Consider the following 126,912-nt stretch of genomic DNA (forward strand, 5'->3'; position numbering starts at 1 on the left):
TGCCCATTATTAGTTTTAGGCTTGTTGGTAATTTCGGACTTGGGGACCGAAATTCAAGCCCAACAGCCCAATTCTGATTATGGGTAAGTGAAGAAGAAAGAACCCAAAAATCCCTAATCACAACAACACTTCTTTTATCCAACACCAAACCATTTTACTTAATAACCATACATCTCAAATACCATACAACATTCTTTTACACAATTACCAAAACTATACCTTTGAACCGAGACAAAACAATGACCTCTCTTATCCCAGCAGCAAAACCTTGGAATCATAGCAACAGCAGGAATCCTGGGATCACAGCAGCAGGATTCTTGGAATTAGCAATGAGATCTTGAGCGGGAATTCCTGGAGTCACAGCAGCAGCAGGATTCCTGGGATTGCAGCAGCAGAATTCCTGGGATTCACTACACCAAAAATGTTAACACACAACACTTTTTGCACAACGAAAAAAAAAAATGCGTTGTGTGATGAAGAAAAGTTAATCACACAACATGTTTACTAAACTAACGTTGTATAAGGGGGTTAAAATTCTGAATTTTTTTTTAGAAGGTCATTGCACAACGGTTACAAGAATAATCCGTTGTGTGAATCATAAAAAAAATAGCGGCAGATTTCCCTCCTAGATCGACTCAAATTTGGCTCCAAATTGATACTCTAAAGCACAACAGAATAGTTATATCTGTTGTATGAGTGTAGCTTGCAAAATATCATACAACTGTTTTTTTACTTTCTGTTGTCTAATAAAGGGAGATATATTGGGAAAGTTTGGATGTGTGTAGATTTGCCTCAAAATGGCACTATTCCCTCCAACATTTCCCTGCATTCTCTCCCCCAAAATTCGATTCCCTCTCAGCAGGCAACAAGAGGCGGCAAAACTGAAAATTTTTAACTGGCATTCAGACAACAGATATGTGGAAAACCATGGTCTGATGCCTGCATGATGAAATTAATGTGGCCATGTGTCCTAGCGCTAGACAACTACACAATAGCATCGATCTATTCAGACCAAACTATTAGAACACTTCAGAAAAAAATCCATTCAGACCAAACTAATGCCCACAGCTAAACCCGACACGACATTCACTCCACAAAACCCCACAGCTGACCCCAACTCACCCCGACTCTCTCTCTGACTCCCTCGCTGTGCGACTCTCACTCTGACTCACTCCACAGCTGCCCCGACTCACTCCACAATCCTAAACCCTAAATCCACCACCTCCAAAGCGAAGCCTTCGAAGCCCTAAATGGGAGATTTCCCTTCGAAGCCCTAAAGGAGATTTCTCTGTGAATCCGTGGATTCACATCGGAGCAGCCTTAGACTTGGATTCACACAGGAGCCCTAAAAAATTTCGTCATCTCGAACTTTGATTCACGCCTTTGATTCGATTTGTCTCGAACTTGGTAAGTTCTCGTCGTCTCCTTTACTGTTTTGATTCAATTTTGATTTGAATTTGTCAGCTTTCGCTCTTCGTTACTGTTTCAATTCACTGAGATGCAAAATTTAGGGTTCTGATATTCATAAGCAGATCTTAAAATTGTGCACTCTAGTCACCGGAGTTTAACAGAGACTCGGATCTCCATCTCCGACCATGGATTCCGAGCCTTTCGAGAGAGAAAAAAACGTGACTTTTCTGGGATGATGTACCGGCTCCTCCCACACCAATCCGAAAAAGCTTCATCATCTTCTTCTTCTTCTTCCTTTGAAGGTCCTCGTTCTACTGAGGGCCTCTCTGCCGCTTTGTCCGATCAGTCTCGTATTATAGTCGCCAGACCTGTTAGGTACAGACCCATCTAGCTCTACCCTTTTAAAGTTTATAAATTTCTGATTGTATATATGTGTGAATTGGGTTACTTTGGTGTGAAACTCGTGAAATATTTGATTAATTTATGCAGTAGGTCCATAATGCCTTGTCTTTAACTAACAATTATGCTACCAAAGTTTGGTTCTTTAATCGCTTTTTCGCAAATTGATTCTGGGTTTTGCTATTGAGCTTCCCAAACTTGTTTTGGCTTGTGTTTAAGTAGAGTTGTTCACGTATTGGTGAGGCTTGAATTAGTATATGAACTTGTGTTATGGTCAAGTGAACTTCAATAGTTGGATTGAATTTCTGCAATTGGACTGAATTGGTAAATTTTTTATGTTTGCTTGCAGAGGAGTGGTGTCCCTGTGGACATGCTCAAAGTTCTGTGCAATTGCCTTTGTTGCTGGGATCATTGTTGGCTATACCCTGAAGCGACGCGTTAAACGCTGGGCTAACAAGCTTCTCAAGAGGATCAAAGACGATTGATTGCACCTAGGTTGAGTTAAGTTATCGCATTCAATAGATTGTCGTCAATAGATGAGTGATTCTCTAACATTAGTTGTGTAAAGGGTGCATTTTTGAGGAGTTTTCAGCTTCTGTGGTGACAAATGCATCTCACCTTATCAACAGATATTGTTATCCTTTTTAAACTACTATGGTAAAGTTTTAGAGAACAGCATAGGCTATCCTTTTTATCCTTTTTAAACTACTATGAGAGATCTTTAGTCTCTCAGTCAATGAAGTTGCGGATTCTTCAATGTTGGATTTTTCTAATCTGATTGAAATCTTGTGTTTGTTTTGCAGTTTTTTGTTGGTGGAAACTGGAAGTGTGTAAGTATTTTTTTTTTTTTTATGCAACAATGTCTCTCTTTCTGCATTACCTATAGTATATAGTTGTTTTATCTACTCAGAATTTTTGTGCTTTAGGGTTTGATTGGGTTTATTATTTGATTATGATATATGTGATTGGCTTTACATTCTCTGTTTTAGATACTCAGAATAGTATCTTTCAAAAATATTCCATTTTTCGATTAATTTTTTTGTTTAGTATAAAAGCTGCCTGATTTAGTTTCACAAAAGCAAGTTTACGTTCTGTGATTTTTGCCTTGGTAATTAATTTAGTGGAATTTTAATGGTACGTACTGAACAAGTAGATATTTCAAAACATAGTCGATAACAGTCTCGTTTAAACAAACACACTGTGAGAACCTGACCTTATGAAATGAAATGATTTCCATGCCTAGTGTAGGTAGTTATTTGTTTCCTAATTGCTGAGAGAGTCAGTAATAGTCAATTTGTTGCATTTACAGAAAAAATTATTATGTATATGTTTATATTTAGGACGTATTCCCACCTTGTGACACACCTTTACCATGGTGCTCTCCTGATTTTGTTTCAAGTTATCATGCATTTTTTATGTGCATTTTTCTTATTCATTTTGCAGAATTTGTAACTTGTATTCAACCCTTTTAATATGGTTTCATTTGTTCTGATCCTTTTGTCCCTGCTGATTCATCTAGAATGGCACAAAAGACTCAATCAGCAAGCTAGTGTCAGACTTAAACAGTGCAAAATTGGAACCTGATGTTGGTGAGCTTATTTGTTTGAACTTTAATATAAGCCTGATTCAATTTTCAGTAGATTTACTAGACTGCACTAGTAATTTTGTCACTGGCCATCTGGATCGGAATATAACTAAAATTGAATCCGAAAAATAAGTTTGGTAAAATGTACAAGTTTGATAAAATTGTAACCAAGTAAGACGCTTTTAATTTATAATATGTGTTCCAGAAATATTAATATGGTTTTGAATTTAACATAACTTTCCTGGAGATTTACATTTGTTGATTTCTTTTACATTCATACATGATATTCCAGCCATCTGCATTCATCTACCTTTTCATTTGGGCTTTTATTAAAATCTATTCATGTTTGTGCTAGTATCTTATGTGCATGTTGAAGATCGACTGAAGATGGTGATGAGCGTGAAAGGAGAGATGGAGAAGCTGAGCGTGGAGCAGTTGAAGGCAGTGAAAGAGCAAACTGATCTGGAGGTCAATCTTCTCCAGGACTCTCTCAACAACATCCGCACCGCCACCACCCGCCTCGAGCTCGCCTCCTCCGCCCTCCACGACCTCTCCTTCCGACCCATCGGCAAAAAGATGCTCGTCCCTCTTACCGCCTCCCTTTACACCCCCGGAACTCTCCAGGACCCCGACCAGGTCCTCGTCTACGTCGGCACCGGCTACTTCATCGAGAAGAACATGCCTCAAGCCAAAGACTACTGCGACCGCAAGATCAATCTCCTCAAGTCCAATTTCGAACAACTCGTTGAGGTCAAAGTTCTCCTCTTTGTGAATCTATTTCAATATTTCTTACGTTTGCTAGGTTTGGTGATTAGTCTTCCTTCTTTCTTGCTCATATACGAGACCTGAAATTGAAAACCTCCTTATGCATAATATGTTTCTTGTTTGCTACTCGTAATGCCAATTTCATATCTCAGCTACTTTGCTATTACCTTCAAAAATTCATTGTTTTGCTGCTCTGTGGCAGCCGCAATTGAGTAGTGTTTCTGTGACCATTGATCCAGAGTTTAGGAGATTGCTGATTGCTGTAATGTTTTCTTTGTATGTTTTAATCAAAGGGGGGACAAAAATGCTCCTCTTGACTCTAATGCATACCTTAAACTGCTTTAAAGTAGGGCTACTCTTTCTTTGCTTATTAGTTCTTCCTTTTTTGTTGTTGTTTTCTTCTAATTACGAAATTGTAAATTGATATGCAGGTTGCTTCTAAGAAGAAAAGCATATCTGATGAAGCTGGGTTAGTTTTGCAAGCAAAACTGAAGCAGATGGCTCCTACAGCACAGTAGGAGACAAGGACTTTTAATATGTGTGCTGTGGTATTCAAGTTAAGATCATGGTGAAGTACTGGTGACTTAGGAGTAGATTATGCTTGTTTTGATATAGAATTCAAACATCATGTTAAGAGTTGTGGTTTGCACGCTTGAACTGGTGCGGTTTTGTTCCCTTACAAATGGGATTAATTCTCTTCTGCTCTTTAAAGACTCTAGTTGTGGTGTATCATTGCAGAACTACTTACAATTTACAATTTGCTTTTTCCAGCTTCAAATGTTGTGTGGTGTATCATTTGATGAACTACTGTTCATTTGGTAAATGGACCAAATGAATGCACAATTTAATTTAGGAATGGGATGTTCAAATGATCAGATAACAGAATAGATATAATGGCGACTGCACGAATGGCCAAAATTGGAGCAAATACACTGCAATCATTCATATCACACATCGGTTTTTAACAAATTAGTGTATTCTAATTTATACTCACACAACAGAAGCAATTGAACTCTGTTGTTCCAAAAGTTAATCAGACAACAGATATAGTCCAAGAACTGAAGTTTGAAGATCAATCAGACAACACACAAAATAAAAATATGTTGTCTGACAAGCTTAACATACAACAGCTTGAAAACAAGCACTGTTGTCTGACGGCAGCGCCGCAACTGCCGCGCAGCTGCGCTTGGCATCTGCCGAGCCATCTGCCGAGCTATCAGACAATACTTTTAACACATACCCGTCGTCTGTGTGTTTGTCAGACAACTGTGTTCCACCGTTGTCTGAATTTTCATCAGACAACGCCTCACTCTACAACGGTGGGTATTCAAATCACACAACGGTTTTCTGCCGTTGTCTGATAACAAAATTGGTGTAGTGATTATAGCAGCAAGATTTCTGGAACAGCAGCAGACCTAAGCCACCACCACTCTATAAATCGATGGTTATAGCTGCTGTGAAAAGGGACACAAGCTAACTACTAAACAGCCCAAACAACTCTCCCACTAGAGGGACAGAAGCCACAATAACTCAGAAACATCAAGCAAGAGATCAAGCCCTATCTTTGAATCCCTAGCCATCAATTTCTCCCAATCAACCTTAACCCAAAAACCCCGAAATCGTACCATTGCCAGACTCTCTTCTTCCGAAACTCATGCTTTTCTAGCTCCCATGCCACGCACATCTTGCCAAGTCTTTACTAGAGTTGCACACTAATTCACTGCCGTGAACATGGAGAAGAGCTGTCGGGAGTAACATAACAGCAAGCTTCCTAGGATTTTCTAGTCCTTCGAAGTTTACTGGGCCTAGTCTTCGCTAACTCAGATAAAGGGGACAAGATTTTGGGCTCGGCTATGGTAATTTCACTGCCGTACAACCCTGATCAAAAGCGCCTCTACAAACGTTATAGCAGATAATAAAAATTTATGAGAAGATAAGTATATATTATACTGATCAGTAAGATGTAAGCTTACTTACACGCAATCTCTAATTGTTACAGACCTAATGGAGACAGGACAAAGACATGGTAAACAAAACAGAATGAAAACATCTGAAAAAAGCACTATCCTAATATCAGGTGCTACTTTAAATTTTTTGAAACCAATTTATAGAAGATTGAAAACACAGAATGCATAGTCATGATATGACTAAAGATTAATGCAGTCATCTACAAAAAAAGGCACTGCACCTTCTTATATTATTCATATAAGGTATTAAGATAAGTTGTAATTTCATCATTTAGATTTTCATAAAATAAAACTTGGGCTCTATCCGGACCTTTATTTATGTATTTAAATAGATATTTAATTAACATAGATTGAGAACATAATTCAACGTTAATATGAGCATTATATCTTAATAATAAATTTGAATTATAGGGCACAACAAAATTATTTCCAATTTGTACATTATTTTTTTCAACAAATTTTGTATGGTAATTACGACGTCTGTATATTGGAGGTGCATTTGTTTCAAATGTAGTATCTGTATTATATGGTTTTGGAAAAAATTTAGAACATTTTCCATCTCTCATGCAAGGAGATTTTGGATTTATTTGTCCGCAAGGTCCATGAATCATAAATTGGCTAACTATTTTAAAAAGTTCTGGATCAATATTTTTATCTGGCAATTCTGCTGAAATAATAGAATCAATATCAATTGGTGTATAACATTTATAATCTTTTTGTAACCAAAACAACATATGAGCATGAGGGAGTCCACTTTTTTGAAATTCTATTGTGCAAACATCTGCGTCAATTTGTCCGAAAGGTTCACCGGATTAATATAAGCAATCATATTTTGTAATTTCATATTAAACATTCTCGAAAACCTGAGTCGATCACCGGAGTTCGGCAAGGTATCCAACAACTTCTCTCTCTAAGTGAGAAAGAAGGAAAGGGCAAAAAAGTCCTAAAAATAAATAAAAAGAATAAAAAAAGAATAATCACTTAGAGTGTTTTGGGTAAATGGGGTTAAAAAACTCATGCTGGAGCAAGTGGACAATTTTTAAGCTGAAATTGGGTAAATGATCATTTCCCTTAATTATAATTAGGGTTATTATCACAAATGGTACTTGAATTATACATCAATCTTATCGATGGTACCTGAATTTTAATTTTGATCACAACCAGTACCCGAACTTTTCGATTTCATTTTAAATGGTACCTAGAGCCACATCCAGTCACTATTCTGACTAAAAACGGCATGGGAGGCCATCATAGAGATGATTTTTGATGATTTTGAGGGTTGCGATAATATATAGTGATGATTTTTTGGTAATAGACTTGCCTTGAACTTGTTTTTTTGTTTTTTGTTTTCTTAGATTTGTTTTTTTTTGGCCGGAATAGTGACCGAAGGTGGCCTTAGGTACCATTTAAAATGAAATCGAAAAGTTCAGGTACTGGTTGTGATCAAAATTGAAGTTCAGGTACCATCGATAAAATAGAGGATAAGTTCAGGTACCATTTGTGATAATAACCCTTATAATTATATCCAGTCAAATCAACTTCACTATGTACTGGCACAGCCGCTACAGCAATAATTTGTAGTTTCAATTAACTTTCAAAAATTTTCCAACGCACTCTATTACTTGATCTAACTAGAGTATGAACAAGTAGAAAATTATAATCACCTTTAGCGGCCAATTGTAAGATGCTTTTCAGTCCTACGTGCTTCACCAGATTTCTCAGAAGAGTACCCCGAAATCACGTTGACAGGTTTGTTGACTGGGGGTGTGGGAATGAGCAAAGATCATCAATTACAGAACTTTGATCACAAGGCCATCGAAAAGTCGGCCTCAGAAGGAGTGCCATTTGTATTGATTAGAAGCAAGAAATATACACAGCTGATCAACACCTGCAGCAACATCACACTGATGCCACACCAGATCAAAGCCAGCACAAGCAAGAGAAACGTGACTCACACTCTAGAGAATAACTGTCTCAAATCTGTTATAGAAACCTTCTAGAATCCTGCAGATATTTGTTAGAATCAAGCTAAACTTCCGCTCTTGATTATTGTAGCTCAAGTATATATATAGGTGCCTTGTATCTGCAATTACTAGAATGAACTGAAATTGCTATTCTGTTAAGAAAAATTCTCTCTCTTTTCAGTTTCTCTTTAATATGTCCTCGTCGGTCTCAGAGTCTCAACACTGTGAGCAGTCCCATCTATTATTCGTGTAATCGTGTTTCCCGATTCCGGACGAAACCGTCAACGGATGGAGTCAATAACATAGTATTGGGTTGGGTTTTATCTATTACAATTCGCGTACAATTCATTCCAAGCTAGCCAGCTCACTACCCTTTCATCTCAGAATTTCATTTCCTTATTCCTAGAGCTCCATTTAAACCCTAAACCCTAAGAATTTCATTACGTACCCGCTAGTTTTAGCTATAAAATATGGGATCGATCCGTTCTGATCGATATTGCTTCTTGTCTGAAATTTTTATTCTGAACCGATGATCCTCTTTGATGTCGTTTTGTCTCTTTTGCTTGCAGCCGTGCTTAATATCAGATTATTAATTAGTTCTGAAGATCCATCATATGCGTCAGCGAGGTGTGATCTTTGTTGGAAATTTTATGATTTAAAATTAAAATATATATTATTTATTTTTTTATTTATTTTGGGAGTTATTTTCATTTTGTGTTTATTACTCTATCTATGGTTTAACGGTTTTATGTTTTAAATATATGATTATTATCTGACCGTTATATGGTTTATGAGGCTAATTATGGTCATGGCAAGTATGACCTATATAAGGGTACATGGCTAGAGTTGGAAGGCATATGGTTGGAAGGCATGTGTAGTTGGACATATTGTTGGATATGAAATATCAAGATGGTCGGATAAATATGAGGGATATCGTGAGAAGAAAAGGCACTCCACCATCATGCAACCACTCTAGCACAACACCCTAGCTATCTAAAGTCCTCTTCCATATTATACGTACATATATCTATTTTAAATATATACCGTTTTGAGTGCACGGGTGATTAAGGTTCAATGGGGCTTCTTAGGTGCACGACGGAGCTCGAAGAGTTGTTGTATCTTGGGGGAAGTTCGTCATTCAACCCTGTGCAGTAGGGGACGACTCTTCTCTTAGGACAGTGCGCTTGCACGCCTCGACTCGATAAGTTTTCCTATATATTATATTATTTTCTTACTTTATTTCATTTTCTTATCTATATCTCAATTCTTATTTTCCAAGATATTTTCATATTATTTTATTTTAATTTTACAGGAATTCTGTCCTATATATTTTACAACAATCTTGCCACGGCTATGTTGTGTTTAGCCTTTTTGTTAGCATTTAAACCTCCGGGATTCTATGAAGACTATCAAGTGGCTGCAAACTACAAGTTTCTTTTGATGATGGACGGAATTTTTTCCGGTCAGTTTGCTCTCGCACTTTGGACGGTCAAAGATGGCCTAGCATCAGCTGGTCCTCCCTTCTCTGATATCCAAATCTTGTTTCCACGTGACTATTGCAGTCTCTACTTCTGTTGGCTCTTCTTCACTTTGCGTTTCTTCCACTTCTGTGCTCGACTGTGTTTCTTTGCGGCTGCAACTCTGATCTCCTGGTTACATAGCTTAATCAATTATTACTTTCAGCATCATTTGAACTTAAAAAAAAAAAAAAACCTTTTAGCCCACAGTAAGTGAGAATCAAACTCATGACCTTTACACTCACCAGCATCAATTAAACTTAATTGTGGTCGGTTTTATGCATGGCTAGCTTTTGTTGTGCGTGTATATTTGCGAGGCTATTAATGAATTTTTTGTAGGAATCTATCCGATAGATAATATATTTTAGTTTTATTTTGAACAACATATTATTGTATTGTAATGGATTAAATTCAGTTTACTCCCCTGAACTTTGGGCCTAAAATCAGATTGGTCTCTTTTTCTGAAAATCGATTACGATGGTCCCTATACTTTCAAATGACATCACCCGAGTCCAAAATTTGAATTTGGCTCGAAATATGACGTCAGCTGTTGAGTTGGAGCCGACATGGGGGCCCACTTCTCAGTTTTTTCAACCCACAAGAAGGGCAAAACAGACATTTTCACAATAAAATGATTTAAAAAAAAAAATGTCTTCATTTTCTTCCGAACCTCCAATTCCCTTTCCTCCTCCTTCTCCTTCTTCCGAACCCATCAAAAACCAACAATTGTCAAACACAATCCATATAAGCTGTACCCGTACCCCAATTGTGCATCTTCAAACACAAATTGAAGTTCGAAACATATAATCACAATTCACAACATCTTCCACTGTACCCCAACCACAGTTCAAGCTCTCAATTTGAAGATACACACAAGCAATTCGAGGATCATATGTTGCTTTCACAAAATTCTCACAAATTTGAGGCAGCGATAATCCACTAGAGAATCGACTCTAACTATCTGGAAAACCAAAAATCACAGCTCTTTCAAATTCAACACTGAACACTGTAAATACACAAAATCAAAAGAAAAATGTGAGAATTGATCAAAACCTCGCAGCACAATGTCATGGTCAAGACACTTCCTTTCTTGACCCGCTCCCAAGGATAAGCAAAGAGCATCCGAAGCTTGACGACGAAGCTCTTCCAGACGTTCACCTCCTGAAACTGAAACTCGCCGCTCAGATAGTCCTTGTCCGTTGTAGCTTTGCATTCTCGGCATCGATTTTAGCCTCAAGGGCCGAAACGCTACCATTTTCGGTCGATTCTTCTGGTTTGGACGGAGAGGCTGCAGCGGAGAAAGAGAGGAGGAGGAGAGTGAGAGAAGACAGAGGAATTGCTTGAGGGGTTCTTGGAAGACGGAGGTGTCAGTGAAGGGGGCGGCGGACATAGAGGTGTCGGGGGAGACGACGTCGTTGCTGTCGGAAGAATCGATGGGTCTGGTCTCTCTCGCTCTCTCTCTTTCTCTTTCTCTGTGAGTAAGTCGGGTCAGGTTATCAACAAAACGCAAGGTGGTCGTGCTAGCTGGCTCGACGGTTTGTGGGTGGGGCTGGGGTCGATCTTCCCACGACCGAAGGCGGACAACAAGAGGCGGCGTCGCCTAGTGGAGCAAAGACGGGATCTGATTGGCTCAGATCGGATCAGAGGGATTCGATCTGGTCTGTGATGCCTGGAACCGTCAGGTGGAGAGGGGTGGCTAGGGGTGTCGGCAATTCATGCTGGTGTGTTGGGGAGGACAGAAGGATGGAGGGGTTGCCTGAGTTTGCTCGATGCTGTGACGGCGGCCTGAGGCTCGAAAGTTTCCACGGTGCATGGCGGTTTCCACTTTCCAGTCGGATTTTCCGACTTCCTCACTAGCTCCGAGTCTGACCGGAAAAGAGTGCAGTGCAGAGAGAGAGAATATAGAGAAAAAATTAAAAAAAAAAAAAAGAGAGAGAAAAAATTAAAAAAAAAAAAGAGAGAAAAAATTAGAAAAATTAGAAATGTCCATTTACCCTCCTTATGGGCCCCCATGTCGGCTCTAACTCAGCAGCTGACGTCATATTTCGAGCCAAATTCAAATTTTGGACTCGGGTGATGTCATTTGAAAGTATAGGGACCATCGTAATCGATTTTCAGAAAGAGGGACCAATCTGATTTTAGGCCCAAAGTTCAAGGGAGTAAACTGAATTTAATCCTATTGTAATTTACTGTGGATGTTTTGAATTATCACTAAATAAGGACTACTGCATGTGTACTTTTTTTACTATTGCGGGGATTATTTTTATTCATATCTAAGCAAGTCATTCATAAGAAATTAGCACTGTAGAAATTTAGCAAAAGTTGAAACTGGTTTTGAGACAGATGACTCAAAGGCTTGATGGAGACATTTTGATCAAAAATGGATCCTAATCAATTCAGCTTCACATTTAACCTTGCTGTAATAAATTCAATTAATCCAGCTAACCTAGACTTAGCCACTTAGACTCCTTTTTTTTTTTTTTTGGATTCAATTTTTGGATTCTAATTAAGTTGGAGTTGAAGGTTCCTTTCACTAGCTCTTGAGCCAAAAAAGTCACTGAAGATTATAATCATTATATAGTGCTGCCTACATTGCACATGGTAGACAATAATTTGATTATTTCTGCACTAAACCATACCTAAATAAGGTGTTATATAGCAAAAGGAATCCCTTTTTCCTTGCTTTCACATACCATTTTCATTTAGTGATGGGGACTGTTGAAGCTTTTCACTTCTCATGAGCAAAACACCAAATATATAGATCCTTGCAAGGGATTATGATATCAGAGGAAATAGTGGAATAAACTAATCTGCATAGCTTTCACATACCATTTTGAATATTCTAAGTAATGGATCGAGCCTATTGCAGGAAAAGGATAGAGGCCAAAGTGGAATAATCTTTATTTTGAAAAACTTGTACCACTTCATGTGCTCATCAAAATTTATACATTACTTTCTCCTTTGGCGAAATTTGTTACATATTATCATCACGTCTTTGTCATCTCGTACATGATAATTAAGTCTGTAAAGGATTATTGCCCGAAGTATCTAACAGCCACATCTATGGGAGAATTAACAAAACTGAACAATGCGTGAAGTTGGTCCAAGTTGATGAAAATCAAAGAAGCTAATGAGCAAGATTTACAAAATTCAATTTGATTTTTTCATTGTACTCTTACATGCAGAACAATCTAATCAATCCATTCCATTAGAAATAAGAAATACAAGAGGTTACGATAAACATATGTTAAAATGCTAATCTCTTATTTGTAATACTGATCTGAACCTCTCAGTTTCATAGAAAACACCATTCACTCAATTAAGACACTGAAACAAGAGGCGACACTACAATGGGGCTCTTGAAACTGTACGTACTTTCCATTTTCTTCCACCCAAACAAGTTCACCAAATGATGCATTTCCTTTCTTTTCTCCCTTGTAATTTATAGTAAGAGTGTAGCTTCGCTTCTCATATGTCTCTGAAAAGAACAATGTCTCCGGTGACACTGTTAGTGTAGAGCCCTTTGTAGCTGTCACTGAAGGCTTGTACTTAGCTGCACTATCTCCCACATTTGTTACTATCCTCTGAAATTTTTGGACCCTTGGTTTCCTTGTGTGACGATGACGATCATACAAAGCAATGAAGGAGGGATAATTCAGATCAGAAGATGGGTTGGAACAATCATAGGCACGTGATCTAGTGATGGCTAAGATTTGCTTACGGGTAAAATTTGTGGAGCACAAGACATTGACGTAGTCTTGTGGGGTTGCATCATATATCAAACCGGGTTCAAGTGCTCTATTAGGATCAATCTGGCCTGCTCCCATAGCTAGAGGTGAAGCAAAGTTGAAATTGTCACCATTTTCACGAATCGGATCGATCTAACTTTCAAACACTAATTTTCCAACACACTCTATTACTTGATCCAACTAGAGTATGAACAAGTTGAAAATTACAATCACCTTTAGCGGCCAAGTGTACGATGCTTTTCAGTACCGCGTGCTTCACTTTCTCAGAAGAGTACCTTGAAATCACGTTGACAGGTTTGTTGATTGGGGGTGTCGGCATGAGCAAAGATCAATTACAGAACTTTGATCACAAGGCCATGGAGAAGTCGGCCTCAGAAGGAGTGCCACTTGTACTCGTCGGTCTCAAAGTCTCAACACTGTGAGCAGTCCCATTTATTATTCGTGTAATCGTGTTTCACGATTCCGGACGAAATCGTCAACGGGTGGAGTCAATAACATAGTATTGGGTTTTATTATTACATTTCGCTATCCATCTAAAGGAGGTACGAATTCCTTCCATAGTACGGTACGATGCAGTTTTTCCTGTTATCTAATATATATAGTAAGTTATCCCAAGCTAGCTATAGCTCACTACCGTTTCATCTCAGAATTTCATTTCCTAATTCCTAGGGCTCCATCTAAACCCTAAACCCTAAACCCTAAACCCTAAGAATTTCATTACGTACCCTAGATAGCTTTAGCTATAAATTATAGGATCGATCCGTTCTGATCGATTTTGCTTCTTGTCTGGACTTTCTATTCTGAACCGATGATCCTCTTGTATGTCGTTTTGTCTCTGTTGCTTGCAGCGGTGCTTAATATCAGATCATTAGTTAGTTCTGAAGATCCATCAAATGCGTCAGCGAGGTGTGATCTTGCCACGCTATGTTGTGTTTAGCCTTTTTGTTAGCATTTAAACCTCCGGCATTCTATCAAGACTATCAAGTGCCTGCAAACTACAAGTTTCTTTTGATGATGGACGGAATATTGTCAGGTCAGTTTGCTCTCGCACTTTGGACGGTCAAAGATGTCCTAGCATCAGCTGGTCCTCCCTTCTCCGATATCCAAATCGTGTTGCCACGTGACTATTGCAGGCACTACTTCTGTTGGCTCTTCTTTACTTTGCCTTTCTTCCACTTTTGTGTTCGACTGTGTTTTTTTGCGGCTGCGTCTGTGATCTTGTGGTCAATTAGCTTAATCAATCAATAGTTTCTGCATCATTTTAACTTAATTGTGGTCGCTTTTATGCATGGCTAGCTTTTGTTGTGTGTATGTATTTGCGAGTTTATTAATGGATTTTATGCATGGATCTATCTGATATATGATATATCTTAGTTTTATATTGTTCAAAATATTATTGAAATGTAATTTACTGTGGATGTTTTAAATTATCACTAAAAAAGTACTGTGTACTTTTGTTATTATTGTGGGGATCCGATTAGTTTTTATTCATATCTAAGCAAGTCATTTATAAGAAATTGGCACTGTAGCATGCAGAAATTGCCATGGAATCTCCTTAAAGAAAATAAGAGAAATGGAAGGGACTGTTAACAGAAATATAGTTCCTAGCCTAGCATTGTTCATTGATAGAAAAGGTTGTTACGTTTCTGTTATAATTAGTGCTTAATTAGTTTTGCTAATTAGGGTTAGTTCATGCTTAATTAGTTAGTGACCTACAGCTGTGTCCCACGTCACTAGGCCAAAAAATGAAACAGACGACGGATATTTTTCGTTGTGGGATATGGACAGCCACCGTTGTGTATCGGCGCGTTGTGTGATGAAAAATAGCACAACGGTGATGCACCGTTGTATGATATAAAAACAGTCGACATACTCTTGTTATCAGCGTTGTGCCTTCCCTCGGCAGATGGTAGGCAGAGCTGCCGCGCAGCCATGCTGTGCATGGTTGGTGCATGCATCAGACAACGAAACTTGTTTCAAGATGTTGTTGGAAAACATTATCAGACAACGTTTTTTTTAATTTTTCTGTTGTATGATTTAGATTAGGACAACTAAGTTCTTGTCTGGTCTGTCGTTTGATTGCTTGTCAGACAACATGAGTTAGAATTATTCTGTTGTTTCATTACTCCTCACACAACAGCTTGTAGAGTACTAGTGTGGTATGATTGTTACCTGATCATTGTGTGATCAGAATTGGGCAAAATTAATGCTCCATGATTACCTAAATAATGGTACTGATCAAAATTGAAAAGAAATTTGAATCCAATTCATCAATTGAAGTACTCCGATTCATACATTAAAGAATCACGTGTCTACAAAGGATGTATTTCCCAATCATCCATACATTAAGACAAAAAAATAATTCTAATAGCTCCTAGATATATGTATTGACGACAAACTTATCCCCCTCATTCCACATATGAAAATACCAAGCTTCTACCCCTACTCCCTGGATCCCTTTTGGTCCTGCACAGAATAGAACAAAAGCACAAGATTTAAACTTCTAAAGAGCATGCTTAGTTGTCTCATGAAATCCTTTGTAGTCCTGGACAAAGTAGAACTTAGTACAATGACACACACATGTTCATCAAGTTATCTCAATGATCAAAAACCAGATAGCTAGAATCAACTTTATCCTTTACATAACTAGTAGCGACCATAAAACTCAAGAAGCCAGCCTCACTATAGAACAGCTAACCAATTCATCATATGGAATAGTCCTTAAAAACAGTGGTAACTGAAGTCAATATAGCAAACCAAATACACATTTTCTTTTTCAGGTCTGCTAAGCTTTTTGAGGATTAATTAGGCATTTTGATGACTATGGTTTAAGAAATTCGCATGTATAAATGCTCACCCTTCAGAACCCTCAAGAGGTTCATTTATTAACTGAAGGAACTCGGTATGGTGCTCCTGAATTAATCTTAAAAGCTGTGGGTTTTGCTTTCCAAGTTCCTGCAGCATGGGCTGTAACAAAAGCAGAATGCTTAAAAAGAAACCATCGCATTTACTAATGTGAAAAGATGCAATTCATATGCATACCTGTAAAATTTGTGGGTTGGCTTGTAACATTGAGCGCAACGTTTGGAACTGTAATGGAAACAAAATAAGTAAATCAAAATCCTCATCATGAACAACTTAATAAAGCAAACAAACATGCATCTAAATCAGACATGATCTCCCACATTTCCCATTCATTAGACACATACAAAGACCAGCATGCAGTTGACTTTAGTGAAACATAGATGCTACAGTGGTGATAATATGTGCTCAACCTTTTTTCATTGGCTTCTATACTTCCACAAAAAAATAAAAAAAATAAGAAAGTGAAAATAGCACACGACATCAAAATGTCAAATAAAATCATACTATGCACATTGTGATGGTTCGTAACTTCATACAATATATTTGCAAAAATTTGATATGATCCAATCATGTCAATTTAATGATTTGTACAACAATGATAAGAACATGTTAGGAAGTATTGTAACAGGATGCTTACCTAATGATTGTTTCTAAGGAAGTCGAGGGATCCAAGTGCACCAGCACCAGCACCGGACAGTGCTTCCTGGAGAATTCCAACTTAGATAAACATACAGCCGCATAAAATTAAAAGAAAGTCCTTCCACAATCATAAGACTTACCTGCGGAAACATATTCAGAAAACTGGTAGCAAGAAAGAAAAATTCACCAACAATCATCCTTTTAGTGATTTCAAGCACAACTCTCCAGATTTAAACTAGACATATAGAGCTGCAATTTTTCAAAATTTCAAGTCATTCGGAGTTCAAATGAATGGTCAAACAGAGATCCAAAGTGATAGAAAATGCTGATTTCTGCAGAAATCCTGAAACACTCTGCTAACTTCAAAATAGCATAAGTATCTCATTTCAACTTCATTTTTCATGAAACCAAGTTTAAAACAATCATTGAAGAATCTATTTTAAGGTATCAAAAAGTGAGATTAAAAGAAGAAGTATAGCTTTTTCGAAAACAACAGAACATCCCACTGGTTCAGCTTGGTGGTTGTCTTTGAGGCATACTATCAAACACATGGTGTGCAGTATTTGAACCATCAAGGAGAAATTGAAAGGGAAAGAAGGTAACATTTCACTTTTCACAGCAAACAAATTTCCTAATCTAACCAACCATCACATTCTAAATCAACCATAAGCTGTTTCTACAGAAAAGGAAAACAGAAGAGAACTAACATTTGTACCGTGAACAAAACGATAGCAACAATGGCCTGAATGTTTTGCTGAAGAAGAATGCCTTTAACCCAACAGCTTGGAATCAATATACCCACAATAGCTTCTTCCAATTCCGAACTAGAAAACCCACATATGCCAATGAAAAAGTTCATCAAATCGACACATGAAAGGCAATGAATAATCACAAAACCAAATCGAGACATCCCAAACAAAATTTAACTCACCAATTCGAGTAGCCGAGAAACCCCCAAATCAAGTAGCCCAAAAAGCCCCGAATCCACAAATGGGACCCTAATCTTAGCAGATTGAAACCCTCTTTTCCTCCTTCTTCTTCCCACAAATGGAACCCTAATCAAACTGAGTAGAACCCCTAACCCTTCTCTAAGCGACGAGTAGAACCCTATTGATGAGAGATGGCGACAGTAGAACTCTTAACCCTAATTCATGAGAGATGGCGAGATGGTGGATGATAGTATTTTGATGAGGGGTGATGCAGGTCGTGTTGAGATGAGAAGTTTTGCCATGGTAGCTCTGAGTTTTTTGAGGAGAGAAGAGGTTGTTCTTTGTGTTGAGGAAACGGCTACCCACTTTGTCTAAGTGTAAGTGTACACGAAGTCAAAGACCGTTCTTTTAACTTGTTTCTTTTTTATTCATGAATCAGACAACATATACATTACGTTTTGTTGTCTGATTATGTACAAGTTAAAATTTAGCTGAGGTTCAGAAGAGGGAAAGTTCCCGCTATATTCAATGACTTTGGCGCTAGAATAGGCATTTTCATTCACACAATAGAAATAAGAGAGTTATGTTGTAGGAACTTACAATATGATTTCCAATATTTATGTTTTTGGGGGAATGAGTGGCATTTAGTAGGGATTCCCTAAATATCTTCCTTGATCATACAACACAAAGTAAAAAATTATTGTATGACATTCTGCAAGTTACTCTCATACAACAAAATTAACAATTCTGTTGTGCAATTTAGTAAAAATTTGGAGCCACATTTGAGTAAAAGTACGAGGGAAATATGCCGTTCTTTTTTTTTCATTCACACAACATATCATTTTTGTAATTTTTGTGCAATCACCTTCCAGCTAAAATCTTTTTAATTTTAACAGCTTTAGACAATGAAGCTTTCTTAAAAGAGTTGTATGATTCACTTTCCCACATCACACAACAAATTTTTTTTTTCGTTGTGTAAAAAGTGTCGTGTGTTAACGTTATTGGCCTAGTGCGTGTTGCTCATCTGAGTAGCTCAGCTCTAGGTATAAATACCTGTACATTCCCATTGTAATAGTGTGAGCTCAGTTTTTGCTTCTCTAAAATTCTGTACTTCTCTCTCTTCTCTCTACTCTCTCATCTTCGCTAACATGGCATCAAGAGCCAGGTTCGATCATGTTGTCGTTTCAATCGCCTGAGTTCATCACTCTCTCTCTAGCACATACCAGAGTTTACTTGCAGTGTGATTCAGATAAGTTCTTCATACATATAGATCTGAGATTTGAGATTTTCTTCGAGATTTGATGCAAATCGTTGTTATTTGTGGCTTCGAAGCCTTGGATTTATGATTCTAGTATACTACCTGCATATTCAGTATTAGTTATTCTGAAATTGATGAACAAATTTGAAGAAATCAAGAATAGAAACCCTAGACTGTTGAAATTGAAGTTTGATATATACTACCTGCATTTTCAGTACAAGTTATTCTGAAATTGATGAACAAAGTTGAAGAAATCAAGAATAGAAACCCTAGATTGTTGAAATTGAAGTTTGATATACTGATTTTACTGCTTCTTGTTCAAATTTAATTATACAAGATTGTCCTTGATCTACTCTTGGTTGGGCTCGAATTGTTCATTTACAAGTGTTCATTGAGAGATCTGAAAGTTGAAAGCTAAAGATGACTATTACTGCTCATACTACTACTCACACCACTGTGTATCTCCCTAACATCTTACTCGATGAGAACAACTATCCTACATGGTTGTTTCGCATGGAATCATTCCTTAGAGGTCAAAATCTATTTGGCTTTGTTGATGGTTCAACACATTGTCCACCACAGTTTGTCCTTGCTTCTGATGGAGTTACTAGTACTCCCTCCACTGATTATGTTGTCTGGAAGACTCAGGACCAAAGTATCATCAATATGATTGGCCAAACTCTGAGTCCTGTTGCCATGACTAGTGCTGTAGGCAGTAAATCAGCTAAAGAAATGTGGGATAACTTGAGGCTTAAGTTTGCTGCTGCTAATCGACAGAATATCTTGCAACTGAAATCCAACCTACAGAATATCAAGAAAGACAGTGATGATATTGAAACATATTTGGACAAGATCAAAATTGCAAAGGATGCTCTGGAAACTGTAGGAGTACTTGTGGATGATGAAGACATTGTTGTCACTGTGCTAAATGGCTTACCATCTGAGTTTGCAGCCATCAAAACAGTCATAAGAGCTCAGTTTGTAACATGCTCTCTCAGTGCACTCAAGACTTTACTGAAAGCTGCTGAAGTGGATATTGCAAATGAGAACTCTATTGTCTCACCACTAACTGCAATGATTGCTCAGAATAACACTAGCACTAGCATGACTGTGAACTCTCAAGCATCAAGTTCTGTGTCTCAGCCTGTCTTCTGCAACAATACTATACAGACCTCTTCTCCAAGTTCTTCTAGCCTCTCACAACCAGTACAAACAGTGTCTCATGCTCCTTCAGTTCCTCCAGGTTTCTCTCCACCACAGGTGTAAACCATGATGCAAACCAACCCTGCTGTGCCTGCTTGGTCCATGCCTCAGAATCAAACATCTCCTCAAGCATCAACTATGCAGTATTCAATTCATGCACCTACTGCACCAAACTTGCAATTGGCACCCCAATACACTTACACTTCCATTCCAGCTATTCCATATGGTTTTCAACCATTCAACTCAATTCCCTTGAATGACAACAACTCTTTTGGCTATGCCGGATTCTATGCTGGAAGAGGCCCTGTAAGGTTTCACAACTCAGGTGGCCCCAGATTCAATAATCCTGGACCTCGACCATTTGGCAACAATCTCAATATGCAGACTGGAAACTTTAGTGGAGGCAATATGAACTTCAATGGGGGTGGTGGCTCTCTCATTTGCCAACTATGCCAAAAGGTTGGTCATGGAGCAAAAACTTGCAGGACTTTGTCCAACTTTCAGGGAAACAACTTCAACTCCTTCAATTCTGGAGGTTGTCAATACTGTGGAAAGAAGAACCATACTGCTGATAGGCGCTTCTTCATCATTGGTTTCCCAGGCCAACAGCAGCAATAGCAACAAAATGGAGCTGAACACACTGCTATGCTTGCTACAGCTTCCAATGCACCTCAATTTTGGTTGGCAGATACTGGTGCCACCAACCACATGACAAGTGATGCTCAGCTTCTTAGTAACCTCACTCAATATCCTGCAGCTGATACTGTTAAAATTGGTAATGGATCACAACTACACATCAGCCACATTGGTAATGCAATGCTAGGTTTACTAAAGATGGACAATGTGTTGCTTATTCCTGACTTAGCTACTCATTTACTGTCTATATATCAACTATGTAAACAAAATAATTGTTCTGTATGGTTTGATGAATTCATGTGTGTGATACAGGACAAGGTGTTGGGCAAGGTTCTCTACAGAGGACTGAGTAAGCAAGGACTGTATCCCATTCCATTTGACTTGCCTTTTCAGCTCCAGAATTCTACATCAAGTGAGACTACTCTTACAAACTCTCCACCTTCTCAGAACACTGCATTGGTTGGGAAACTAGTGAAGCACAACTTGTGGCAACAAAGGTTTGGGCATCCTTCAAATGAAATAGTGAAGCACATGTTAAATAAATGCAATATGCATAGTATAGCTGATACTGAAGCTACTCTCTGTGAGTCATGTTTACTAGGCAAGTTTAAGAAGTTACCATTCTCCATCTCACAGACTAGGACTCAGAAACCCTTTGATTTGATACACTCTGATGTATGGGGACCTTGCCCACATCTATCCATAGATGGATTCAAGTATTTTGTTTTGTTCATCGATGATTGTACCAGGTTTACCTGGATGTTTCCAATGAGAAATAAAAGTGAAGTTTTCACTTACTTTCAATCTCTTTGTGCTCTTGTTGTTACTCAATTTTCAACTAAAATTAAGAGCTTTAGAAGTGATGGTGGTGGAGAATATATGAATGGTAAATTCAAGCAGTTTCTGAATGATCATGGAATTATACATTAAGTTTCTTGTCCCTATACACCTGAGCAGAATGGAGTGAGTGAAAGAAAGAATAGGCACATTAGGGAGTCTGCTGTCACATTGTTGCACACTGCATCCCTTCCACCACAATTTTGGTATCATGCATGTGCTATAGCTACCTACCTCATCAATAGAATGCCTACACCAAATCTGGATATGAGCTCTCCATATGCAAGTCTATATGGGAATCAACCTGCACTCAATATACTCAGAGTATTTGGATGTGCTTGTTATCCACTATTGTCTTCTGCTCAACATAATAAGCTTCAACCTAAGACAATGAGGTGTATATTTTTGGGGTTTGCTGCTGGCTACAAAGGATACATATGTTACAGTCCTGTCATCAAAAGGTACATTATCTCCAGGCATGTCTTCTTTGAAGAGAGTTGTTTCCCTTATGCCTCAGTTACAAAGAAGAGTCTATCTGAAATCGACAAGCACAAGGTTAACTCTGCAAGTCAAAAGCAATATATGGAAATACCTGCTCACTTGCTGCACACTCAGTCCTACACTCAGTCCTTGCCAACACCTTTGTCAGCCACACCAGACACTGCAACAACTACAGCAACAGGTCAGGTTCACTCTCCTCAGTCTTCTCATAGTTTGCATAATCCTGAATCAGCTAATGCACATAGCACTGCTCATGAAACTCCTTCATCTATTGAGTCTGCATCATCACTTCCTGAGACTACTAGCAATGATGCTACAGAAGACACACAACTATGTCAATTCATTGATAATGTTCCTGTCATCACTTCTAATATTGTCTCTGACTCATATCCTGCTTTTGGACCTGATACAAATACTGAGATACATTTTGAAGAAGACAATGGTGCTTTAACTGTTCAATCTTCTGCTGGAGGAGGATCCATCTCCATTGTCCTAAATTGCTCACCAAATAGGTCCACTCATCAAAGCTCCTCTGCCAACTTGCTTCATCCCATCACTGGTCTCACTACAACAGAAAATGATCACTCAATGGTTACTAGGAGTAAGAATGGAATTGTGAAAAAGAAGTGCTTCTTGTCCATTATGACACCAGTTAGTGCTACTCCTGCAGATGTAGAACCGAGCTCATATAAAACTGCCTTGCAGATTCCTGTATGGAAACAAGCTATGCAAGAAGAATATGATGCTTTAATCAAACAGCAAACTTGGACTTTGGTTCCACTTCCCCCAGATAAAAATTTAGTTTCTTGCAAATGGCTGTTTAAAATTAAGAGGCATGCAGATGGCACTACAGCAAGGCACAAAGCAAGACTGGTTGCAAGAGGCTTCAGTCAAGAATATGGAGTGGACTATGATGAAACATTCTCACCAGTTGTGAGACACACAACTGTTAGATTAATCCTTGCTCTTGCTGCATATTCAGGTTGGAGATTACATCAGATGGATGTGAAAAATGCTTTCCTGCATGGCCTATTAACTGAAGAAGTTTACATGTCCCAACCAGGAGGATTTGAGGATCCACACTTGCCTACACATGTTTGCAAGCTTAATAAGTCATTATATGGACTTAAACAAGCCCCAAGAGCCTGGAATGAGAGATTCACTCATTTCTTACCCTCAATTGGTTTTGAAACTTCATATGCAGATCCAAGCCTCTTTGTTAAAATCACAGGATGCTCTAAGGTCTACTTGCTGCTCTATGTGGATGATATCATTATCACAGGTAACTCTGAGGCTCTTATTGAAGAAATTAAACATGCTTTGGACCTTGAGTTTGATATGAAGGACCTGGGAGATCTTCACTTTTTCCTTGGCTTGGAGATCACTTATCTCAAACATGGTGGACTTTTTGTCTCTCAGCATAAATATGCTACTGACTTAATTCATAAAGCTGGACTTGATGATTGTCATTCTCAAATTACTCCCTGTCAGTCTGGTGTCAAACTGATCAAAGATGTTGGAAAACCCTTGAACTCTGTTGATATTCCACACTTCAGAAGCATTGTTGGCTGCTTGCAGTACCTCACATTCACACGACCTGATATTGCATTTAGCATTAATTCAGTCTGTCAATTCCTTCACAACCCTACTGAACAACATTTTATTGCTGCAAAAAGAATACTTAGGTATGTCAAAGGTACTCTTGATGTTGGCATCTGCTTCAGGAGGGCTGCTCAGTGTGCTAAACCCATTGATCTTCAAGCTTATTGTGATGCTGATTGGGCAGGCGATCCAAATGATAGAAAGTCCACCACTGGATTTGTAATCATGCTTGATGATGCTCCTATTTCTTGGTGTAGCAAGAAACAATCTGCAGTCTCTAGGTCCTCCACTGAAGCAGAATACAGGAGTATGGCTGATACAACGTCAGAGATACTGTGGTTAACTCATTTGCTTAAGGATCTTCATATTGATTTGCTCCAGACACCAACTCTTCACTGTGACAACATCTCAGCACTTGCTCTTGCAACCAATCCAGTCTATCACTCAAAGTTGAAACATATAGAAGTTGATGTGCACTTCACCCGAGTTCAAGTCAAGGTTGGTACAATCAAGGTTCAGTTTGTAGCCTCAAAGGAACAACTTGCAGATTTATTCACAAAAGGGCTTTGCTCACCACAACACAACTACCTTTGCACCAGCTTGAAGCTCATGTCTAAGCATCAAGCTGAGGAGGGCTGTTAACAGAAATATAGTTCCTAGCCTAGCATTGTTCATTGATAGAAAAGGTTGTTACGTTTCTGTTATAATTAGTGCTTAATTAGTTTTGCTAATTAGGGTTAGTACATGCTTAATTAGTTAGTGACCTACAGCTGTGTCCCACGTGTTGCTCATCTGAGTAGCTCAGCTCTAGGTATAAATACCTGTACGTTCCCATTGTACGTAATAGTGTGAGCTCAGTTTTTGCTTCTCTAAAATTCTGTACTTCTCTCTCTTCTCTCTACTCTCTCATCTTCGCTAACAGGGACCAAGAAGCATTTTAGAGAGAAGCAAAAATGTTAAACAATGATTAATGCAACAGATCAAAAAGTAAAAATGTAAACACATTATTTAACAGTACGTAGATAGCTATATATGTTTTGATCCTAAACCTAAAGTGATATAAGTTTTTTTTTAAAAAAAATTTCTTTTTTTACTTTTTCAAAAGAGGATCAAAGGATATCAGCTTCATCTAAATTTTTCTTTCCAAATTAAAATTGATTGCCCGAGCCAACTCCTTGTCCACACGTACAATATTCAATCCAACTACCTACCCTAGTCATTTTTTTGTTTATCACATAAAAGATTTCATTGATTTAGAGAGCAAAGTTATAATTAGGATAAACAATACAAAACCATAGCCATAATAAATCTACGATCTAAAAGGACAATAAAAAAAAATATATATATAATCTCTAGCACACCTTGAGGCTACAAAGATGGGCACCAATATGGCAAAGAACCAAATAAATTGGTTAGGATTAACTGGCAAACCAACCGAGATATGGCTGGCTATCCCGCCAGGTTATGGCTCAAAACCCACATAGGAGATACATATACTCAACACATCTCCCACCTCGCCACTAGGAATACACGTGATTAATTTGGTTCAAGTCATCGTCATTAATATTATGATCGCAGGTGTGATTTACAATTGAAGCAACAAAATGATCACGGACTTACTTTACCGAAACAGAATAAAATTGAAACAAATGTGTCTGTCCAATCCAGGCCGAATTGGGCCCCAATTCCAAAACCAGTTTCAAAGATAAGCCCAAAATTGAGCCTAAATTTAAAACCAAGCCTAAGCCAAGTCCAAACCCACTCCTCCACTCTCCTACCGCAACCAAACCCCCGTCATCTTCCCTAAAACCTCTGCCACTCTTCACCCAAAGTCACACCGATCGTCTTCCCCTAAACCCTAGCCCAGTCATTAAGACTCTTATTAACTGGAGTTGATCCTTTCATTTTTCGAGTAAGCACAAAGATCAGTGCGTGATAATTTCGTCCATCGCTTAGAAATTATATCTCAACATATTTAGAAACCCCACACCTTCTGTCCTATAATTTATAGGGGAAACAATGGAAAAGATGAATTGATTGGAAGAAAAAACATGCAATGCAAGAAAGGAAGAAGTAAAAGAGTAAATACAATTGCTTGCAATTTGGAACCTGATGAATTATGAATGGGTCAGGATGTGAATCAGCGGAGCCCAAATTAGATAACTTTTGATAGCCCAAGCCTACCCTAGTGGTAGCTCATATAAACTAGTGCATCTGCTGGCGCGATGCTGCGGTTTTTTTTTTCCTATACATATTGAACACATAATTGAACTGCGTCATTATTTTGAAAAGATCTTTATGCAAGAACATGAATCCTGTGATGTGTTCAAACTCACTTTCACTGCATATTGCATATTACAGAAACCAAACAAAATGACTTTAAACATGACAATCATACTACTTTAAAAAAAAAAAAAAAATAGATAGAATCATTAACAAAGGTAGCACCTTCTTTTGAAATCAATACTATCCAAATTGGTGTGATTGATCTGAAATTGGACATATAACTTATTTCGTTTTCGGTGAAGTAAGTTTACTTGGAATAACCAAACTAATCTAAAGAAAGTACGTAGAATTCCGTATGCCAACCTATATAGCTTCAATGAATTTGTGATTTTGTCCCTTGGCAAGGACAGTTCCAAAGCTTCGGGCGGGTAAGCGTTCCTCTGCTGAATCCTCCTGACAGTTCAAAAAGATTAAAAGGCAAATGACTTGTACACAACCAATACTAAAATAAATCCAGCACAAAGAGTATAAGGGTTGCATACCTCGGGAGCTTTTGGTGGTCTTCTCATTGAGTGTGCAAGAAATTTCCTAAATGCATCATTAAATGTTTCTATGGGCTGAACACTCCTATGAACAAAATAATAATCACTTAATGCATGTCTACAATGAGTAAGAAACAAAAGAAATGCGATATTCAAGTTTAAAATGAACATATGGAGTCCTTGGGATATCAAGATTTGAAATTCATTAATTGGCAGCTTTCACCTTGTTCTTGGATTCCATGAGCAAAGCATAAGATATGTAAAACTCAAAATGTACGTGTCTTTCCAATCTCATTTTATTAAACAATTTAAATCTTTGAACTATATGATTAACAATTAAAAATTTAGGAGGGATATCAGCGATGATGAAGGGAAGTACTTGATTTATATTTTCATACTTCAGAATAGTTTTGGAACTGCTAGGGAGGCTTTGGAACTATTCCTATACCTCTGCTAACCTATAAATGTTCAAAAGAGGCAGAGAAGCTGCTTGTAATATTTATTTAAAGAATTGTAGAAAAGTTAATTCACATAAGTTTTATGCTTTTACTTATTAGTAAAGTAACTCAGCACATTGATATGAATCACTCATATTAGTGGTTAGAGTTATTCAACCTTGGGCATTTATTTTCCGAAGATCAACTCAAAGACTATTCAGCCAAAAGCAGTAATTGTATGATGACCCTATAAGCAAACAAATCCAACAGAACAAAGTTTAATCGCTTTTAAGAGCCTGGAAAACCAATTTTCACATATGGCTCAGTAAATTCGACAGCTTTTCGAAGTTGAAGTAACTTATGTTGCAGAAGATGCCACATGGAATTCAAGCTGGGTACTTACAGATCAGTCTAAACCTCTAATTAATATTTTTCACTCCAAAACAAACTACAACACTACCAAACAAAACACAGTAAACAGATCAATTCAATGCACAGAGACTGGTAGTAAAATACAAAGGAAATACCTCTGACCCAGAAGCAAAAACGTTTACTGGGGATAATAAAAAATAATGCTGAGAGTTGAAATTAGCGGTTATGAGAGTCAAAATGAGGAAACTACCTTCTCTTATTTAGTACCTGCAGTTCAGTTATCTGCAATGCCAGTTAGGTTCTTGCTTACAACAGTCACCTGCGAGCACACATAATTTCACAAATTAATGGCTGACATTATGAACAACTTATCGGTCACATCATGAACATAAAAACATTTACTACATCCACATCCCTCTGTTATAGAAACAGAACATACTAATCACGTTTTGAAGAAAAATTTCACCAGTATTAACAATATGATCAGTAAATATATTATACATTGCATTACTCATGCAAGCCAAGCAATAATACCATTTCAGTTTCTGTTTGTTTTGTTTTTTTGCCAAAAGTTAGGAAATGATCCACACAGCTGGGGTCAATGTTGGTCATGTGTTTAATAATGACTAATATAGCAAACATTAGGGGTAAGATCGATTATCACCTTTAACACAAACAGCATTAGTAACTTAAGACAGTGCTCAAGCTTTGTTGAACATTTAATTTTGGTTCCCCAAATGAAATTAATTATGGTAAGCGTGGAGCATCTTTAGTTTTGAATAATTGAAAAAGAGTTATGGTAAATTCTTCTAATGTCCAGATTTGCTACGAAGAACAGTTCCTTTCCTTAAGTACTGAGGTCTGAGGTGTATAACGTAAAAAAGGTTAGCATCATAAGTAAAACTTCAAAAATAGTTGAGAAATAAACATTTACTGATAATAAAGAACTAGATAGGGAAAGGATTAACAGGTCCAAGAAACATGAAGCTGATGTTTACGGTCATTACCAGAAAACTATATCATAAGCATATATTCACTCCCTCACTTCATTAGGTGAAGCAAAATCAAGACAACAATTCAAAATCCTGTGGGTTTCTCAAGTAAAATGAACCCAGAAAAAAATGCAAGTGAATATGTGATTCCTAATCACAGAAAGCAGACCATGAAATTTACAAACCCAAACACAAAAACTTCAAATAAATTTCTTTTCCATTCCTCTACTACATATCATCGGAATTAAATCAAAACCCATAATCAAGATTTCATTTTTCCTATTCCTTCACTTAGCCACTAACCAAACAAAGCTCCTCCACACACAATCAAATCCCTCAAAACAGATTGAAGATAAAGCCGTAGCAAATGAAAACAATCCGAAAAATCAAAACTATTTGAACTCGATAGCGATAGTGATTTGAATCAAAATAAGCGATCGATGGTAGGGGACCTTGTCTGCTCGACTCTCTCTGAAACGGGTTTTGATTGGAAATAGCAGAAGAAAAGATGGGCTGTGAGTACTGGAATGATGTGATATTTGTTGTAAATTATTATGGATATATCATGTAAATTATTGTATATTAGAAGATGCTTTCCTCTTTCCTAGTTTTAGGGGATCCATGTTTTAAGGAGGACTTTAAGGGTCCTTGTTTTATGGAGGATTTTAGGCTATATGTTCCTTGCCTTCCACTATATATGTAATCCATTTCTCATCCATGGATGATAGAGAAAACAGAAAATACTACACTCCCTCTCTGCATCAAAACTCTCTCTCTCTCTCTCTCAAGTTCTTTGAAGCAAAACTCTCTCCATTTTCTGAAACATTTCCATTTTACAACACGTTATCAGCACGAATAGCTCTAGGATTCGGATTGCAGATTGACAAGAGAAGAGGTGAATAACTCTTGGGTTGCAGAGAAGAGGTAGTTCATCATTCAATCAACATCAGTCTACAAGCTCTACAACCAAGTAGGTTTTTCCAAACAAAAACCAATTTCGCTGTTTCATTTTACCTTCTGATGTCTGTGTTCCAGTATTTATTTAAAATAGTAATTCAACTCCAAAATTCACCAAATTTTGTATGCTGGAGTCCTTATATGTTTAGTACATCTCTGTAAATTTTCATATTTTTCTGGGTAGTTTTGCTTAGTGTTTCAGTTCGTTTTTTGACTGTTGTTTAGTAGGAACTGCAGTCACAGTTTATGACTTTTGTTGAAGCATCTAGTTTAACTTAATCCTCTATGAGAGACACTTATTTCTCTTGCATTATAATTGGCATGATTGAAAAAAAAGGGAAAGAAAGAGGAAAATCAATAGCTTTTAATTTAGCTATCAATTCATGTATATTGTGACGAATATCTATATATACTTGTTTGGACTTTGTGATAATGATACATCTTTCCTTCATTATTTATTATGATAATGTTTTGTGGTGTTACCTGCTCATATTAAATTTAAATATTTTACCCGCTTAAATTCTTTGCATTAAGAATATATATGTGAGGAATGTAGGTACTTAATGAACCGGAAGTTCACACATAAACATTGAACCAAAAAATTCATACATAAATATTGAACCAGAAGTTCACATGTATCATAAAAGGAACTTGAAGTTTCCTTCACAAATTCACTATACATGTTTAATCCGATTTTTAGTATCATGTTATGGAACCTGAAGTTCTTATTGATTGCTTATGGAAGTTATTACCCATAGCACTAACTATTGTCCTTTAAATCCTTGTAGAGAATGTCAAATCTCAACAAGCTTGACTTTGTCGCTTTGGAAGTTTCCGGAAGGAACTATCTCAAGTGGACCCAAGATGTCAAGCTTCATCTGACTGCAAATAAGATGAGATCAACGATTATTGCTGACAACATCACCCCTGAAGACATGAAGGCAAGGGCTATGATTTTCATCAGGAAACATATGGAAGAAGCACTCAAGGTGGAATATTTAGCTGAAGAGGACCCACGATCTCTTTGGGTCGCTCTAGAAGAGCGATTCAACCATCAAAGAGCCATCTACTTGCCGGAAGCAAGACACGATTGGTAGAACATACGCTTCCAGGATTTCAAGACTGTCAATGAGTATAACTCTGAAATCTGCCGGATTCGGTCACTCCTAAAATTCTGTGGAGAAGAGCTCACAGAAGCTGACCTACTGGAGAAAACTTTCTCCACCTTCCCTCCTTCCTGTATGGTCCTGCAGCAACAATACAGGGAAAGAAACTTTGCTAGATTCTCTGAATTAATCACCATCCTGTTGCTCGCTGAAAAGAACAACAACCTACTTTTGAGGAATGATCAAGCAAGGCCCACCGGTACTAGAGCAATTCCTTTGCCTGAAGCAAATATTATTGCCCATCACGAAAATAATCGTGGAAGGAGGAACCGGGGCCGTGGAAGGGGAAGAAGGTCTGAACGTCCAAGGCATGGACGAAGAAATGGACCCAGAAATGGCCCATATGACCGCGACCACCCAGGCAATGGCCCAAGGGGTCGAGGAGGACGTGGACAAGGCCCACGTGGTGGAAACCGAAATGCCCAAGTCCGACAGGCTCAAATTAGAGAGAACCCTGGTCCGGCCCGTCGCCCTCAAAATCAGCATAATCTATGTTATAGATGTGGAGGCACTGACCATTGGTCCCGCACCTGTCGTGCAACAGATGAAGAGATAGGAGAGTATCACGCCAGACGCGGAACTCAAGAGGCCAACCTTGTGGAAGAGTCAGTCCCTATGGATACCACCTTGGAGATTACTGATTTCCAAGCAGCTATGGATACCACCTTGGAGATTACTAATTTCCCTATGGATACCACCTTGGAAATTACTGATTTCCAAGCAGCTAATGGATACATCGAGGATTGAAAACTCGAGGACATGGACATAATAGGCACTTGTGCCATATCTATGTTATTGTTATGAATAATGCTTTCTATTTTTCAGTTTATCTTTGGTGATCTTTGGAATATTAGTTTTGCATAATTTTGTTATGTTTGGATGTTTAATTCAATAAAATTATTTATTTTCATACATGTGATCCATTGAATTAAATATATGAATAGGCATGTCTTGTGGAGAAATTTGTTGTCTGGCTGATAGTGCTACTACGCACACCATACTCCAAGATAGGAAGTTTTTTTTAAACTTATTGCCTACTCATACCTCTGTGACAACTATATCAGGACAATCCAACCTGATAGAGGGCCATGGCAAAGCCCAATTTATGTTGTCCAATGGTACTGAATTTACCATTAATGAGGCCCTATACTCTCCACGTTCCAGAAGAACGTTATTGAGTTTTAAGGATATTCGAGCCAATGGTTATCACGTTGAAACCACTGAGGAAAAAGGAGTGGAATATCTTTGCATAACCTCCAATTTGTATGGCCGGAAGCGGACATTGGAGAAGCTAAAATGCCTCTCGAGTGGTCTCTACATGGCTACCATTAGATCGATTGAGGCGAATCACATAACCAGCCAGAAGCTAACCAATTCGAGCAACTACTTGCTTTGGCATGACCGTTTGGGACACCCAGGTCAAAGTATGATGCGCCGTATCCTAAATTCATCCCACGGGCATCCCCTTACCAATAAGGATCTTGTGTACAGTAACACATTATGCCAAGCTTGCTCATTGGGAAAATTAAATATAAGACCATCATATGCAAAGACTGAAAAAGACTCCAACCTTTTTCTACAACGGATACAAGGGGATATATGTGGACCTATCCAACCACCATGCGGACCATTTAAATATTTCATGGTTTTGGTTGATGCATCGACAAGGTGGTCACATGTTACACTATTGTCCACAAGAAATGCTGCTTTTGCTAAACTCCTTGCCCAGATCATTAAATTAAGGGCTCACCACCCGGATTATCCAATCAAGTCCATAAGACTTGATAATGCCGGAGAGTTTATATCAAAATCTTTTGATGATTATTGCATGTCCCTCGGGATTAATGTTGAGCATCCAGTTCCCTATGTTCACACCCAGAATGGTCTCGCAGAAGCGTTCATTAAAAGATTACAAATGATCGCACGGACCTTGGTAATGCGCACCAAGCTTCCAGTATCTGCGTGGGGCTATGCAATTTTGCATGCAGCCATGTTGGTCCGACTAAGGCCCATTGCCACCCAACCTTATTCCGCGTTACAGTTGGTGACTGGGTACGAACCTGATGTTTCGCACTTACGTGTATTTGGGTGTGTAGTTTTTGTGCCAATTGCGCCGCCACAACGTATAAAAATGGGTCCTCAACGAAGGATGGGCATATATGTCGGTTATGAATCCCCATCCATTATACGCTTTTTAGAGCCCTTGACAGGCGATCTCTTTACCGCTAGATTCGCGGATTGTCACTTTGATGAGACAATCTTCCCGCCGTTAGGGGGAGATAAGAACGTTACCGTTCCTGATGAACGACGTGAATTGACGTGGAATGTCCCCACTATGTCTCATCTTGATCCCCGAACCGCACAATGCGATAATGAAGTGCGAAGAATTCTAGATCTACAGAGTGTAGCCCAAAATATGCCAGACGCTTTCTCTGATCTAGCTAAAGTGACGAGATCACATATACCTGCTGCAAATGTGCCTGCAAGAATAGATGTCCCTGTAGGACGCGTTGTCCCGGATGGACGAGGTACGACCATGGCGGCTAACCAGTCACATGTCCCTGCCCAGAAGCGAGGTAGACCACTAGGTTCGAAGGATTCCTATCCCCGGAAGAGGGTAAAACCAGCACAAACGAATCCACTAGACATCGCGATCTCAACTGATCCATCTCACGAGATAATTCCAGATTATGGGTCCGTCCTAGAAGAGACAACGTTGGGGGACGCTCCAACGTTTGAACCCACTCTCGAGAATAGAGAAATCTCGATAAATTATGCATGCTTAAGTGAGATTTGGAATCGAAATGAGATTATCATCGATGATATATTTGTATTCGCAGTAGCTACTGAAATTATAACTAGCGATGATGTCGAACCTCGCTCTGTTGATGAATGTCAACGTAGAGACGACTGGCCAAAATGGAAAGAAGCAATCCAGGTCGAAATAGATTCCTTGACAAAGAGAAAAGTGTTCGGACCTGTCGTTCCCACACCTCACCATGTTAAACCTGTAGGATTTAAATGGGTATTTGTAAGGAAGCGTAATGAGGAAAACGAGATTGTAAGATACAAGGCTCGTCTAGTGGCGCAAGGATTCTCTCAACGCCCTGGGATTGATTACGATGAGACATATTCTCCTGTAATGGATGTTATAACGTTCCGCTACCTCATCAGTTTGGCAATTTCCGAAAAACTGAATATGCAGCTAATGGATGTGGTCACAGCTTATCTCTATGGGGATCTTGATACAGAGATATACATGAAAGTTCCTGAAGGACTTAAGATACCCGATACAAATAGTTCTAGACCACGGAACACCCTCTCCATTCGTTTGAGGCGTTCACTTTATGGATTGAAACAATCTGGACGGATGTGGTACAACCGTCTAAGTGAATATTTGATTGGGATGGGATATGTAAACAATGAACTATGCCCATGCGTGTTTATTAAGAAAACAAGTTCTGGATTTGTAATTGTGGCAGTTTATGTCGATGACATGAATCTGATTGGTACTCCTGAAGAGATCAAAGAAACCGCCAAGCACCTGAAGTCTGAATTCGAAATGAAAGATCTTGGGAGAACGAATTACTGCCTCGGCCTGGAGCTTGAGCACCGTGCTGATGGGATTCTGCTTCATCAATCAAACTACATCCAGAAGATGTTAAGACGCTTTAATGAGGATAAAGCGAAACCTTCAAGCACACCCATGGTCATCCGAAGTCTAGATCCTAAGAAAGATCCGTTTCGTCCCGCAGATAATAACGAAGAGATATTGGCACCAGAAGTCCCATATCTAAGTGCAATAGGCGCATTATTGTACTTGACTCAATGCACTAGACCAGACATTTCATTTTCTGTGAACTTGTTAGCTAGATATAGCTCTGCACCAACACGCCGCCACTGGAATGGTATAAAAGATATTTTTCGTTATCTTAGAGGTACGATTGATATGGGCTTATTTTATCCCTATGCATCAAGAAATGGATCAAACCCCCTTGATCCTCAGAATGATGCTCGCCTTGTTGGATATGCTGATGCAGGCTATCTATCAGACCCACACAAGGCACGTTCCCAAACTGGTTATGTCTTTACCATTGGGAATACGGCAATTTCTTGGAGGTCTACAAAACAGACCCTTGTTGCTACCTCTTCGAATCATGCTGAGATTCTAGCTCTTCACGAAGCAGTACGTGAATGTATATGGTTGAGAGCCATCACAAAGCATGTTCAAAGCACATGTGGACTGCATTCCACCACTGATGAACCAACCACTATCCATGAGGATAATGCTGCTTGCATCGAGCAAATGAAGACAGGTTTCATCAAAGGAGACAACACAAAACATATTGCACCAAAGTTTTTCTTCAATCAGCAACAACAGGAGCATCAGAAGATTGAGGTCAAGCAGATTCGATCTGAAGACAATCGTGCAGACCTCTTCACTAAGTCACTACCAAAATCTACATTCCAGAAGCATGTACAAGGTATTGGTCTACGTAAATTATCTGAATTACCTAACATGTAATTTTCAGGAGGAGTTGAATCAGGGGGAGTATCCAGAAGCATACCCACTTGACCATCGTGTACTCTTTTGTCCTTCGTCCAGGGTTATTTTGTCCCACTGGGTTTTATTACCTGGCAAGGTTTTAACGAGGCACATTTTTAGTATGGTCGCTCCATCCTGAAGATGTTTTTGATTCAACATATATGCATTTGCTCATCTTTTCCCTTCGACCACGGGTTTTTCCCACTGGGTTTACCGGGCAAGGTTTTGGTGTAGCAACTCTAAATGCATCCCTCTCGTAGACATGCTACTTACTTCTGATGCTGATAAGAAGACTCCACTTATCTCCGAAGCTGTGATATTACTACTTCACACTCATGCGCGTTGTGCTCTTTTTCTCCTTCGACCAAGGTTGTTTTTTCCCACAGGGTTTTTATTACTTGGCAAGGTTTTTGACGAGACAACTTAAAAGCGCACAGCCTAGGCAACACTATTGACATGAAATATCCAAGGGGGAGTGTTGTAAATTATTATGGATATATCATGTAAATTATTGTATATTAGAAGATGCTTTCCTCTTTCCTAGTTTTAGGGGATCCATGTTTTAAGGAGGACTTTAAGGGTCCTTGTTTTATGGAGGATTTTAGGCTATATGTTCCTTGCCTTCCACTATATATGTAATCCATTTCTCATCCATGGATGATAGAGAAAACAGAAAATACTACACTCCCTCTCTGCATCAAAACTCTCTCTCTCTCTCTCTCAAGTTCTTTGAAGCAAAACTCTCTCCATTTTCTGAAACATTTCCATTTTACAACAATATTATTGATTGATAGACAGTCCCTCTTGCTATCACGATTCTTACCCGCACATCCAATTTCTCCTCTTTTCCTCTCTACTCCTTCGCTGTCACAATCACTCTCGTATCTATCTCTGCACCCAAACAAACAGTCGGTTTCGCTATCACAGGTCTTATCACCCAAACAAACCCATAATTAAGTTGGAGTTGAAGGGTTCCTTCCACTGCACTAAAGTCGCTGCAGATTATATTGTACTGCCTAAATTGAACATGGTAGACAACAATTTAATTATTTCTTCACTAAACCATACCTAAATAAGGTGTTATATAGCAAAAGGAATCCCATTTTCCTAGCTTTCACATACCATAGGTAGACTATTGTAGGTCTTCACTTTTCAGCAAAACACCAAATATATATACAGCCTTGCAAGGATGATGATATCAGAGGAAAAAGTGGAATAAGCATGTGACTCTGCATAGCTTTCACATGCCATTTTGATTCCAAGTAATGGAGCCTGTTGCAGGAGAAGGATAGAGGCCAAAGTGGAATACGCTTTATTTTGTAATTGAAAAACAATTGGACAACTTCATGTGCTCATCAATATTTGCAAAGCTATTACTTAATTTCCCTTGGGACAAATTTGTTACATATCATTATCAAGTCTTTGTCATTTCACATGATAAGTCTGTAAAAAGATTATTGCCAGCAGTATCTAACAATGCGTAAAGTTGGTCCAAGTCAATGAAAATCAAAGAAGCTAATTAATGAGCAAGGCTTCCAAAATTTGAATTTGATTCTTTCATTTTACTCTTACTTGCAGAACAAACTAATAATCAATTCCATTAGAAATAAGAAATACAAGAGGTTACGATAAACATATGTTTAAAAGCTAATCTCTTATTTGTAATACTGAGCTGAACCTCTGAGTTTCATAGACAACACCATTCACTCAATTAAGACACTGAAACAAGAGGTGACACTACAATGGGGCTCCTGACATTGTACTTTCCATTTTCTTCCACCCAAACAAGTTCACCAAATGACACATTTCCTTTCTTTTCTCCCTTGTAATTTATAGTAAGAGTGTAGCTTCGCTTCTCATATGTCTCTGAAAAGAACAATGTCTCCGGTGACACTGTTACTATAGAACCCTTTGGAGCTGTCACTGAAGCCTTGTACTTAGCTGCACCATCTCCCACATTTGTTACTATCCTCTGAAAATTTTGGACCCTTAGTTTCCTTGTGTGATGATGATGATCATACAAAGCAATGAAGGAGGGATAGTTCAGATCAGAAGATGGGTTGGAACAAGCATAGGCACGTGATCTAGTAATGGCTAAGATTTGCTTACGGGTAAAATTTGTGGAGCACAAGAGATTGACATAATCTTGTGGGGTTGCATCATATATCAAACCGGGTTCAAGTGCTCTATTAGGATCAATCTGGCCTGCTCCCATAGCTAGAGGTGAAGCAAAGTTGAAATTGTCACCATTGTCACGAATCAGATTCTGAGTATTGTCTAAGGGGTTGGCTGTGGTGACCAAAGCAGACCTAATGGCGGCTGCACTCCATTTCGGGTGTGCACCTTTCAATAAAGCCGCTACGCCTGAAGCATGAGGACAAGCCATGGATGTGCCAGATATCAAATTGTAATCACTTGGTAACATCACATTTGATCCAATTTGGCCTGCTGCAACATTCGGAGGCCATGCAGCCAAAACTAATGACCCCGGTGCCATTATGTCCGGCTTCAAGATACCCGGATAACTTGATGAAGGACCTCTTGAAGTGTAAAATGAAGCAGCCGGTGCAGGCTTTGTGCCAACAAATGTTTGTTGGAATTTCATGCTCACAGAAGGTTTAACACTAGTTGTAACATACTTGATTAAACCCAGTGCATCTTCTGGACTTACCACTACGAGAGGAAATGTCACACTTCCCAACTCAAATATTTCAGGATATTTGCCAATAAAGACAGCCCCAAGCACATGTGATCCAATGAACTTAGATATCTGACCCCGAATAGCATGACTCTCGTCACATATGATGATGACTCCCTCTGGAGCATTTGATAATACCTTTGTCGAGTTGCAAGCTGAGAAGGTCTTGTTGTAAACCAGTGGAACCTTTTCTACTATGGCATTTGCTGGTAACAAGGTAAACCCAGTAATGGTTGCACCATTATCAAGAGTTAATGTTCCGCCAAAGGAGCGGTCTATTGTGCCAGCTGCAACAGTCAAGACCCAAGGGATACCATTGTGCAACCATCCAAGGCCACCTCGGCCGAAGTTTCCGGCTGAAGTTGAAACCACCACCTTCTTCTCCATGGCTGCAAAAGATGCTATTGCTATAGGATCTTCATAGAGTGGCGTTTCATCAAACCCCATAGAAATGGAAATTACATCCACACCATCAGTAATGGCTTGGTCTATACCAGCTAGAACATCAGACGCGTAACTCCCCTTACCTACATCCCAAAGGACTTTGTACATTGCAACCCTTGAGCGTGGTGCGACACCTCTGGCTGTTCCTTTAGCGTAACCAAAATAAGATGCCCCATTCACAAAGTTCCCTGCAGCAGTGGAAGATGTATGTGTCCCATGGCCTTCAGTGTCTCTAGCAGAGTTCATGCTAAGTGTGACGCCGGGGTTTGCAGCGAGCACTCCCTTGTTAAAGTATCTAGCTCCAATCAACTTTTTGTTACACAAAGAGGCATTGAACTCTTGTCCAAGCTCACATGTTCCCTTCCACCTAGTTGGAATGTCTTTGGTTAGACCATCATCTTTGAAGCTCTCGCTCTCTGGCCAGACACCGGTATCAATGAGACCAATGATGATGTCTTCTCCATAATTCGAGGCTGGCAAGAGGCCAGTAGAAGGGCTGAGGGAGAGGAATTCACTGGTATGGGTGGTGTCAAGTGTAACAATTTTGTCATTATAAGCCGAAACAAAACCCGGGGACTTTCTGAGGGTCTCGAGTTCATCTACAGACAAAACTGCAGAAAAACCATGGAATGCATTGTCATAGGTGTATAAAAGGGATGGTGAGAAGCTGTGGCTATCTGATGAGGTTTGAATTTCAGTTTTGAAGGAATCAACAACGGAGGTATACCAATGTTGATGGCTAGTGAAGAACTTGGGCATGAGACACTTGTCCATGTGGACAATATAAGTGGATCTCTCTGCCAAAGAAGTGTTAACATTGAGAGCCAACAGAAAAAGCTGAAGAGCATAGAAAATGCAAGGAAAAGGAACACCAGAATTGATCCCCATGTTTCTTTTGCAACTATAGCTTTGCTTGGGCATGCATATGCATTATGAGCTTCTTGATATATAAGGCTATGAATATGATTGCTGAGACTATGAAAAAAAGAAATGAAAATGAAAATGAAAATTAGCTAGGTCCCATATGGGAATCATAACTTTATTTAGCTACAATAATTGGACTAGTTGAAGACAGAGCAAGGTTTATATTTAAGCTGCTACAAGCTTATCTACACCAGCAATGATACTAACACTACTATCAAAGAGTTCAATGATAAAGTATTCCAGCAGTAATACAACTCGTATATAGAAAGTTAGAAACCACACTTAAAACGTTAAATTAGAAAAGGAAATCATTTTGTCTAGACTACGTACTCACTAATTCTTACCAGCCAACTGATATAAAGAGAAAATGTAGCACATAGCATGACTTAGTTTGGAAGGGGGTAATTTTCAACCCATGCATGCATATGATTGAATGGTGTAGACATAGACGGGAAGACTTTCAGCAATACCATCCGAAGCTTCAAGGAAAAAGAAAATTAATGGACTAATGGGGCCTCTGGTGTCAGTGGTGTGAGAGGAATAACTTAGTCTGGAATGGTGGTAATTTTCAACCCATGCATGCATATGATTGAATGGTGTAGACATAAACGGGAAGACTTTCAGCAATACCATCCGAAGCTTCGAGGAAAAAGAAAAGGCTTTTGACTAAGTGGGAATGTCCTCCAAGAGGAAGACAGAAAATTAATGTTGACGGGGCTTTCTAGCTAGATTACATGCATTAGTTACTTCAATACTACATGACTTGCTTCAATTTCCTTTCTCAAGAAGAAATGAAGTCTAGGAATTGTTTGACTGTTGGTAAAATTTGTGGAACACAAGAGAAAGGCATAATCTTGCGGAGTTGCATCATATTTACTTATTTAGCCTGATCCAGGTGCTAGATTAGTATCAATCTCACCAAAATTGATGGAACACCATCTTATATTTTTTTTTATAATTTTTTTTTCTTATGACTTTGAAAAATTATGAAAAAAATTTACATTGTGATTTTTGAGTTCCGTTAGTTTGAGTGTTTAAAAATTATTATTTGAGGGTGGAAAATTTTTTGATGAGAAAACAAAAAATGGGATTTTGGCCATATATTTTGAATAGAGATCATGGTCTTAGAAATTTTTTTTATTTTTTTCTTCAAGTTATGGCCTTCTGGGCTTCTGGGGTTCACTTTTCACAGGCATTAATTATTGTTAGTCTATAATTTTTTATTTTTTTTTTTCACTTTGGACATGTATATATGGACTAACCAGATAAAGCAATCTTAACATCCTACCCAAACCGATTAATATAGATGGAAAGGCCCAAACGATTCTAATCTCTTTAAGGAAGAAGCCCAAACCAATTATTGGTCTGTACAATCAGTGCTAGCTTCTAACTCGACAATGATGAGGTACATCGATCACTTTTTTATTATGAAATTTAGGCCTTTTTAATTTGGGTTTACATAACATATTCTCTCTGCACATATAGTGAATCTGTTTTTGACATCCTATGTTAATTGTACATAGGGTGTATTAACCTAGCTAACTGAAAAATCAAAGAAAGTCGAAGAAAGAAGAGGGAGAACGGAGAGAAGAGAGAAAACGATTATCTGCAAAGGACTACATTTTGATTGATTGTATTAAATGGAAAATACAGTAGTACATCCTCGATAATAAGTCTACAAAAATGAATTCTTATTCGAATAATTTGCTAGTTACTTGCTTCGAATAATTTGCTAGTTACTTGCAAAAGAAGTTAATTCATTCCATCAAAAATAAGAGATGTAGAGAGAGTACCTCTGGTGACAGATGCAACTTTTTGTCACCAATGTTAGCTATCGTGGATCACAACAGTTAATAGAACCGTTCGCAATCTATCGCTGGCCTATGGTCATGTTCTAATAGTCAAAGATCAAAGGGTCAGTCACCATTAGCTCAAACGTGGGGAATCAATGGTATCTGTTGCCTAGTTTTGTGGTAGTGGTGATACGTACAGGTAGTATTTCACAGTTCAATCTTCTTGAAGTACGTATGCAAGTCTCCTTAATGTTATAAGCTTTAGAAGTAGAATGTGCACTTTATGCTAAATTTGTTATCTGTCAAATGATTTAAGAATATTTCACTAATGATCTCTATTAGTAAGAGTCATGTCTTCAAACTGGTTCTGTTTATGATGGTTTTGGGCCTTTTGGCAGCCGGATTAATTTGTACCAACCAAATGAAAAAACTGGATTTACCTTGATTCTATAGACAAGGTACTTGACAGTTTAAACTTTTGAAAAACATAACTTTCGACCATTTTTCTTGTTCATGTGAAATTCAGTATTGTTCAGGTAACTTAACTTGTTCAACATCTTACAGGATATCAGCAAATGAAACGTTATAATATCGTTGGCTGGGCTAACTTTGAAGACAAGAGAAAAATGGGGTCTGAGGTATTCGCTCTTCACCATCCGATCGATCTTCATTTTCTCATATACAAGTATAATCAAAGGCATACGAAGATGTAAATGTGAAAATGTATTTATTGATTCTTGGATTGTTTTGGAGATGAGTATTGTACTGTGTTAGATACGGTTACTCAAGGAATTCAACCTTTTGAATTTGTTTACTGCCGGAAGGTGAGAAATATATATGCTGCAGAATTGGTATGTCTTGAAACATCTGCAAAAACTGTGCATAATGTCAATGATCTCCATAAAATGCTAATTCGCATAAATTAAACTCTATTTTCTAGCTCCACATGTCAGTTTAGATTTCTCTTATTTGAAATACTTTAATCCATTGCCAAAGACCTTAATTACCTTAAGCTCAAAAAAGAGGTGACACAACAATGGGGCTCCTGACTTTGTATTTTCCTTTTTCTTCGACCCAAACAATTCAGTTCGCCAAAAGAAACCTTTCTGTTCTTTTTGTCTCCCTTATACTTTACAGTAACAGTGAACCTTTGCTTTCCATATATATTTGCAAATTCCAATATCTCTGGTGATAGAGCCCTTTGGAGCTGTTACCAAAGCCTTGTATTTAGTTGCACCATCTTCCACATTTGTTACTGTCCTCTGAAACTTTTGAACCCTTAATTTCTTTTGGATGATGTGTACCATACAAAGCGATGAATGATGGGTAGTTCAGATCACAAGATGGCTTGGAACAATCATAGTCATGTGATCTAGTGATGGCTAAGATTTGCTTACTGGTAAAGTTCGTGGAGCACAAGAGGTTGACATAGTCTTGTATGGTTGCATCATATATTAAACCGGGTTCAAGTGCTCTGTTAGGATCAATCTGGCCTGCTCTCATAGCTAGAGGTGAAGCAAAGTTGAAATTGTCACCATTTTGTCACGAATCGGATTCTGAGTATTGTCTAATGGGTTGGCTGTGGTGACCAAAGCAGACCTAATGGCAGCTGCACTCCATTCCAGGTGTGCACCTTTCAGTAGAGTAGCTACGCCTGAAGCATGAGGGCAAGCCATGGATGTTCCAGATATCAAATTATAGTCACTTGGTGCCATGCATAAAACCGACCCATTTAATTATGGTCGGTTTTATGCATGGCTAGCTTTTGTTGTGCGTATGTATTTGCGAGTTTATTAATGGATTTTATATATGGATCTATCTGATACATGATATATCTTAGTTTTATTTTGAACAATATATTATTAGGGAATTGATGGAAAAGTTGGAATGTAATTTACTGTGACCACTTACCCGATTTTAGGCTAAAAACTGCCCACTTACTCTATTAAGAGTTTTTTAACCCTATTTACCCAATCTAACAACTATTGACAATTTTAACCTTATTTTAATTATTAAATTACAATCATCTCTCTCTCTCTCTCTCTCTCACACACACACACACACATCTGCTTCCTCACCCAGACCACCGCCGTCAAGCCCTAGGCCTTGTAGCTTCCATCACCGCCGGCTACCAATGGGAATTTCTCGGCCATCACCGCCGCACTCCATCGTCGAGCCTATGCCTCCATCGTCGCCGTCGTCATGCTCGTCTGCTGCAACAAGCTCGGCGATTTCTCGATCTCGTAATTGGATTCGACGACTCGTTGGGGTCGTAGACAGAGAGGAAGGAGAGTCCGGAGATGGCGCCGAGGAGGTAGGATTCGGATTGGGCCTGGACGGCGAGGCCGGAGTTATTGGTGGTGTCGGCGTCGAACCAGAGGACGGGGACTTGTGGCGGAGGTCGAGGAGGAGGGCGATGCGGCCCTGGCAATCGCCGGCGACGAGGAGGAGGTGGCAGTTGGAAGGATTGGTTGAGAAAAAGTCCCGGCCCGGGGGGGGGGGGGGGGCTGTTGAAGCTTGCTCCGATTTGGTGCCCAGAGCAAATTTCTGGGTGGCCTTTTTTTTTTTTTTTTGAGAATGAGATAGTCTTCTTCTGTTTCTATCTCTCTGAAGTGTTCCAGGATGGAGGTGTCGGTCTGTTTTCACCGCCTCCGTGTCTGTTTTCACCGCCTCCGTGAAAACCCGAAACAAAAAAAATAAAAAAATTACTGGGGGGATCAATAATATGATTACTGGGTATTATTGGGGGGGTAATAAAATCAGACGCCGGAATCCGGTCATCGGTCCCGATAGCCGGATTTGGGATTCCGGTCGCCGGAGTCCGCTGCCGGCCACTGGTCACCGGAGTCCGGCAAGGTCTCCAATCACTTCTCTCTTTAAGTGACAAAGAGGGAGAGGGCAAAATTGTCCCAAAAATAAATAAAAAAGAATAAAAAAATCCTTAATTGGGTAATAGGGAAATAATCTCTTAGAGTGTTTGGGTAAGTGGGCAATTTTTAAGCTAAAATTGGGTAAATGATCATTTCCCCTAATTTGTACTAGCCAAATGAAAAAAATGGATTTACCTTGATTCTATAGACAAGGTACTTGACAGTTTAAACTTTTGAAGAAAAAATAACTTTCGACCATTTTTCTTGTTCATGTGAAATTCAGTATTGTTCAGGTAACTGAACATATTCAACATCTTACTGGATATCAGCAAATGAAACGTTATAATATCGTTGGCTGGGCTGACTTTGAAGACAAGAGAAAAATGGGTTCTGTTGGATCATAATTCATATACATATTTGTCCCCTAAAACATGGAAATTACTTGTTCTAAAGTCCAAATTTAATGTTGACTAATCCAATTTCATTATTTCCCTAATCTTGTACTTTTGCTTAACCTTTGTGTTTATTTATATATATTTATTATGTTTTCCTTATCATGCTAGAAAATGATGGAGAAAAATGGAAAATGCACTAAAAATGTCAACTTTACACATTTTCCTACTCCGGCTAGGAGAAACCAAGCCAAGCAAGGAAGAAGGAGCGACCACCTGACCAAATGAACTTCAAATGAGCTGAAACCTTCCAGATCCATTCTAGACATCCTAAGAAACATTTCTTATGAAGAGTGCAAGAGCCAAATAGAAGTGGAAGACCTTCAAAAAGTCAGCCCAATTTTATGCAGAAGCAAAACTGGAAAACTGGACCTGTAAGGCAGCAGCGATTTCGGCCCAATGGCATGGAAATAAATTCTGAAAATTTGACACAATGATCTACACTCATGGTGGATCATTTCATATGAAGAAGTCACGGGCAAAATCTGAAGTCTTGGTGGAGAATTAATTGAAGGAAAAATGAGTAGAAAGTGACTCAAACCTAACAAATTCCATTAGTGTTTAAATATTCAAACCTAACAAATTCCATCAATGTTTAAATGCTCAAACCTAACCCATCATCATTTATTTAAAGCCAAATAGTTTTGCTTGGTAGCCTATAAATAGAGGCTACAACAAAGAAGAAAATCACCAATTCCACCCCATTACATCTTCTTTCTCTCTTCATCTCCTTCATAAAATTAACCTCACTTACCACCACCACAACCTGCATCATCTTTTTCATCTATCCATTCCATTTCATAGACGAAAAGCTTCACTACTCCACCATTTCACCACTAGATCATCTCTACATCTCATATTCCATCATCAACCTTTGAAGAAGAAGGAGAGGAGTCTAGCATCACTTGAGGAATCATCATCACCATCACCATTTTTACCATGTCAATGCCTTCATGAGTTCATCTACACCATCCTCAACTTGATTATCACTAGTCCCTTCTATATCCCTACTTTTTAGTTTGATGTTCATAAACATGTTGAAGCTTATGTATTTGATTATGAGTGAGTAGTTAGTTTGTTGGGGCTAGTGTTGAAAGCCCTAGCCAAACTTGTAATGAATTGATGTTTGAGTCTTATTTGAAGCATTTTCCATAATCATCTTCACATGCTAATTCAAGAAGTGAATGCTTGTATTTGAATCTAGCTAATTTGAATACTTTGCATTTGTCATTACATGAACAATGTTTAGAGAATAGCTAGCTTTAGACATTGAAAGCATGATAGCACACTAGGGGCATGTTTACTTACTTGGAATGGAATGGAATGTAATGGAATGATTACGGAGTAAAAACACCCCTGTGTTTACTAACACATAAAGGAATCAGAATGATTCCAGGTAAAAGAATTCATGTGTTTACTAACACATGAAGGAATCGGAATTGGTGTAGGTCCCACCTATTTATCAGGAATCGATTCCTGAATACTCAGGAATTCGATTACGAAGGGGGGAGATGGGTTTAGGAATCATTCCTCCAGAATCAATACCGATTCCTTTCTTCTCCCATTCCACTTGTCTCCGATTCATGATTATTTTCCATTCCAAGTAAGTAAACGTGCCATAGGTGTGTATGTGAGGGTAGTGAGTTAAAATCACCTAGATCTAGGATTGGTTTGCTTGCTTGATTATCTAAACTCAAATCTTTATGCATCTAGGAGCAAGGAATTGATACTTATCCGGTAATATAACTTGTTCTTGGGTAGTTAGTTTCGCACTTATCCGGTGGAAATTGATAAAATAAAAGGAGTTTAGGCCTTAGTAGTCTTATCCGGATGCTAAGAGGGTAATTGGATATTTGGGATTGCATTACTTATAGTTTGAACATCAATGCATGCAAGGGAGGCTATGGTGAACAACCTAAAGCTCTAACTTCCATCCATTTTATCACATCTAATTTAACATAGCCTAATTTACATTTCAAGTTTCATTTTGTGTTAATTTGATTCGAAACCATTTTCAAAGCAAAAAAAATCAAACCACTACACCATCTTGCATATATTCACCATGAACTTTGGTTCACTTGTGAGCTCTTGTTTATGACTTGTACATTTGCATATTCATCTAGCATCCTCTAGGTTTTCCTTAGCTAGAGTGGATTTTCCAATCCCTTGGGTACGATATCCCCTACTCATAATCCCTACACTATAACTTGGCCCTTATACTTGAGGGTGGCTATTTGGCTAACAGGTTCTAAGGTATTCGCTCTTCACCATCCGATCGATGTTCATTTTCTCATATACAAGTATAGTCAAAGGCATACGAAGATTTTTCTCAAAAAAAAAAAAAAATTTAAAAAAAGGCATACAAAGATGTAAATGTGAAAATGTATTTATTGATTCTTGGATTGTTTTGGAGATGAGTATTGTGTTAGATACGGTTACTCAAGGAATTCAACCTTTTGAATTTGTTTACTGCAGGAAGGTGAGAAATATGCTCCAGAATTGGTATGTCTTGAAACACCTGCAAAAACTGTGCATTATGGCAATGAGCTCCATAAAATGCTAATTTGCATAAATTAATCTCTATTTTCTAGCTCCACATGTCAGTTTAGATTTCTCTTATTTGAAATATTTTAATCCATTTCCAAGCCTTACAAGACCTTAATTACCTTGAGCTGATCAAACAAGAGGTGACACTACAATGGGGCTCCTGACTTTGTATTTTCCATTTTCTTCGACCCAAACAAGTTCACCAAAAGAAACCTTTCTATTCTTTTTGTCCCCCTCATACTTTATGGTAACAGTGTAGCTTTGCTTTTCATATATATTTGCAAATTTCAGTATCTCAGGCGACACTGTTACCATAGAACCCTTTGGAGCTGTTACCACAGCCTTGTACTTGGCTGCACCATCTCCCACATTTGTTACTGTCCTCTGAAACTTTTGAACCCTTAACTTCTTTGGGTGATGTCGACCATACAAAGCAATGAACGATGGGTAGTTCAGATCACAAGATGGCTTGGAACAATCGTAGTCATGTGATCTAGTGATGGCTGAGATTTGCTTGCGGGTAAAGTTTGTGGAGCACAAGAGATTGATATAGTCTTGAGTGGTTGCATCATATATCAAACCGGGTTCAAGTGCTCTGTTAGGATCAATCTGGCCTGCTCCCATTGCTAGAGGTGAAGCAAAGTTGAAATTGTCACCATTGTCACGAATTGGATTCTGAGTATTGTCTAATGGGTTGGCTGTGGTGACCAAAGCAGACCTAATGGCAGCTGCACTCCATTCTGGGTGTGCACCTTTCAGTAGAGCAGCTACGCCTGAAGCATGAGGGCAAGACATGGATGTTCCAGATATCAAATTATAGTCACTTGGTAACATCACATTTCCACCAATTTGGGCAGCTGCTACATTCGGAGGCCAAGCAGCCAAAACTAATGACCCTGGTGCCATTATGTCCGGCTTCAAGATACCCGGATAACTTGATGAAGGACCTCTTGAAGAGTAAAATGCAGCAGCCGGTGCAGGCTTTGTCCCAACAAATGTTTGTTGGAATGTTATGCTAACGATAGGGTCAGCACTTTTTGCATATTTGAAAAGAGCTGGTCCATCATCTGGACTTAGCACCACAATAGGAGTTCCAACATATCCTAACTCATGAATACCAGGATCGTTCGAAATAAAGACAGCTCCAAGCACCTCTGCAGCAATGATATGAGATATTTGACCACGGATATCCGAAATGTCATCACATATGAGGATTGCACTGGGGCCAGTATATAATAGTTCTGTGTCGTTGCAAGCTGATAATGTCTTGTTGTAAACCAGTGGAAGCTTATTTATCAGAGCATTTGCTGGGAACAAGGTAAATCCAGGAACGGTTAAACCATTACCAAGACTTAATGTTCCACCAAATGAGCGGTCAATCGTGCCAGCTGCAACAGTCAGGGCCCAAGGGATGCCATTGTGCAATTTCCCAAGGCCCCCTGTGCCTTCATTTCCGGCTGAAGATGAAACTACTACATTCTTCTCCATAGCGGCAAAGGATGCTATTGCTACAGGATCCTCGTACAATGGCGTGTCATCAAAGCCCAGTGAGATTGAAATAACATCCACACCATCAGCAATAGCTTGGTCCATGCCTGCTAGAACATCAGAGGCGTATCTACCTTCATCCCAAAGGACCTTGTACATGGCAACCCTGGAACGTGGTGCTACACCTCTAGCTGTTCCTTTAGCATAACCGAAATAAGATGCCCCATTCACGAAGTTCCCTGCAGCGGTCGAGGATGTGTGAGTCCCATGGCCTTCAGAGTCTCTAGCAGAGTTCATGCTAAGTGTGACACCGGGGTTTGCAGCCCTCACACCCTTGTTAAAGTATCTTGCTCCTATTAATTTGTTGTTACACAAAGAGGCATTGAACTCTTGTCCAACCTCACATCTTCCCTTCCACTTAGCTGGAATGTTCTTGGTCAGACCATCATCTCTGAAGCTATCGCTCTCTGGCCAGATCCCACTATCAATGACACCAACAATGATGTCTTCACCATAATTCGAAGCAGGTAACAAACCAGTGGAAGGGTTGAGGGAGAGGAATGTAGTGGTATGGGTGGTGTCAACTGTGACAGTTTTGTCCTTGTAAGAGGAAACAAAAGCTGGAGACTTTTCTAAATTCTCCAATTCATCTGCGGACAGAACTGCAGAGAAACCATGAAAGGCATTATCGTAGGTGTATAAAAGGGATGGCGCGGACCTGTTGCGATCCAAAGAGGTGTGAAGATCAGTTTTGAAGGAATCAACAATGGAGGAGTACCAATGGTGATGGCTAGTGAAGGACTTGGGCATGAGAGACTTGTCCATGTGGACAATATGAGTAGACCTCTCTGCCAAAGCCATGTTGACATGGAGAGTTAACAGAAAACATGAAAGAACAGAGAAAATGCAAGGAAGAGGAATCCCACTGTTATTCCTCATTGCTTCTTTAGCAACTAGAGCTTTACTTGGGTTTCATGATAGGCTTCTATATTCTGTTTTATAAACGTCTGAATGTTAGTGTGAGTGACCTTATTAGGGAAATAACGATGAAAAACAGTACATTGAAAATTTCCAACATACAAGAAGCCAAGAACAGAGGCCGGCGTCTGTGTAAACATTGGTATCATCAACTTATGGCTAAAACAAGAAAGTAGCTAGGTCCCATCAGGGAATAATTAGCAAATAGATCATTGTTAACTGATGAAGGGCAATGCTTACCATACACAAGACCAAGTACTTGATTAAAAATGCTACTTGCAAAAACGACGTGCTGTCAAATGAGTGTCAAAACAAGAGGCATCAGTTCTTTATGCAACTGTTTGTATTACTTTAATCGTCATTCTATTACGTGCATTGATCCTACAGAATGAACCACTCAAACAAATTCAGTCTCTCTCTTTTGCTGGTAAAAAGGAATTTGGTACAAGGATTATGGATATTCCAGCAATTCATAAAGTAAGTTTGATGGCATTAGGCACTGAAGTATTAAAGAGTCAACAACAAAAAACAAACACCAACCACCTTGGCCGGTTTTTCCATTCAGCCATGGCCATTGGCCAAGTTTTGTAGTACTTCAAACATAATCAAAGTCGGTTTTTCCATTCAGCCATGGCCATTGGCCAAGTTTTGTAGTACTTCAAACATAATCAAAGTGGTATCAAAGAGTCAAAAACAAAAAACAAACACTAACCACCTTGGACGGTTTTTCCATTCAGCCATGGCCATTGGCCAAGTTTTGTAGTACTTCAAACATAATCGAAGTGGTATCAAAGAGTCAACAACAAAAAACAAACACCAACCACCTTGGCCGGTTTTTCCATTCAGCCATGGCCATTGGCCAAGTTTTGTAGTACTTCAAACATAATCAAAGTGGTAATCCCCATTGATGAACTGATTTGAAAGTTATATATATATATATATATATATATATATATATATATATATATATATATATATATATATCCTAATCTATGCTTTGCAAAAGCTCAAGCTTAAGAAGAATGGATTAATAAGCTGGAAAAATTAACTAATAGATATATGTTTCCACTATTGGCCTGAGGCTTGTGAATCTACCGGCTTGAGCCTTGAGAAACTACCAGCTTGAGCCTTCAATTCCATTTGTTTCCACTATTGGCTCAAGGCTTGAGAATCTACCAGTTTGAGCCTTCAATTCCATTTGTACTTGATCAAGAGAACTGGCAATAAATTCATCTCCAGGAAACTCCTTGCTCAATGCAGAATAGTCCTTTAAAGAATCCTCCCATCTTCTAAGCTGGTCCAGTAAAAATTGGCTTGTTAGTTATTTTGACCAAGAAATAAGAAACCTAAAGAAAATGGGAAATGTGTACTTTATGAGGACCATACTCTAGCATAAGAGTGAGCACGCCATAGAAGAGCTTTGTGGAAATTAGGCCGTTCTCTTAGAGCTGCATTGCAATCTTCAATGGCCATTTCCCACTGTCCAAGCTTAGACCTGCAAGCGGCTCGATCACAAAGTAAGACATTGTTTGTAGGAACATACTGCAGACCATGGCCAAACATTGTGCATGCCTCCAAGTATTTTTGATCCTTGTAGAAAGAATTTCCACATTTCCTACCATCTGCGGCACCCCTAGCTTTCTTCAGCCACTTTAAAGACTTCCGGGTTGAATCCATGTCCACAGCTCTTTCTGCAGACTTAACTCCTTTCTCAAACCTGAAACACAATCAAAAATTTAGAGCCATTGTAATTTCTAGGGATGAAAAGCATAACCAAGTAAAATATCCTACGTACATAAAGCAATCAGACAACATATGATATATCCGTTTTTGGTGCTTTTGAGTGATTAAGAATTCATGTATTAGCATTACATATTAAAAATAGCTCGCATAGCATTTTCTGAATTTCTAGCTTTTCTTAATATATTTAGGGCTAATTACATTTTACTACCCTCTATCTTAAGATTGCTTTCATTTCACAACTTTCTAGTTTTTCAACACATTGCAAACATACTACTGTTTCAAAATTGAACAATTTTGTACTTCAGTCACTTTGGCTATTAATTCAGGAAGCTTGGGTTTCAAAGTGTAATGTAATATTGGTAGTTCACTTTCAGGCAATCAAGGTGACTGAGGTGTGATAAGAATGCAATATGTTTAAATGAAAAGGAAAAAAGGTAAACTGAAAATGACCCAGAAGGCCAGAACAGGGGTGGGATATAGTGTACTTTGGCCATATATTATGTGACAATCCACAATTTAGAATCTTATATTTGGACAATGAACCTTAATCTAATTAAGTAAAGCGCGATTGCATACCTTCCAAGATACAAATTGAGTTTAGTTTCAATTATCAGCAAGCATGCTGTCCCCTTGCAAGGTTTTGTGACTCTACTTTCTTCTGAATGACTTTCAGCATTTACTAATTCAAAAGCTTCATCTACCCTTCCAAGCTTAAATAGAGCCTCAGCTTTTAAAGCAACCAACTGCCTCAAGAAAGCATAGAATATAATCATATAATTAAATGTAAACAAAGTTACATGCTTCAAGCCATAAAACTTAGTCAAGTAATTTCAAATCACCTGGTTTGATGCATCTACTCCAGCTTCAATACATAAAGTGCTTTCTCTCAAAACCCCATCCCAATCTTTAACCTTCCTGGCCTTGTTAGTATTTACGTAGTGAGCTTCAATACGTAATAGACGCTGTCTAATTTCTGAGCCAATATTCTTCCCAGATAACTCGAAATGCCAACTTGCATCATCAACTTGACCAAACCTGCATAAAAGGTCAAATCTCATAACAAATTTATGATAAGAAGAAAGGAAACTAATTTCAATAATACAATCACAAAGAATACCTAGTATAAAGAGTTCCAAGCCTATAATGGGCACGAGAACACGATGGTTCACATTTGATTGCCTTTAGGCACTCTTCCACAGCTTCAGTTAATCTACCAAGGCTGATCAATGCTGCAGCCTTATTGGAATGGAAAGCAGCATTTTGAGGGCACAAGGCAATGGCCTTATCATATAAGGGTATTGCCTCCTTAAAGTACCCATTTCTATATTTCATGTTGCCCAAATTGTTGATCTCTTCCACACTTTCAGGGTTTTGGGGTTTTGTTACGCTATTTAACCCCTTTATGATATTTCCATGGCCGTAATACTGACATCTGGTAGGACTTAAACACTGCTTCGCAGCTTGATTTGCATCAGATACCCTTCTCGGGACTAAATTATTTTGAGGGGTTTCATAACAGTTACCTTGTGAAAAACTTCTTTGGTGATGAAACTTCTTCTCGGTGACCAAATCTCTGTCAGCTTGACTTGCCCGCTTTACAGCTTGACTTGCATCAGATGACCTCCCCGAGGTCAAAATATTTCGAGGGGGTTTATGTATGTTACCTACTGAAGAACTTCTTCGATGACAAAACTCCTTCTCAGTGACCAAATTTCTGTCACTTGGGGATTTAGAACACAACATATTAGTATTTGAATGAGAAGGAGAAGACTCAAAACTATCAGAAACATATTTCTGAGGATTGGGGCTCAAATGCTCATGACCTACAATGTTCTTTTTCTTTCCAAAAGGGACATAAAGGCCACAGGTGCCTATACCCATTATCTAGTTACGAATACTGGATCACAAGAACTCCCTGGTCTGATTTCGAAACCAATCAAATTAAAGAAAAAGTAGGATTATATTTGAGGTATATATCTTGAGATGTATATATGCATATATATAGCAAGGCACTGGAGATGGACGAAGGGTCGAAGAAATTACAGAACAAGGTGACTCACCTCCAAGGAAATAGCCATAGACTGAAAACTTTTTGAACATGAGCGAGTGAAAATTGGAAATTTGATATCTGAATGATGCAGCAATTAGAACCTGATCCATTCGATAATCCTATCTATAGATTCCTTACCAAGAAAACCCAAACACTGCTATAATTAAGAAATTAATCCATAATTAATTCATTCGCCATCAAATCTTTCCCAGATTATTTTTCTCCTTTTGCGTTCACGCGGCGGAATGAATCTTGATTTGCTCTTAAAACATTTATTTTAATTACAACATATACATAGAAAGTACTGCCACTAAAACAATCAAAACCCTAAATTCATGTATATATAATTTATATTACCCACTTTTCTTGATATACTACACAGGGGAAATTAAAAAAGAAAAACGTTATAGAGGGAGATCAAGAAACAGATATTCCCCTTTACTGATTCTGAACCAAACTAAATATGCATTTCCAAAGAACAATCAAACATGCATGAACTACAGATAGATTAGATGGAGCTGGTTTTTGTTCCATCAAACAAGGATAAAGAAGAGAAGGATTACAATCTGAACAAATTATAACAGCTTGCAGAAACTAATTAATTAGTTACTAAATTTTTCCAAATCAAGAACATATATGGCACCACCTATCTGAGTCGAAAATGCGTCGATGACATCGCCATCCTCCATTTCAAAATGTTCCGGAATATGACTCTCCTGTACCCTTTTTCCCTCAAAGGAAAACCGTACCGTTTCGAAGTCGAGATATGTGCGTCTGCAGTAATCTCGCAACACGTCTGAGCGGCATACTAGGACTGGTCATGTAGGATATGTCAGGATGTTCTTGACTCTGAACTCGGAGAAGAATCGTAGGATCTTCTTCTTTCGGAAGAGAAACCCTAACTAGGGTTTCCTGTGTCAGTGTGGGTATGTAGACTTCATCGTCCGTTATCGGTTCTTCTTTTGGGTTAGTAGTACTCATTGTACATTCTTACTTCCTAGTCCTCCTGCTACTCTCTGACGTTGAGTTGTGTTGTGGAATGTGGATTTATAGACTAGACTTTAGCATATGTTCTAGAATGATAAAAGGAGTAAACGATATATTTGGGAAATGCAATGTATTTTCAGCTTCGTCTCTTCCAGTCTTCCAAGGCATTTTTTTAGGCAAGTGAAATTTTAAATTTCATTGAATATATTAACTAGGATATAATTGTAGACCTACCTCCAACAGTGTTATTTAAATTTAGGTAAAACTGTTTATTTATTTTTGTTGACTGATTAGTGAAAAATTAACCTTTAAGGCGTTAAATGTATAGGGCATTTTACTAGTGTAGAGTAGCATGGTTCCACCAAATTTCAACTGCCAATGTGGCTCCTAAATTTCATTAAGAATATCTACACTAAACAATCGTGAATTAATTTCTCTTTAGAAAATTAGATAACAACTCCCAATGGCCAAATCTCGGGAAATGTGCTTTCATTTTCATTTTCCTATGAAGCTCAAAACATTTTTTTTTTCCTTTAGATTATGACAATATATGGTCCTATATGAAGAAATATTTCTTCGGCTTTGCACGCTTGATACGAAAAGTTTTGCCTAAATTTTTGAATCGTGTTTGCTAGTGTTAAAAGGAAAATTGGGAGTCGGGAATAGAGTTCCGGCAGTTGCGGTACCTTTTGCAAGTCTTGTGCGAGTCTCAGAATCCTAATTTTACAATCAAAATAGTTTTTTGCTTGAGCTTGAAATTTGACCCAATTTGTGTCAAAATGCCTTGCCATACACACGTTTTTTCATCAAAAATCCAGCTTCTTTGAGTTTTGAGTTTGTTGGGATTTTTTGTCCAGGCTCGAGGGAGTATCGTCGTAATCTCACATTCTCATGGAGACCGGTCCCAGATCCCATACATATTGGAGTACCAAATTTTTTTTTGGTCGGTAGCCTTTTATGATCGAGTTATTAGATGTGGAGTAATATATGGAGGGTTTTGGTTATGTTACTCTAATGTCCAGATACCGCTGGTTATCTCCTCTTAAATGTATAAGAGTGATTCATGATGCTCCTGTTCTTTTACACTGTCCAACCAATGCCTGAGTAACCATGACATGAGAGTGTAAACTTAATCAAAGCTAACTTTCATCAAACGTTAGTGATGCTGCTACCTTTGATCAAACTTAATCTCGAACAAGTGTAGAGGATTTCAGCTTTCCTCCTCTTATGTGTTAACAAAGAGCAACCGATGGTGCTATATGTCAACATTAATGGTGCTCAAATTCTTACAGCGATGAAAACTGCTCCTCCTCTTGGATGTTAACGGTGATCAATAGTGCTCCTTCTCCTGTACTTGGAAAAATAGGTTGAACTTTGCATTGCAGTATTCGTTCCTTTGGCCTGGTGATACAGATGCAGTGTTCTTGTTTATAAGAAGGTGGAGACTCCAAGTCAACACCATTTGTACAACTTCCATCCTTCAACAGTCCATCAAGCCCAATGTTTCTTCTGCAAGATCAAGCCCCCACTGTTTCAGCTTCGAACAACCAACGTCTGTAGATGATTCAGAAACACAACCACTCAATTGAGGATCAACATCGGCATCAGTATCAGCATCTTCAGTCTCCGCTTCTTTCTAAATCAAAGGCATCACATTTCCTCTCAATTTCCACTGCCAAAACCCTAAACTTCCTCAGTCCCTAATCAAACTTGTTCCTATTGCTCCTACTTCTCACAACCCCTCTCCACCCAGTCAGGGATTAAGGAACCCAGTAATCGGTCAGAACTTCCATAGCAAACAAGTAATTGGACCAGAGCGCAACACTTCGCTACTCAGAATCAGCGTCTGTGTGGACTCTTCGCTCACACTGGTAGCAAGATAAATCTTCATGGGATGACGAAATGATGAAGCAGTAGGAGCACACCTCCATGAATTCAACATGAACGACGCATTTCTTGCAGAAAAAGACGATGAACCACTCGCTGAACAGGATTTGTAGCTTGTTCTTGGCTTTGGCGAGGTCAGACTTTGAGAGGTTTGGCGAGTCCCCTGTTTCCTTGCTTGGGTTTCACTGCTTGTCACTGAATCATAATTAGGTTAAGGAACACATATTCCTTTACTCTGCCCACCTTCCAATATCCATTGCAAAGTCTCATTTCAGAAAACTAAAATGTCCAACATTTGCAAGGAAAAAAAGAAGAATCCTATACAAAAATTAATAAGAGCGTTCTGTTTCCACAGTCCAACCAATACCTTAGGAAACATGCCAAGTGAAAAGGATCTTTAACATAGTCTAGAATCTTATCATGAATTGAAGTTGCTTCCCCTACCATTTAGAAAAGGTTGTAGTTTTCTAGTGGTAGACTTGTTGTTTGGCTTTAGCAGGCATGCATCTGTATTGACATTATACCAATTTACATTGATATTAGACTTCTAAATCTTGTGAAATTTGATCATTAGTTCATTACCATTACAATCCAAAAAAATAATAAATAAAAACATTGTGAGTTCTTGTCTGAGCACACAATATGATATTTGAAACTACAACTACATGAAGAATCATACAGTGACTAAGCATTCAAGAAAACAGAAAGAACTACCAGAATTCAGGAAAGGCCCTCAAGACTAGTTATTCGGCAAGCATGGAGAATTTGGTTCTCCTACTCCTATATACTAACATAGAGCAGCAACCATTGGTGCCTGTGCTCTGATATGTTAACTTAAAAAGTGTGATTAATGGTACTCTCCTACTCTTTTTACACTGTCCAACTAATTCTTTTGAGTAACCGGGACAAAAGATTGCAAACCTAGTCTAGAAACCTCAGATTTAATTACGGTTAGTTTCTCTGCTTCTGACAAGAGACTGTTTCTTCCAGCTGTCAAACTAAACTTTTTCCTTCAGCTAGCATGCATATGTGATCACAACAATGAATTAGACCATATATAGTATATCTTTAATTCGTAAATGTAAATCAATGTTATCTTCATCATTACGAACCAAAATGCAGGAAAAACGAATCACATTGAACTCTGGCATGGCAACACAATATGATATCTGGATTAATACTAGATGAATACTCATACAGTGTCACTAAGCATTCAAGAACAAGCCAATTGGAAGCACATGACTGTCCAAAAAAAAAAACCAAAAAGGAAACCGCAAAATTCAGCAAAAGCAAGAGGTTCTATCCTACCTCTGAACTATCAGGATTCAGCACTGACCCTCGAGCTGCATCCTTGAACTCGCGTAAACGATTTCAGGTCTCCTCCTCTTATATGTCAACATAGATTGATCAAAGTTCCTCCTCCTCTTATACGTAAACATAAACCGATAGTCAACACTGCCTCTCCTCTTATATGTCAACAGAGGACAATCAATCTTAAAGCAGTCAACAATGCTCCTCCTCTTGTATGTCAACAGAGAGTGATCAACACTGCTCCTCCTCCTCCTGTACTTGAAATAATAAGGATCAAGCTTTGCATTCCCAATTTCGACTTTCGGCAAAGCGATATAGTTGCAGTCATCTTGTTTATAAGACGGTGGAGACTCCGATTCGACACCATTTGAGCAACTCCCTCGTCCTTCCTTCAACGGCTCATCATCCCCAATCTCTTCTTCTTCTTCTTCTTCTTCTTCTTCAACATCATCAAGTCTCAAGCACCCGGCCTCCTCCTCTGTAGATGAATCAGTCGAATTTGGATCACATTTCCTCCCATAATTCAAAACCCTAGATCTCCCCAATCCCAAATCCGCCCTACTCTTTCTACCACTACTGACGTTTCTACTTCTCCTCCACCTGGCCAGCGACTCCGACACCCAGCAATCGGCGCAGACAGAGACCTCGTCGGCGGCGGCAGACGACGACCCGGACCAGACGGCGGCGCTGCGGTACTCGGAATCGCAGTCCCTGTGGACTCGCCGCCTGCACTGGCGGCAAGAGAAGCAGTGGCCGGACGACGAGTCGTTGAAGCAGTAGGAGCAGAGCTCGGTGGATTCGACGCGGGCCAAGCACTTGTTGCAGAGGAGGACGATCCGCCACTCGCTGTAGAGAATCTGAAGCTTGTTGTTCTTGGAGGATTTGGCGAGGTCGACTCTGAGGTGGCAGCAATGGCACTCCGTCAGGTTCGGCAACTCCCGAGTCTTCTTCTTCTTCTCACTGCTCGTCGTCGTCATTGGAATCGAAGAAGCCCTTTGGCTTTGGAAATTTTGGGGAAGACGACCGATTTAGGGCTCCCTGTATTTAATTGATGCCCCAACACGACGTCGTCTCGGGCATTTAATTACTGAATTGGAGTACGAAAGCGACGTCGTTTTTGTACTCCAATTCATTCGACATGACGGCGTTTTTGCTATTATACATACATTAATGTATCGATACATCAAATTAAATAAATTTGATAGATTGACTACATGCATAAGTAAACTAACTTAACTTGATCTCAAATTAGTCTAGCTAGTCTATCTCTGATAGACTAATCTATCTCTGATTCTCTGTATCAATCTTAGTCTACTTAGGGCACGTTTACTTACTTGGAATGGAATGGAATGTAATGGAATGATTACGGAGTAAAAATACCCCTGTGTTTACTAACACATAAAGGAATCGGAATGATTTCAGGTAAAAGAATTCATGTGTTTACTAACACATGAAGGAATGAGAATTGGTGTAGGTCCCACCTATTTATCAGGAATCGATTCCTGAATACTCAGGAATTCGATTACAAAGGGGGGAGATGAGTTTAGGAATCATTCCTCCGGAATCAATACCGATTCCTTTCTTCTCTCATTCCACTTGTCTCCGATTTATGATTATTTTCCATTCCAAGTAAGTAAACGTGCCATTAATGTATCGGATGAACTAGTCGCTTTGTTTTGGTGAACTTGCTGATTGATCTTCTGTATTCCACAATCCTTCCGACCATCTTTAATGCTTGCAATTTGAATCACCCAAAACAACAACATACTTTACATTCAAAACCAAGTTCATTACAGCTGCAATATCATCCATTCTTTCTCCGCATTGAGAGCAATAGATGGCACTTTACACAGAATTATACTGGAAGATATTTACACTTTAAAGATGCCGGTACAAGCTCCTGAAGATAGTGTTTTTGGCTGATAGTTATATCCTCAAAGATAAAAGGACACAGAAAAGAGAGTTGTGTATGCTTGCCCAGCTACAAGACAATACTAGTGTGTAAAGAACCAGTAAGCACCAATAGCATATGTCATCAGCTCAAGCCACAGAGTCTTCATGCCGAACAAATGACATTTTTGAATAAGAAATCAATTGCAGGAAGTAGAATCCAGGGAGTAGGTACTCAGAACATATTCGGGTATTATCAGGGTGACCATCATATCTTCAAGAACAGTTGTAATGAAGCAACACGCAATGTACAAGAAAACTACTTGGATGGAAATAGTGTGCGAATGTGGGGAAACAACAACTCACAAGAGCACCATCTCTTTGATGTATTATTTAGCGAGACGAAACAAGCAGTCTTGCATCCGTTGGTTCAGCATTCAGTCTCACTCTGGGTCATGGACGCACATTGAAGCTGTCAAAACAATCAAGTAGATAAAAGTTGTGAAGGGTATGAAGTTAAGGCAACAAATATATGGACATATAAATCTATTATACTTCTGAATCCAATAATGTCACAAAGTACAACAATATGTTCATACTTACCAGAACTTTGGAAACACCAGTGAATCACCAGCAGATATCGATAGAGAAGCACTGAAGGGCATCCCCATTGACTGACAAAACCAAGTGACATTTATGCCTGGACAATAATAAGAGAATTGATCTAACAAGAGGAGGACATTGTAAACAAAATCAAAGAGCATTTCAGATATACAATATAACTTCGCCATGCTTAGGTATAGAGCCAGAAAACCACAGAGATGCTGCCACTATGTGCACATGACAAATAGACAGAACTGTGCCGAAAAGGACTGAATCCTTATTTCACATTTATAGAAACTACTTAATTAAAACATACATTATCATTACAAACATCCCACTGACTCTATTGCATTTTTCAAACAATGAAAGGAAAGTGAGCCAGAAACAAGGGAGGGAAAAAGAAAGAAAGATCTAACGAGCTAATTCAGGTCATATTGGCAAGGTGCATTTCTTTTGAGAATGTCCTAACATATGGCACCGACCACATTGAACAACTCTCTTTGGGCGCTTGAAGTTCTCTACACGAAGGACCTTCTTTTTCGGTCTGCCAGGGGGACGCCTAGTCTTGGGTGGACGAATCGTGATATCAACCTTGGCACTCCCACCCTCTGTTCCTTCACCGGGCTCATTCCATAAGCTCTTATCTGGAATAGGATGAATCATTTGTGAATAGGTCTCTCTGTAACTTGCTACTGTGAAGCAAGGCTCAGCAAATAAAGGGACATTGTGTCCACAAGAAATAAGTGCAGCAGCAGCATGCGCACAAGGTAAACCATATATATGCCAACGACGACATGAGCACACTCGAGTTCTTATATCCACGATATTTGTCCGTTCAGTTGATACAATTTCAAATTCAACTTCATTTGCACGAAGCACTTGATAGCAGCGAGCATCAGCAATTGCCTCTAAAATTCGCTTCTCAGCAGAAGGTACTAGAATCGATGTCAACCTCATGCCCATATCCCTACGATCATTAAACCACGATGCCAACTGATGACGGATATGCTCCATCATTTGCACAATAGGGAGCTCATGGCATTCAAGGGCCCAATTATACAGCAGCTCTGTAACCCCGAGGGTAAAATGGCCAAATCGCACACCTTCAAAGTATGCTACAGCCCAAAGTTGAGGAGGGAAGTGTTGAAACCATGGTATCACGTCTTGTGAGATCTCCATCATCTCTGCAATCTTGCTCTCAAATTCAACTGCAGTGAGAGCATAAACAGCATTCCAGAAGATATTCACCAACTTTGTGTTCTTAAATGTATCACGAAAATTTTCACTTACATAACGCAGACAAAAACCATGAAAGGCACTTGGGAAATGAGTTTCCACGGCTTCCACAATGCCCTTTTGTCTTTCAGAGAGTATTGTAAGTCTAGGCATGTTGTCAGTGTTTACTCCAAGAAGCTTTCGTAATTCTGACATAAACCACATCCAATTCTCGTCACTTTCAACATCAACAATAGCTATTGCCAGTGGAAATAATGCATCATCAGCATCAACAGATGCAGCACAGAGTAATGTACCCAGGTATTTGCCTTTAAGATGTGCTTTGTCAAGTTCTACAAGTGGTCTACAAGCATGTATAAACCCATAAATTGATGCACGGTAGGAAACAAAGAGCCGCTGGAAACAATTTTCTTGTCCAGAGGCAAAAACTGAAGCAATGCTTCCTGGATTGGTTTTCCTTATTTGCTCACAGTAGGCAGGAAGAAGGCGATATCCTTCCTCAAGAGTTCCATGAAGCGCTGCCATGCTACGCTCCTTGCCACGCCACGCTTGCATGTAAGAAACAGCAACCCCATGCTGATCACGGATATCTTGCAGGATCTCTTTTGGTTTATATCGTGGATTATCCCGAACTCGAGCTTCCACAGACCTAGCAACCCAACCTACTGATGCTTGCTGATGATGAAGGTGGCGGACTCCTTCACAGGTATGCTCACCATGCAGGGTTCTTATTGTAAAGGTGGGAACTCCAGGACATTTTGCTACATGGACACGCCATGGACAGCCTTCTTTGGAGCACTTGGCTATAAACCGGCTTCGATCTGATTTGACGATACGAAGATCAAAATGCATTGCAATGGCAACATCCTTCAATGCTCTTCGGCAAGTTTCAACATCAGGAAATTCTTGCCCAATAGCTAATGCATAGTCTGTCAAGCTTAGAGAATCATCGGGTACAGGAACTAGAGAATGATCTTCCATGAATATATCGGCAGAAAGAGCAGAAGTATCACAGGATTCTAACCCCTCATCCTGACGCACATTAAAACTTGTCTCCACGGGTGTGTTGTAAACACTGCACGACATGACACCTCCTGTTAGATATAGAAACATCAATAAGAAGACAAAACACAAAGGGAGTAGTATTTCTATTTGTGTGCGTACATATGATAATGCACATGAATAACGAAAAAAAACAGGAGAACCATACCAGTACTAACTAATAACTAGTTATAAAAGAAGGGCGCTTTTGTTGATTCAATAACATCTGCATTTCACGGTGTATACCCTTCCTTAGATATTGAATGCATTATATCTTTTCAGGATTAACCTCACCTGTAAGACCCAAAAAAAAAAAAAAAAAGACCAATCAGCAGTTTACATTGACTTTAAGAAATATAAAAACAAAAGTTTCCGGACAGAACAAAGACCCACTCTTGCCTTAAGTTTCACTTTAACAGTTAATAAGCTTTACTTTAACAGTTCTAGGCTACAAAACACCTCATTCCTCAGAGATATACGGCAAATCATCCTAATATTGAAGGATTATGCAGAAGTCGAACAATTTGACTTTAAGACAATCTTCTAGGAACTCCGAGAGTTATCACTTCTTATCCATTGCCCCCTGAACACAATGTAGGTCAAACAGCACTAGAACTAAGACCAGATTCGACTGCATATAAGGCAGACTTAGGCTGCATAAAAGACCATATTCCTTCCTCAAGCCCCAACATCAATTTCCTAAGCCAGATTTACAGCTAACAATGCAATTACTCACTCATCATCCTAACATTGGCAGACTACGCATGAGTCCAAGAATATGACTTGAAGATGTCTTCTAGGTACCCGAAGAGTTTTTGCTTCTCATCCATTACACGCCGAACACAATGTAGGTCAAATGACACTAGAACTAAGACCACACTCGACTGCATAACAGCCACAGCTCATAGAACAGTAAATGTGACCATTTGAGTCAGTGAACTAACTCACCCATAACCCAATGCTCCATAACAATTCCCCAGCTCAACTCCCAAAACCAGAACCTCAGAAACCCAGAATTTTAAACCAGAGAATCTGACATTTTCCATTGAAGCAACAATTGGGTTTCTCAGAACGGATCTAAAACAGTAATCCAGAGATCCCAATGCCCCAGAGAGCATGAAAAATCAGGACTTTCAGAAATGGGTTCTCCTCCTTTTCAATTGAAAAGACGATTCCTTGAGAATAGTATCAAAAGGAAAATCAACAAGTTTTCTGCTTTGATTTCATTCAACTTTAGTGTTTCATATTTTGGTGGAGAAAAAAACTATGTAAGAGGGAAAAGAGGAAGAGGAGAAGAAAAGGGGAGAGGAGAAACAAAAGTACCTGGTGTGTGAGATTAAGTGGGTTTCTGCTTCTTCTGATGAAGATGAGAAGATGCAGTTCGCCTGTTCAGGTCTTCTTCTTCTTCTTTGTCTGTTCTTCGAGTCCGGCAATTCGAAGAGATAGATAGACCAAACCTAACAAAACCTTTTGTCCTTCTTTTCTTTTTTATGTCCTTTTTCTTTTTTTTCTTGTTTCTCGTTTTGGGTTTTTCTCAGTAACCCTATATTTTCAAAATCGTCAAACTCGTATTTGAAAGAAAAAAAAAATTATCTGAATGTGAATTCTAGATCTGATTTTTATTTTGGAATGCCTCTTATTTTATCTTCCTAGATTTAAAAAGAAAAAGATAAAAAAAAAAAAAGTTATTTTAGAGAAGATATTTTCATTCTTTTATGCCGATCGTGTATTCTTTGAGGTTAGATCTTGATTTTTTGTCAAATTTTGTTTCTTTTATAAAATATGTATGATTGCTATAGCGTTACATTTTGTTTTTTACGGTAGCATCATCACATCAATTGAATTTTTATATTGATTGTGTTTCAACTCACGTCATCATACCAATTGAATTTACATGTCAGTTTAAATTTATATATCAGTTGCGCTTTGATTCAAACAATATAATTGCCAAATCAAAACTTACACTGAGGCAGTTAATCTATTAGAAATGAAGAGCTTGTTAGAAAATAGAAGAACAATATAGTTGTCACATCAAAACTTTCACACTGAAGGAGCCAATCTATCGGAAACGAAGAGCTTGTTAGAAAACAGAAACAGCGAACTCGAACGGCAGCATGTATGACAGCGGACAGAAGACAAAAGGATGTGGGAATTCTTACACAGAGCCATAGTTTTGGCTTTGAGATCAAAACTTGAAGTAGCTAAATGAAGTATCAACACCAATTACCACATTCAAGCATACAAGCTAAAGTTCAATCATACTCAATTCTTGACAAATGAGGTCTGTTGATAGAAACCAATACTATTATATACTGAGGAACCAATACTTTTATCTTTATACTTCCCACATCAAAGTAATGCAGATCATTCATTAATCTCAACTGCAGCAAATTACAATGTAAAAGGAGTCCTTTCTTTCCTTTTCTTAAATTACAGAACAGTAACAGTAAATTAAAAAAAAAAAAATCAAACCCTTAATTCAGATGAATCCTACTAATTAAAGCTAGGACTTCCTCTTTGGCCTGACCTCAATGGCTTGAACAATAAGACCACCCTTCCACTGACCTCCCCTGGTTTCCAAACAAGTCATTTCCAACTCCCCATCTACTCCTCCTTCACAGAAGAACTCACCCAGCTCAATCTCCAACCACCCGTCTGCTCTTTCCTTCGGGTATTGATTGTCATTGATCTCTCTGGGCTGGGACACTTGCACCGAAATGCGGTTTCTCAATGGGCCACGCCTTGGCATAATCTGGTAGCTCTGAGTCCGGCCTCTATCGGCGTCAAGAAACACAGTCTTCTTTGTGGGTTCTGCTCCTCCAACCAGACCTACACTGACCTCGGCAGGTTGGTATTCAAATCCATAAGCCGCTGCAGTTGACTTGAACACAAGGTAAGCTTTGTACACAGTCGATGGGGACAGCAAGCGAGTGTCAATTTTGCCACGGATTTCAAGCCAGCAAACACCAACAAGCTCAGCAACCTCCTCAAATCTGTTTTTGCTTGATTACATTATAAAAAAAAATGTTAGATTGCAAGTCAAAACCAACCCCCTATACAAAGAAGCAAACTAATAAATTTAGACCTGGACTCGGGCAGAGAAATCCATTTCCAATAGTTAGGAGTATCAGCCCAAACAATCACAAGGTCTCTTGCAGATACCATGTAACATTTTTTCCCACTCCATTTGTCTAGTGAAAAGCTCTGCACAGTGTCAAGAACAGTCACCATCATAGGAATATAGCATATACAGGCCGCTATATAGGCATATAGCAAATCGAAATAACAAGACTGCTGAAACCCTATTTATTACAATTTGATCACACACTACAAGAATCAAACTCTTAACCTAACTTAATCCTCGTATATTATCGTCACATCTAAGGCTTCACAAACAGGCACATTAACAATATGCAGAATATCAATTAATTAAGTATCAATCAACTAAGGTACAGCCATGTACTCACAATCATCCAACAAATCGATAGATTTAGGTTTCATGTGTACATTCCAAATCAATGAATAAACCAAACTAATTCGACAGTTCACATCAATGTATCATGATAATGCCAACACAGAGACAAAATAAGTCCAAACATGTTTTAATGTTCACCCTAAAGTTTGACACACAGTTCCGCAACCCGTAATGGTGTAGTAAATTTACCATTTTGCCATCGTCAATGAGCACCGGATTGTCGCAGAGGGCGAGGTAGAACTCCTTGGATTTGGATCGGCAACTGGGGGCGTGCGGCCCCGAGTGAGACAGGATCGTGGGAATCTCCGGCGGCAGGAACCTGCTCCAAACGGCGTCGGATTCGGCGGCCGACCTGAAACTCCTCGAAACCGACGACAGCCGGCACGCATCGGGAGGAGTCGTCAGGGAGATGACGTTGGCTATGCATCCCTCCGGCAAATCCTGCAGATCCAGCTCCACCGTCACAGCGCCGCAGGTGATTCCTCCTCGTCCATCTTCTTCATCGTTACGCATGGTTTTCTTGCTGCTCTGTTTCACTGTGTGGTGCCTTGTTCTCGTTCTCGTTCTTCCTTCGTGTGTTTGTGTCAGCATGGAATTGTGTGGAAGTGTTGGGTCTGGTTTTGGAGGATTTTATAGAGATGATATCTTAGCGGTTAAGTCTTTTTTTCCCATCTATCAACCGCTGAAAAAGATTGGGGGAACCATTTTTATTATTAGCTATAAAAGTTATATCCTTTTCGCATCAGAATCCATTTTATTTCCTCTTTTCACTTTCTCTTTCCATGTGCAGCTAGTGCTTTCTGGTAGAGACCTAGTTACTGCATGTAGAAATGAGTAACAGCAATGGTGGGTTTTTCCTTTTTCTTTTTTCTTTCTTTTTCTGCGAAGATAAAAGAAAATAGGAGATCTTTGCTAAGAATGGGGACAATTAACCTTGGATAGTAAGGAACATGAGGAGCTTATTTTCATTTCTATAATAAGAAGAAAACAGTTGTACGGTAATCATAATCCACTGTAAAAATAGTAAAATCGGGGAAGAAGAAGAAGACCTTTATGAGTGCCACATCAGCGTTGGTGAGAAGCTTGGGTTCAATGACACCACATCCCACCAATGCAAACTCTACCTCCCATAAAATGGACAAGATGACAATGCACATAGAGTCAGAAGTTTAAGAGGTCGCCACGTTTCTAGACTAATAATCCATGTCTCCATCCAATGAATTTTTTTTTTGTAACAGTTAATGTGGTTATACTTTATAGTAATTTAAGGGTCATGTTCTTTTGACGTTCGGAAGAGACACTTTGTATGTGTCAATTGACTCAATTCTATCTGGTTTGCATGTTCTAGCTCTTTTTTTTAACACTCTTGGGAAAATATAGCGGCCACGCAAGTCGCAATCTTTGTGTACATTGAATCTTTTCATTCTTTCTTTTTCCTTTGAAGTCAGAATCGCACTTCTGAAATATGTTCTGACTTTCCACTTCAGCCCTCACAATCCCATGCTCGATCAATTTGTTTCCGAAATGAAAGAGATAGATTACGACTACTATTAACAACAAATGATAGTAAAAGTCCAACTCTTTTGCATAAGCTAATTTGACTATTTGAGCAAAAGAGCTGATATGCCATATGGAACTAGGAATAGGGGTCTCATCCGGCAGGAACTCGCCCCAAGCGGCGTCAGTTAGGCGGCCGACTCGAAACATAGAACGTCGGAGAATGCCTATAGTGCAGAACTACAGATCGATCCGACCACATCCACAATCACTGTCCCTCAGGTGATCGATTACTCCTCATCCTTTATCACGTACGTATCGTAGCTAGCTTATGCATCCTTGTCTTTCGCCATCAAATTATTCTTCTTTCTCGAGCGTGTCTTGAGAGAGAGAGAGAGAGATTATCTTGCTAAGAATGGTCATAACCTTGCTCTAAATCATGATCTAGATAACTTTTTTTGAAAGGGAGGGCGTCAATCCATTATAATGAAACTGTAGGCAGAACTACACAATGACCCACCCCAGTAGGGCTACGTCAATATTGAATCACTGGCACTAGCCTAGATGAATGTCACTATAATAATAAGCACCAATATAGTAACCAGATGAGGAGGGTCGCAATCCAAAGATAATGCACTTATGCACCCTACATTATTCTTAAAGAACTAAAGAAACTAAACTAGCTTAACCCATCAGCAAAAAGCCCATACCCAACATCACATAGCCCAAGCCCAGTCACATGAGAAACCAGCCTAGAAGCCCAAACCCTAGCTTCCACATCGTCAGCCACAGCACCCGCACCACGATCGACCGCGCCATGAACACATGCAATACCATCATGAACTGTCCATCATCCCCGGCAGAACTGACCACCTTGGAAGGACAAGCTTGTCCCTCCTCGGGTCAGCATCCACCAGACGAACGAAGTCTGGATCATCACACCGCCCTTGCATGATTTTTACCAACCGCCCAAAAGTTGCCGCCGTAGCACCATGCCACCAACCCAGTAGCCCTCCATCTCTAGAAGAAGAAGAAGAGGCCAGTGAAAACAGGACGCCAGAGAGCTTGCGTGCCAGAGCGCGGACATGGCCGCCTCTCAAGAAGTGATCGGGACCGATTTGTCGAGAAATTAAGGCTGAGCCTAGACCAAACCCTGGGCAGCGTCATGAACCAGAGGAGAGAGACGAGTGCTCTACAATTCGGTTTTTTAAAGTAAATTTGGTATGACCTAGATAACTTGATAGCAAAGTTGAATGTGTTCTTCATTCCAAATTTGTAGAATAATCATTTTTTTTGGAAATTGAAGATCTTCATGTCACGCCCCGAATTTTAAATACAATTAAAATCCGAAACATGAATTATACAACTTAATAGAATAAACGTCCTGAATTTTTTTCTCACAACAACCACACTTCACACCTCTCAATAATACATCTCACAATTTACAAAGCTGTAAACTGAAACAAAAACTCTAACCCGCACGATCTCCGCCTTGATCTTCCTGACCTGTAGGATTTCCCGCTACACCATTTGAATTTAATAGTGCACCGGGAATTGGCAACAACACAAAACCCGGTAAGCTTTAAAGAAATCTTTAAAGCTCGTATGAGTAAACAAGAAAGAAATGTTGATTTTATTATCTCACAAATACTTTAACTCAAGTAAACACCCCCAACCTCAATCCTTACCACTCGACACATTTAAATAATAAAAGTGTATTCATGATCAAGAGTAATTCAACTCTCTACTTTCATGTCATACTGTATTCATGAATCCCGAGTAGTCCAACTCGCTGATTCATGTCATACTATGAATTTTCAAAAATGTATTCATGATCAAGAGTAATTCAACTCTCTACTTTCATGTCATACGTTAACTTTCAAAAATGTATTCATGATCAAGAGTAATCCAACTCTCTACTTTCATGTCATACTGTATTCATGAAATCCCGAGTAGTCCAACTCGCTGATTCATGTCATACTATGGCAGACAGACTAGAGCTCTAACTGAATCTTACGTAATGTGTCACCTTGGCCAAGGTTCACGCTTACGAAGACCTTGCCTCTGTCACCACTGGTGACCGATCCGTAGATCAAAACATTTTAAAGGTCATTCTATCTGACTCAAATGTTACACCTCGACTCACTTATACTTTCTCACAATAAAATCAATAATATAAACAAGGTAATTAAAGACATTTGGTTCGTAATATGAACCATGTGAGATTTACTCACCTCTAATCCCGCTGCGTCTTCTTAACAGCTCAAAATACGATCCACAATCGTCCACCAACTCAAACCGTCAATCACCTAGTCAGATACGATCTTAACTTAGCAATCATTCATAAACCACACATATACGGAAATCCAACGGTCGGATTCTAATTTAATGATGATCCAACGGTCAGATCGAATTTATATGATGATCCAACGGTCGGATCCTCACGGATCGCCCTTAGGATCATCCTCCAAAATTATCACGAAGATCCAACGGTCAGATCTTCCTGAATCGTCCTTACAAACATCTCCACAAATTTATATGAAAATCAGACGGTCGGATTCTCACGAATCGCCTTCCAAAACCCTAATTCACAATTATACGAAGATCCAACGGTCGGATCTTCGCCCGTGACCACACAAAGTCATCGGGACAGTCATACGATCAACATATCTAAATTTGAAGTAAAACCGACGGTCAGATCTTCGCAGATCGTAAACCGAAAGTAATGCTTAAAAACCGAAACCCTAGCATGCATCAACTTTCTCCAAAATAATATTATAATATATCCAGACGACCGTATCGATGCGTAGAATCTAAAACTGTAAAGAAATCACATTTTTGACCCCCGGAGGGGGCCGGAAAAAGGGCAGAGCCGCCGCCGACCACCGCCAATGGTAGTGGGGCCTGGCTGCTCCTCTTCCTCTCATCAAGCTGAACAACTTTCATAACTAGCACGAAGTCTGAAAATGACCGGAAGGGGTCGAAAATTACCTTGAACAGTATGAAGGTGGCCGGAATTTTCCAGAAACCGGCGAGCTCGATTTTCGACGTAAAAACTTCAATTTCAGGCCTCGATGCCTTCTAGAGAGTTGTTAATAACATCAAGGGGAACCCACTGGAAAAAGAATCAATCAAAACGACGCACTACAGCTCGAGATATACCGATCGAAAGATTTTCGTTTCGGATTGAAAACTTACCGAGCTCCGACGAACGTGAAACCGGTCACTCTAGGTGCAATCCTCCTAGTATGATGATCAGCAGGTTGAGGGGAGTTCATGGAGCCAAGGATCGGAAGTTTTGGTGGCCGGAGCTAGGAGAAAACCGGCGTTGACCAAAATCGAGCTTAAATCGAAACCGGGCCGCCGCCGCCGCTAGGGGCCGTGCCGCCGTGCAAGGCTGCCACAGACAGGTGCGCAAGGACCATACGAAGCCAAAGGAAGAAGTTTGGTGAGGATCGGTGGCCGGAGGAGGAAGAAATAGCCGGAAGAAAATCGAAGGCGATTTCCGGTCGGGGGAGGGGCTGCAGCTCCGAGCTTCCATTTTTGGAAATTCTGAAAATATTTTCGGAAATTTCCGAAAATGGAAGCTTTATACTAATTTGAAAACATTTTCAAAAAATCATAACTAATTCATACGAACTTCGATTTTTGCATTCCGCATATGCACGCGATCGTGTCGACGAGCTCTACAACTTTCATGAAGGAAGTTTTCCCAAATTTTGAACGTATAAAAAGTCAACTTTCGCGAGCCCCTAAATAACGTTCGTTTTCGAAAATTAATCGTTCGAACTAATTCCACAACTTCTCCGAGCCTCGTACTCGCTCCCACTATCGTGAAATCATTTCTAAAAATCCACGGAATTTAATTTGGATTTTTCGGGGTATTACACTTCAAAATGGTACTTATATTATTATAAGGATTAATTTCAATTTACCCCCCTGAGGTTTAGGGGTGTCATCATTTCACCCACTCTCCTCTCAATTTTGAATTTTTACCCCCTGAGCTTTTCAATTTTGCTCAACCGTGTCCTCTCCGTCTAATTTGACCGTTAAGTTTGACAAAAGAGCCCACCTTAAGGGCTAAAATTGTCATTTCAAGAAGGTAAAAAAAAAAACACCAGAACAAAAAAAAATCCCCACGTACCCACCACCACCCCATCTTCTCCCCGTTTCTTCCTGCACCTCCAGAAACCCAGTTCGCCTATCCCACCACCACCAGTCTCCGACAAATCCCGTCCGTCCTCCGCGTCGTCCGGTGACGCCGGAAACCACCTCATGCGTCCTCATGAGTCCGACAAATCCGACGACTCCGCCTGGCCGCACCACCACAATCGGTCCGATCATGACCACAACCACCAGCGCCATCATATTCGCTTCTACAGTACGCCCCAGGTGGGGCCTACCTACGACGGAGGACCAGCCACTATCGGAGGCTCCTTCAAGAAGAGCAAGCCCAAGTTTTCGCTCCTGACGAGTCTGTTCCGGTCCAGATCCGACAAGTTCTGGACGGATCCTAGGGTATCGTCGCGGGACTCAACTTCGACGTCCGCGGCGTCGCCGTCGTGGTTCTCGACGATCTTCGCCGGGAAAAGAGGGAAGCAATCGAAGCAGTTCTACTCGGACGATTCCACGATCCGAGTGAGATCTCGCCACAGAAGAGCCCGCGGAATGTCGCCGGATTTAACGCACGACGCCGGCGGCGGTGGCTGCGAGGACGATTCGGAGGGAGTTGGAGGCGTTCTGCCAGGTGAGGTGGGTCCAAACAAAGAGGTCCTGCGGCGGGATCGTGACCGTCCATTTTGAAGATCTCAGGCATGCAGAGAAGGCCTTGGTGGAGAAGAGGTGGCCAAGGTGTGTTACTATATTTGGGTATGGGTTACTCTTGGATTTGGGAGTGTGAATTTGGAGAGGTGGATGAATTTTGTGGGGAGGATTGGCTCTAGATTAAATTAAATTGGAATATGGAGTAGAGTAAGAAGGGGGGAAAAAGAAAAAGAGCAGAACGAAGAAAGAAGGAGAAAAGAAGCGTGGCTGAGGAATTTTGTTTTTCACACGAAATGACCATTTTAGTCCTGATAGTGGGCCCTGTTATCGGACTTAACGTCCAATTTAGATGGAAAATGAGACATTGAACACGGTTGAGCAAAATTGAAAAGCTCAGGGGGTAAAAATTCAAAATTGAGAGGAGAGGGGGTGAAATGATGACACCCCTAAACCTCAAGGGGGTAAATTGAAATTAATCCTTATTATAAATTGAAAAAGTGGTATTTTCTGCCTTAAAAAATAATTCTTTTATATTGTTGTCAAAGACTTAAAAGTTGAACACATGATAGACAATTTTAGACACCCTTATCATATATATACCATGAAGGCATGAACTAGCATAACTTGTATAAGACCAAACATAAAGACCGGGTCATCTCAACAAAACTTAATTGGAACATTATGTCGTGGAGAGGTTGGTAGAGTTGAACTAGTTGCCAGGTCCAAGATGTCCGGACTACATCATCAACATTAATCACATTTGAGCTCTCAATTTGTATGCCAGGTTACGTTGAGCATCATTCAGAACTAAATTTGCACTACGTTCATTTCCTTCTTCACTAGAAATCTGCAACAATCTTTCTCCACCTGATCCCCTTCACGCTCTGTCGAAGGAACTTGAAAGGAATCGGACAAAGAATCGGATAGACACGTTGTTGTCTGATCCGAATATGTGGACTAGAAGCATTAAGTGTTTGAAGCACACCCGTATATGTATTCCTTCTGAGTTCTGAAGTCTAGATTCTAGTTCCGCCCTGATGAGTGACGCATCACAAGTTCAATTTTAACAGAAACAATGACATATGAATCTACCATATTAGCCAATGACTGAAATTATATACCGAGTACTTCATACTTCACACGACAAAGCAATTCACATGATCCATTAATGTCAATTGCAGAAAATTGCAATGTATAAGGGTGTTTCTTTTCTTAAATTACAGACAATTAATATAAAACAAAACGAGAATCAAAACCACCTTTCATAGACGAGATGAATTCTACTAGTACTTACTCTTAGGTCTGACCTCAATGCCTTGAACAATAAGACCACTCTTCCAATGACCAGCCCCATTCGCCAAACAATGCATTTTCAACAGCCCATCTTCTCCCCCTTCACAAAAAAACTCACCCAGCTCAATCTCCAACCACCCGGATCTCTCCCTCTGGTATCGGTCGTCATTGAACACTACTTCAGGCACTTCGGCGTCACGGGTCTCCCCTTCAGCACCGTTGCTTTCTCCTTCGGTCTCATCGCTCTCTCCTTCCGCATCTTCACTCAGTCCTTTAGAGTCGTTGATCTCTCCTTCGGCATCATCGCTCTCTCCTTCGGAGAAGTCCATCCCTACATCTGAGTAGTCCATCTCTTCTTCTGAGTAGTTCATCTCTCCTTCATTGTGAAGAAACACAGTCCGATTACTATGTTCTCCTCCCTCCAGACCTACAGTGACCTCCGCAGGTAGGTTATCAAATCCAAAGGCCTCTGGAGTAAACTTGAACACAAGGTAAGCTTTGTACAGAGTCGATTGGGACAGCAAGCGTGTTTCAAGTTTCCCATGGATTTCAAGCCAGCAAACATCAAGAAGCTCAGCCACCTCCTGAAACCTGTTCCCGTCGTTACACGCACACACACACACACATTATCTAACCCATAAGACCACTATTAAGTCTATAACCAACAATCAACTATATATCATAATATATAACAAACAATCAAAGCAAAACTTACAGACCTGGATTCAGGATGAGAAGTCCATCTCCAATACTGGGGAGTATCGCCCCAGACAATACCCAGCTCTCTTGCAGATATCATGTAACATTTTTTCCCACTCCATTTGTCCAGTGAAAAGCTCTGCATGATTTCAATTAACAAAAACATTCAGTTAAAGCATATGTGGTCTTCAAATTCCAAAGCCTAATTGCCTGATATAATAGGGTCATCAGATTTGATCCTCTTAATTAACCTTGCTAATTAATAAAACAGAGACATCACAAATTTAAATCCAAAAATGTTCATGTTCCTAGAGTATATATATATCATTAGTTTCATAATCCCTTGGCCTTATTAATAATTCATGTTCAAAAGTTAGCTGAAGATCATGATTACTTGAGCGCATACAGTGTGTGTGATGGACTGACTTTACCAATTTACTGTCGTCGATGAGCAGAGGTTTGTTGCAGAGAGCGAGGTAAAGCTCCTTCTTGGATTTGGCAGCCAATAATCCAGATTCGCCAGACTGGGACAGGATCGTGGGTGTCTCAGGCGGAAGGAACTTGTCCCAAACGGCGTCGGATTCCGCCGCAGACTTGAAAATCTTACAGAGCAACGACAGGCGGCAGGCATCTTTAGGAGTCGTCAACGATACTATGTTGGCTATGCAACCCTCCGGTAACTACTGCAGATCCATCACTGTGCCGCAGGCCTCTTCTCTTTCTCCTTCTCCTTCACTGCGTGTCTTTTTGAGGTGTTTGGTGACGAAACGGTGTGTAGTTTTACAGTGGTCCGGTCTTGGGGAGAGAGAACCTTAGAGGTTAAGAGTTAAGACTAGAGAGTCTTGGTCGGCGTGATTTCCTTTCTGCCGCAAGCTGATTTGTAGCTTCTGTAAGAGCATCTCCAACAATAGAGTCATAAGCCAAAACTATATGCAAAATTTGACTCCCCTAGTGTCATCACTATTCATTCAATTTTTCCATCTCTAACCATGTTTAGTCAAAAGCCAAAGTCATTTAATAAATTAATCATTTTAGAGAATTAATTAACTACAATATGAATTTATATATCATACATAATTATGTTATATAATATATTGTCATTAATTGATTAAAAATTTCCTTATTTTTTAGAAAAATTTCTTTTATTTTTTCAATTTTTTTTGGGTTTAAAACACATTTACTTTATTATTGACCGTTGATTTTAATCCATACAATTTTTTGAACCGTCAGATTAGATATTCAGTATATATATATATTAACTTTTTATGTTTAGAAAGATTTAATCTGGGCCTTTCATTTTAAATAGAATTAATGAAGTTGAATCTGGGCCGTTAGATTTCTTACCGTTGGAGAGATTGTTGCCCGTTCTGCGCTGCTGGGCCCCATGTGTCGGCTGCTTCTCAGCGCGTGTCTCGCGCGTCAGCCACTGCGGAGCTGTTTTTTTGTCGTCATGCGGGAGTGGCTTCTGTCTTCTCCCTCTGGCGCGTCGCACTCTTCAGCTGCGCATGCAGCACATGCAGGCGGGGCCCGCCTCTTCTCTTCCCTCCCCCATTTGGCTTTCGTTCTTCAATGTTGAGTCATTTTGACTCAGCTTATAGCTCAAAAGCCAAAATGGCTACACTTGCAGAATGGTTGGAGACGTTCCCCACAAAAGCCAAAGCCAAAATGGCTTATGACTCCAGCCGTTGGAGTTGCTCTAATATCGGTCGTGCTTAACTGTTGTCGCTGGATTTAAATCAAAAGTGAAAATTAATAAAGCAGTAAAAATGCTCATTATTCTTAAACTTTGGATTTAAGTTCAACAACAACAATTTGTACACAGAATTTATATATATTCTCAATCGAAAAAGAAAAATATCCATTTACACTAAACTTTTTTTTTCTTAAAAGAAAGATGAAAAATATGTATATGTTCAAGTAAATCTAGAATTTGTGTCTGACCTAAACTCGAGATTACTTGCTCTAGTTGAAATATGGTATCTAAATCTCGGAGAATCTTAGAAATATCCAATCAATGTATGATTACCTTTCGTTATCAGCACGAAGCCCTAACCCTGAAACCCTAAAATTGTAGCCTTCAAATCCTAGCAACCACTGTCGCATATATTGAAGCCCTCAATCCCAGGAGTCCAGAACCGACGGCGCCACCACCAGAACCGGGCGGAAAAATATCGAACCGGCCCCCAGAAGAAGCAAAACATCCCCTACCTGGTTTGCATTCTTCCAGTCCGCCTCCGACAGCCATATTTCCCCATCATCAGCTCCTTGATTCCAGATTCCGGGAATTGGAAAAAATTTTCCCGGAACCGGCTGTATAGTCCCCAAACCGGCAACAAGAACAGCTGCACCCTTTGAACCGCGCGCCTATCCTTTGTCCTTGCCTCAATCATGTCGTTCTAGCCTGCCCAACCGAAGAGGGAAGGAGGCCTGCAGCCCAGAAACCCAGTTGGCAAAAAAAAAAAAAAAAAAGGAGGAGCAGCCCACTGGCCCACTGATGCACCAGGCCCACCTCCGGCGACTTTTTCGGCCACCCCCAGCAACCTATTTCTAGGAATGGATTCTGGAGAACTGCAATGTCTTGCAGATAGTGCAACTACACACACCATTCTCCGCCATAGACAATTATTTTTGGAGATGTTGCCTACATATATATTCCTCTGTGACTACGATGGCTGGGTCATCAGGTTTAGTTCAAGGACATGGAATGACCCAATTCTTTTTGCCAAATGGCACCTTGATTAATGTCGCAGAAGCTCTTTACGCACCTAAGGCAAATCGAACCGTATTGAGCTTTAAAGATATCAGAGCCAACAGATTCCATGCGGAAATGCATACTGAGAATGGAAAAGAGTTCATTTGCATTACCTCTAATGATTGCGGATGAAAGCGCATCTTAAAAAAGCTTATGTGTCAATCTAGTGGACTTTATGTCACTACAATTCGACCTATTGAATCCAAAAATGTGATAAGAGAAGATCTCTTGGATTCCGACACATATTGGCTTTGACATGACCGATTAGGACATCCTGGTCGTGATATGATGATCCGCATACTAAAGACTTCACACAGACATCCATTCTTTCGAGCGAAACGAAGCATGAATCAAAGATTGATTCCCGGACTTAGTGTGACCGCCACTGCAGCCACCTCTGGCGTTGCCGCCGTCCGCCACCTCTGGCGTCGCCGCCGTCCGCCACCTCCCTAGGGTTGCCTCTGTCCCCCTTGACAACGCCATAAAAAGCGTCACCCATGGCCATGGTGCCATGGATGCCATTTCCCATGGTTCCAATGCCATGATGGGTGATGTAGTCACAAATTTTGCTTCGAATAGCGCTTCAGACGCTCAGGCCCAACCAAAATCCTCATTGGTTGCTTCTAAGGCCCATCGCTCATTTTGCAAAGCCTATTCCTTAGGTAAATTATGACCGAGACCGTCCTATGCAAATGACTCAAAAATACTCATTCCGTTCTTACAGAGAATCCAAGGGGATATTTGTGGACCAATTCAACCATCTGTGCAATAGGCGCATTATTGTACTTAGCTCAATGCACGAGACCGGACATCTCTTTCGCTGTGAACTTGTTAGCAAGATATAGCTCTGCGCCAACACGACGCCATTGGACTGGTGTTAAAGATATCTTTCGATACCTAAGTGGTACGATTGATATGGACTTGTTCTATCCCTACAGAGAGACGGTGAATTTGGACCCATCATATGTCAGGAACGCCACCAACAGTAGTCTGTGTTCTCTTTTCCCATCCCAAAACGACATAAGTGTTTTGGAAAGTTTTGCTGATGCTGGGTACGTACCTCTCTAACCCACATAAGGTCGTTCCCAAACTGGTTATGTATTCACCATGGGTAAGACCGCGATATCTTGGAGGTCTACTAAACAGACCATAGTCGCTACTTCTTCGAACTATGCAGAGATTATTGCTCTTCATGAAGCAGTTCGTGAATGTATATGGCTTAGATCCATAGTTACGCATGTTCGAAGCAATTGTGGTCTGAAATCTACCACAGATGAGCCTACCAGCATTTATGAGAATAATGCTGCTTGCATTGAACAAATGAAGCAATGCTACATCAAAGGCGATAATACCAAGCACATATCGCCTAAGTTCTTCTATAATTAGCAACAATAGAAACTCCTCAAGATCAAAGTGAACCAGGTTCGATTTGAGAACAATGTGACAAACTTATTTACTAAGTCATTGCCCAAATCCACGTTCGAGAAACATGTTGCAAGCATTGGCTTGCAGAAGTTATCCGAACTCCCACGATCGTAGTCATCAGGGGGAGATGTCTACATATTGATCTCGAAACGTGAAGGGTGTGTTGTGCTCTTTTTCCCCTTCGACCGAGCTTATTTTTGTCCCACAATGTTTTTGTCACTCGACAAGGTTTTTAAAGAGAGGAGCACCATGTTTGGGCGACACAAGGGGGGGTGTTCAAGTAAATCTAGAATTTGTGTCTGACCCAAACTTGAGGTTACTTGCTCTAGTTGAAATAGGGTTAGAATTAGAGATAATCTTGGAGAATCTTGGAAATATCCAATCAATGTATGATTACCTTTTATTGTACAACTCTAATTCTATGCCTTGTAATCCTCTATATAAAGAAGCCCTTATTATCAATGAAAGCACAACAATTTCTCTCTCAAATATTAATTCCCTAAAACAGGATACATTTTTTTGGTAGGCTAAGTGCACACGGCTGTATTGCAAATTTGTCAATTATATAACTAGTTTTTATCACTACTAGGGTCAAAACTTTCTTGCACCAGACAAAATGATACCCAACTTTCAAAAGTAATCAAAATAATACCTAATTTTTTATAAACAAATCAACTTGATACCCAACTTTCAAAACTGACAAAAATGATACCTAAAGTTTTAAAAACAAATTAACTTGAGGAAAATTCTACAAAATGTTAACGTATGACATGCATACAATTGCCTTAAAAGTGGTAATTTGAGTCTTCAAAATAGTAATATTAGTCCTCAAAGTGGTAACATGAGTCCTTAAAGTGATAAATTTTCTTAGTTACCACATGAGTCTTCAAAATAGTAATATTAGTCCTCAAAGTGGTAACATGAGTCCTTAAAGTGGTAAATTTTCTTAGTTTACCATATGAGTCCTCAAAATAGTAATATTAGTCCTCAAAGTGGTAACATGAGTCCTTAAAGTGGTAAAAATAGTTGATGTATGAGAAATGTTAACATACTATATAGCTTTACCCTCAACTTGATACCTCGGTTTATTTTTTTTTAACTTCTTTGTTAAATCAAATGCAAAATCAAGCCCAAAAATTGAAGTGATTTGTAGTCAGAGGGTCATCAATCATCTATAACCCAATCTTCTTCTTCTATAGAATTAAAAAAAATCTTACATTCAATTTCAATTCTACCATCGATCGTAGAAACAAATAAAGTTCGGATGTTTCTCAACTTCTAAATAAACAAAGAAAAATGGGAAGAGAGAGAGGTAGAGATAGATGAAGAAGAGAATTAACAAAGTAAAATAAAAAATAATTGAAAAATAGTTTTTTGTGTAAAATATTATTATAACCTTACAAAACACTGCACCACACGTGATCAATTTTAACAAAAAGTTACAAAAAAATTCAATTGACTTGTTTTTAAAACTTTAGGTATCATTTTGATCACTTTTGATTGTTGGGTATCAAGTTGATTTGTTTTTAAAAATTTAGGTATCATTTTGATTATTTTTGAATGTTTGGTATCATTTTGTTCGATGTAAGAGAATTTTGACCTTAGTGGTGATAAATGTTTAAATTTTAAACAAAGAAACCCTGTTGGCTAATAAAGTCTTTACATAACCAACGTGTGAGTCAACAAATAACACATATTTTAAGAGGAAATGTATCTTTCATGAGAATCGTCCAAGCAAAAACAAAAAAAAAAGGAAATGTATCTGGAAACAGAATAATATAAGATTTTCCACTTTTGGTTGAAATATATAATAGTAAATTAGTGTGATTAGAAAACCTTTATAAATGCGACCTCACGCTCATGGAGGCCTCAATTGTTTTTTTTTTTTGACGATTGGAGGCCTCAATTGTTGTTATACTTATAGAGCATTGGCTAAATCAATAGTCAATGGAGACTCTTCACTCTTACACCAAAAGGAACGAACAAAATGACAATACATGTGCATAAAGGGTTACATGTTAGAGAATGAGATAGTTTTATATTAGACGGTCAAATCATTGGATTGGTTTGATCCACTAATAAGATCGAGAAGAACACATACATAGAAAAACCTCGCACCTCTTAAAACAATTTATGTATGTCACCTAAATATCTCTTACACCAAAAGGAACGAACAAAATGACAATACATGTGCATAAAGGGTTACATGTTAGAGAATGAGATAGTTTTATATTAGACGGTCAAATCATTGGATTGGTTTGATCCACTAATAAGATCGAGAAGAACACATACATAGAAAAACCTCGCACCTCTTAAAACAATTTATGTATGTCACCTAAATATCCAGCTACAAACACAACTACACAAGAATTACGGTATTCCAACAAACAATAGCTCTGCTCTTTATTATTATTATTTTTATTTTATATTTTCTTAATTAGGGAGGTGTAAATCCATGCTGGAGTACTCAACGGGGTGATCTCATCCAAATCTTGCTTCAAAATAAGTCCCAAGCAGTACCCACTATTATGAATCTTTTCTATCTTTTCTCTATTTCTTCCTCCTCGCAAGATCAATCGTGACATGTTGATTATTGGTTTGCAAATGCTCTCATTAACACTCGTAGGCATAGTGACCATGCAAGTCGCACTCTTTGTACTGCAATCAATCTTTTCATTATTGCAACAATTTTTTTTTCATTCTTTAACCCAATTTGGAGGGGTAATACACTTTTGAACAAAGACTTTCCTCTTCACCCCCAAAATCACATAAACGTTTCTTCAACAGAAAGATTATACAATAATAATAATCGAAGTACTGGCTTTTACTAATAAATTAAGCAAAAGTAGTTGCTGTATTTCGATATAGAATATGGTACTAATTTACTGTAATTCAGGAAGATATAATTACTGGATTGTAAATCAAAGGTATTTCATTAATTTCTGGCCTGCAGAATAGGTAAATCAAAGTTATTTCATTATTTATGTTGTGACTTTCTGATATCCCAAGACAAATAAAAACAGTGGTGATGAAGTTGAAATATTTCTTTTTACTGATAAGAATATCATCTCTGAGGATGATTCTTGGAAGTGAAAGATGGAGGGTTGTGGACATTTGTGTTAAGGTTTACAACTGTTCTTCAAATGGCAGCTGAGGCTGTTCAGTGAAATTAGCTTCGATTTTTTTTTTTTTTTAACTACTTTTACATTGTGCATACCAAATCATAGGTTTTCTAGGTGTATGATTATAACTCAATAAGTCCCTTGTAATGTTTTCTTGCTTATAAATCAAGTCATTGAGATATTTGAGGTAGCTAGAATATAGAGAGGTTATCTTCTATAATGATTGTGAGGTGTGAAGATTAGATTTTTGTTAGAATACACCAACAAAATGAACAATTTAGAGCTGCCGAGCTGGTTATAATGGCATGTTAAGACAAAACAATGTCCCTAAATAACTGATGACAAAGATTATTCATCCTCAAATGGTTGGACACCCTTGTATAGCCTGTATTGCTAACTGAAATTCAATTACATTCCCACAATTTCCTCTCTTTATTTTCAAAAGGGAAAGCATCCCCCTCACATCTCCCACCTTTTTCTGACGAGAAGTCTAAGGAAAAGTCTCACATTTTGTACCCTCCAAAACTTGGCAATCCCATTCGCTTTCTTCTCCTTTGTTTGTTAATGATTCAGGTTTTTTTTCCCTCGTAGCTCCAAACTGCAATTAGCTGCCCTCGCCCCACCTTCGGGGTCCTCCTTCTTCACTTTCCTTGGAGGACCCTGATCCCACTCCTCCACCTCATCCTCGTCTCGTCTCATTTCATTTCTTGTCAAACAGTTTTGTACATTAAAAAACTGGAAGGAAAGCCTTCTTGCATTGTGTATGTTTGCTTTATTTTGAAAAGCATTAACTTGCTAGAGTGGACGAGATGAGTTGCTTTCCGTGTTTTGGCTCACAGAGAAATAAGAGATCAAGTATCAGGAGAGTAGATCATGCCTCTGCACCGTCTGTTGAACAGGGTAAGTGTTTTCTCTTTTGAATCATTGGTTAATTACTTCTGATATCAGAATTTCACTGGTAACTTATAAAAAAAAAAAACAAATCTCGTTTATAAACCCTAAATCAAATTTGTCTAGACTACATTGTGAAATAGCAACATATATGTTCTCGAGGAATAAAATCAAGTTTCAGAAGCCAATGAGATTATAATGCAATTTCTACCTTTAGCCTTGTAGTGTTTACTTGTATAGAAGCTATGGGAAGAAAATAATAATGTTAACTAACACTTGCAACATATATATGAAAGGCATGGTTACAATTTAGACAGAAATCTTCTTTGATAAATAAATGCGCGGCTGAACTCTACATTCAGGTTAAACGTTTGATGCTCTCAATCCCTCTCCTTTTCTGTGATTCATAATGCTGTCAACAGCTTTTGGAACAATGGTAGAAGGGACTTCCCTTTATGTTATCTTAACATTCCTGCACGCGTCTCTTAAACATTACTATTTTTGTTTGCAGAAATGAAAAAACAAAGACCTGCTGAGAGACATGTGACAAACTCAACACACTCAACACACCGGACACACTCACGTGTGGAAGTTGACGAATCACAAATCAATGCAAAGTCTTTCACTTTCCGTGAGCTAGCTACAGCAACAAAGAACTTCCGTCAGGAGTGCCTTCTGGGCGAAGGTGGATTTGGAAGAGTCTATAAGGGAACTCTTCAGTCGAGTGGGCAGGTTAGAACAACTCTTACTTTCTTTTTAATATGAGTGTACAAAATGCAAGTTGTTCTTTCATGTTGGTTTATTTTATGAACACTTGTTGATGTACTTATAAGGTTTGTTTTCCTATCTTGTTTGTAGGTGGTGGCTGTGAAGCAACTTGACAGAAATGGAATGCATGGACACAAGGAATTTCTAGGAGAAGTTTTGGTACTAAGCCTCCTACACCATCCAAACATAGTTAATCTAATTGGATATTGTGCCGACGGAGATCAAAGGCTTTTGGTTCATGAATTCATACCAGGGGGTACTCTAGAAGACCGAGTTCTTGGTACATACCATCCTCTTTTCTGCTACTGTTTCCTTGATTTAGGACTATTTCATTAGTTCCATATCTATCATGAGTGTATTTGACCTCAATAGTTATGTGCAGCTAATCAAACAGGTAAAATGACATTGGATTGGTACACGCGGATTAAAATAGCTTATGGTGCTGCTCTGGGATTGGAGTACTTGCACGAGAAGGCCAATCCACCCATTATATATCGGGACTTCAAATCTTCAAATATCTTGTTAGATGAAGAATTCAATCCAAAGCTCTCGGATGTTGGACTTGCCAAGCTTGGCCAAGCCGGAGATAAGATGCATGGACCATCAAGGCTGATGGGTGCCTATGGTTTCTGTGCTCCAGAGTACTCGAGAACTGGTGAAGTCTCAATGAAGTCGGATGTGTATAGTTTCGGAGTTATTCTACTGGAGCTAATTACTGGAAGAAGAGCCATTGACACTACAAGAGCAAATGATGAGCAAAATCTAGTTGCTTGGGTAAACTACCTTCTCATTAATTAAATTTCACCTGAGAGTGTGACCTTACATGCAGTTTATCAAATTTAATGTAACTTTGTTTTGTACGTGTGACCAGGCACAACCCTTATTCAAGGACCCAAAAAAGTTTCCTGAAATGGCAGATAGTCGTCTTAACAAGCAATTCCCGGAGAAAGATCTAAATCAGGCTGTTGCAATAGCAGCCATGTGTCTGCAAGATGAGGCATCAGTCCGGCCCTTCATGAGTGACGTTGTAACGACTTTAAGTTTTCTTCACACTAGTCCTGCTCCTGCTCCTGCTCCTGCTCCTGCTCCTGTTCCTGTTCCAGCTGATACAATCCCTAGTACTGAAAACCAGGATGGTAACTCTGAATGTGGTTCTGATATTTCAGACGATGATGAGAGCAATGGGGAGGCTTCAGATAATGAGATTATCAGAAGTTCAGACATTAACCACAGCCATGACAACTCAGATAAGGATGGTAATGGCCAAGACTTACGTCAACTAAGTGGTGTAGAATCCAAAGAATGGCATTCATTTGAACGAGATGTAGGCATTTCTTCAGGTGACGAGAGAAGTAAAAGCAAGAGCAACAAGGGTGATCAAGATACTAGTTTAAGCCAAGATAAATTTGAAAGTGTTACTTCTAGAAGCAACAGTGAAGAATCGAACGGAGAAGGTGTTTCTCATAGCAACAATAGAGTACCACAAAAAGAAGAGAGTACTGTTAAAGTTGGCGGAATTAAGAGCGCAGAATCATCCGAAGTGGATCTCTCAGTCACTCCAGTCGTAGGGAACCTGAATCAATGAATGTTCCACCTATAAAGAGTGATCACTAGACTGTCCTTCCTTGCACATACATGCATTCAATATCGGATTTTTAATTTTGTATGATGAGCCATGTAAGACTTTTGTCCCTCAGAGACAGCAAAGAAGAAGCCTTCACGTCTGAAGTGCCGGATCAAGACTTGGGGCAAGAATTTTATGATGAGGTTCTCCTCTGTCTTTTTTTTTTTCCTTCAACATTTTTTATACTGAACTTTGAGGTCTTCTTGTGTGATATTATCTTCCTTCTTCAATGACAATGTAACATTAAAACTTAGAGAAACAAAGAAAACTTACTGAAGTATGAGAGGCATTAACCCTTGGTAATAAGCCAAATTATTGAGACGACAATGGGGTAAATTGGCAAGGGAATTTCTGTTATTATATTTACCCACCACTCTTACCTTCTTGAGTTTTATGTATATGTTTTAGAGAAACGGGAATTGAGAGAAAATCGCTGTGTATTCTCATTGATAATAGGGGGTCTCTTTATATAGAGGATTACAATGCATAGAATCTGAATCATACAAGGAAATGTAATCATACATTGAATAGGAATATCTAGATTCTTCTAATTAAACCCTATTACCACTAGGTCAAGTAACCTAGAGTTTGGGCCAGACACACAAATATGGATTTACTTGAACACTCCCCCTTGTGTCGCCCAAACGCGGTGCTTCTCTCGTTGCCTCGCTAAAAACCTTGCCGAGTAACAAAAACCCAGTGGGACAAAAATAACCTCGGTCGAAGAGGAAAAAGAGCACAACACACCCTTCACGTTTCGAGACCATACACATAGACATCTCCCCCTGATGTCTGCATGCATCTCCCCATGATGACTACGGTCATGGGAGTTCGGATAACTTCCGTAAATGATGCTACCAACACGTTTCTCGAAAGTGGAATTTAGGCAATGACTTAGTGAGCAAGTCTGCTACACTGTCCTCAGATTGAACCTAGTTCACTTTGATCTTGAGGAGAGTTTATTGTTGCTGATTATGCTTGGTGTTGTCGCTTTTGATGTAGCATTGCTTCATTTGTTCAAAACAAGTAGCATTATACTAAATGCTTGTAGGCTCATATGTGGTAGACTTCAAACCACAATTGTTCGAACATGCGTAATTATGGATTCAATCCATATACATTCACGAACCACTTCGTGAAGAGCAATGATCTCTGCATTGTTCGAAGATATAGCGACTATGGTCTGTTCTGTAGACCTCCAAGATATCACGGTCTTTACCCATGGTGAACACTTAACCAGTTTGGGAATGACATTTGTGTGGGTCAGAGAGATACCCAACATCAGCAAAACCTTCCAAAACACATGTCATTTTGGGATGGGGATAGTGGACGCAGGCCAATGTTAGAGGCGTTCCTGGTGTGTGATGGGTTCGAATCCATCATCTCTTTGTAGGGATAGAACAAGCCCATATCAATCGTACATCTCAAGTACCGAAAGATATCTTTTACACCAATCCAATGGCGTCGCGTTGGTGCAAAGCTATATCTAGCTAACAAGTTCTCAACATATGAGATGTCCGGTCTTGTGCATTGAGCTAAGTACAATAATGCGCCTATTGTACTTAAGTAAGGCACTCCTGCCTCTAGCACATCTTCGTCATCATCCTTCGGATGAAGAGGATCCTTTTCAGGATCAAGACTACGAACTATCATGGGGGTGCTTGAAGGCTTGACCTTGTCAAAATGCCTAAGCATCTATCAACACGATGCTCAAGTTCCAAACTGAGATATAATCGTGTTCTCCCAAGATCTTTCATCTCAAACTCGGATATCAAGTGTTCAGCGATTTCCCTTAACTCTTTAAGGGCTTCCAATGAAGATCATATCCAACATGAACCGCGATAGAATCCGAAACTTGTTATGGAAACGCGTGGGTATATCTCTTCCCAATCAAGTAGTCATCTTAGTGAGCGTTTCAACCTTATTGTAAACGAGCTCCGTCTAGAGCCACTTGACTTGGGTAAATGAAGTCCACCATTAACCTTCATGTATATTTCGTATCTAGATCCCCATAGAGATACGTGTTGACCACATTTGTAAGCTGCATGATCAGTTATTTGAAAACTACCAAACTGACAGGATAGTGGAGTGCAATGACATCCATTACGAGAGAATATATCTCATCGTAGTCGATTCCAGGGCGTTTTGTGAGAAGCTTTGCTCCATAAGGCGAGATTGCCAAATCTTTTTCTCATCACGCTTTCTAACGAAGACCCATAAGTCGATCAATAGGTTTTATGTCAGGAGGTGTTGGCATCACTGGCTCCAAAACCTTCCTCTTCGTTAGAGAATCCAACTTAACCTGGATCGCATCTTTCCATTTAGGCCAAATCCCTCTACGTTGGCATTCATTCATCAACGGAGCGTGGTTCAATATCATCAGACTCAACAAACTCATGCGCAACAAAATTCGCAACTACATAATCAATTATGATGGAGTTTCTATCCCACGTCTCATGTACACTAGTGTAAGTTTCATAGAGCTCTATATTCTCAGGAATAGGTTCTGACGTTGAGGCGTCCCCTAACGTTAACCATAACCCGGAAGATTCTCATGAGACGGATTTTGAGTCTTGATGATCAAAGGATTGGAATGTGCCAAATTATCCTTCGAACTTACGGGCCTCCCACGCATCCTAGTTGGGGCCATGGCCTATAACGCCAGAGTGCCACTCTCTTTGGCGTTGACGTCATGCCTACCTCCATGTAGGGTGGGGCTACGTCCTCTCGTAGGGACGTACTTCCTTGCAGGCATATTTGCAGCAGATGTGTGATCTCGTCACTTTAGTAGGGATCAAGATGAGACATAATGGGGACAGACCACGACAATTCCTGTCGTTCCTGCTGAACATCTGTGTTCTTATCTCCCCCTAACGACGGGAAGACTGTCTCATCAAAGTGACATCCGCAAATCTAGCGGTAAGGAGATCGCCTTGCAAGGGCATGAATTGGCGGACGATTGTTGGAGTCTCAAATCCAACGTAGTTGCCCATTCGTCTGTGAGGACCCATCATAGAGCGCTGTGGCGGCACAATTGGCACATAAATGGCACACTCAAAGATGCGTATGTACGATACTTGTACCTAGTCACTAGCTGTAACGCAGAGGTAGATTGAGTGGCAGTGGGTTGTAGACGAATTAGCATAGCTGCATGCGATATTGCATCACCCCAAGCGGATATAAGGAGGTTAGTGCGCATTACCAATGTCCGGACTACCATCGTAGTCGTTTCCGCGAGACCATTTGGGTGTGCTCATGGGAATATGATGTCCAACATCAGTCCCAATGCAATAACCATTGAAAGTCTTCGATGTAAACTCACTAGCATAGTCAAATCCAATTGACTGAATAGGATAATTCGGGGAGTGAGCCCGTTGTCATATGATATGTGCTAGGAGTGTAGCATAAGCAGCATTACAAGTGGACAATGGCACAACACGTGACCAGCGTGTTTGCGTGTCAACCAATATCATGAGATATTTAAACGTCCACAAGTTGGTTGAATCAGTCCATAAAATCCCCATGGGTTCTATGTAAGAACAAAATGAGTATTTTCATATCCTTTGCATAGGACGGTCTCAGTCCTAGTTTCCCTAAGGAACGGGCTTTGTAAAACGAGCGAGAGGCATTAGAAACAACCAATGAGGATTTTGGTTGGGCATAAGCGTCTGAAACGCTATTTGAAGCAAAGTTGGTGATTGCAACATCACCATGATGTACGCTATCCATGGCGTCATGGATAGGGACTGTGTCAGCCCTAGGCTGGTGGTGGACGGCGGCGGCTCTAGAGGCAGCGGCGGCGGTCACACTTAGTCCAAGAATCAACCTTTGATTCATGCTTCATTTCGCTCGAGAGAATGGATGTCCGTGTGAAGTCTTTTGTAGACGGATCATCATATCATGACTAGGATGATCTATCCTGTCATGACAAAGCCAATATGTGTCTAAATCCAAGAGATCTTCTCTCAAAACTTGATTGTATTTAATAGCTCAAATAGTGACATAGAGTCCACTAGAGAGATACATAAACTTATCTAAGATGCGCCTTTGTTCGCAATCATTAGAGGTATTGCAAGAGAACTCATTTCTGTTCTCCACATGCGTTTTCGCATGGAATCCGTTGGCTATTCATAGGGTACGGTTTGCCCTAAGAGCGTAGAGAGTTTCTGTGACAATAATCAGGTGCCATTTGGCAAGTGGAACTTGGGCTATTCCATGTCCTTGAATTAATACTGATGGCCCAGCCATCATAGTCACAAAATAATATGCTCAGAATCAAAATGGAGTCATAATGAAAAGAACTCAAAATTTTATTCATAAGCCAACAGAGTACATCATTGTCTCTTAACCATTAGGAGAGTCTAATCCAAATGCTAGCGAATGCAAATTACCTATTGCATCTCTTGGAAAAATAAAGACTTAAACAGAATTGGCGATTTATTGATCCCAGCCAGATTTGTAGTCTTCAACCCTTCACTCTAGATCATCTTCTTGATCTTCTTGTTCCACATAGTGAGCTTCTCTTGCTTCACAATATGCTTTGTAGACGGTGACAATTTCTTCACGAGCTCTACAAATGTGTGCCCAATGACCGGATACTCCACATCGAGAACATACATCTCTTTGCTCAGACTCCATTGATTGAGGCGCTTTTAAAGCGTCATTTAGATGGATCTTAATGTTGGTGGCGCCACCAACATGGCCAGAGGCGTTGCCTCCCTCTCTCTTTTTACGTTGACCTCTTCGGTTCCGTGTTCGCCTATTTTGGCGGTTACCTTCCCAAGTAGAGCGATTATATGGACCAGGACGTCCAGAAGTATCCCTAAGATTAAGGTTTCTCTCTTGGCGCCATTTCTGAGGGGCGCGACTATAATTGGATTTCGGAATATGCTATGTTTCCATGGATCTTGAATTATAGTTCTTCACAAGGATGTGGTCATGCTTTTCAACGACATTCATGGCTCCAATAAGCTCATGAAACCTTATGATCCGTTCTGCAGTAACATCGATTCGATAGTTCTTAGCAACCATCAATGCAGAGACGGGGAAGGTAGAGAGAGTCTTCTCAATCAACATCGCATCTGTGATCTCTTTACCACATAATTCCATTAAGGATTTAATGCGAAGTGCTTCCGAGTTGTAGTCAAGAACTGACTTGAAATCACAGAAGCGAAGGCTATGCCATCTCACTTCTAGGTCAGGAAGCAGGGAGTCACGGACATTGCCAAATCTTTCTTCGAGTGAGACCCACAGCTTTCTGGGGTCTTCTTCATTCATACACTCGTACTGGAGCGGATTATCCATATGACGAGTCATTAGGATGATGGCTTTCGCCATATTTGCCTCTAAGGCTGCTCTATTTGCTCCCAAAGCTTGAGCTTGCTCAACAGTTAGCACGTCCTGGCTAGGCTCGAGAATCGTATCCAGGATTCCATCTGCCTTGAGCTGCTGGCGGACATCACGAACCCACCTGTGATATCCAGAGCCAGTTGTTCCCAATGGAGCAAAGTCCAATTTGTTCAGGTTACTCATCCTGAAAGAGAACAAGAAATTAGGGTTAGTTTCGGAGCGAAAAGGCTACCACGAAAACATATAAAATTTCTGAGTGTAGTTGCTTCCAAGAAATTAGGGATTTCTGAGCGTAGTCACTTCCGAGAAAATCTGATGCCAATAGATATTGGATTAGATCGAAACAACGATGTATGTGGTCGATCGTTTTCTTCTCAACAAACTCTAAGTTTGGAGGACTCTACAAGCTCCAAGCTTGGAGTGAGCACAAACCCCCACAGTTCGGCTTTTTGGTCTCCCATATGAAGAAGAAAGGGGGGTAGAAAAAGGGATGTTGCAAGTCCCCGAGAAAAAGAAGAGAAAAAGAGGAAAAACTCAAAAACGGGAACCTAAAGTAAAACATACCTTTTAGGATTGCAGAACGTATTTGGTCCTCGTCGTAGGATTGTAGACAAGCTTCAGTCCTAGTGCAAGCAAGCAGACTTTCCGCAGGGGTCGCAGAGTTGCGGAGTTGCAGAATCGCTGAATCGCGGGGTCGCTGAATTGCGGAGTCACTAGGCCGCGGGGTCGAGGAGTCGCGAGGTCGCGGAGTCCCGAGGTAGCGTAATCGCGGAGTCACTAGGCCGCGGGGTCAAGGAGTCCCGAGGTCGCGGGGTCACAGTGTAGCGGGGTCGCGTGGTTGCGAGGTCTCGGTCGAGCGAACGTGAGAGCAGGCGAGCGCTCGCGGGCGCTGCAGGGGGGCAGCGAGGCTAACCAGGTAGGGTTAGCATTGAGTTGCAACGCGAGGGCTGCTGCGAAGCTACTGCGGGGATGCTGCGGGTGCTGCAGAGCTACAGGAGGCACCGATCGCACGGGCGCGTGCTGGGCTGGTTGGCGCAGGGGCGCGCTAGCAAGCTGGCTATCGCAGGGTCGCACAGGCGTGCGAGGGGGCAGGCTGTAAGGCTGAGGATTGAGGGGGGCAGACGCTAGCGTGGGCTAGCTGTGTGCGGTGGTTAAGTGAGAAGAGTTTTAGGGTTAGGGTTAGAGCTCGTGCTGATAACATGTTTTAGAGAAACAGGAATTGAGAGAAAATCGCTGTGTATTCTCATTGATAATAGGGGCCTCTTTATATAGAGGATTACAATGCATAGAATCCGAATCATACAAGGAAAGGTAATCATACATTGAATATGAATATCTAGATTCTTCTAATTAAACCCTATTACCACTAGATCAAGTAACCTAGAGTTTGGGCCAGACACACAAATAGGGATTTACTCTAACAATATATAGTCGTCGAACTGTGGGATCAGTTGGCTTAAGTAAACTCTTGTAAATTTGTGATGCTCAAAAACAAAAGTAGAAGACTTTTATATTTGATTGTGGAATCCAAGTATAGCTTGGTTGCAAGAAGGATAATATGTAATTTCAGCTTACATTCTGCAAAAAATATATAAACAACAGTATGGTATAACCAAGAAGCGTATGATTCCTTCAGTCCGACTATCTAAGCTTCCGAAGAGGAAGTGTTCGTCCGAAAAGCTTTTCTACTTCGGTTGCTTCCATTTTGAGCTCGCTCAATATATCCATCTCTTCTTTGGAAAGCTCTCTCAAGAAGTTCTCCTCATCTTGTTTAATCTCATTAAACCCCTCTGCTAACTTTTGAAACAATGACCGCTCTGTCTGTTCAACCTTCTCCACTTCCCCTTCTATCTGTTGAACTTCCTCTATAATGGTCCTCTCCCCTTGCTCAAGTGTCTTCTCCAACCTCTCTACAAGTGGAGGTTCAGGCCCGCAAGTATTATCTGTTTTGATAAACTTGCTGAAGTCTCGTCCCACGCTCTTAGCTGCTTTTTCAAGATCAGGAACAATGCTTTGTGGCAAAACTGAACTCCTTGTATATAGCACAGCACCACCGTATCCATCCCACGCATCATTCCTGCCACGGTAGTATACAAATATATAGTCTTCCGGTTTATTCTCTATCTTTGAAGATAGAATGTACCTGCATAAGTCATATTCAGAGCTCTGGTAAAGTGGTAATGCTTTGAGGTAATGAAAAAAGGCACATCGACCCAAAAAAAAGAAGGTATACGTGTGACATGAATTACCAGTCATCTTGATAGTGAAGATAATCATTGTCGTGATTGTATAGTATGCCAGGCTGGTTTGGATCTTGCACGAATTTCTGAACAGCTGTTCGAGTAAAAAATCCGCCATCGGGGGTTCTTATTCTCCAAGACAAATTTCCTACAAGTCTGCCAGATTCTGTATGGAATTCGTGCACTTGGCAATCAAAAGCATCAAAGGTAGGATTCAAGCCACTAGTAATGAACCATTTCCCATTAAACTTTTCCATATCAAAGCTTTGAACAAGAACAGAAGGATCTGGGATAGGAAATTCTCCCACATCGGATTTCATAGGTACACACTTCTTTCGTGACACTGCACATTCATTAAATTCATCCACGACACTGTTCTCAAACAGGTCCCCACATTTAATCTGCGATAAGAAAGAAGACAAAGACAAAGACATATATGACATATCAGATTTTCCCTCCTATTGAGTTTGGCACTGTGAAGTTGATCAACATAGAGATACATGTGAAACAAACTTAACCTGGCATTCCGTCTCATCAGGTCGATTGTTACAAGTTTGCAGACAAGCAACATTGGCAGCACAGGACGGGTTTGAAATGCACTTTGCAAGTTCTACCCTGACATGAACAAAAGCTCTAGTAATCAAATTAAAGACCAAAAAATAAAATAAAGGAACTGCAGACATGTTAAAGAAGCCAGCTGATTGAATTACCTGCATTCCTTAAGTAAGCAAGAACAAGTTTTGAGAGCATCGACAGCATTGGCTGATGGAATCACCATGAGAGTGCATACCAGTAAACCAGCTACTTTCATGAAGTGAAACTGACTGGACTCTTTAATGAAGCTGAGTATTTCTTCAAGTATAACATTAATCACCTGTTTAGTCTTGAAATATGAAGAACAACAAATCATCAATTACAAACTAGATTAGAATAGAAAAACCAATGGCAGATGCATTGCGCAAGTTACCTCAGTTTCACTAGTTCTTGTGCCACTTTTCAAAAAAGCCTTCTCTGTCCTGCTAGAGAGCAGAGAAGACCATTTTGACCCCAAACCAGAAGAGTTTCTATCAGAACTAATGAATTGGGAGTATCTTGATTTTCTGCTATTGGGACAAAATTTCACAACCACTTGAAAATCAACCATCCTTCTCTTCTGAAACCTTTCTTCACTTGTAAATCCCAACCTCATACATGTACTGCCAATCCTATCATTATGGGACAGCAAGATTGAACGCGCAGCCAGTGCCATACTTCAGTAACCTGGCTTCAAATTCGGACCTGAACACGGTTCATTATATAAGTTGGTAGTCATTCTCTTGTTTTGTATAGTACGCACAAAATGAGAACTTCATTCCCTCAATTCTTTTGATACAATTGATTCAACAATAGTAACCAAAAAAATGAAAATTTGTCTTACCTAGTTGTTTTCCGAGAACGATGATCCAATCATCCAATTGTTCCAATGGATAGAAGATCTATATGGCATTTTGAACATAAGATAGTTATTTTCCTTACAATTTTGAATTGACAAAGTACATAAAAACCTCATAAATCTTGATACCAAATGTAAAGAAGATAACTTTCCCTATTTTTGTCAATACCAAAACATACAGATAAATGAATCAACACTAAATTCTCAAACTTTACTAGTGACTATTGTCAAGCAATGAATTCTTCAACATACTCTAGAGTCTAGATAAGACCAACTATTGTAGAGAGATTGAAACCCAATAGCTGAAAGTTTCAAATTTTCACTACCCAATCTAAGACATAACAAGTTCGGTACAACTAGAAAGTGAAATATAGAATCTATGCAATGTGCAATATTGGGTAGAGAGAGAGAGAGAGAGAGAGAATACCTAGGGGTGAGTTGGAGGAGAAGATTCTATGCATGGCAGCAGCAGCTTATCTTAGTTTTGCAGGGAGTGAAATGAAGAGGAGGACAAGTGCATGTAGTGCACAAAAAGACGACGCAGGCAGAGAGAGGAGGTGTGTGTGAGGAAGGAAAGAAGAGAAGGGCGCCAAACTCTTATCCAACAACAGAGTAGCAAGCGTGTGGAAACCAGGGCCGTAACGTATCCAATTGGGCTTTTTTTCTTTTTTCTTTTCTTTTCCTATTAATTATTTTTTGTTTCTTTTTGTCTTTTCTTATATATATACTAGACTCCAAACATAGAGTGGTGTGGATAATTATGTGAGAAGTTATTCCTAGGGCTGGGTTCGGTACGGTACCGGACCTTCAAGCGCAAAACCACCTACCGTACCAAAGCTTATTGGTACACAAAATGAGCTACCATTACCGGCCACAAAAGTCGGTATACCAACTTCTCGGTATCGGTTGGTTGTGCCTCCAACCGAGTTTAAGATTGGGCCAGCTTTCAGCTATGGCTCAAATGAAAATTTTAAAGCCCAAACCTGTCAGCAATAGAATATCACAGACTCAAAGAGGCCAAAATAGATGCAATTGAATTAATCAATTGATTCAATTCCCATCCGGCCAAATATCATTAATTCATTATTTCAAAACAGATACAATAAGCAAAGTCCAAAACAGCTCGAACAAAGAATCACTGAATCAGAAACACAACTACACAAGTCTAAAAAAATCAAACAGCTCCAAGAAAACTTCGAAACTGTGATATTCAAACAGCTCCAAAACTTCGAAACTCCAAATAATCAAGAGTGAAGAGTTGAAGAATCATCGACTCCAAAACCCAGAACCGAATCCAAATTCCATAAATAAAGCTTGAAGAATCACCAAGCTTCGAGGTTGATGAATCAAGAATCACCGAGCTTGAACCCAGAAATCGAACCGAAAATTTCTGCTTTGCGACTAACTGCATGTAAAACCCAGAAATGAGATATTGTGAGAGTAAGAAATTCAATTGAAAATTGAAATACTAAAAACCAGAAATTCCACTTACCACTTTTGGCTTTTGGCTTTTGCTACTGAACCCAGAAACCCAGAGGCTTTTGCTACCTCGATTCCAATCACCGAGCTGGAAGGTGCTACTGAAATCCCATCATGGCCGGAGAGAGGCTAAGAATCGACGTTTCTTTGAAGAGTTCGATAGGCTCAGAGCCTCACTCAGTCTCAAGAGGCCAAGAGGGACTGAGGGAGTGACCGAGATAGAGGCTGAGGGATTAGGGATTAGGTTTTGGAAAGTTTTAATCGAACGGTTGTTAGTTAATATGAAATAAAACTGAAGAAAATCAATGGCTATGATTGATAATATAAGAAATATTTAAAATAAATAAATATTATATTATATACATGGTACGATACGGTATACCGTATTTCTGTAAGATTCAGTACCAATACTGTACCAATTACGCCATGTCAGTTCGGTTGTACCGTACCACAAAGTCGGTAACCGAAAGTGTTGGTAACCGAACAACTTGGTTCAGGACGGACGTGGTTGGCTAGTTTGTCTCGGTTGATTTTTCCACCCCTAGTTATTCCACAGAATGTGGAGAAAATTGCCGCACATATTTTGTTTTTTTATTTTTGATTTTTTTTGTTAAATTTATTTGTGAATTGACCATTTTGTCTTTCTCAAATATTTCAATTCAAATGTTTTTTAATATTTGAGGGATATTTTGGTAAAAAAATTCTGTTTTGGCTGACAAACTCTCTTCTCTTAATATATATATATATATATATATATATATATATATATATATATATATATATATATATTTGGTTTAACCTTTCAAGAAAAGAGTTATCAAAATAGAGCACAATACTACACTCTTGAGGAGAAGGTATTGACATGTACCATATTTGCTCGTATCACAAATAAAAAGATATCTCTTGTATACAATTTTTGATTTCGAGTCAGAATAAATTTGAACAATTTCTTCAATGAACAAATTTATGAAAGATGGTTGGAATCCCTTAGCCATCTGGCCCTGAACTACCAAAAGTAATGCACCAAACTCCAAACAACGTTATTTGGAATAAGAACAATTCAATAGATGATGATTTGATCGACACGCCCTAATCCACCTTAGAATCCTAAAAGACACGACAACGATCAAAACTACGACCAAACCCCAATCACAAGACAAGACTCGATCCGGCAACGAAGATGGAGGTAAAGAGTAACTAGAAGCTCAAAAAATGGGCACTAAGCTCCACCTATCCGAGCTTTGAGTTTTGAGAAAGAAATTCACACTTGAGCCATATTTGAGCTCATAAATTACATCCAAGCTGAATTCTGAAACACTTCGTTATTGTTTTGGCTTGCCTTGCCTCATTGCACTCGTACGCAAGTCCATTTTTGTATTTTGGCTGCTTTTTTTTCCTGTTTGATAATGGACTCCTAAATCCTAATAGATTATATGTGTCAAAATCATCGATCTATTTATAAATAATTGGAGTACAAGATCATAATAGTCGGTTTGAAGGATTGTTTATCAAAACAACAAGACCCCAATTTTCCTTTTTTTTTTTTCTTTCTTTTCAATTTCTTCTTCATCCAAGAAGATATTATTAGTTAATGCTTAGTGTAGGGAATTTACAAGGCATGATAAGCATCAAAGAACGACCAAATAATAACAGATGAGATATGATTGTACGTACGAACATTTCATATTAATTACAGCGATGCGGCGATGTGTTTAAGGATCTACACCATTGGTTCAACATTTTTTATAAGCATATTCCCTTGGAGCTATTCCCCTAGTGGATGGTGTTTTTAATTGTCGTATATCTCTGAATAAAGGGTTCAAGTGCACGATCAAAGGCCAACCGGAAATTACAAGGTTTGCAGGAGCTAGCTGTAAGAATCATCTACCAGAGATACTAAGAATATGCCTATTTCTTTATCTCTTCGATGGCTTCAAGGATTAAGAGGGACTATAAGTATTCAGTTCCATTCTTTCCTTGGAAAAATTTCGGTCGCATTGTTAGTCTCTCACTTAATTACTAATTAAGCTGCTAGCATTTTCTTTCTCATGGGCTTTGGTATGATCTAGGGTGAGGTTTAGGGTTTAGGGTTTAGGGGGATATGGCATTAGCAAGACACCTCACCGTTTTGTTCATTGCCACTTATCTTGTCCAAACCCTTTCACTATCACCAGATGATCGCTCAGGTTGGTTTATCGTTTTGTTCAGTTAGATTCATTAAATTATATCGAGTAGCATGTTTGAAATAAGCTATATGTTATTTTGGATAAATTAAATTTTGCAAGGCATGTGTTCGATGAAATTGTATTAGTTAGTTTGATATACATTATTGATTAGTTTTGATAGTTTAAGTTTTTGATATTCAATGGTTATCTAATATTCTAACATAACCTCTAACTATTGAGATCTATTATTGACTATATTTTTATAGCTTTAGTTTTCAGAGCTTAGTGGTTATCTAACATGGTATAATAGCTCTTAATCTCGATTGAGTTGAAGTATAACGATTCCATGCATGCATGACTAACTGCAGGAAGTTGTGTGCTAAACTTTACATCCTACCCATACCAACCAACTGGGGAATGCATAAATAAAAATGCCAAGCTGAAAATAAGCGTCTGGGACAGCTGGACAACAAATCTGTGCTGTCGAAATGTGCTCACCACTTTGTCTCGAGCCTTGGCCTTCCAAGCATTTATAAGGCAGGGCGGTGTCTTTGTTTCCGATGTGGAATGGAATAACTGCACTGGCTCATTTGTTCGTCAGGACGTGTCTGCCGATCAGTGTGGCTTTAATGGTCTTTACTATGGCAGCAGCAACTGCGCCAACGTAAACTTGGCAGACATTAAGCAAGAGAAGGTGTACCAACAGGCATTGAACGATTGCTCTCAACTCAGCAATGCTTCATCATCATTCAATGCTACTTGTGGCACTTGCACCACTTCCTTGTTAATTCTTAAGCAACATTTATCCAATAAATATTATCAGAAGAATGATGGAAACAAAACTGAAAATTCCATATGCGGTGTGGCGGCAGTTATCTCTGTTGCAGCCGGGAACATCAACAATTCCCTTTCTATGGACAATTACTTTGCGTGTTTGACTAAGTTAGACAAGTTCGGTAAGAAAATAAACTACTTCATGTTGGTCACTAAATTGAACTCCATCCACTAACTCTGTGTTTTTGTTTTTGGTCCACATGCAGAACCAGGTTACTTCAAACTCAAATGTAAGTACTGATGTTTCTATCAGCTTCTTTAGTGCAATTTCATGATTTGCATATTTCATGTTGGGTTATTATCACAAATGATACATGAATTTATATTTTATATTATCGATGGTACTTGAACTTCAATTTTACAACCAGTAACCTGAACTTTTTTATATCATTTAAATAGTACATTATCACTAACTTCCTTTAATCTTCCGTTAAAAAATGACATGTGCAAAGCACATGACCTATATTCAAGAGTAGTTTGACGAAAATACTCATTTAAATAATTTTGTTTACTAAAAAATCCTAAGTAATTATTTGATGAATCAATATGTTATTTGCTCTTCCCGAATCCTGTTTTAACCAAAAAATAAAATAGAAATTAAAATGTATCTCCACCCTCTAATGAAAATAAAATTTAAAAACAAGATCTCATCAAACCTTAATTTGCTTTATAGATAGAGACAAAACATTTCAAATAAAACTATAAAACATTTTTTTTTGTACAAACTTTAAAACATTTAAAACCAAGAACTTATCAAAATTTTCGTAATTTTTTCTTTTCCTGTCGTTCATATTTTTAATTGAAGTTGAAAGTTTCTTTTTGATGGTCTCATTTTTTTAAGCCACAATATAAGTGAAAATAAGTGACATTACAAAATTGAAGTTCAGGTACCATTTATGATAACCCTTTCATGTTTATAATTTTATAGAAGTTAATCATTTAGCTCAACAGATGCCCTGGTAGAAGCAGTATTTTCGATCTTGATAGCCATCACTGGAATATGGCTGATAGTCCTGCTGGTAAAATACGTGACGAAGAAGAAGCCCCTAAAACCGGTCCTCTCAGGATCGACTACTGCATGGTCTGGCCTGTACAGATTCTCCAAGGCTGAGATTGAGAATGCCATAAATTATGGACCTGAAAGAAAGAACCTCGGACGAGGAAGTGCCGGTCATGTTTATAAAGGGGTTCTTCCGAGTGGACAAGTTGTGGCCGTTAAGCACATAAACAAGAGTAACATATCTGATTCTTTTACAAGAGAAGTGGAAGGGCTTTCAAGGGTTCGACACCCGAACTTGGTTTGCCTCTTTGGTTGCTGTGTTGAAGGCGGGGAGCAATATCTTGTGTATGAATATTGCTCATCAGGGAATCTAGCTCAACATCTCCTAAGTATATACTCAATATGATCGATCCTTACTTATTTCCTGATTAGATTAATTCCTTAGCATCTCACTAATCAAAGCTCGTGTCTATGTGTCTTTACATTCAGGAAACGACCCTGTGTTAACATGGGAAAGAAGGGTTAAGATTCTCAGAGACTGTGCACTTGCTTTGAGGTATCTCCACCACTATATTGATGGCTGCATAGTTCACAGAGATATCAAGGTAACCTGTCTTTATGTTGAGGCGTACGAATTTCTAACTTCAATCGAAATTTAGTGTATAAAAGGCTATCACTTGATGTTGATGCATGTTAATTTGCTTTTATAGCTTACAAACATCCTTTTGACTGAGACCATGGACCCCAAGCTATCTGATTTTGGGTTGGCAAAGATGTTGGGGATGGAGGAGAGCAAAGTATTTACAGATGTTAGAGGAACAATAGGGTATATGGATCCAGAGTACATGACCAATGCTAAATTAACCTGTGCCAGTGATGTCTATAGTTTTGGTATCGTTTGCCTGCAACTTCTTTCAGGCCAAAAAGTATTTGAGCTTGATCTTGATGCGAGAGATCAACTCACAAGAAAGGTATATACGTACACATACACATACGCATACACATGTTCATATGTAAACCTTTACATAGAGCTAGATATAGAAAGTGAGAGAGATCTGAATTTTGGTTTTGTAGGCAAAGGATGTGAGTATGAACAAGCGTCCACCCGAGGATCTTGAAGATCCAAGACTAAATGGAAATGTCAACAAGGCAGACTTTGAATCGATTCTACAAATTGCAGTACTTTGTGTTGCCAAATCAAGCAAGGGTCGCCCTACGATTGACGTTGTCTTTGAAGAGATGGAAAAGGCTTGGAAGAACACTGCTGCTGAAATGGTTAGCATCTAATTAGATACTCATAATTGTTTTATATCCCAGTTATAATTAGGATATGGAGAACTAGCTAGTAAATACTAATATTAATATCTTGTACATCAATTTCTTCGAGTGCAGAAGGCACAGAGAGGGGTGAGTTCATCAGCCACACCATTGTCTTTATCTTCAGGAGTGTTATCAGTTTGACATACGAACATGATCGAGATGCTGGTTTTATCTGCAGGCTGTTTTTAGATATATTAATATTACTTTTATTATTTGAAGAGTTAAAGTGGAGTTTATTAGGAAATAACGATGTAATCTAGGTTGCCACTGCATAGTACTTGTCGTACGTACGAAGTCCTACAAATTAATGATGTATATATTTTTGTCATCTATGTTTATGGGAATTGAAATTTTGTCATCTATCTTTATGGGAATTGAAAGTCCAACTTCAATTAAAAGGAATAAGATACAAAATTAAAGCTAGGTAAGAAAATTCCTATACTTAATTGGAAAGGGAGTCTTCTAATTAGGAATACATCCAAATTTAACGTACACCTATCCTATATACATATGCTCGACTTTTTGTCCGTCTCACTTGTATTTTGAACAAATTGAGTTGGTGGAAAGGAAGACAATCATGGGGAAGCGACGCCGGTGTGATAGTGGAGGAGAACCCTTGCCCAAGAAACGTCACCTAAATTATTTATCCAAACTATTCTATGACGAATTTTCGTATGAAGAAGAAGAGGATGAAGTGTTGTTCTCTTCCTCCTCTGAAGAAGAAGAGATGAACCAAGAATTGCAACTAGACTATGAGCTAGAGGAAGAGCCAAATAACGAACCAAGTACTGCTTTTGGTTCATTCCCACCCGTCAAGGAAAATTCTGCTGTCAGGACTTTTACTGAACAAGAAGTGCTTCATTGCTCAATTTGCAATGAACCCTTGACCACCACCACCCATATTTTCTAATGTGATCAAAATGGATATATAGCTAGCCTGCTCCTCTTGCTGGAATCACGACAGTGATTATAAATTATCTAGCTTATGTTCCTCCCCCTTTGGCGCGCTCTAATCGCAACCGCGCCATGGAGAAGGTTCCCTATCTAACTTCTACTACGAGTGCTGCAAGGGTCATAACCCTAACAGAACCAGGAGTGCTTGATTGTCCAATTTGCTGTCAACCATTGACCATTCCTATTTTCCAATGTGACAAAAATGGGCATATAGTCTGCTCCTCATGCCGAGATAACATCAAAGATAAATGTCCTTCATGTGCCTGCACCTTCAGCTCCAGTCGTAATTTGGCCATGGAAAAGCCCAGAAGCTATCTTGTTTTTGTTCAAAACAACCTTAATTTAACTAATTAAGACAAATGTAAATTGAAAAGTGAAAACAACAGGCTCAAAACTCACTGAATTTTTTTTTTTTTTAATTTCACCGGTTTTTTTTTTTTTAATTAATCACTTCAATCAGTCTCCAGTTCTATATGAAGAAGATGACAGCATAACAGCATGACATATAAGAATGCACCCAAATTGGTTGAGTGCACCAAATCATGGACCTTAATAATGAGCTTGATCATCATTTAATTTCACCGGTTACTAATACAAACCGGCTTCTATTTCAATCCGTGCTGGAGTTGCAACATTTGAAGTTCTCTGCCATTCTACTTTTAGATCTACGGGCCAACCATATCCCAAACTGATTCCCAGAGTCAGTGATCCTTGCAAGGCAATGGGACTTCGTGCCTGCTAATCAGAAGTGCTCAATGCCTCCTTACAAAGTACGAGCTCGGCAACTGAAGGTTAAACTAGTGATATGAATCTCAATATATAGTGTATAATTCGTATAGTAGTGTTCTGCTATTAGATTAAACTTACATCAAAGCAGGGTCTCACTTGTAACCAAAAGGTCATCAAATCTCAAGCACATCTTATACATGAAGTAGACAGATTAAATACCAAGTAAATAGCTTTATGCATTACACTATATATTCAAAATACACAACCCCAGCACTGCATCAACAGTAAACCAGCTGTGGCAATCTATTTTAGTTTATCCTCACTCTGCAACGATGAAATAACAATAGAGAGATCGGTTTACAACATGTACTTTCATGTGAGAAAACTTTCACAGCTTAAGAAGTTGTCATATATGAACTTCATATTTTCCTCCAGCATCTCAGAAACAGAGTCGATGTCAACCTTCTCTTCCTGAAAATTCAAAGAAAAAGAGGCTACTCAGGATGCTTAAAGAGCGTAGTGTATGAGGTAGGTAGAGTGTGAGTCAAAGAGGAATGTTAGCACTTACCTTCAACTTTGAGACTAGCTTTTTCAACCTCAGACTGATCTCCCAAGAAGCTTCACCAATTGAGGTTCTGAAATCAAATCGATCGGCATGCCTGACCTTAAATCTTAATGACTTAGTTTTATATTCCTTGGCTCTTACATGCCAGGCCCCAACAACATTGTACTTTCCAGAAGATGTCTTCTCCAGGGGCCATCTCAACCCACCCTTCACATCTGGATCTGTAATCGCAGAATCAACCAGATCCCTAATGCTTTGCATATCATCATCCTGAAACAGAAAAGATTAATCCGATTACACAACCTCATTCCAAGGTTCAAAAGTTCATCCCTTGATCCAATGTGATTAACTCTCATCATCTGAACACATAGATAACATTTCAACTTTTTCTGTAGCTTGTTTTGCTTGTGGCTGCTATACTAATATATAATAATTAGTTTCTTCTTTTTCCAAAACAACAAAGAATAGAAATGAAATTTCCAATGGTACGAGGCGAAGTAACTTACAGTATGAGTTGTTATGACTCTCTTCATGTTTAACATCAGTCTCAGGTCCAGATTCTTATTAGGGATGGATGTATCCATCACCATATTACGCACTTGGTTTAGTTCGACCTGGATGAAAGTTGAATATTGATTTAAGTATTAGTAAATAGAACTATGACAAGCAAAAGGGAAACTTAGAGGGGAGAACTTGATTTTATTCACATCAACAGTTAGTCTTCTTATAAAAATCTGATCATTTTGCAGTAAATATATTATATTAAATATGATGCATAGAAGCATGATCATCATGATTTATGAAACACGGAATTCAATATAGTTGGATGATTAGAAAACTTGCCTTGTAGAGTTGTAGCTTTCCATCTGCTTTCACACTACATTTGCAGAGGAGAGTTGAATCTGGTGTTGTGGAATCAGCCAACTATACAAGAAGAAACAAATGAGGATTGCAATAGCCAAGATCAGAATTTTGGAAAGCATACATTCAGTAAGTCTATGGATATAGGATTAGAAATACCTTTACTAGGTACATATCTTTCTCCGATTCAAAATCAACCCCAATATTCGGGACAACTTCGTTTACAATCTTCTCCGTATAGGAAACAGGAACATTTGTGTAAAATGATCTCTTCCAATTTTTCAACATATTTGTAGTCAAGTTTTCTCTCAGAGATTCCTGGTTAACTGAAGGGCTCCTGAATTGCAACGATTACCATTTGGTTTACATATGTTCATATACAACTGAGTATAATGTGCTTTTTCATTGTTGCATATATGAAGCAGCGGGACATTGACAGTAATTAAGCATCGATATCAAGGCATAGTTCTATTAAGTAGGTTTTAGTATCTATACTATTATATACAAACAAAGGCAGAGTCTTAGAATCACGGGTCACCTCTCCAACCTAGCACCCTACTTTACAAGCTAAAATGCGAACATTTACCCTTTATATAAAATGGACTATAGTTGGCATTTCTTTCTTTCTGTTCACTTCAAATCAGCAGTAGGTTGGACTAAATCTACAGGACCTTCTCTACCACATAACAAGTAGGTCCTAGTGTTTTACAGTTTGTTTGATCAAATCAAATTTTGGGCAGTCATTTGGCTATTACAAAGGCAACCTACTTCAACTTAAGATGAAAGTGGTTGACATAATCATCAAATGTCACCTATCACTCATAAGCTCATGCACCCATGATACAGGATTACTCTCAGCAGATAGGTATTGTCATAGATCTATTACAGTTTCTTTAAATACATGATTGTCAAAATCATACGTAGCTAAAAGAACAAGAAGAAACAGGATAAATGTATGAAATGTTCAAGTTAAATGGATGAAAGAATAACAAATTAAAATAAGAAGGAAGCGTAACCTATGGAAGAGAACTTTTCCAACTCGAGCAACCAAATTAGGCTTCAGTTCTTCTAACTTTGGGGACTCCATTTCCTTCCTCATATTGTCAAAAGACGCAATTAGGTCTTCAAGCACATTCTCTGCTATATACACCCAAGGACTCTTTGGCAAGTCCCATTTCACCTCACTACCTTCTATCAAGTATCAACCATATAAAAAATTACCAAAAAGACTAATAACCCAGAGTAAAGAAAGTTTCAATATAAATGCACTAAAAGAAATTTTACAGTACTAACCAGTAGCAAGACCAGAATTCATTAAAGCTAGATGCTTTTCTCCGATTTTGTGCTCAATGGTTTCCAAGGAAATGAGTTCAAGATTAACAGAAGATGGAAACTGGGTGTCATCATCCAAACCAAGTGCCCACCATTTCGAAATGGCTTGGTCTGCCCAAATTACCTTCCCAGTCCAATTATCATTAGACTTTGATGACCTTACATTTACATTTCTCTTAAATAAAGGAGCAAGCTTGTCCGGAGTTGGCACCGGCCTCTCAGCTCCAATTGAGTTTCGCTTGTGTGGTGGGATGTAAGCCATTATAAAACTAGCACTTATGCCTAAAACAAACAAAAACGTTTGTGTAAATAAGACACATATAGTGGGCAAAATTTAACTCAAAAGTACTAAAATTTATAAGCGAAGAGGTGTCCTTTGTTATGTTTATTGAAGAAAATCAAACTAATTTCATCTTCTTGTAGTTTTAGTTCAATCAGCAGTGACTACAACACTAAATGTCAACTGGGTAAGTTATCTTGATCGCTTTTCTGGAGCAAGAAACACTATCAAATTGATACTAACACAAAAACAGAGAGATGGGCAAAACCCTAAACAGAGAGATGGGAAAAATCTAAACACAAAGTACTCAAATTTATAAGCCAAGAAGTGTCCTTTCTTATGTTTATTCAAGAAAATCAGTCACATTTCAGCTTCTTATAGTTTTGGTTCAGTCAGCAGCAAATATTACACTGAAAATCCAACTGGGTAATTAATTATCTTGATCGCTTTTTTGGACCCAAACACACAATCAAATTGATATTAACACAAAAACAGAGCAGATAGTTCATTCACAGCAACATTCTCATAGTAATCATAAAGAAAATGGAACAACAAATCATGAAAAGGGTTTTGAGGTACAGACAATTAATTACAGTTTAGCTGATAGTAAAAACTGGGTTTTGTTGGTAAAGTAGTAACAAAAATGGAGAAGGAGAACAAAGAAGAGCAAAGGGTTTGGGGTTTTACCCAGAGGTAGAGAGAATTGAAGGCAAAGCACCAGACTTGCAAGCACGATTGGAATTCGGAAATGACGAAGAATCGAATGAAAAAGCCATTTGCTTTGTACTACCTGCTTTGCTTTTCAGTGAGTCACTCATTGGCTGAAGAAAAAGAGAGAGATTCCACGTTAGAAAAGTGACACATAAAATAGAACTTATAAGTGGGTGGATCACAACCAATTGTACCGAAGTCTTTTGTGATTAAAACTCAACACCTAACAGGTGGTTAAGTTGGGACAGTATCGGTACAATGGTGGGCCGCAGGCCACGCTTGTCGCTGTTTAACAGAATTTTCGTACATATGAAGAAGAAGAGATGAACCAAGAATTGCAACTAACAGATTTAGCCTAACTTAATTCTCCATAAACTAAAACCCTAGAAAAGAACGCGCCTCACGCGCGACATATCCTATCCTTCTCCCCCTTAGCTTTATCGCTCGTCCGGCTGCGCAGCCGTGCTTGTGCGGGCCTTTGGCCTCGCCGACGTGCGACGAGCGTGGTCGGACGGGTTTTGTGTTCATGGGTTCCTCCATGGTTAAGCAACGAGCTCATCTGGCGTGAAGGTGACCGGGAATGGGTGAGCGGTTCGATGGATTGGAGACCAGATCGGGTCCGGTCTGGATTGCGGAAGGGTGATCGGTTTTCTAGGTCGAAGCATCACCTGGTTTGGCGTCGGCTGGTGGTAGATTTGGGTAGCAGGCGGTGGCGACGAGTGGATCTTCTTGCAGTGAGTGCAGCAGTGAAGAGATTAAGGACGTTGAACAGGCAAAGTCCAAATCTATCCTAATCTTTTGGTTTTGGTTTTCAATGATATGGATGCTGGTTAGGCCAGGCAACGTGCGGGTACCGTGCGGGTTCTTAACGGGCCGACCCGGTAAGAACCCGTTAGCTTAACGGGTTTCGCGGGCCAAACCCGGCGGGTTTGCGGGTTTGCGGATTTTCCGTTGGAACCCGTAAATTGGTTTTTTTTTTTTTTTATAACTTTTTGTCAAAGCATATTTAATGTACAAAGATTGGAACCCGTAAATTGATTCATTCTTTGATGAAATAGCATCAATGATAATAGTAGCTACAAAGATTGAAATAGGTTCGAAATACATATTTAATGTACTGAATAAAATACATATTTAATGTACTGAATAAAATACATATTTAATGTACTAAATAAAATACATATTTAATTTACTAAATAAAATACGTCAAAATCATCTTAATTGCGGCTATCTCCTTCTCCGGATCTATCTTGCAATGTCAAATCAAATACGTCTTCAGTAAGATCCTCCAATTCAGCACGCTCAATCAAATCCTCACCCAAAGGAATTTCCTCAAAAGACAACCAACATTGAGAACTCTTCTTCCTCTTCTTTCTTCTAGAAGGCAAATCATCTCTTTGTACATTTCCTGTTACATCTTCTCCTCTTTCCTCCGTAGATATAAATTGGGACTCATCATTTGTACTCATCTACAAAAAAAAAAAAAAACATACTGAGGTTAATCTTCTAATTGTACCAATTCAAGTATAATTGCACAATGGTGAGAGTAGTTAAAGGCTTCAGCCTTGTTCGTATTCAACTTAGGACATAACTCTAAATGAACAATGCATGTGCAATTCCAATCATACGTACACATGACTACACACTAATCCATATAATTAAAAAATCTTATGTATAGCTAGGTAACTTGTTATTACTGGAATACTGCGTATGGTGTTTGCATTTTCTATCTGTACTTGAGCTGCATTGGTTAATCAACTGAATCATGTCATCCTTGATTCATAGGTTCAATGATAGACTAGAAAGGGTTTCAAAGAAAAGAAAATGATACACACAATAACCCATATCCAAAAACTGACCAAACTGCAAAAACTGTAAAGGGTTTCAAAGAAAAGGAATTGTGGGTATTGGAGACAGGAGAAAGCCATGAGAGAGAAGCAACAAAACAGTAAAGACATGAGAGAGAAGCAACAACCCAGATTACGGGTTTGCCTTCACTACCTGTAAGCAACAAAAACAAACTATATATTTCATTGTTTGCGATTGTTGGTGAACACTCCAGAGAGAAGCAACAACCAAACCCAATGATACAAATTCAATGATTTAATCCATCAAGGATTCAAGATCCATACTTTCAACAACAAAAGAGCACAGATTAATAAAAGCAATAAAGACAAACTGAGAACTGAAGAGAGAGATCAGAGATGGTACCTTCACTACCTTGTTTCCACCCAAATCCCAATAAGCACTTCAGAACCCAATCCCAGCTCAGATCTCTCTCGCTCTGAAATTGTGGGTTTGGATGAAGAAGAGAGAGATGCAGTCATGGACTCTACGAGAGAGGCAGAGAACACGGCAAAGAGTCTGTCATGGATCGCTTTCTTTCAGCAGAGTAGAAAGGGTTTTAATTTTCAGAAATTACTTAACGGGTTCCAACGGGCCTAACGGGTTTAGCACAACCCGGCCCGTTAATTTACGGGTTTTTGGCGTGCGGGCTTTTCTCAGCCCGAATTAATAATTGGACGGGTTCGTGCGGGCTTTTTCCGTGCGGGTTTCGGGCGGGTTTGCGGGTTTCGGGCTCAAATGCCAGGCCTAATGCTGGTTGTCGCCGGTTGCCGTGGTGGCGGTGGTGGGAGAGTGACGCTGAATTGGTGGAGTTGGATTTGGAGGGTTTCAGCCCTAGTGTATCCGCTGGGTTTTTGGGCTGGTTGGTGGGCCTGGATCACGTCATTGGGTTCTTGTTGGGCTGTTGATGTTTTGGCTTTGTTATGTTATAAGTTAATTTTAATTTTATTGTTAGTTTTGATTAGAATAAGTCCCTATCAAGTTTTAGCAGGTCTCTCGAGTTAAGGTTGTAGTCATGGTTTTCTTTGGGTTTGGTTTATAGATTAGGTATTAGTTGTTGGGTCGGGCGCACTGCAGGTTGCGGCAGAGACAATCTTCTCTTTCGCCGTCTAGAGGGTCGTTTCTGTTCTGGAGTTGGGTCAGCAGTGGTGGCAAAAAAGTCTAGCTATGGCTTAGACAATCATCCTTGGCCTTCTAGTGGGTCGTTCCTGTCTAGTTTCGGGTCGGAGGCGATGGCGATTTGGAGCAGTTGTGGATTGACAATGTTAACACTCGGGAGGTGACGGTGTTGGGTTTACTTTAGTCTCAGGTCTAACGGTCCAGCAATTCATTTTGGTCGGGTTCGAAGTCACAGCGAGTGTAGGCTTGGTCGATCAAAGGCAGGTCCAGTGGACTCTGGGTGGCGAGTTAGTGTTGACAAAGTTGAGTGTCAAGGATTCACTGCTTCTGCGCATATTGTCTTTGCCGTTTAGTTGTTGTGCAAGTTTTCTTTTAGTCGGAGCCTCTTTGGCTCCTTTAGTCAGTCATTATAGAGTTCCAGTGTGAAGTCTAGTGGGCATTTCTGTGGTAGAAATGTTGCCCAAAATTAGTTGTAACCGGTTCATTATTAATGAAGTTTTTTCTTGATCAAAAAAAGAATTGCAACTAACTATGAGCTAGAGGAAGAGCCAAATAACGGACCAAGTACTGTTTTTTTTTTCCTTCCCACCCGTGAAGGAAGATTCTGCGGTCAGGACTTTTACTGAACAAGAAGTGCTTCATTGCTCAATTTGCAATGAACCCTTGACCACCACCACCCATATTTTCCAATGTGATCAAAATGGACATATAGCCTGCTCCTCTTGCTGGAATCACGACGGTGATTATAAATTATGTAGCTTATATTCCTCCCCCTTTGGCTGTAATCGCAACCGCGCCATGGAGAAGGTTCTTGAATCAATTACAACTTCTACTACTAGTACTGCAAGGGTCATAACCCTAACTGAACCAGGAGTGCTTGATTGTCCAATTTGCTGTCAACCATTGACCATTCCTATTTTCCAATGTGACAAAAATGGGCATATGGATGCTTCTTATGCCGAGATAACATCAAAGATAAGTGTCCTTCATGTTCCTGCACCTTCAGCTCCAGTCGTAATTTGGCCATGGAGGAAGTTCTGAAATCGGTTACAACATGCAAGTATGGTTGCAACCAATTGCTGACTTGCGACGAGGCAAGCAAACACGAAGATTCATGTCTACATTCGCCTTATAATTGCTCATGCCCCCATCCCGATTGCAACTTCGTGTCTCCTACCCAGGACTTGAAACAACACTTCAGTACAAATCATATGGATTCTACAACACAATTTAAGTACCCGGACAATTTGGACCTCACTTTGGGAAAAAACGAAAGATTCCTTGTTCTTCAAGAAAGGAATAATGGTACGTTGTTTATCCTCAATAATCGCATTATTGAAGGACTACGGAATGCTGCGACACTTTTTTTGCCCATCTCCATGACATGGTCGGGGTGTGTAATTGGGTCTCACTTGTTACCAAAGGTCATCGAAACTCGAGAACATCTTATACATGAAGTAGACAGACTAAATACCAAGTAAGTAGCTTTCTGCATCACACTATATATTCAAAATACACAACCCGAGCATTGCATCAACAGTAAACCAGCTGTGGCAATCTATTTTAGTTTATCCTCACTCTGCAATGATGAAATAGCAATAGAGAGATAGGTTTACAACATGTACTTTCATGTGAGAAAACTTTCACAGCTTAAGAAGTTGTCATATATGAACTTCATATTTTCCTCCAGCATCTCAGAAACAGAGTCGATGTCAACCTTCTCTTCCTGAAAATTGAAAGAAAAAGAGGTTTCTCAGGATGCTTAAAGAGCGTAGTGTATGAGGTAGGCAGAGTGCGAGTCAAAGAGGAATGTTAGCACTTACCTTCAACTTTGAGACTAGCTTTTTCAACCTCAGACTGATCTCCCAAGAAGCTTCACCAATTGAGGTTCCGAAATCAAATCGATCGGCATGCCTGACCTTAAATCTTAATGACTGATTTTTATATGCTTTGGCTCTTACATGCCAGGCCCCAACAACATTGTACTTTCCAGAAGATGTCTTCTCCAGGGGCCATCTCAACCCACCCTTCACATCTGGATCTGTAATCGCAGAATCAACCAGATCCCTAATGCTTTGCATCTCATCATCCTGAAACAGAAAAGATTAATCCGATTACACAACCTCATTCCAAGGTACAAAAGTTCATCCCTTGATCCAATGTGATTAACTCTCATCATCTGAACACATAGATAACATTTCAACTTTTTCTGTAGCTTGTTTTGGTTGTGGCTGCTATACTAATATATAATAATTAGTTTCTTCTTTTTCCAAAACAACAAAGAATAGAAATGAAATTTCCAATGGTACGACGCGAAGTAACTTACAGTCTGAGTTGTTACGACTCTCTTCATGTTTAACATCAGTCTCAGGTCCAGATTCTTATTAGGGATGGATATATCCATCACCATATTACGCAGTTGGTTTAGTTCGACCTGGATGAAAGTTGAATATTGATATAAGTATTAGTAAATAGAACTATGACAAGCAAAAGGGAAACTTAAAGGAGGGGAGAACTTGATTTCATTCACATCAACAGTTAGTCTTCTTATAAAAATCTGATCATTTTGCAGTAAATATATTATATTAAATATGATGCAATAGAAGCATGATCATCATGATTTATGAAACACCGAATTCAATATAGTTGGATGATTAGAAAACTTGCCTTGTAGAGTTGTAGCTTTCCATCTGCTTTCACACTACATTTGCAGAGGAGAGTCGAATCTGGTGTTGTGGAATCAGCCAACTATACAAGAAGAAACAAATGAGGATTGCAATAGCCAAGATCAGAATTTTGGAAAGCATACATTCAGTAAGTCTATGGATATAGGATTAGAAATACCTTTACTAGGTACATATCTTTCTCCGATTCAAAATCAACCCCAATATTCGGGACAACTTCGTTTACAATCTTCTCCGTATAGGAAACAGGAACATTTGTGTAAAATGATCTCTTCCAATTTTTCAACATTTTTGTAGTCAAATTTTCTCTCAGAGATTCCAGGTTAACTGAAGGGCTCCTGAATTGCAAAGATTGCCATTTGGTTTACATCTGTTCATATACAACCGAGTATAATGTGCTTTTTCATTGTTACATATATGAAGCAGTGGAACATTGACAGTAATTAAGCATCGATATCAAGGCATAGTTCTATTAAGTAGGTTTTAGTATCTATACTATTATATACAAACAAGGGTAGAGTCTTAGAATCACGGGTCACCTCTCCAACCTGGCACCCTACTTTACAAGCTAAAATGCGAACATTTACCCTTTATACAAAATGGACTATAGTTGGCATTTCTTTCTTTCTGTTCACTTCAAATCAGCAGTAGATTGGACTAAATCTACAGGACCTTCTCTCCCACATAACAAGTAGGTCCTAGTGTTTTACAGTTTGTTTGATCAAATCAAATTTTGGGCAGTCATTTGGCTATTACAAAGGCAACCTACTTCAACTTAAGATGAAAGTGCTTGACATAATCGTCAAATGTCACCTATCACTCATAAGCTCATGCACCCATGATACAGGATTACTCTCAGCAGATAGGTATTGTCATAGACCTATTACAGTTTCTTTAAATACATGATTGTCAAAATCATACGCAGCTAAAAGAACAAGAAGAAACAGGATAAATATATGAAATGTTCAAGTTAAATGGATGAAAGAATAACAAATTAAAATAAGAAGGAAGTGTAACCAATGGAAGAGAACTTTTCCAACTCGAGCAACCAAAGTAGGCTTTAGTTCTTCTAACTTTGGGGACTCCATTTCCTTCCTCATATTTTCAAAAGACGCAAGTACGTCTTCAAGCACATTCTCTGCTATATACACCCATGGACTCTTTGGCAAGTCCCATTTCACCTCACTACCTTCTATCAAGTATGAACCATATAAAACATTATCAAAAGGATTCATAACCCAGAGTAAACAAAGTTTCAACATAAATGTGCTAAAAGAAATTTTACAGTACTAACCAGTAGCAATACCAGAATTCATTAAAGCTAGACGCTTCTCTGCGATTTTGTGCTCAATAGTTTCCAAGGAAATGAGTTCAAGATTAACAGAAGATGGAAACTGGGTGTCATCATCCAAACCAAGTGCCCACCATTTCGAAATGGCTCGGTCTGCATAAATTAACATCGAGGTCCAGTTATCATTAGACTTTGATGACCTTATATTTACATTTCTCTTAAACAAAGGAGCAAGCTTGTCTGGAGTTGGAAACGGCCTCTCAGCTTCATTTGAGCTTCGCTTGTGTGGAGGGATGTAAGCCATCATAAAACTAGCACTTATGCCTAAAAAAAAAAAAAAAAAAAAATCCTGGTAAGACGAGAAAAACAGGAATGTTTGTGTAAATAAGACACATAGTATGCAAAATTTAACTCAAAGTACCCTAGTCGAAAAAAAAAAAAACTCGAAGTACTGAAATTTATAAGCCAAGAAGCTTCCTTTGTTATGTTTATTGTAGAAAATCAAACTAATTTCATCTTCTTGTAGTTTTAGTTCAATCAGCAGTGACTACAACACTAAATTTCAACTGGGTAAGTTATCTTGATCACTTTACTGGAGCCAGAAAAACTGTCAAATCGATCCTAACACAAAAACAGAGCAGATGGGCAAAATCTAACCACAAAGTGCTCAAATTTATAAGCCAAGAAGTGTCCTTTCTTATGTTTATTCAAGAAACTCAATCTCATTTCAGCTTCTTGTAGTTTTGGTTCAGTCAGCAGCAAATATTACACTGAAAATTCAACTGGGTAATTAATTATCTTGATCGCTTTTTTGGACCCAAACACACAATCAAACTGATACTAACACAAAAACAGAGCAGATAGTTCATTCACAGCAACATTATCATAGTGATCATAAAGAAAATGAAACAACAAATCATGAAAAGGGTTTTGAGGTACAAACAATTGCAGTTTAGCTGATAGTAAAACTGGGTTTTGTTGGTAAAGTAGTAACAAAAATGGAGAAGGAGAACAAAGAAGAGCAAAGGGTTTGGGGTTTTACCCAGAAGCAGAGAGAATTGAAGGCAAAGCACCAGACTTGCAAGCACGATCGGAATTCGGAAATGACGAAGAATCGAATGAAAAAAAGTCTCTTGCTTTGTATTTACATGCTTTTCAGTCAGTCACTCATTGGCTGAAGAAAAAGAAAAAGAAAAAGGGTCTATTTCTGAGTAGTAATTCACAGGTTTCAATTCCCACTATTCACTTTAAATGATGATATGTGGGTGAAGGCAATTTGATATTTCTGAAAGCATATAAAGTTATTTTTGGATATTAAGAATCATGGTGTATATCATCTTAATTGGTATTTTTTTTAATTAATTATCGAATAACTTTATATCATAATTTGAGTTATTGTGTTATTTACTGTCGATAAAGCAATAATGAGATATTAATTAGATTTCAGGTTACTAATGAGTTTCAATTTCACAGGGCATTAGTTACTACCATCGTCGTAATGCAAAAAAACAACAATTCGACATTTAATTTACTACATTATGATACATGAACATTATTTTAATTACGGAATCATCATCATCATTTTACTAACGAGTAGTAGACACCTAAGAATAAAATCACTTTCATAACCACTTATGAAGAATCAGTAACCCAAAGGTCCATGTCCAAGATGGAGTCATCCCACTCCCATTTCTTGTTTTTGTTGTTGAACTCTTGATCATATTGCTCTATAATTTGTTCAAATTGATCAAGGTCTACCATTCCCAAATCACCCATGAAGTCATTGTTCCCCTCATGTTCTTCTTCCACACATAGATTGTTGCTATCCTCTCTCTCAACTATCTGACTGATCTGCCCCTGATCTTTATCAATATTGCAGAGCATTGCCACTGATGCTTTGCTACATTCTTCCGAGGCTTGGCAAGTTTGATCCTCAAGAGTACTACTTATCATTGACCTCTTTGAGTTTGAGCTGGCGTATTTTGAAGCTTGGGGTCTTATGACTTGTAAATTATTATTCCTTGCATGATTAATCTTCTGATGATCACCATGAGTTTCTTGAGCATTTAGCTTTTTGCTCAAGTGACAATTCCAATAGTTCTTCACATCATTACCAGTCCTCCCCGGAAGCCTAGCTGCAACTAATGACCACCTGAAAATTTAAAAGCTAATAAAGTTCAATTGGGTATGTCATATATGTAGGCATACATGCCCAAACAAACGGCTCTTTATGTTCGGTATTACTTCAAAAACTGTTAAAAGCACTTTCAGATCATCAAAAGTACTTATAGCACTATTTATTTGAAATAGTGAAAAGTGTTTATAGATGTTTCTTCAAGCAGCACTTCTCGATGGTAACATTTTAAGATAAACATATCAACTAACAAAGAGCTATGTGAGTTTGAGATGAACTTGCCTGTTTCCCAAGAGCCTTTGGAGCTTGATGATGAGCTCAACTTCCTCTTGTTCAAAGCTCCCTCTCTTGATGTTCGGCCGAAGGTAGTTTAGCCACCGAAGCCGGCAGCTCTTACGGCACCTGTTTAGACCTGATTTCGAACCTTAAGCGTGTCACTGATCAATCTTTTCCTAATTTCCATAATACATACAAGCTAGAGTTGTGCAGAAAACAAATTAACATTTATTTACCGGCTAAGTGAGGAATTCGATGCCATTTGCCTTCTCCATACTTCTCTATGCATTTCCTCAGCAATTGATCCTCTTCCTTAGTCCATGGAATACCACCCATCTCTCTCTCTCTCTCTCTCTCTCTCTCTCTGATATTGCAATTTTGAGTTGTTGAATCTCTACAGTGAGTGTTTGATGTTATATATATATGGATTTTCATATTGTACTCTTGTGGCTCCTTCTTTCCTTTTCTTTCTGATTAGTTCACGCCTAGTCCTTAGCTGAAACGCCATAATGTACCAGCACATGGTTGTTACCGAAGTTAGAAGAATATACATAGTCAATGGTCCATCATCTTTCTAAGTGAGTGTGGCTGGAGGTGGGTTTATAATGAAGCAGCATTACTATGTCTCCATTGACACATCTTTATCAATATATAGCCCCAGTGGAAACTTCAATAACTATTTTGCCAGAAGTGATGAAAATCTGCATGCTATTTCTGCCTTTGCTTCTTATCTTGGTTACTTATATCACCAGAGTACACACACTCACAGCTCACAGATTCACAGGTATTTCTCATACTTCATCAATGATCAAGCGGTCCAGACTTTGGTTCCCCAATCATAAATGGACCTTGTTGATGCTATGGCACCAGATTAGGCATTCAACTACTTGTGCATTCAACATTCAAGGAACGGTTTCTCACATGCAATTTGATGATTTGAATCGTCTATAAAAAAAAATCAATCAATTTATAATTGTTTCGATATCTGATTATACGTACCATCATTATTCATATTATGTAAAGAGCTATCGCTTAACTCTGCATAAATTAGATGACTAAACAGTTATTTCGCACTTTGAAAGTTTACTCTTTTTAACATGGAAACAACAAGAAGGAGGGATCTACATGAATCTTGCGCTTCACAAAGTGTATCTCGCTCAACTTACTTTGACACCACACTAGTTGCTCTTGTGTTATAGTTGACATGTTCAAAACCCTTGAAACTAATCTGATGTCCACTTGAGAAAAGAAGTTATGGTGACCATGATCTCCGCTGTCTTCCTCTTCTTCTCCTTCTTCTTCATGCTTTTGGAATCTCTTTATGATCCGGTTCTCACTCCTCAATAGCTCTTTAAGCTTCCTCTCTTTCTTCCGAAGATCTGCTTGGACTTCCACTAAAAGCTTTGGATCCAAGCAATCTCCATCAAGTGATCTTTTTCGACAAGCGGTGGTTATGTTGGCATTTTTATCAGCTCGAATGAATCGCCAAATGGTCCTTATCAATTCTCTCAACATCTCGACAAGACTGTCAGTGGTAATTGCATCCTCTTTCTTTCCTTTCTCCGATTTGTCCTCTCTGATTACTGGAACTTGTAGAAGCTTATGCATAGCACTTCGATTTTTAACATAGTTTTCGACCCTTGCCCCTTGAAAATGTTCATCCTCTATAAATCTTTGCAGGAGCACTTGAAAATGTTGCAATTCCTCTGCAACTTCATTGTATGAATGTATTTGATTAGGGGCAGATTCCAATAGCTCCAAGGCCTTCTCATATTGCCATTGAAGGAACTCCCATGAAAGGCACAACTGCCCTACATAGACCAATTCCAATTCACTAGCACATCCTTAATGAACTTAACAATTGGATCACAATCTATTTTGGGTCTACATAGCCTCCAGTTGGAAAGAAAGGATTTGATTGCCGGAGTTGAGGATTTGTAGCTCGAAAACGATCTAAGTGGATCCTTAGACTGCAGAACACCTATTGCATATAACTTCTGGTAATTCAAAATATCCAACTTGCGCATTCGAGTCCTGTAACTCTTGTAGAACTTGTGAAGCACCCTCATTCTATCTCCGTGTTGGTATTTTTCATCAATCTTGAGTGGCTTCAAGTCATCCATATCCAGAGACTCGGATTCTTCAAAAATTGTAGGCAGACCAGTTGTAGCTCTGACTATCTTGAGCTCCATTTTCAACTGGTCTATCAACTCTTGGTGTTCCCACAAAACGTCCAATGTGTCTGAATCCTCGGAACCATTATAATCATCCACTAGCTTTTCTTCTCCTTTAGGTTCGGACCCTTTCGAGTTTTGATCATCAGTCGTACACAACTCTTCTAGTTCTCTAACTTGTTCCATTATATCATCATCTTCTTCATCAAAACCATCAGGCTCGTGCAATCCAATGTCTTCCAAAGCACCTACTTCATCATCATCTAGACTTGAGCAAATCAAATCAGAATCAGATTCCGAACTAACAAAGTTCTCTTCCGAAACCAACTCATCTTCATGACTAGTAGCCAGTTTCTCATCACCAGTACTATCACTTTCCTCTTCTGAATGAGACATTTCTTCATTATTAACATCTACTTCTTCCTGACTCTCGGATCCTTCTTCGTCGTCCGAAACAGAATCTTCTTCAATCACTGATTTCTTCTCTACCTCCTCTTCCTCAAATGCACCATCTCTAAAACCCTGATCAGTACCTTTTTCCTCATGAACTTGTACTTGTCTAACCAATTGGTCAAAACCCTCTGTAAAACCCTGAGCACTTTTTCCTTCATCAACATCAGTTGCTTCTATAGAACCACAGTTTGATTTCTGAGCAGACCCATTTTCTGCTTCTTCAATGAAGCAACTACTACTAGTATTCTTTTGGGCCTGAAAAGCTACATAATCACCAATTACATCCGCTTTTTCCAGTGTTTTTAATATTTCCCCAGTCTGGTACTCAAATTTAAACACGAAATTTGGCTCTGAGATCTCTATATCACCAACATCAAAGAATTCTGAATCATCATCTTCTTCGTAACTTTTCCGAATCTCAGATTCAGCTCTTTCCGGTACAGTGCTAGAGAAACCGGAATTCCTCATCGGAGAAATCTCTTCTTCGACGAAGAGTGTGCTGAAGAATCTGAACACAACGGAGTCGGAAAACTGAGCAATCATTTGTGGGTATTGGGAGAGATGGAAAATGAGGGATTTAATATGGGAAATGCTGGGTTGCTTTGGAGAGTGGAGAACTGTTTTTATTTCATTAAATCCTTAAACAAATAGGAGACTACCCAAAAGAAATTCCTAAACAAAACAGGACGTGATTGGGTTTATTAAATCCCTAATCAAATAGGAAACTACCCAAAAGAAAGGAAAAGTCAAGACTTTGGGTTGGAAATGGTTAAGATACACCCAAAAAGATTTACCAAGTACACCCATGATGGCTCTATTTTTCTCCTTCACTCCATTTGTGAGATTGTGGTTATAACCTACAAGCCCAATGGAAATTGAATTTCCCAGCACAGCCCAAAGCTTCTTAAGACAGTTCTAGTCCATGTATAGGACTCATTATTTGCATTTGTAGGTCCAAGTCTTTAAATTTGTGGGATCCAGACCCCAACTATAACCGAAGCCTGAGAGAAGAATAAAATAAACTCAACTTAGATTAGGCCATTACATATTCTCCATCTATCAATCTAGGATAGATACAGAGTTTGTGGTAACACTACATGTAACACAAAGACACATTAAATAGGTAAAATTAAAAACTTAAATAAAAACCAACCTCAAAGAGCTAACTCACTCACTATGAAGCGCAAGATGAGGTCCAAAGGCCCTATCCCAAACCCAAAGAGAGCAAGCCAGCCCAATAGGCAAGCTTGACTGCAACCATGACCCGCTGCCATCACATCGAATTCCCGCCCAGACCAAACGGCGCCACCGCAACTACCGCTCCTAGACTACACCCCAGTAGGAAGACAACATAGGAGCCGCCCTGACATAGCCATCACCCAGAAAAAAGGCGATCATCATTAACCTGTAAAATTCGATCAGACCTAGTCGGAACTAAACCACCCCAGTAGTAAGAGATAGAGACCCTTTCCAAGACAAAGCTGAAGGATCTGAAACCCGAACCCTTGCAGGGCTTCATCCACCATCTGCAGATTGCGTTACTGATCAAATCTTTTCCTAATTTCCAAAATACATAGAAGCTAGAGTTGTTCAGAAAACAAATTAATACAACTCAATTTAGTTTACCGGCTAACTGAGGGATACGATGCCATTTCCCTTCTCCATACTTCTCTATGCATTTTCTCAGCAACTGATCCTCTTCCATAGTCCATGGAATACTACCCATCTTTCTCTACTCTTTGATATTGCAATGTTGTAGTTGTTGATACTCTACACCGAGTGTTTGACATTATATATACAAAAATTCTTTTATACACGGCGGTATAAATCCACATACACTAACTATGCAATCTCAGCCGTGCATATGTGGGGTCCGTTATTTATCACTAAAAACCATCAAATCTCAACGGTGCGTGTATCTTCACGCCATGTACCGAAGACTCTCCCATACTAAGCTGAAACATCATAATATACCAACACATGATTGTTAGAAGATTATACATAGCCAATGGTCCATCATCTTTCTGAGTGACGCTGGAGGTGTGTTTATAATGAAACAGCATTACTATATGTCTCCATTGATACATCTTTATCAATATATAGCCCCAGTGGAAACCTCAATAACTATTTTGCCAGAAGTGATTAAAATCTGCATGCTATTTGCCTTTGCTTCTTATCTTAGTTACTTGTATCATCAGAGTAAATACTCACAGCTCACAGGGTCACACGTATTTATCATCATATTTCATCAATGATCAAGCGGTCCAGACTTTGGTTCCCTAATCATAAATGGACCTTGTTGATGCTATGGCACCAAATTAATTAGACATTCAACTACTTGTGCATTTAACATTCAAGTAAGGAAAATGATTTGTGGCCTCAATGAGGCCTAAGATTTGTGGCCTCAATCCTAGGTGTCATGTCATGTCACCTACACACATCACCTATTTGTCAAATCATGCCATATAATTCTTGAGTAAAAAGACAATCTTATCCTTCCAAAATCTAATGGCTCTAAATTATTTTGGTTTTCATCTAAAAATAAAATATATTATTTTGGTTTTTTTTCTTTTTCTTTTTTTCGTTATATATATAATTATATATATATATATATATATATATATATATATATAATTCGTCAAAAAAAATTATATACAAAGATGTGTTTGTGTGTATAAATATATATATATATATATATATATAATTATATATGTATATATATAATTCGTACAGAAAAATTTATATATATATATATTAATGTCATAATTCTAACCCACAAAATTAAAAAAAAATTGATTAAAAAAAAGTCAAATTTAAAATTGATTCCACAAAAATGGAAAGAAAATATATTAATATCTTAATTATAACCCATCAAATTTGGTAAATTGAAGTAATATTCAGCTCTTTTAATAAATGAATTTAATAAAATTAATGGAAGATTATTAGTTTACCTTACACTAACAAGTTAATTAGACGAGCTCCATCCCGATCGGTTCCGATCGGATCTCAGGTTGAGTGGGTTGGATGGCCGGGTAGGCAGTGGTGCTTGGCAGGGAAGGGATGGGAACAGGCCGGTCGACGGGTGGAGATGGCGGTTCAGCGTTGTTGCAGCTATGGCGTCGAGCTGCGTTGCTGGTTTTTCATCTTCTTTGCCTGTGTCTTGGCTGCTTGGGTTCAGATCGGGTGGCGATTGGCCTATTAGGGTGGCTGGGATCTGGGCGGAGGTAGGGACAAGGCAGAGGCGCGGCGATGGTGGCGCTGTGGTGGCGGCGGCGTTAGTGGGGCTGGGTTGTCGGCTTGGGCTGGAATCCTGTGTGTTTCTTGCTGGGCCTAATGGTTATAGGCCCTGGGCTTGGTCTGAGGCTCTAGATTTATTTTCTTTTATGTTTTATTGTTACTTATATTTACTTAATTGTAGCTTTATGCTAGCAATAATCCCCTATTACTTAGTGGTAGGGCGAAGAGGGCTTGGACCCAGCATGCACGTTCAGTGTGCCTTGTCTGCTCTAGGTCGGCGGCGAATTATTTGCTTCGTTAAATGGGCGCTGCCGCCTAGTGGTAGGGTGAGACTAAGTGTCGTCGGATTTTTTCGGCGGCAACATAGTAGGAAAGCTGTACTAAAGCTGGTAATTATGCTATGTTGTAATCGTGTTACATATCGAGTTATCTTTCAGCTATGTCACTGCTATGTTAAAGCAAATAGAGGAGCCAATTGGACACTCTTTGCTAGTTGGTGCTTGTTAGAATACAAGTCTCCTGTAGAGATTTCTGATATTATTTCAGAAAATACTCTAGATGCTTATTGTAATCAGGGGTTTAGGCTCAATGTCCCCCCCTTGTATTCGCCAGTTTCATTAATCAAGGCTTGAGGGCAGCCGCACCAGCCCTTTATTCAAAAAAAAAAAAAAAGTTAATTAGACTATTAGTGCGTATTCTATGATTTCATTAATGGTAAAGGCTTGAGGGCAGCCGTACTGGCCCTTATTTTTAAAAAAAAACAAGTTAATTAGAAAAGTCAAAAATTAAATTGGATCCACAAAAATGGAAAGAAAATTTATTGAAATCGTAATTAAAACCTATGAAATCTGGTAATTGAAGAGGTAAGAAAATATCATTAATAAATTGATCGAATGATAAAATTCTAGATTCCATCATTTCAAAATTTCTAGATAATTTAATATTGTCTCATCCAAACGCAACATTAGGAAGTGTTCCTTAAAGGTCAAGTGAGACTTCATTAATACAACTGTTCGTTTATTTTTACATGAAAAAACAATCATAATGTTATTAATACTATGTAGAAATTCAATGAACAATAGGTGTATAACACAGCAATAATCAAAGAAAAAGTGCAATTAAGGAAGGTGAAAAATAGAAGTCATCGTCCACATTAACATTAAAGTCAGTTAACATGTCTTACACGAACAAATAAGTAATAAGTAGCTAATAATGAGCCAGTAAAGTTTACTGGGGACTTTTCCCTAATGTCATATTTACACTGAAATAGAATCATCATCCACACTGAAATTTAAAGTCAGCTAACATGTCTTACAGTAACAAATAAGTACTGAGTAGCCAATGATGAGCTAGTAGAGTTCACTGGAGACCTTTACCTAGAAGCCATCATCTACTGAAACTGAAAGAACTAACATGTCTTGCACGAACAAGTAAGTATTAAGTAGCCAATGATGAGCTAGTAGAGTTCACTGGAGACCTTTACCTAATGGCATATTCACACTTAAATAGAAGCCATCATCTACTGAAACTGAAAGAGCTAACATGTCTTGCACGAACAAGTAAGTATTAAGTAGCCAATGATGAGCTAGTAAAGTTTACTGAGGATCTTTTCCTAATGGCATAATTACACTAAAATAGAAGTCATTATCCACATTGTCTTACAGTAACAAATAAGTACTAAGTAGCCAATAATGAGCTAGTAAAGTTCACTGGGGACCTTTTCCTAATGACATAATTACACTAAAATAGAAGTCATCATCCACACTGAAATTTAAAGTTAGCTAGCATGTCTTACACAAACAATAAGTACTAAGTAGCTAATGATGAGCCAGTAAAGTTTACTGGAGACCTTTCCCGAATGGCATATTCACACTAAAATAGAAGTCATCATCCATTGAAACTTAAAATAAGCTAGTGTGTCTTGCACGAACAAGTAAGTACTAAGTAGCCAATAGTAAAGTTCAACGGGGAATCTTTCCCTAATAACATATTCACACTAAAATTGAAGCCATATATCATTCACATTGAAATTGAAAGTCAGCTAAGTACTAACATGTCTTATACGAACAAAAAAGTACTAAGTAGCTAATAATGAACAAGTAGAGTTCACTGGGAATTTTTTCTATAAAATAGAAGCTATCATTCACATTTAAAAATCATTATTGTCTATTGAAAAATTTGGGATCAACAAAACAAGTATAGCTTTCAAAAATTAATTTCCTCATGTGCAATATATTGTATTCCATATTAAGCAATTTCTTTTCAGATATCAACTTCCCAATCAATTTAGATATCTAGGTTTTCAATCACCAGATTTTATGAGTTAAAATTACGATTTAAATACATTTTCTTTCCATTTTTGTGAACCCAATTTAATTTTTGACTTTTCAAATTAACTTGTTAATGTAAGGTAACTAATCTTCCATTAATTTTATTAAATTTATTTATTAAAAGATTTAAATATTACTTCAATTTACCAGATTTCATGGATTATAATTACGATATTAATATATATATATATATACACACACCACATTAATTCTCCATCGAAAATATATAATTTTTTTGGAGAAAATGGTCGACTAAAAAGAATATATATATATATAGAATAGTGGTGGTTTGGCTATTTTTAATTTCAGTTTACACTTTTATCTATTTATATTTTATTGACTTAATTTAATAATTATGTTATAAAAGGGTATTATAGACACTTCAAAATTTGGTGAAGCCCTTTGACACCAAAAAAGAGCTTCCATTTATAGTAGTAGATATATATATATATATATATATATATATATATATATATATATATATATATATTTTCGATGGAGAATTAATGTGGTGTGTGTGTGTGTGTATATATATATATATATACCCATACTTTTTTTTGAATATTTATAATGAAAAAAAAATCCAAAATAATGAAAAAGAAAGAAAGAAAAAAAAACCAAACAATATTTTTTTTAGAAGAAAGTCAAAATAATTTAGAGCCGTTATATATTCAACAACACACACACACACACACACACACACACATATATATATATATATATATATATATATTCACAAAAATATATAAATATAAATTTTTTTAGACGAATTATATATATAATAAAAAAAGAAAAAGAAAAAGATAAAATAATATATTTTTTCTAGAAGAAAACTAAAATAATTTAGAGCCATTAGATTTTGAAAGGATAAGATAGTCTTTTTATTCAAGAATGACATGACATGATTTGACAAATTAGTGAGGTGTATAGGTGACATGACTTGACACCTACGATTGAGGCCACAAATCTTAGGCCTCATTGAGGCCCTATATCATTGCCCTTCAAGTAACTAGCCACAGTACATTTTGAACAATTTCTCATATAATTAATTTCAAAGTGTTCTTTTATTGGGCAGGAGTCGTTTAATTTCAACTTCGTTGTATGAATGTATTCGATCGGGGGAAGATTCCAATAGCTCTGAGGCTTTCTCATATTGCCATTGAAGGAACTCCCAAGAAAGGCACAACTACCCAACATAGACCGGTTCCAATTCACTATGCACATCCTTAATGAACCTAACAATTGGATCACAATCTATTTTTGGGTCTACATAGCCTCCAGTTGGAACGAAAGGATTTGATTGCCGGAGTTGAAGATTTGTAGCTCGAAAACGATTTAAATGGATCCTTAGACTGCAGAACACCTATTGGTTCGCATTCGAGTCCGGCAACTATTGTAGAACTTGTGAATCACCCTCATGCTGTCTCCATGTTGGTCTTTTTCATCAATCTTGAGTGTCTTCAAGTCATCCATATCCAGAGACTCGGATTCTTCAAGAATTGTAGGCAGACCAGTTGTAGCTCTGACTTTCTTGAGCTCCATTTTCAACTGCTTTATCAACTCTTGATGTTCCCACAAAGCTTCCAATGTGTCCGAGTCCTCAGAACCATTATAATCATCCGCTAGTTTTTCTTCTCCTTTAGGTTTGGACCCTTTCGAGTTTTGATCGTCAGTCCTACACAACTCTTCGAGTTCTCTAGTTTGTTCCATCACATCATCATCTTCTTCATCAAAACCAACAGGCTTGTGCAATCCAATGTCTTCCAAAGCACCTACTTCATCATCATCTTCTTCATCAAAACCATCAGGCTTCTGCAATCCAATGTCTTCCAAAGCACCTACTTCATCATCATCTTTACTCGAACAAATCAAATCAGAATCAGATTCAGCTCTTTCCTGTACAGTGCTAGTGTAATAACCCGAAACTTAGTATCACTGTAGAGCACTCTAAGATACCTTAAACTTTTTTTTAGAAACCGATGATACCACATGCTATACTTACAAGTTATATAGGTAAATTTTTAGAGTTCTAGTAAACTTTCTAAAATACGTTAGTTCGTATTACTTGTGTACACTCGATATTTATCATTGAGCTCAATACTATTATCTATATTATTTTTGTGATGCATGTCATTTTAGTACTAATTATTGCTATTTTTACCTTAAGAAAGCACTAAAGTTCTTTACTTATTAATTGGGTAAATGTGCATATGGATGTGTGTGTACATACATACATACATATATATATATATATATATATATATATATATATATATAATTAGCAAGCTGATTTATGCTTTCTTTCTTTTATTATTTTTTTTAAACTTTATCTTTTCCTTTAATCATTTAACCTAAATAGTGATTAATCACTCACCTTACAATATTAAGTCACTTACTTATTTTATGCTTATTTCTAGCCTATATAAACACATGATCTCTATCATATTTTCCTACAAGCTTAACAATCAAGTGCAAAACTGATTTGAAGCCTCCTTAGTTGAAGAGAAAACTCAAGATTCTCACACAAATCCTTCACTCTTTTTCTCTTAAGAAATTCCCTTTTTGTCAAAGAAGTCCAAGCTTGATTTCAAGACCAAAATCTTCACCTCACCTTCTGAGTTCCTTAAGTAAGTACATGATTACATTTCTATATTCTTTTGTCTTTAAGATTTATCAAATTGCATAATCAATGATAAAATGGAAAAGGATCTGCTTTGCTGCAAACCCGTATTTTCGTATATAACAAATTCTGTTTTGTCAAAAATAATTACAGTATTAAATTCCTCATCAAAAGTTCTTCAATTTAGGCTTTTGAATCACTCAAAAAGGTTAAGAAATGAAGAAGTTATGGCTAATCAAAGTTTTCAACTTTTAAACTCGCTGGAAATCTCATACAGCCATCACAACTTCAAAAATTCATATCTCTCTCATTTCTTATCCGATTTCTACAAAATTTATATCAATTTGAAGCTTAGGACCTCTACTTGTGATCTGGAGAGTTTGAGAATTAATGGTAAAATACACCGTACGTAAAGACTTAAACATCAAAGGGCAGTATCAAAAATATTGGTTTCTGCACTGTTATGGTTCTTCACCATTTCTGGACTATGCGACTTCGAGCTGGATTACATGACTTATTCCATTAGATTCCTTGTGAAAAACCCTTTGAAACGGTGTACTCATTTGACTAATTCGGACTTGTGATGGACAACATAACACATCTTGAAGTTTGATGACTCTAATCGGAAAAACATGAACATGGTTGATGAACTTCAATGAATTTGGACATAAGGACTGAAATACTAACTATAATATAATTTTGTTAAATTGTTTATAGTTACTTATTTAATGCTTGTGCTTTATTATTACATATTTTACTTGATTTCAATTATGTATAAGCTTATTTTTTTATTATGTTGTTTGCTAGTGAATTTATTTATTTGTGTTATACCATTATGTTACATATGAGATCCTAAATATATGTCTCTATATATGTGTGTACGTATGTATATATATGTACGTAACTATGTATATATTAATTTGTCCACACGATTTCAGTTATATTTACTTATGTAAGCTTATTTTTAATTATGTAGTTTGCTAGTGAATCTACTTATTTGTGTTATACAATTATGTTAGATATGTTTTCATATGAGATTATTCCTAAGTATATGTCTCTATATGTGTGTGTACATATACATGTATTACGATCTATAATTCATAAAGATTGTATTTTGTGAATTTGATTATGTCTGAAAAGTACAATTGTGAAGCCGGGTGTTATCTACTACCCCGTGCTTAA

At 38.8% G+C, this 126,912-nt stretch overlaps 18 protein-coding genes, 2 long non-coding RNA genes and 1 pseudogene across 33 annotated transcripts; 5 read left to right on the forward strand and 16 right to left on the reverse strand.

Moving 5' to 3' along the window:
* Window positions 1-3,787: 3,787 nt before the first annotated feature.
* On the forward strand, window positions 3,788-4,924 carry LOC133720859 (prefoldin subunit 5-like). Its single transcript, XM_062147337.1, has 2 exons — window positions 3,788-4,144; window positions 4,591-4,924. The coding sequence occupies exons 1-2, from the start codon at window positions 3,788-3,790 to the stop codon at window positions 4,675-4,677; spliced, it is 444 nt and encodes a 147-aa protein (XP_062003321.1). The 3' UTR covers window positions 4,678-4,924.
* A 10,743-nt stretch (window positions 4,925-15,667) lies between these two features.
* On the reverse strand, window positions 15,668-16,932 carry LOC133720860 (uncharacterized). The gene is made up of 4 exons (XR_009852003.1): window positions 16,859-16,932; window positions 16,399-16,446; window positions 16,214-16,323; window positions 15,668-15,822 (listed from the first exon to the last, which is right to left on the reverse strand). It is a non-coding gene; the product is annotated as an uncharacterized LOC133720860 (long non-coding RNA).
* A 13,661-nt stretch (window positions 16,933-30,593) lies between these two features.
* Window positions 30,594-31,265, forward strand: LOC133720834 (uncharacterized). The gene has a single exon (XM_062147315.1). The coding sequence runs from the start codon at window positions 30,594-30,596 to the stop codon at window positions 31,263-31,265; it is 672 nt and encodes a 223-aa protein (XP_062003299.1).
* Window positions 31,266-36,636: 5,371 nt separating this feature from the next.
* Window positions 36,637-39,230, reverse strand: LOC133720858 (subtilisin-like protease SBT3). The gene has a single exon (XM_062147334.1). The coding sequence runs from the start codon at window positions 39,125-39,127 to the stop codon at window positions 36,776-36,778; it is 2,352 nt and encodes a 783-aa protein (XP_062003318.1). The 5' UTR covers window positions 39,128-39,230; the 3' UTR covers window positions 36,637-36,775.
* A 7,110-nt stretch (window positions 39,231-46,340) lies between these two features.
* On the reverse strand, window positions 46,341-49,263 carry LOC133720913 (subtilisin-like protease SBT3). 2 transcript variants are annotated; one of them, XM_062147397.1, is made up of 2 exons: window positions 46,912-49,263; window positions 46,341-46,772 (listed from the first exon to the last, which is right to left on the reverse strand). In XM_062147397.1, the coding sequence occupies exon 1, from the start codon at window positions 49,217-49,219 to the stop codon at window positions 46,922-46,924; it is 2,298 nt and encodes a 765-aa protein (XP_062003381.1). In that variant the 5' UTR covers window positions 49,220-49,263; the 3' UTR covers window positions 46,341-46,772; window positions 46,912-46,921. The 2 variants fall into 2 exon arrangements, with proteins under 2 accessions (XP_062003381.1, XP_062003380.1); XM_062147396.1 differs by having other exon boundaries at window positions 46,342-46,763.
* A 1,095-nt stretch (window positions 49,264-50,358) lies between these two features.
* LOC133720915 (inactive TPR repeat-containing thioredoxin TTL3-like) lies at window positions 50,359-50,877 on the reverse strand. The gene is made up of 2 exons (XM_062147403.1): window positions 50,645-50,877; window positions 50,359-50,552 (listed from the first exon to the last, which is right to left on the reverse strand). Exons 1-2 carry the CDS (start codon window positions 50,819-50,821, stop codon window positions 50,373-50,375), a joined length of 357 nt encoding a protein of 118 aa, XP_062003387.1. The 5' UTR covers window positions 50,822-50,877; the 3' UTR covers window positions 50,359-50,372.
* A 33-nt stretch (window positions 50,878-50,910) lies between these two features.
* Window positions 50,911-52,882, reverse strand: LOC133720842 (TPR repeat-containing thioredoxin TTL4-like). Its single transcript, XM_062147320.1, has 4 exons — window positions 52,119-52,882; window positions 51,841-52,036; window positions 51,654-51,744; window positions 50,911-50,975 (listed from the first exon to the last, which is right to left on the reverse strand). Exons 1-4 carry the CDS (start codon window positions 52,880-52,882, stop codon window positions 50,911-50,913), a joined length of 1,116 nt encoding a protein of 371 aa, XP_062003304.1.
* Window positions 52,883-55,026: 2,144 nt separating this feature from the next.
* On the reverse strand, window positions 55,027-58,286 carry LOC133720914 (uncharacterized). Of its 5 annotated transcripts, XR_009852014.1 has the most exons (3): window positions 57,234-58,286; window positions 56,293-56,432; window positions 55,045-56,120 (listed from the first exon to the last, which is right to left on the reverse strand). XR_009852014.1 is itself a non-coding variant. In XM_062147398.1 (2 exons), the coding sequence occupies exon 1, from the start codon at window positions 58,211-58,213 to the stop codon at window positions 57,251-57,253; it is 963 nt and encodes a 320-aa protein (XP_062003382.1). In that variant the 5' UTR covers window positions 58,214-58,286; the 3' UTR covers window positions 55,027-56,432; window positions 57,234-57,250. The 5 variants fall into 5 exon arrangements, 4 of the variants coding, with proteins under 4 accessions (XP_062003382.1, XP_062003383.1, XP_062003385.1 ...); XM_062147398.1 differs by having other exon boundaries at window positions 55,027-56,432; XM_062147399.1 differs by lacking the exon at window positions 56,293-56,432 and having other exon boundaries at window positions 55,046-56,168.
* Window positions 58,287-59,984: 1,698 nt separating this feature from the next.
* On the reverse strand, window positions 59,985-63,491 carry LOC133721015 (uncharacterized). 4 transcript variants are annotated; one of them, XM_062147515.1, is made up of 3 exons: window positions 63,330-63,491; window positions 62,176-62,300; window positions 59,985-62,059 (listed from the first exon to the last, which is right to left on the reverse strand). In XM_062147515.1, exon 3 carries the CDS (start codon window positions 62,049-62,051, stop codon window positions 60,159-60,161), a length of 1,893 nt encoding a protein of 630 aa, XP_062003499.1. In that variant the 5' UTR covers window positions 62,052-62,059; window positions 62,176-62,300; window positions 63,330-63,491; the 3' UTR covers window positions 59,985-60,158. The 4 variants fall into 4 exon arrangements, with proteins under 4 accessions (XP_062003499.1, XP_062003501.1, XP_062003500.1 ...); XM_062147517.1 differs by having other exon boundaries at window positions 59,985-62,040; window positions 63,330-63,490; XM_062147516.1 differs by lacking the exon at window positions 62,176-62,300.
* An 864-nt stretch (window positions 63,492-64,355) lies between these two features.
* Window positions 64,356-66,238, reverse strand: LOC133721168 (putative F-box protein PP2-B12). The gene is made up of 3 exons (XM_062147705.1): window positions 65,671-66,238; window positions 65,092-65,210; window positions 64,356-64,999 (listed from the first exon to the last, which is right to left on the reverse strand). The coding sequence occupies exons 1-3, from the start codon at window positions 66,070-66,072 to the stop codon at window positions 64,510-64,512; spliced, it is 1,011 nt and encodes a 336-aa protein (XP_062003689.1). The 5' UTR covers window positions 66,073-66,238; the 3' UTR covers window positions 64,356-64,509.
* A 6,639-nt stretch (window positions 66,239-72,877) lies between these two features.
* On the reverse strand, window positions 72,878-74,604 carry LOC133721334 (putative F-box protein PP2-B12). The gene is made up of 3 exons (XM_062147913.1): window positions 74,166-74,604; window positions 73,755-73,873; window positions 72,878-73,626 (listed from the first exon to the last, which is right to left on the reverse strand). The coding sequence occupies exons 2-3, from the start codon at window positions 73,832-73,834 to the stop codon at window positions 73,026-73,028; spliced, it is 681 nt and encodes a 226-aa protein (XP_062003897.1). The 5' UTR covers window positions 73,835-73,873; window positions 74,166-74,604; the 3' UTR covers window positions 72,878-73,025.
* Window positions 74,605-81,566: 6,962 nt separating this feature from the next.
* On the forward strand, window positions 81,567-84,593 carry LOC133723914 (probable serine/threonine-protein kinase PBL24). The gene is made up of 5 exons (XM_062150787.1): window positions 81,567-81,933; window positions 82,436-82,656; window positions 82,783-82,972; window positions 83,075-83,466; window positions 83,564-84,593. The coding sequence occupies exons 1-5, from the start codon at window positions 81,843-81,845 to the stop codon at window positions 84,275-84,277; spliced, it is 1,608 nt and encodes a 535-aa protein (XP_062006771.1). The 5' UTR covers window positions 81,567-81,842; the 3' UTR covers window positions 84,278-84,593.
* Window positions 84,594-91,159: 6,566 nt separating this feature from the next.
* LOC133723530 (violaxanthin de-epoxidase, chloroplastic-like) lies at window positions 91,160-93,926 on the reverse strand. The gene is made up of 7 exons (XM_062150380.1): window positions 93,765-93,926; window positions 93,323-93,380; window positions 92,873-93,183; window positions 92,616-92,788; window positions 92,424-92,520; window positions 91,915-92,306; window positions 91,160-91,808 (listed from the first exon to the last, which is right to left on the reverse strand). The coding sequence occupies exons 3-7, from the start codon at window positions 93,152-93,154 to the stop codon at window positions 91,307-91,309; spliced, it is 1,446 nt and encodes a 481-aa protein (XP_062006364.1). The 5' UTR covers window positions 93,155-93,183; window positions 93,323-93,380; window positions 93,765-93,926; the 3' UTR covers window positions 91,160-91,306.
* Window positions 93,927-96,845: 2,919 nt separating this feature from the next.
* LOC133722065 (cysteine-rich receptor-like protein kinase 3) lies at window positions 96,846-100,495 on the forward strand. Its single transcript, XM_062148873.1, has 8 exons — window positions 96,846-97,002; window positions 97,350-97,937; window positions 98,022-98,045; window positions 98,767-99,204; window positions 99,305-99,420; window positions 99,526-99,786; window positions 99,890-100,090; window positions 100,208-100,495. The coding sequence occupies exons 1-8, from the start codon at window positions 96,918-96,920 to the stop codon at window positions 100,274-100,276; spliced, it is 1,782 nt and encodes a 593-aa protein (XP_062004857.1). The 5' UTR covers window positions 96,846-96,917; the 3' UTR covers window positions 100,277-100,495.
* A 1,479-nt stretch (window positions 100,496-101,974) lies between these two features.
* LOC133720716 (uncharacterized) lies at window positions 101,975-105,689 on the reverse strand. Of its 2 annotated transcripts, none has more exons than XM_062147164.1 (8): window positions 105,544-105,689; window positions 104,538-104,858; window positions 104,261-104,432; window positions 103,404-103,581; window positions 103,227-103,307; window positions 102,890-102,997; window positions 102,387-102,653; window positions 101,975-102,289 (listed from the first exon to the last, which is right to left on the reverse strand). In XM_062147164.1, exons 2-8 carry the CDS (start codon window positions 104,836-104,838, stop codon window positions 102,191-102,193), a joined length of 1,206 nt encoding a protein of 401 aa, XP_062003148.1. In that variant the 5' UTR covers window positions 104,839-104,858; window positions 105,544-105,689; the 3' UTR covers window positions 101,975-102,190. The 2 variants fall into 2 exon arrangements, with proteins under 2 accessions (XP_062003148.1, XP_062003146.1); XM_062147162.1 differs by having other exon boundaries at window positions 104,261-104,435.
* An 898-nt stretch (window positions 105,690-106,587) lies between these two features.
* On the reverse strand, window positions 106,588-108,156 carry LOC133720718 (uncharacterized). The gene is made up of 2 exons (XR_009851966.1): window positions 107,779-108,156; window positions 106,588-107,036 (listed from the first exon to the last, which is right to left on the reverse strand). It is a non-coding gene; the product is annotated as an uncharacterized LOC133720718 (long non-coding RNA).
* A 977-nt stretch (window positions 108,157-109,133) lies between these two features.
* Window positions 109,134-110,028, forward strand: LOC133720717 (E3 ubiquitin-protein ligase SINA-like 10; annotated as a pseudogene).
* LOC133720715 (uncharacterized) lies at window positions 109,999-113,706 on the reverse strand. Of its 4 annotated transcripts, none has more exons than XM_062147161.1 (8): window positions 113,549-113,706; window positions 112,522-112,830; window positions 112,233-112,404; window positions 111,376-111,553; window positions 111,199-111,279; window positions 110,858-110,965; window positions 110,355-110,621; window positions 109,999-110,257 (listed from the first exon to the last, which is right to left on the reverse strand). In XM_062147161.1, the coding sequence occupies exons 2-8, from the start codon at window positions 112,811-112,813 to the stop codon at window positions 110,159-110,161; spliced, it is 1,197 nt and encodes a 398-aa protein (XP_062003145.1). In that variant the 5' UTR covers window positions 112,814-112,830; window positions 113,549-113,706; the 3' UTR covers window positions 109,999-110,158. The 4 variants fall into 4 exon arrangements, with proteins under 4 accessions (XP_062003145.1, XP_062003144.1, XP_062003143.1 ...); XM_062147160.1 differs by having other exon boundaries at window positions 112,233-112,407; XM_062147159.1 differs by having other exon boundaries at window positions 112,510-112,830.
* A 296-nt stretch (window positions 113,707-114,002) lies between these two features.
* Window positions 114,003-115,379, reverse strand: LOC133723944 (transcription factor MYB8-like). Its single transcript, XM_062150821.1, has 3 exons — window positions 115,153-115,379; window positions 114,923-115,052; window positions 114,003-114,658 (listed from the first exon to the last, which is right to left on the reverse strand). Exons 1-3 carry the CDS (start codon window positions 115,349-115,351, stop codon window positions 114,139-114,141), a joined length of 849 nt encoding a protein of 282 aa, XP_062006805.1. The 5' UTR covers window positions 115,352-115,379; the 3' UTR covers window positions 114,003-114,138.
* A 1,203-nt stretch (window positions 115,380-116,582) lies between these two features.
* Window positions 116,583-119,302, reverse strand: LOC133723943 (uncharacterized). 2 transcript variants are annotated; one of them, XM_062150819.1, is made up of 3 exons: window positions 119,170-119,302; window positions 118,697-119,069; window positions 116,583-118,544 (listed from the first exon to the last, which is right to left on the reverse strand). In XM_062150819.1, the coding sequence occupies exon 3, from the start codon at window positions 118,084-118,086 to the stop codon at window positions 116,728-116,730; it is 1,359 nt and encodes a 452-aa protein (XP_062006803.1). In that variant the 5' UTR covers window positions 118,087-118,544; window positions 118,697-119,069; window positions 119,170-119,302; the 3' UTR covers window positions 116,583-116,727. The 2 variants fall into 2 exon arrangements, with proteins under 2 accessions (XP_062006803.1, XP_062006804.1); XM_062150820.1 differs by having other exon boundaries at window positions 118,719-119,289.
* A 5,104-nt stretch (window positions 119,303-124,406) lies between these two features.
* On the reverse strand, window positions 124,407-125,019 carry LOC133720676 (uncharacterized). Its single transcript, XM_062147098.1, has 2 exons — window positions 124,949-125,019; window positions 124,407-124,882 (listed from the first exon to the last, which is right to left on the reverse strand). Exon 2 carries the CDS (start codon window positions 124,818-124,820, stop codon window positions 124,458-124,460), a length of 363 nt encoding a protein of 120 aa, XP_062003082.1. The 5' UTR covers window positions 124,821-124,882; window positions 124,949-125,019; the 3' UTR covers window positions 124,407-124,457.
* Window positions 125,020-126,912: the final 1,893 nt, after the last annotated feature.

Source organism: Rosa rugosa, chromosome 7, assembly GCF_958449725.1.
Source record: "Rosa rugosa chromosome 7, drRosRugo1.1, whole genome shotgun sequence".
NCBI classification, from domain to species: domain Eukaryota; kingdom Viridiplantae; phylum Streptophyta; class Magnoliopsida; order Rosales; family Rosaceae; genus Rosa; species Rosa rugosa.

What these genes read in the sequence shown, in the direction of transcription:
- LOC133720859 (XM_062147337.1), top strand. Translation starts at nt 3,788, where the DNA reads ATGAGCGTGAAAGGAGAGATGGAGAAGCTGAGCGTGGAGCAGTTGAAG. An exon ending in ATTTCGAACAACTCGTTGAG is followed by an intron (nt 4,145 to 4,590) that starts GTCAAAGTTCTC and finishes ATTGATATGCAG; the next exon opens with GTTGCTTCTAAGAAGAAAAG.
- LOC133720834 (XM_062147315.1), top strand. Translation starts at nt 30,594, where the DNA reads ATGGTCCTGCAGCAACAATACAGGGAAAGAAACTTTGCTAGATTCTCT.
- LOC133720858 (XM_062147334.1), bottom strand. Translation starts at nt 39,127, where the DNA reads ATGCCCAAGCAAAGCTATAGTTGCAAAAGAAACATGGGGATCAATTCT.
- LOC133720913 (XM_062147397.1), bottom strand. Translation starts at nt 49,219, where the DNA reads ATGAGGAATAACAGTGGGATTCCTCTTCCTTGCATTTTCTCTGTTCTT.
- LOC133720915 (XM_062147403.1), bottom strand. Translation starts at nt 50,821, where the DNA reads ATGTTTGGCCATGGTCTGCAGTATGTTCCTACAAACAATGTCTTACTT. An exon ending in GTGCTCACTCTTATGCTAGA is followed by an intron (nt 50,553 to 50,644) that starts GTATGGTCCTCA and finishes TTACTGGACCAG; the next exon opens with CTTAGAAGATGGGAGGATTC.
- LOC133720842 (XM_062147320.1), bottom strand. Translation starts at nt 52,882, where the DNA reads ATGGGTATAGGCACCTGTGGCCTTTATGTCCCTTTTGGAAAGAAAAAG. An exon ending in GAGTAGATGCATCAAACCAG is followed by an intron (nt 51,745 to 51,840) that starts GTGATTTGAAAT and finishes TTCTTGAGGCAG; the next exon opens with TTGGTTGCTTTAAAAGCTGA. An exon ending in TGAAAGTCATTCAGAAGAAA is followed by an intron (nt 50,976 to 51,653) that starts GTAGAGTCACAA and finishes ATTGTGTTTCAG; the next exon opens with GTTTGAGAAAGGAGTTAAGT.
- LOC133720914 (XM_062147398.1), bottom strand. Translation starts at nt 58,213, where the DNA reads ATGACGACGACGAGCAGTGAGAAGAAGAAGAAGACTCGGGAGTTGCCG.
- LOC133721015 (XM_062147516.1), bottom strand. Translation starts at nt 62,051, where the DNA reads ATGTCGTGCAGTGTTTACAACACACCCGTGGAGACAAGTTTTAATGTG.
- LOC133721168 (XM_062147705.1), bottom strand. Translation starts at nt 66,072, where the DNA reads ATGCTGACACAAACACACGAAGGAAGAACGAGAACGAGAACAAGGCAC. An exon ending in TCATTGACGATGGCAAAATG is followed by an intron (nt 65,211 to 65,670) that starts GTAAATTTACTA and finishes GACACTGTGCAG; the next exon opens with AGCTTTTCACTAGACAAATG. An exon ending in ATTTCTCTGCCCGAGTCCAG is followed by an intron (nt 65,000 to 65,091) that starts GTCTAAATTTAT and finishes AAGCAAAAACAG; the next exon opens with ATTTGAGGAGGTTGCTGAGC.
- LOC133721334 (XM_062147913.1), bottom strand. Translation starts at nt 73,834, where the DNA reads ATGATATCTGCAAGAGAGCTGGGTATTGTCTGGGGCGATACTCCCCAG. An exon ending in ACTTCTCATCCTGAATCCAG is followed by an intron (nt 73,627 to 73,754) that starts GTCTGTAAGTTT and finishes CGACGGGAACAG; the next exon opens with GTTTCAGGAGGTGGCTGAGC.
- LOC133723914 (XM_062150787.1), top strand. Translation starts at nt 81,843, where the DNA reads ATGAGTTGCTTTCCGTGTTTTGGCTCACAGAGAAATAAGAGATCAAGT. An exon ending in TGCACCGTCTGTTGAACAGG is followed by an intron (nt 81,934 to 82,435) that starts GTAAGTGTTTTC and finishes TTTTGTTTGCAG; the next exon opens with AAATGAAAAAACAAAGACCT. An exon ending in AGCAAAATCTAGTTGCTTGG is followed by an intron (nt 83,467 to 83,563) that starts GTAAACTACCTT and finishes ACGTGTGACCAG; the next exon opens with GCACAACCCTTATTCAAGGA.
- LOC133723530 (XM_062150380.1), bottom strand. Translation starts at nt 93,154, where the DNA reads ATGGCACTGGCTGCGCGTTCAATCTTGCTGTCCCATAATGATAGGATT. An exon ending in CAAGAACTAGTGAAACTGAG is followed by an intron (nt 92,789 to 92,872) that starts GTAACTTGCGCA and finishes TCATATTTCAAG; the next exon opens with ACTAAACAGGTGATTAATGT. An exon ending in CTGATGAGACGGAATGCCAG is followed by an intron (nt 92,307 to 92,423) that starts GTTAAGTTTGTT and finishes TTCTTATCGCAG; the next exon opens with ATTAAATGTGGGGACCTGTT.
- LOC133722065 (XM_062148873.1), top strand. Translation starts at nt 96,918, where the DNA reads ATGGCATTAGCAAGACACCTCACCGTTTTGTTCATTGCCACTTATCTT. An exon ending in GACTAAGTTAGACAAGTTCG is followed by an intron (nt 97,938 to 98,021) that starts GTAAGAAAATAA and finishes GTCCACATGCAG; the next exon opens with AACCAGGTTACTTCAAACTC. An exon ending in TAGTTCACAGAGATATCAAG is followed by an intron (nt 99,421 to 99,525) that starts GTAACCTGTCTT and finishes TTGCTTTTATAG; the next exon opens with CTTACAAACATCCTTTTGAC.
- LOC133720716 (XM_062147162.1), bottom strand. Translation starts at nt 104,838, where the DNA reads ATGGCTTACATCCCACCACACAAGCGAAACTCAATTGGAGCTGAGAGG. An exon ending in GAGTCATAACAACTCATACT is followed by an intron (nt 102,654 to 102,889) that starts GTAAGTTACTTC and finishes TTTCTGTTTCAG; the next exon opens with GATGATGATATGCAAAGCAT. An exon ending in AGCTAGTCTCAAAGTTGAAG is followed by an intron (nt 102,290 to 102,386) that starts GTAAGTGCTAAC and finishes TTGAATTTTCAG; the next exon opens with GAAGAGAAGGTTGACATCGA.
- LOC133720715 (XM_062147158.1), bottom strand. Translation starts at nt 112,813, where the DNA reads ATGATGGCTTACATCCCTCCACACAAGCGAAGCTCAAATGAAGCTGAG. An exon ending in GGAAAAGTTCTCTTCCATTG is followed by an intron (nt 111,554 to 112,232) that starts GTTACACTTCCT and finishes TTTGCAATTCAG; the next exon opens with GAGCCCTTCAGTTAACCTGG. An exon ending in AAGATATGTACCTAGTAAAG is followed by an intron (nt 111,280 to 111,375) that starts GTATTTCTAATC and finishes CTTCTTGTATAG; the next exon opens with TTGGCTGATTCCACAACACC.
- LOC133723944 (XM_062150821.1), bottom strand. Translation starts at nt 115,351, where the DNA reads ATGAAAATCCATATATATATAACATCAAACACTCACTGTAGAGATTCA. An exon ending in TCGAATTCCTCACTTAGCCG is followed by an intron (nt 115,053 to 115,152) that starts GTAAATAAATGT and finishes GTTCGAAATCAG; the next exon opens with GTCTAAACAGGTGCCGTAAG. An exon ending in CAAAGGCTCTTGGGAAACAG is followed by an intron (nt 114,659 to 114,922) that starts GCAAGTTCATCT and finishes TTAAATTTTCAG; the next exon opens with GTGGTCATTAGTTGCAGCTA.
- LOC133723943 (XM_062150819.1), bottom strand. Translation starts at nt 118,086, where the DNA reads ATGATTGCTCAGTTTTCCGACTCCGTTGTGTTCAGATTCTTCAGCACA.
- LOC133720676 (XM_062147098.1), bottom strand. Translation starts at nt 124,820, where the DNA reads ATGGAACAAACTAGAGAACTCGAAGAGTTGTGTAGGACTGACGATCAA.